Source organism: Chelon labrosus (assembly GCF_963514085.1).
Source record: "Chelon labrosus genome assembly, chromosome: 24".
NCBI classification, from domain to species: Eukaryota; Metazoa; Chordata; class Actinopteri; order Mugiliformes; family Mugilidae; genus Chelon; species Chelon labrosus.
The window spans coordinates 9,659,454-9,799,650 of record NC_140357.1 but is presented as its reverse complement, the minus strand read 5'-3'; the positions used below and the strand labels follow the sequence as shown (position 1 = coordinate 9,799,650).

Here is a 140,197-nt window from a genome sequence, read left to right as displayed (position 1 = left end):
TAGGCCGGTTAGCAGTCACAGAAATTGGGCAAGAAAGAGCTTTAAACCAGCTAAATCCAGGGCCACGGTACTGAAGATGAGCAAAATGACTGATAAGTTTCGCTTCTTTGTGGGTGGCAACAGGACGTGCAGGGTTGGGAGCTTCTCCTCAGCCTCCCCGCAAGAAGGCACACGGAAAGGAGCACTGGGGGAGGGCCGTTATCGCTGGCGGCACGACCTGGTGCTGAAGGCAGCTGCTGGAGCCATTTCCAAGATGGCAAGCAACGTACCAGGGCCCGTATTCCTAAAGATTCTAAGAATCCTCTAAGAGAGCTCCTAACTTAGCCTAAAAATTCCTAGCTAGGAGTCTTAGCTTAGGAGTGATTCCAGAAAATTCTCAGAGAACTCTGAGCAAGGAATGGACAGAAACTCTTATTTTAGTGAGGAGGTGTGGTTGACCCCGTTGCTAGGTATGAGTCATCATTTCAAGAGGTGTGATTGGTTGATCCTAGAAGCTAGATAAAAATACACTTTTGGTGATAATTGGCCTAGAATGGACGTCAAATTAATAGACTTAATAACAGAATCTAATCTCTATGAAGACTGTATGATTATAAATAATACTTTACATAAAAATAAATAAATAGTACGCTATACTTTAAAAAGTATCCTATAAAATGTGTGATTAAACTCAGGCCACTACCACAGTATTCACATGCTGATAGTTCTATTTATTTGCTTTCATTCATTTACCACGCTGGTAACATTTTGCACTTCACCCATTTGGTATTAACGAGGGTAAAATGTCTCAGCTTTCATCAATTTCTGTGATTGCTAACCGGCCTAGAAGAAGCAGTGTTGGTTGATGTTCAAATCTTCCAAAAACCGAACAGCAGTGGAGAAGAAATGAAGTAGGAAACCCAACTGGACAGAGGAACAGTGTTTGCTTCTGGATCAACTGGTCAATGAGAATAAAAGTGTTTAGAGTAGATTTGGCTCCAAGTCATCACTGCTGCATTGTTGCATTTTTGCATTTTTCCTGTTGCTAAATACCTCAGTGTTGTGATGACTTTCATTTCCGATGATACAGTTGTCCCTCGCTATAACGCGGTTCACCTTTCGCGGCCTCGCGGACTTTTTTAGTGCAATTTTGCATGCTTTTTTTTTTATTTTTTTTTTTATTTACAGCGCATTGTTTTTTGCGTCCTGATTGGCTAAGGGACTGTAGACCATTGTCAATCAATCTCCTCCGTACGGTGTCTCTTGTACAGTACAGAATGCGTTCAGCTTGCCAAATTTACATATACAGTATCTTTGATCGCTGGCAGTGTGACTGAAGTGCGGTATGTTTGCAGGTTATTGAGAAAAGTGTATAAAGTGTGTAGTGAGGGGTTTTGCAACCGTAAAACATTTATAATCATTGTAAAAAATAAAACTGACTACTTCGCGGATTTCGCCTATTGCGGGTTATTTTTAGAACGTAACTCCCGCGATTAACGAGGGACCACTGTATTGCGATTGTAACAAGCTTGATTGTCATTCAGTGTTTGGAGAATATCTCTCCTGTCTCTTCTTTCAGCCATTTTCTCCTCTGCTTAAGAAATTCCTAAGGCTCCTAAAAGTCCTCCTCCCTGCTCTTAGCAGATCTCACCTTAGGAGCACTCTTAAGAGCTAAGATTCTTTACGAATAGCTTTTATCTTTACTAGGAGCTACTCCTAACTTTGAGAGGGAAACGTCATGATTCTAAGAATTTTCTTAGAATTTGGCCACTAGGAGTAACTCTTAGCGCTAAGAATCCTCTCAGAGAGCTCCTATCTTAGCCTAAAAATTCCTAGCTAGGAGTCTTAGCTTAGGAGTGATTCCAGAAAATTCTTAGAGAACTCTTAGCAAGGAATGGACAGAAACTCTTATCTTAGTGAGGAGGTGTGGTTGACCCCGTTGCTAGGTATGAGTCATCATTTCAAGAGGTGTGATTGGTTGATCCTAAAAGCTAGATAAAAATATACTTTTGGTGATAATTGGCCTAGAATGGACGTCAAATTAATAGACTTAATAACAGAATCTAATCTCTATGAAGACTGTATAAATAATACTTTACATAAAAATAAATAAATAGTACGCTATACTTTAAAAAGTATCCTATAAAATATGTGATTAAACTCAGGCCACTCCCACAGTATTCACATGCTGATAGTTCTATTTATTTGCTTTCATTCATTTACCACACTGGTAACATTTTGCACTTCACCTATTTGGTATTAACAAGAGTAAAATGGCTCAGCTTTCATCAGTTTCTGTGATTGCTAACCGGCCTAGAAGAAGCAGTGTTGGTTGGTGTTCACATCTTCCAAAAACCGAACAGCAGTGGAGAAGAAATGAAATAGGAAACCCAACTGGACAGAGGAACTGTGTTTGATTCTGGATCAACTGGTCAATGAGAATAAAAGTGTTTAGAGAGTAGATTTGGCTCCAAGTCATCACTGCTGCATTGTTGCATTTTTCCTGTTGCTAAATACCTCAGTGTTGTGATGACTTTCATTTGTCCCTCGCTATAACACGGTTCACCTTTCGCGGCCTCACGGATTTTTTTAGTGCAATTTTGCATGCTTTTTTTTTTTTTTTTTTTTACAGCGCATTGTTTTCTGCTTCCTGATTGGCTAAGGGAGAGGCTGCGTGTCGTCTTCTGCGTCCTGATTGGCTAAGGGACTGTAGACCATTGTCAATCAATCTCCTCCATACGGTGTCTACAGAATTGTTGCAAATTTACATATACAGTATCTTTGATCGCTGGCAGTGTGACTGAAGTGCGGTATGTTTGTAAGTTATTGAGAAAAGTGTATAAAGTGTGTAGTGAGGGGTTTTGCAACCGTAAAACATTTATAATCATTGTAAAAAATAAAGCTGACTACTTCGCGGATTTCGCCTATCGCGGGTTATTTTTAGAACGTAACTCGAGCGATAAACGAGGGACTAGGCTACTGTATTGCGATTGTAACAAGCTTGATTGTCATTCAGTGTTTGGAGAATATCTCTCCTGTCTCTTCTTTCAGCCTTCTTTCTCCTCTGCTTAAGAAATTCCTAAGGCTCCTGAAAGTCCTCCTCCCTGCTCTTAGCAGATCTCACCTTAGGAGAACTCTTAAGAGCTAAGATTCTTTAGGAATAGCTTTTATCTTTACTAGGAGCTACTCCTAACTTTGAGAGGGAAACGTCATGATTCTAAGAATTTTCTTAGAATTTGGCCACTAGGAGCAACTCTTAGCGCTAAGAATCTTTAGGAATACGGGCCCAGGTCTACGTCATGACAACAAACAACACTTGCATAGCTGGGTAAGTAACCAATATCTTGTATTTGTTAATCATAATGTTAACTACATACAGTGATATATGTGATTGTTATATAGGCGAATGAACGTGCCAATGGAGCTGTTGGGGCTATGGTATCAACAGGTCATTGTGTATGTGGCTGAGAAGCCCCCCGGCCTGTTTTTCCATTGTTGCACCACTAAAGCATGTGATGACAACAAGTCAGTGGAGCTGAATTTCTCTGTGGTCTTAAGGCATGATGTAGGTCCAAAAAAAAAAAAACATTCAACAGCTCAATTTCTATGTCAGGATGGCCGAGCGGTCTAAGGCGCTGCGTTCAGGTCGCAGTCTCCCCTGGAGGCGTGGGTTCGAATCCCACTTCTGACAGAGATCTTTTGATCTACATCAGCAGTATGCCGACCTTTGCTTGTTGTGTTAACCAGAAACCGGTGCAGCTAATTTCCATTAACTGTTGGGTACTTATCTGTTGTTGGGTGAGGGAACTTTTTTTGTCCCCGTCCTCTTTCCTATGAATGGTGCTCAGACGACTCTTGTCCGTCAGGGGCTCCAGTGTCAAGGCGTGAATGGGGTTGAAACTTTTTGGGGACAGAAGTTCTGTATTGTAGATAGAAGGTGTGTTTGAAAAATGGAAGCCATTCATGGCCAGTATGGGGCTTAAACCCATGACCTTGGCGTTATTAGCATCACACTCTGACCATCTGAGCCAACCGGCCTTGAAATGGGGTTCTAATATTGTTTTTACAGTTGAATTCATCTTCAAAACAAGCAAAAAACTGTGGCCCTCCCACCACCATGTGTCAACATTTTTTTTTTTAATTCTTGTTGGGGTTTGTTCCTATGTTGCCAGTCTTGCTGCGCAAGTAATATTGCCTTCAGTCATCCCCAGCAAACAGTGAACTTCAATCATGAAGGGATTCAAGCCTTTCCACAATCGTCACCCATGTGTAGGCATGAAAAATCACACAATTTTACCATTTTCTGGGCCTCGTTGGCGCAGTAGGCAGCGCGTCAGTCTCATAATCTGAAGGTCGTGAGTTCGAGCCTCACACGGGGCAGGTGTTTTTGTTGTTGACATGATTGATACTGTGGAGTAAGTTATAGTTTTTGTTCATTCATCTGCATTTGTGGGTATCCACGCATATCAGGCATGAACTGTTTTTTCTCCCATTCTTGTTGCGGTCAAGTATTTCTTCTATGATGCCAGTCTGGCTGCTATCCAGTAACAACGTTGGTTTTCGATGACAAAAGGGACTGAAACCCTCCATCATATGATCTGAAGTCAGCCTTCTTATCTACTGCATCCAATGGTCACACACAAGGGTCACTTTGAAGTAGAAAGACAGAATTAAATGATACAACCAACAACATGGACCATATTTATCAGAAAATGGCTCTCGTGACGATTTTGATCAATAATGATATTCACCATGCATGCAATTAGGTTTAAGATGGATTTTCTGATTGAAAGTAAGGTATGTTTGAAAAGTAGAAGCCATTGATGGCCAGTATGGGGCATGAACCCATCACCTTGGCGTTATTAGCACCACACTCTGACCATCTGAGCTAACCGGCCTTTAAATGGGATTCTAATGTTGTTTTTACGCTTGAATTCAAAAAACTGTGGCACTTATACCACCATGTGCGTCAACATCGTTTTTTAAAATTCTTGTTCTTGTTGCTGCGCAAGTAATATTGGTTTGACATCATGTGGGGATCTGTGGTCCATATCAAACAGGAAGTGTAGCCCAAGAGAAACCAAAAAAATAAGAGAAAGAAGATAACTTTTATTGATACCCCAAGGAGAAATGCACGGTGACACACTGCAATATCAGAATAAGAGAATCATTCGAATTTGTTTTCACGAGAGTCCCTAATGAAGTGGCCAATAACGGTAGCGTTAGCATGGCATGTTGTCACTTCCGCGAAAACAGGAAGAACATTAATTTGCGAAAAGCTAAAAAAAAATAAATAAAAAAATAAAGTAAAAATTTATGATATTCTTTCCAATACGGGTATGTTAGTTTAGTGGAAATGTTATTAAAAAGAAAATAATACAAAACAGATGTTAGTTTTATCTGAGATTTGACGGACAATTTCTTGCAAGCTTTTGTGTAAACGTCTACGAGGGGTTGCCAAAATTGTAGCGAAAAGCTCCGAGGAATTTGATGTCCACATGTGAAAGCGTACTCATATTTGCCTTAGCAGACATGCTTTATTAATGACTTAATAGATAAATAATATATAAAGCATTTAAGCGTGTATATAGTGCTGTAAAAACAGATGACACGCCACCGCCGTGTACGTCCGTGCTTTTGACGATGCAAATGTATTTTACGGCGCTGTAATGTCGCCAAAATTCGTATAATAATTAAACAATATATACCGTTGACGTTCACTTTTGTTGAACATAGAAAATGCGTGTAGCGTGATTAAAAACAGCTGAAATGCAAACGATGTCGGATGAAATCAGGTGATATCGCCCGATGTTGGCGGACTTGGCAACCCATCGGTTTCCTGTTGTTCTCTCTCTCCACCGCGTGTGCTTCAGTTTGAGAAGCAAGCGGCGCGGTGAGGTGAACCCGAAGGCTCTCCGCAGAGATAGCTAGCAGTGGATAAAAAAAACAACCGAGGAGCTGTGAAAATGCTCGTGTTATTCCAGACCGCTGCTGGATATGGAATATTCAAAGTAAGTATTCGCCTGCTTATTCGTGTCAGTTGAAATTGACCGTTTTTGCACGTTGCTAACGTGAGCTAGCCTTAGTTACCATTTTACCATTGAATTCATTTTCAAAAACAAGAAAAAAACTGTGGCACTTCCGCCACCATGTGCGTTAACATCGTCTTTTAAATTCTTGTTGGGGTGTGTTCCTATGTTGCCAGTCTTGTTGTGCAAGTAATATTGCCTTCAGATTATCCCCAGCAGACAGGGAATTTCAATCATCACATCTGATCTGACGTCCGTTTTCCGAAATTTTGTTCCAATGTCACCAAACATCACCACGGCTCTCCCTTATTTCACCATCATTCATATTAGGAGCAGATACGACTTCATCTGTGAAGGTTGATCCTTACGGTCGTAGTCTCTGACAGTTATTTCGGATAAAATCATCTGCAGCGTGGTCAGCAGTTACTACAGAATTAGATTTTCCTGGAGATACTTGGTTTTGATTGACTACAACTACTTTATTTGTTCTTATACCCTCCAGGTAACTGGCTTCTGGGACTGGGATGCTGCTCTCGGCTGAACATCAACCTTTCCACCAACCAGAGAATCTGACTGTGACACCACGCCGGCGTCCTGCCTCCATTTGTGCTCGCCGCTTGTGACAGCTTGTGTGGCCTCGACTCCCTCCCATATCTGAGGTCTGTTCTTCAACCAAAGGAAATGGCTTTGGACAACGTAGTTTTTCTCGCCAAAAGGGGAGACATCGCTAGCGAGCTAACGTTAAGTAAAAGTCGAAGTGCTGACAAAACAAACAGCTAGCAGTAGCTTGTCGTACCTAGCTAGTAACGTTAGCTCGCTAGTAATCGCTAGCCGGTTATTATTATTATTTTTGTTATTAATGTTCATCATTTGAGATCCAACTTACCGTATCAACTTCAGCCATCTCTTCTTCTCTTTTTCGTCGAGGGGAAATCGGTAATAAGAGATCGTTTTGTTCACGTCGTTTCTGTTATTGCAACACGGGACACAGCACTGCACCATTTTAATGCCGTTGTAGTCCAGTTTGACAGAGCGCCGTAACCGTTAGAATATTAGCGAATGGACACGGAAGTGGCTTTTTTGGACATGATGACGTAGCGCCTAGCCATTCCCATTATCAGTGTTTGTGCAGACAGGTGACGGTTGGTGATGTTTTTCATAATATCGTTTGAAATCATACTTTCACATATTTTGGTTTTATTATCGCCATAAGTTGCTGTGTGTGGTTGTTAAATAATTTGTCTTGTGTTTATGCTCAAGTGGGCTCAGTGATACGTTAATAACAATATTATGGTGTTTTCTGGCTCAAAGAGGGAAAACTCATTGTTGTATGTCTCGAAAGAAACTAATGCATTTTGTGATGTAGATTACCTAGATATTACACTTTTTTTAAAATGAGACTCTATAAATCGAGAGGATGGGGGGGCCTACAAAACCTCTCAGCCCCGTGGCCTAACATTAGGTTAAGGCGGCCCTGTCCATATCAAACAGGAAGTGTAGCCCAAGAGAAACTAAAAAGGTAAGAGAGATAAGATAACTTTTATTGATCCCCCAAGGAGAAATGCACGGTGACACACTGCAATATCAGAGTAAGAGAACCATTAGAATGTGTTTTCACTAGAGTCCCTAATGAAGTGGCCAGTGACAGTGGCGTTCACATGGCATGTCGTCCCTTCCGCAAAAACAGGAAGAACATTGATTTGCGAAAAGCTAAAAAAAAAACAGAAGCAAAAAAAGGTAAAAATATATAATATTCATTCCAATACGGGTATGTTAGTTTAGTGGAAATGTTATTAAAAAGAAAAAAATGCAAAACAGATGTTAGTTTTATCTGAGATTGACGGACAAGTTCTCGCGAGCTTTCGTGTAAACTTGTACGTGGGGTTTCCAAAACTGTGGCGAAAAGCTCAGAGGAATTTGATGTCCACGTGTGAAAGCGTACTCATATTTGCCTCAGCAGACATGCTTTATGAATAACGTAATAAATAAATAATATATAAAGCATTTTTGTGTGTAAATAGTGCTGTAAAAACAGACGACACGCCACCGGCGTGTACGTCCGTGCGTTTTGACGATGCAAATATATTTCACAGCGCTGTAATGTCGCCAAAACTGGTATAATAATTAAACAATATATACAGTTAGCGATGACTTTTGCTAAACACAGAAAATGTGCGTAGCGTGATTAAAAACAGCTGAAATGCAAACGATCACGTATGAAATCGGGTGATATCGCCGGATGTGGGCGGAGTTGGCAACCCAGCGGTTTCCTGGTGCTCTCTCTCTGTCGCATGTGATTCAGTTTGAGAAGCAAGTGGCGCGGTGAGGTGAACCCGAAGGTTCTCCGCAGAGATAGCTAGCAGTGGATTATAAAAAACAACCGAGGAGCTGTGAAAATGCTCGTGTTCTTCTAGACCGCTGCTGGATATGGAATATTCAAAGTAAGTGTTCAACTGTTTATTCGTGTTAGTTGAAATTTACCGTTTTCGCACGTTGTTAACGTGAGCTAGCCTTAGTTAGCTTAACGGTTAGTTACCGACACCATGCCGCTTCAGTGGTAGTTAACATTACTGTTAGTGTGAAGTGGAAAATACGTGTTTATTTCGCTTAGCTACGTGAATGCGCACTTTATTAGCATTATATTTCAAGTTTTTTGCTTTAGTGCAGGCTAACGGTAAGTTAGCCAGCTGTAGGCCCTGTAACCACGTGTGCACATTGAGGCTCGCTCGACTCCATGCCGTTTGAGTGGTCGTTAACGTTACTGTTAGTGGGAAATTGCGCTTAGTTACGTGAATGCGAATGTTAAATGTTAAATTGCGCTTAGTTACGTGAATGCAGTGACGATTGTGATGAACTAATAACATCCAGTTAGGTTAAGGATGGATTTTCTGTTTGAGGGTAAGGTATGTTTGAAAAGTAGAAGCTATTCATGGCCAGTATGGGGCTTGAACCCATGACCTTGGCGTTATTAGCACCACGCTCTGACCATCTGAGCTAACCGGCCTTTAAACTTGACTCTAATGTTGTTTTTACCATTGAATTCATTTTCAAAAACAAGAAAAAAAACTGCGGCACTTCCACCACCATGTGCGTTAACATAGTTTTTTAAATTCTTCTTGGGGTGTGTTCCTATGTTGCCGGTCTTGTTGTACAAGTAATATTGCCTTCAGATTATACCCAGCAGACAGGGAATTTCAATCATGAAGGGATTTGAACCTATCCTCAATCGTCACCCCACGTGTAGGCATGAAAAATTGCAGTTTTTCACTGTTTTTCAGGCCTCGTTGGCGCAGTAGGCAGCGCGTCAGTCTCATAATCTGAAGGTCGTGAGTTCGAGCCTCACACGGGGCAGGTGTTTTGTTGTTGAAATGATTGACACTGTGGAGTAAGTTGCGGTTTTCGTCCATTCATTTGCAAGTGTGGGTATCCACACAATGAACAGTTTCCTTCCCATTATTGGTGGGGTAAAGTATATCTTCTGTGATGCCAGTCTGGCTGTTATCCAGTAACAACATTGGTTTTCGACGACAAAAGGGACTGGAACCTTCAATCATATGATCTGACGTCCGCCTCTTTGTACCGATGTCACCAAACATCTAGCCTGGTCGTTACCATCCTACGTTAACGCCCGAAATTTGATTTCGGTCTGCACGTTAGTCTGGCCCAATGTAATAGGAATCTGTCTCCGTAATGGGCAGATGCTTATTTTGAGGTTTAAAATCATTGGAGTTCCCTTAACCAATCAGTAACGTTTGGTAAGGACATATATTGTGCGCCGGAGTTCAGGCTCTTACGCTTACCACTTCCGCTTCCAGTTAAATAAATCAAACTTTTCCCAAAGCCAGTTGGAAGGAGAGCTACGACGTCCTTGCCATTTATAAAACTGACAAGACAAGCCTCTTGTTCTGGTTTTAATTCCGTGATGCTCTCGAGAGTTGAGACAACTTCGCGGATGGCTTCTAGCGTCTCTTCCTCCGTCGCCATTGTTGCTATTCTGTTGAACTACAAGCTCCGCTGGCTGGACTACAAGCAACTCGGCAGGCGAGTTTCACGTCATCACTCAACTGTTCGCTGATTGGCTAAGACCGCGCGGTTACACGCGAACCGCAGAAGGGCAATTTGGCCAGACTCCGTGGCAGACCGAAATCAAATTTCGGGCGGAAACGTAGGATGGTGACGACCAGGCGACCAAACATCACCACGGCTCTCCCATATTTCACCATCATACATATTAGGAGCAGATACGACTTCATCTGTGATGGTTGATCCTTACGGTCGTAGTCTTTGACAGTTATTTCGGATAAAATCATCTTCAGCCTGGTCAGCAATTACTACACAATTAGATTTTCTTGGAGATACTTGGTCTTGATTGACTACAACTACTTTATTTGTTCTTATACCCTCCAGGTAACTGGCTTCTGGGACTGGGATGCTGCTCTCGGCTGAACATCAATCTTTCCACCAACCAGAGAATCTGACTGTGACATCACGCCGGCGTCCTGCCTCCATTTGTGCTCGCCGCTTGTGACAGCTTGTGTGGCCTCGACTCCCTCCCATATCTGAGGTCTGTTCTTCAACCAAAGGAAATGGCTTTGGACAACGTAGTTTTTCTCGCCAAAAGGGGAGACATCGCTAGCGAGCTAACGTTAATGTAAGCGTCGTGGGTATAGCGTGCACTCTTTAGGAAAAACAGACACAGGAGCTCTTTCTCATAACTTTTTAGTGCCGACCGTTTTCATCCACACCACACAACCAAACCCTAACCACAAAACTCTTTCTCCTTCCGGTTTCCGCCCCCAAAACAAAACCAAAAAAAAAAACGGAAGTCGCTCTTCTTCTCTGAACTTTAGCCACATACGTGTACATAATGCATGAGCACTAAATAGAACAAAATATTTTAACCAATTATCTGTAAATTACACAACTGAACTGTCATTAAATAATGTCTTACATTAAGTAAAAGTCGAAGTGCTGACAAAACAAACAGCTAGCAGTAGCTTGTCGTACCTAGCTAGTAACGTTTAGCTCGCTAGTAATCGCTAGCCGGTTATTATTATTATTTTTGTTATTAATGTTCATCATTTGAGATCCAACTTACCGTATCAACTTCAGCCATCTCTTCTTCTCTTTTTCGTCGAGGGGAAATCGGTAATAAGAGATCGTTTTGTTCACGTCGTTTCTGTTATTGCAACACGGGACACAGCACTGCACCATTTTAATGCCGTTGTAGTCCAGTTTGACAGAGCGCCGTAACCGTTAGAATATTAGCGAATGGACACGGAAGTGGCTTTTTTGGACATGATGACGTAGCGCCTAGCCATTCCCATTATCAGTGTTTGTGCAGACAGGTGATGGGTTGGTGATGTTTTTCATAATGTCGTTTGAAATCATACTTTCACATATTTTGGTTTTATTATCGCCATAAGTTGCTGTGTGTGGTTGTTAAATAATGTGTCTTGTGTTTATGCTCAAGTGGGCTCAGTGATACGTTAATAACAATATTACGGTGTTTTCTGGCTCAAAGAGGGAAAACTCATTGTTGTATGTCTCGAAAGAAACTAATGCATTTTGTGATGTAGATAACCTAGATATTACACTTTTTTAAAATTAGACTCTATAACTCTATAGCCCAAGAGAAACTAAAAAGCTAAGAGAGATAAGATAACTTTTATTGATCCCCAAGGAAAAATGCACGGTGACACACTGCAACATCAGAGTAAGAGAGTCCCTCATGAAGTGGCCAGTGACGGCAGCGTTCACATGGCATGTCGTCACTTCCGCAAACACAGGAAGAACATTGATTAACGAAAAGCTAAAAAAAACAAAAAGAAAATAAAAAAATTATAATATTCATTCCAATACGGGTATGCTAGTTTAGTGGAAATGTTATTAAAAAGAAAAAAAATACTAAACCGATGTTAGTTTTATCTGAGATTTTAACGGACAGGTTATCGCGAGCTTTCGTGTAAACGTCGACGTCGGGTTGCCAAAAATGTAGCGAAAACCTCCGAGGAATTTGATGTCCAAATGTGTGAAAGCGTTCTCATATTTGCCTCAGCAGACATGCTTTATTAATAACGTAATAAATAAATAGTATATGAAGCATTTACGTGTGTATATAGCGCCGTAAAAACAGATGACACGCCGCCGCCGTGTACGTCCGTGCTTTTTGACGATGCAGATATATTTCACAGCGCTGTAATGTCGCCAAAATTGGTATGATAATTAAACAATATATACCGGTGATGTTAACTTTTGTTAAACATAGAAAATGCGTGTGGCGTGATTAAAAACAGCTGAAACGCAAACGATCACGTATGAAATCGGGTGATTTTGCCAGACGGGGGCAGAGTTGGCAACCCAGCGGTTTCCTGGTGCTCTCTCTCTGTACGTCGCGTGTGCTTCAGTTTCAGAACCAGGTGGCGTGGTGAGGTGAATCCGAAGACCCTCCGTAGAGAGGGGTAGCAGTGCATTTAAAAAAATAAAAAAAAAACCTAGGAGCTGCGAAAATGCTCGTTTTATTTGAGACCGCTGCTGGATATGCAATATTCAAAGTAAGCATTCACCAATTTATTCCTGTCAGTTGAAATTGACCGTTTTCGCCCGTTGGTAACGTGAGCTAGCCTAAAATAGCTTAACCGTTAGTCACCGACAGCATGCCGTTTGAGTCGTAGTTAACGTTACTGTTGGTGGGAAGTGGAAAATATGTGTTTTACTTCCTAATTACGTGAATGCGCACTTTATTAGCATTATATTTTCACTGTACGTAAGTTTATTTTGCTTTATCGCGGGCTAACGGTAAGTTAGCGAGCTAAAGGCCCTGTAACCACGTGTGCGCATTGAGGGCATGCGCTACTCTTACTTTTCACAGCCTTTATCAGATACTAGATGAGGCTGCTGTTAAAAATCTATTCAAATATCAATCGAATATTTGTTTAATTATTAGTAGAGGCACGTACGAAGCTGTCGATTGCTTGAGAACATCTGCAATCCCTCCATTTTTGTTTTATTTTAAGCTAAATGTGCATGTCTGTGCTACTAGATGCAGGGACCAAACACTGGGATAGTGTTGAGGCAAGAAGCTGAATTAGTCAAGCTCGTCTGTCCTGATTGTATTTTCTCTTTTTAAATGCAACTTTAAAAATTGCGTTTCAGGTCCTCGATTAGTCCAAGCTGCAACGGGTCGACAGCCTGTACAAGGAGTTTGAAACTCCTGAGAAAGCCCACAAGATGTAAGCGTCCGTACTGCTTTTAAACATGTTAACAGCTTTTACTTTGTTTTTAGTGGATAAAACTTGACTTTATTCTTTCTTTTGCCTGTTTTTAGTGTGAAGCTGAAGCACTTTGAGAAGTTCCAGGACACAACAGAGGCCTTAGCAGGTGATTCACAGTAAACGTCACTACTCCTGACGCCACAATTAATTAGCAGCTGTTTCTGAGGAGTCAATTTGATTAAAAAATGAACAGAACTTCCTTTAGTACACATTTAAACTCATAATAATGGGTAAAACTTCAACTTCTATTGAGATTTTGACAAGTTTTTGGTTTACTGGTGATATTACTGCCCCCTGCAGGATATAGTGGGTAATGACAAGTGTCTCTCTTATGTTTGAGTAAAAGCTTTTTCAGTAAACGTCACTCCTAATATTGTGTTCCTGACGCTGTCTTTCAGCCGCCACCGCCCTCGTCGAGGGGAAGATCGGCAAGAGCCTGAAGAAAGTCCTGAAGAAAGTCCTGAAGAAAGTCGTCGCCAAGGAAGCCCACGAGCAGCTGGCCATCAGCGACGCCAAACTCGGCGGCGTCATCAAAGTAAGCCGCGTTAGATTTACCGTGGTCGTTTGTCTCAGGGTCGTGTCTCAAATCGACTGTGGTTGTTCAGGACAAGCTGGAGCTGAGCTGCGTCCACAGCCCCGCGGTGGCCGAGCTCATGAGGTGCATCCGGAGCCAGATAGATAGATAGATAGCGAGCAGTGGATAAAAAAAACAACCGAGGAGCTGTGAAAATGAAATGCTCGTGTTATTCTAGACCGCTGCTGGATATGGAATATTCAAAGTAAGTGTTCAACTGTTTATTCGTGTTAGTTGATATTGACCGTTTTTGCACGTTGCTAACGTGAGCTAGCCTTAGTTAGCTTAACGGTTAGTTACCGACTCCATGCCGCTTCAGTGGTAGTTAACGTTACTGTTAGTGGGAAGTGGAAAATACGTGTTTATTTCGCTTAGCTACGTGAATGCGCACTTTATTAGCATTATATGTTAAGTTTTTTGCTTTAGCGCAGGCTAACGGTAAGTTAGCCAGCTGTAGGCCCTGTAATCACGTGTGCACATTGAGGCTCGCTCGACTCCATGCCGTTTGAGTGGTAGTTAACGTTACTGTTAGTGGGAAGTGGAAAATATGTGTTAAATTGCGCTTAGGTACGTGAATGCAGTGACGATTGTGATCAACAAATAATTTCCGCTGTGCATGCAATTACGTTAAGGATGGATTTTCTGTTTGAGGGTTAGGTATGTTTGAAAAGTAGAAGTCATTCATGGCCAGTATGGGGCTAAAACCCATGACCTTGGCGTTATTAGCACCACGCTCTGACCATCTGAGCTAACCGGCCTTTAAATTTGGTTCTAATGTTGTTTTTACCATTGAATTCATTTTCAAAAACAAGAAAAAAACTGTGGCACTTCCACCACCATGTGCGTTAACGTCGTTTTTAAAATTTCTTGGGGTGTGTTCCTATGTTGCCAGTCTTGTTGTGCAAGTAATATTGCCTTCAGATTATCCCCAGCAGACAGGGAATTTCAATCATCACATCTGATCTGACGTCCGTTTTCATAAATTTTGTTCCGATGTCACCAAACATCACCACGGCTCTCCCATATTTCACCATCATACATATTAGGAGCAGATACGACTTCATCTGTGAAGGTTGATCCTTACGGTCGTAGTCTCTGACAGTTATTTCAGATAAAATCATCTGCAGCCTGGTCAGCAGTTACTACAGAATTCGATTTTCCTGGAGATACTTGGTCTTGATTGACTACAACTACTTTATTTGTTCTTATACCCTCCAGGTAACTGGCTTCTGGGACTGGGATGCTGCTCTCGGCTGAACATCAACCTTTCCACCAACCAGAGAATCTGACTGTGACAGCACGCCGGCGTCCTGCCTCCATTTGTGCTCGCCGCTTGTGACAGCTTGTGTGGCCTCGACTCCCTCCCATATCTGAGGTCTGTTCTTCAACCAAAGGAAATGGCTTTGGACAACGTAGTTTTTCTCGCCAAAAGGGGAGACATCGCTAGCGAGCTGACGTTCAGTAAAAGTCGAAGTGCTGACAAAACAAACAGCTAGCAGTAGCTAGTAGTACCTAGCTAGTAACGTTAGCTCGCTAGTAATCGCTAGCCGGTTATTATTATTATTTTTGTTGTTAATGTTCATCATTCGAGATCCAACTTACCGTATCAACTTCAGCCATCTCTTCTTCTCTTTTTCGTCGAGGGGAAATCGGTAATAAGAGATCGTTTTGTTCACGTCTTTTCTGTTATTGCAACACGGGACACAGCACTGCACCATTTTAATGCCGTTGTAGTCCAGTTTGACAGAGCACCGTAACCGTTAGAATATTAGCGAATGGACACGGAAGTGGCTTTTTTGGACATGATGACGTAGCGCCTAGCCATTCCCATTATCAGTGTTTGTGCAGACAGGTGATGGTTGGTGATGTTTTTCATAATATCGTTTGAAATCATACTTTCACATATTTTGGTTTTATTATCGCCATAAGTTGCTGTGTGTGTGGTTGTTAAATAATGTGTCTTGTGTTTATGCTCAAGTGGGCTCAGTGATACGTTAATAGCAATATTATGGTGTTTTCTGGCTCAAAGAGGGAAAACTCATTGTTGTATGTCTCGAAAGAAACTCATGCATTTTGTGATGTAGATTACCTAGATATTACACTTTTTTTAAAATGAGACTCTATAAATCGAGAGGATGGGGGGGCCTACAAAACCTCTCAGCCCCGTGGCCTAACATTAGGTTAAGGCGGCCCTGTCCATATCAAACAGGAAGTGTAGCCCAAGAGAAACTAAAAAGGTAAGAGAGATAAGATAACTTTTATTGATCCCCCAAGGAGAAATGCACGGTGACACACTGCAATATCAGAGTAAGAGAACCATTAGAATGTGTTTTCACTAGAGTCCCTAATGAAGAGGCCAATTACGGTAGCGTTCACATGGCATGTCGTCCCTTCCGCAAAAACAGGAAGAACATTGATTTGCGAAAAGCTAAAAAAAAAACAGAAGCAAAAAAAGGTAAAAATATATAATATTCATTCCAATACGGGTATGTTAGTTTAGTGGAAATGTTATTAAAAAGAAAAAAATGCAAAACAGTTGTTAGTTTTATCTGAGATTGACGGACAAGTTCTCGCGAGCTTTCGTGTAAACTTGTACGTGGGGTTTCCAAAACTGTGGCGAAAAGCCCCGAGGAATTTGATGTCCAAATGTGAAAGCGTACTCATCTTTGCCTCGGCAGACATGCTTTATTAATAACGTAATAAATAAATAATATATAAAGCATTTATGCGTGTATATAGCGCTGTAAAAACAGAAGACACGCCACCGCAGTTTAAGTCTGTGCTTTTTGACAATGCAAATATATTTCACAGCGCTGTAATGTCGCCAAAATTGGTATGATAATTAAACAATATATACCGGTGATGTTAACTTTTGTTAAACATAGAAAATGCGTGTGGCGTGATTAAAAACAGCTGAAACGCAAACGATCACGTATGAAATCGGTTGATATCGCCGGATGTGGGCGGAGTTGGCAACCCAGCAGTGTTCTGGTGCTCTCTCTCTGCCGCGTGTGATTCAGTTTGAGAAGCAAGCGGCGCGGTGAGGTGAACCCGAAAGGCTCTCCACAGAGATAGCTAGCAGTGGATAAAAAAAACAACGAGGAGCTGTGAAAATGCTCGTGTTATTCTAGACCGCTGCTGGATATGCAATATTCAAAGTAAGTATTCGCCTGCTTATTCGTGTCAGTTAAAATTGACCGTTTTTGCACGTTGCTAATGTGAGCTAGCCTTTGTTAGCTTAACCGTTAGTTACCGACACCATGCCGTTTCAGTGGTAGTTAACATTACTGTTAGTGGGAAGTGGAAAATACGTGTTTATTTCGCTTAGGTACGTGAATGCGTACTTTATTAGCATTATATTTTAACTGCACGTAAGTTTTTTGCTTTAGCGCAGGCTAACGGTAAGTTAGCCAGCTGTAGGCCCTGTAACCACGTGTGCACATTGAGGCTCGCTCGACTCCATGCCGTTTGAGTGGTAGTTAACGGTACTGTTAGTGGGAAGTGGAAAATATGTGTGTAATTGCGCCTTCCTTTTCTCCACCATAGACTTTTTAACAAACAGTAATTTTAACAAGTCCCACAAACCAACATCAGATACCCTCTGTGAGGACTTTGCAGACCACTTCAGAGGTAAAATTGATGATATCAGATCCAGGCTTTTACCTCAACAGATTTTAACTGTCGCCACACCTGGATCTTTGATTTTACCTGAGGAAACACTGGAGAGTTTTGCCCTGGTTGATGCAAGGACACTTGGTCGAGTTTTCTCCCAGGTAAACCCCACAACCTGCCTTTTAGGTCCAATTCCCACACCATTTTTTAAAACATTTTATGGGCGCCTTGAGGAACAGCTTTTAAACATTGTGAACTGCTCAAACAATATTTGCTGCTCTCGGCTGAACATCAACCTTTCCACCAACCAGAGAATCTGACTGTGACACCACGCCGGTGTCCTGCCTCCATTTGTGCTCGCCGCTTGTGACAGCTTGTGTGGCCTCGACTCCCTCCCATATCTGAGGTCTGTTCTTCAACCAAAGGAAATGGCTTTGGACAACGTAGTTTTTCTCGCCAAAAGGGGAGACATCGCTAGCGAGCTAACGTTAAGTAAAAGTCGAAGTGCTGACAAAACAAACAGCTAGCAGTAGCTGGTAGTACCTAGCTAGTAACGTTAGCTCGCTAGTAATCGCTAGCCGGTTATTATTATTATTTTTGTTATTAATGTTCATCATTTGAGATCCAACTTACCGTATCAACTTCAGCCATCTCTTCTTCTCTTTTTCGTCGAGGGGAAATCGGTAATAAGAGATCGTTTTGTTCACGTCGTTTCTGTTATTGCAACACGGGACACAGCACTGCACCATTTTAATGCCGCTGTAGTCCAGTTTGACAGAGCACCGTAACCGTTAGAATATTAGCGAATGGACACGGAAGTGGCTTTTTTGGACATGATGACGTAGCGCCTAGCCATTCCCATTATCAGTGTTTGTGCAGACAGGTGATGGGTTGGTGATGTTTTTCATAATATCGTTTGAAATCATACTTTCACATATTTTGGTTTTATTATCGCCATAAGTTGCTGTGTGTGTGGTTGTTAAATAATGTGTCTTGTGTTTATGCTCAAGTGGGCTCAGTGATACGTTAATAGCAATATTATGGTGTTTTCTGGCTCAAAGAGGGAAAACTCATCGTTGTATGTCTCGAAAGAAACTAATGCGTTTTGTGATGTAGATTAGATTTTGAAACTATAGCCCAAGAGAAACTAAAAAGCTAAGAGAGATAAGATAACTTTTATTGATCCCCAAGGAAAAATGCACGGTGACACACGGCAACATTAGAGTAAGAGAGTCCCTTATGAAGTGGCCAGTGACGGCAGCGTTAACATGGCATGTCGTCACTTCCGCAAACACAGGAAGAACATTGATTAACGAAAAGCTAAAAAAACAAGAATAAAATAAACAATTGTGATATTCATTCCAATACGGGTATGCTAGTTTAGTGGAAATGTTATTAAAAAGAAAAAAAATACTAAACCGATGTTAGTTTTATCTGAGATTTTAACGGACAGGTTCTCGCGAGCTTTCGTGTAAACGTGTACGTGGGGTTGCCAAAACTGTGGCGAAAAGCCCCGTGGAATTTGATGTCCACGTCTGAAAGCGTTCTCATATTTGCCTCAGCAGACATGCTTTATTAATAACGTAATAAGTAAATAATATATGAAGCATTTACGCGTGAATATAGCGCCGTAAAAACAGATGACACGCCGCCGCCGTGTACGTCCGTGCTTTTTGACGATGCAAATATATTTCACGGCGCTGTAATGTCGCCAAAATTCGTATGATAATTAAACAATATGTACCGTTGACGGTCACTTTTGTTAAACATAGAAAATGCGTGTAGCGTGATTAAAAACAGCTGAAATGCAAACGATCACGTATGAAATCGGGTGATATCGCCGGATGTGGGCGGAGTTGGCAACCCAGCCGTTTCCTGGTGCTCTCTCTCTGTACGTCGCGTGTGCTTCAGTTTCAGAACCAGGTGGCGTGTTGAGGTGAATCCGAAGACCCTCCGTAGAGAGGGGTAGCAGTGCATTTAAAAAAATAAAAAAAACCTAGGAGCTGCGAAAATGCTCGTTTTATTTGAAACCGCTGCTGGATATGCTATATTCAAAGTAAGCATTCACCAATTTATTCCTGTCAGTTTGAAATTGACCGTTTTCGCCCGTTGGTAACGTGAGCTAGCCTAAGATAGCTTAACCGTTAGTCGCCGACACCATGCCGTTTGAGTCGTAGTTAACGTTACTGTTGGTGGGAAGTGGAAAATATGTGTTTTACTTCCTAATTACGTGAATGCGCACTTTATTAGCATTATATTTTCACTGTACGTAAGTTTATTTTGCTTTATCGCGGGCTAACGGTAAGTTAGCGAGCTAAAGGCCCTGTAACCACGTGTGCGCATTGAGGGCATGCGCTACTCTTACTTTTCACAGCCTTTATCAGATACTAGATGAGGCTGCTGTTAAAAATCTATTCAAATATCAATCGAATATTTGTTTAATTATTAGTAGAGGCACGTACGAAGCTGTCGATTGCTTGAGAACATCTGCAATCCCTCCATTTTTGTTTTATTTTAAGCTAAATGTGCATGTCTGTGCTACTAGATGCAGGGACCAAACACTGGGATAGTGTTGAGGCAAGAAGCTGAATTAGTCAAGCTCGTCTGTCCTGATTGTATTTTCTCTTTTTAAATGCAACTTTAAAAATTGCGTTTCAGGTCCTCGATGAGTCCAAGCTGCAACAGGTCGACAGCCTGTACAAGGAGTTTGAAACTCCTGAGAAAGCCCACAAGATGTCCGTACTGCTTTTAAACATGTTAACAGCTTTTACTTTGTTTTTAGTGGATAAAACTTGACTTTATTCTTTCTTTTGCCTGTTTTTAGTGTGAAGCTGAAGCACTTTGAGAAGTTCCAGGACACAACAGAGGCCTTAGCAGGTGATTCACAGTAAACGTCACTACTCCTGACGCCACAGTTAATTAACAACTGTTTCTGAGGAGTCAATTTGATTAAAAAATGAACAGAACTTCCTTTAGTACACATTTAAACTCATAATAATGGGTAAAACTTCAACTTCTATTGAGATTTTGTTTTTCTCGCCCATAGCTCCTTGGAGGTGGCTTAAACACAAGGAAACAGAATAAAACCAAATTATAAGAGAGACTTTTGAAATGCAGTGCACTGTAGAACAAGAAATACACGAAAACACTCAATTAAAAAGGCAAAAAAACAGCTCCTTTATAGAAATAGAGTGGTATATTGTTGGGGTTGCAGTGAATTTGTGTTTACTGGAGACATACTATATTTCATATCAGCACAAAAGTATCTATTCCCCAGTAGTCCAGCTATGAGTTGGTAGCTTGTTTGTATTTTGCGTTGGATAATGTCTTTAAATACAAATTAAATGCCTAGATCTTAAGTTCCAGCTTTTTCACTCACATATTTCCAGTGGAGGCCAACTAATTGAAATAATTGCTTTGACATCATGTGGGTATTTGTGGTCCATGTATTGTGGACCAATTATTAATAAATAAATAATATATAAAGCATTTATGCGTGTATATAGCGCTGTAAAAACAGATGACACGCCACCGCAGTTTAAGTCTGTGCTTTTTGACGATGCAGATATATTTCACAGCGCTGTAATGTCGCCAAAATTGGTATGATAATTAAACAATATATACCGGTGATGTTAACTTTTGTTAAACATAGAAAATGCGTGTGGCGTGATTAAAAACAGCTGAAACGCAAACGATCACGTATGAAATCGGGTGATATCGCCGGATGTGGGCGGAGTTGGCAACCCAGCAGTGTTCTGGTGCTCTCTCTCTGCCGCGTGTGATTCAGTTTGAGAAGCAAGCGGCGCGGTGAGGTGAACCCGAAAGGCTCTCCACAGAGATAGCAAGCAGTGGATAAAAAAAACAACCGAGGAGCTGTGAAAATGCTCGTGTTATTCCAGACCACTGCTGGATATGGAATATTCAAAGTAAGTATTCGCCTGCTTATTCGTGTCAGTTGAAATTGACCGTTTTTGCACGTTGCTAATGTGAGCTAGCCTTTGTTAGCTTAACCGTTAGTTACCGACACCATGCCGTTTCAGTGGTAGTTAACATTACTGTTCGTGGGAAGTGGAAAATACGTGTTTATTTCGCTTAGGTACGTGAATGCGTACTTTATTCGCATTATATTTTAACTGCACGTAAGTTTTTTGCTTTAGCGCAGGCTAACGGTAAGTTAGCCAGCTGTAGGCCCTGTAACCACGTGTGCACATTGAGGCTCGCTCGACTCCATGCCGTTTGAGTGGTAGTTAACGGTACTGTTAGTGGGAAGTGGAAAATATGTGTGTAATTGCGCCTTCCTTTTCTCCACCATAGACTTTTTAACAAACAGTAATTTTAACAAGTCCCACAAACCAACATCAGATACCCTCTGTGAGGACTTTGCAGACCACTTCAGAGGTAAAATTGATGATATCAGATCCAGGCTTTTACCTCAACAGATTTTAACTGTCGCCACACCTGGATCTTTGATTTTACCTGAGGAAACACTGGAGAGTTTTGCCCTGGTTGATGCAAGGACACTTGGTCGAGTTTTCTCCCAGGTAAACCCCACAACCTGCCTTTTAGGTCCAATTCCCACACCATTTTTTAAAACATTTTATGGGTGCCTTGAGGAACAGCTTTTAAACATTGTGAACTGCTCAAACAATATTTGCTGCTCTCGGCTGAACATCAACCTTTCCACCAACCAGAGAATCTGACTGTGACATCACGCCGGCGTCCTGCCTCCATTTGTGCTCGCCGCTTGTGACAGCTTGTGTGGCCTCGACTCCCTCCCATATCTGAGGTCTGTTCTTCAACCAAAGGAAATGGCTTTGGACAACGTAGTTTTTCTCGCCAAAAGGGGAGACATCGCTAGCGAGCTAACGTTAATGTAAGCGTCGTGGGTATAGCGTGTACTCTTTAGGAAAAACAGACACAGGAGCTCTTTCTCATAACTTTTTAGTGCCGACCGTTTTCATCCACACCACACAACCAAACCCTAACCACAAAACTCTTTCTCCTTCCGGTTTCCGCCCCCAAAACAAAACCAAAAAAAAAAACGGAAGTCGCTCTTCTTCTCTGAACTTTAGCCACATACGTGTACATAATGCATGAGCACTAAATAGAACAAAATATTTTAACCAATTATCTGTAAATTACACAACTGAACTGTCATTAAATAATGTCTTACATTAAGTAAAAGTCGAAGTGCTGACAAAACAAACAGCTAGCAGTAGCTTGTCGTACCTAGCTAGTAACGTTAGCTCGCTAGTAATCGCTAGCCGGTTATTATTATTATTTTTGTTATTAATGTTCATCATTTGAGATCCAACTTACCGTATCAACTTCAGCCATCTCTTCTTCTCTTTTTCGTCGAGGGGAAATCGGTAATAAGAGATCGTTTTGTTCACGTCGTTTCTGTTATTGCAACACGGGACACAGCACTGCACCATTTTAATGCCGTTGTAGTCCAGTTTGACAGAGCGCCGTAACCGTTAGAATATTAGCGAATGGACACGGAAGTGGCTTTTTTGGACATGATGACGTAGCGCCTAGCCATTCCCATTATCAGTGTTTGTGCAGACAGGTGATGGGTTGGTGATGTTTTTCATAATATCGTTTGAAATCATACTTTCACATATTTTGGTTTTATTATCGCCATAAGTTGCTGTGTGTGTGGTTGTTAAATAATGTGTCTTGTGTTTATGCTCAAGTGGGCTCAGTGATACGTTAATAACAATATTATGGTGTTTTCTGGCTCAAAGAGGGAAAACTCATCGTTGTATGTCTCGAAAGAAACTATTGCATTTTTTGTGATGTAGATTACCTAGATATTACACTTTTTTAAAACTATAGCCCAAGAGAAACTAAAAAGCTAAGAGAGATAAGATAACTTTTATTGATCCCCAAGGAAAAATGCACAGTGACACACTGCAACATTAGAGTAAGAGAGTCCCTAATGAAGTGGCCAGTGACGGCAGCGTTCACATGGCATGTCGTCACTTCCGCAAACACAGGAAGAACATTGATTAACGAAAAGCTAAAAAAAACAAAAAGAAAATAAAAAAATTATAATATTCATTCCAATACGGGTATGCTAGTTTAGTGGAAATGTTATTAAAAAGAAAAAAAAAATACTAAACAGATGTTAGTTTTATCTGAGATTTTAACGGACAGGTTATCGCGAGCTTTCGAGTAAACGTCTACGTGGGGTTGCCAAAAATGTAGCGAAAACATCCGAGGAATTTGATGTCCAAATGTGTGAAAGCGTTCTCATATTTGCCTCGGCAGACATGCTTTATTAATAACGTAATAAATAAATAATATATAAAGCATTTATGCGTGTATATAGCGCTGTAAAAACAGAAGACACGCCACCGCCGTGTACGTCCGTGCTTTTTGACGATGCAAATGTATTTCACAGCGCTGTAACATCGCCAAAATTGGTATAATAATTAAACAATATATACCGTTGACGGTCACTTTTGTTAAACATAGAAAATGCGTGTAGCGTGATTAAAAACAGCTGAAATGCAAACGATCACGTATGAAATCGGGTGATATCGCCGGATGTGGGCGGAGTTGGCAACCCAGCCGTTTCCTGGTGCTCTCTCTCTGTACGTCGCGTGTGCTTCAGTTTCAGAACCAGGTGGCGTGTTGAGGTGAATCCGAAGACCCTCCGTAGAGAGGGGTAGCAGTGCATTTAAAAAAAATAAAAAAAAACCCTAGGAGCTGCGAAAATGCTCGTTTTATTTGAAACCGCTGCTGGATATGCTATATTCAAAGTAAGCATTCACCAATTTATTCCTGTCAGTTTGAAATTGACCGTTTTCGCCCGTTGGTAACGTGAGCTAGCCTAAAATAGCTTAACCGTTAGTCGCCGACAGCATGCCGTTTGAGTCGTAGTTAACGTTACTGTTGGTGGGAAGTGGAAAATATGTGTTTTACTTCCTAATTACGTGAATGCGCACTTTATTAGCATTATATTTTCACTGTACGTAAGTTTATTTTGCTTTATCGCGGGCTAACGGTAAGTTAGCGAGCTAAAGGCCCTGTAACCACGTGTGCACATTGAGGGCACGCTCTACTTTTACTTTACCCATACTAGATGAGGCTTCTGTTAAAATCTATTCAAATATCAATCGAATATTTGTTTAATTATTAGTAGAGGCACGTACGAAGCTGTCGATTGCTTGAGAACATCTGCAATCCCTCCATTTTTGTTTTATTTTAAGCTAAATGTGCATGTCTGTGCTACTAGATGCAGGGACCAAACACTGGGATAGTGTTGAGGCAAGAAGCTGAATTAGTCAAGCTCGTCTGTCCTGATTGTATTTTCTCTTTTTAAATGCAACTTTAAAAATTGCGTTTCAGGTCCTCGATGAGTCCAAGCTGCAACAGGTCGACAGCCTGTACAAGGAGTTTGAAACTCCTGAGAAAGCCCACAAGATGTAAGCGTCCGTACTGCTTTTAAACATGTCAACAGCTTTTACTTTGTTTTTAGTGGATAAAACTTGACTTTATTCTTTCTTTTGCCTGTTTTTAGTGTGAAGCTGAAGCACTTTGAGAAGTTCCAGGACACAACAGAGGCCTTAGCAGGTGATTCACAGTAAACGTCACTACTCCTGACGCCACAGTTAATTAACAACTGTTTCTGAGGAGTCAATTTGATTAAAAAATGAACAGAACTTCCTTTAGTACACATTTAAACTCATAATAATGGGTAAAACTTCAACTTCTATTGAGAGTATATGTGAGGCCAGAGGCTCAAAGAGGGAAAACTCATCGTTGCATGTCTCGAAAGAAACTAATGCATTTTGTGATGTAGATTACCTCGATATTACACTTTTTAAAAATTAGACTCTATAACTCTATAGCCCGAGAGAAACTAAAAAGCTAAGAGAGATAAGATAACTTTTATTGATCCCCAAGGAAAAATGCACGGTGACACACGGCAACATCAGAGTAAGAGAGTCCCTCATGAAGTGGCCAGTGACGGCAGCGTTAACATGGCATGTCGTCACTTCCGCAAACACAGGAAGAACATTGATTAACGAAAAGCTAAAAAAACAAAAAGAAAATAAAAAAATTATAATATTCATTCCAATACGGGTATGCTAGTTTAGTGGAAATGTTATTAAAAAGAAAAAAAAAATACTAAACAGATGTTAGTTTTATCTGAGATTTTAACGGACAGGTTATCGCGAGCTTTCGTGTAAACGTCGACGTCGGGTTGCCAAAAATGTAGCGAAAACCTCCGAGGAATTTGATGTCCAAATGTGTGAAAGCGTTCTCATATTTGCCTCAGCAGACATGCTTTATTAATAACGTAATAAATAAATAATATATAAAGCATTTATGCGTGTATATAGCGCTGTAAAAACAGATGACACGCCGCCGGAGTTTAAGTCTGTGCTTTTTGACGATGCAGATATATTTCACAGCGCTGTAATGTCGCCAAAATTGGTATGATAATTAAACAATATATACCGGTGATGTTAACTTTTGTTAAACATAGAAAATGCGTGTGGCGTGATTAAAAACAGCTGAAACGCAAACGATCACGTATGAAATCGGGTGATATCGCCGGATGTGGGCGGAATTGGCAACCCAGCCGTTTCCTGGTGCTCTCTCTCTGTACGTCGCGTGTGCTTCAGTTTGAGAAGCAAGCGGCGTGGTGAGGTGAACCCGAAAGGCTCTCCGCAGAGAGGGGTAGCAGTGCATTTAAAAAAAAACCTAGGAGCTGCGAAAATGCTCGTTTTATTTGAAACCGCTGCTGGATATGTTATATTCAAAGTAAGCATTCACCAATTTATTCCTGTCAGTTTGAAATTGACCGTTTTCGCCCGTTGGTAACGTGAGCTAGCCTAAAATAGCTTAACCGTTAGTCGCCGACAGCATGAGTCGTAGTTAACGTTACTGTTGGTGGGAAGTGGAAAATATGTGTTTTACTTCCTAATTACGTGAATGCGCACTTTATTAGCATTATATTTTCACTGTACGTAAGTTTATTTTGCTTTATCGCGGGCTAACGGTAAGTTAGCGAGCTAAAGGCCCTGTAACCACGTGTGCGCATTGAGGGCATGCGCTACTCTTACTTTTCACAGCCTTTATCAGATACTAGATGAGGCTGCTGTTAAAATCTATTCAAATATAAATCGAATATTTGTTTAATTATTAGTAGAGGCACGTACGAAGCTGTTGATTGCTTGAGAACATCTGCAATCCCTCCATTTTTGTTTTATTTTAAGCTAAATGTGCGTGTCTGTGCTACTAGATGCAGGGACCAAACACTGGGATAGTGTTGAGGCAAGAAGCTGAATTAGTCAAGCTCGTCTGTCCTGATTGTATTTTCTCTTTTTAAATGCAACTTTAAAAATTGCGTTTCAGGTCCTCGATGAGTCCAAGCTGCAACAGGTCGACAGCCTGTACAAGGAGTTTGAAACTCCTGAGAAAGCCCACAAGATGTAAGCGTCCGTACTGCTTTTAAACATGTTAACAGCTTTTACTTTGTTTTTAGTGGATAAAACTCGACTTTATTCTTTCTTTTGCCTGTTTTTAGTGTGAAGCTGAAGCACTTTGAGAAGTTCCAGGACACAACAGAGGCCTTAGCAGGTGATTCACAGTAAACGTCACTACTCCTGACGCCACAGTTAATTAACAACTGTTTCTGAGGAGTCAATTTGATTAAAAAATGAACAGAACTTCCTTTAGTACACATTTAAACTCATAATAATGGGTAAAACTTCAACTTCTATTGAGATTTTGTTTTTCTCGCCCATAGCTCCTTGGGGGTGGCTTAAACACAAGGAAACAGAATAAAACCAAATTATAAGAGAGACTTTTGAAATGCAGTGCACTGTAGAACAAGAAATACACGAAAACACTCAATTAAAAAGGCAAAAAAACAGCTCCTTTATAGAAATAGAGTGGTATATTGTTGGGGTTGCAGTGAATTTGTGTTTACTGGAGACATACTATATTTCATATCAGCACAAAAGTATCTATTCCCCAGTAGTCCAGCTATGAGTTGGTAGCTTGTTTGTATTTTGCGTTGGATAATGTCTTTAAATACAAATTAAATGCCTAGATCTTAAGTCCCAGCTTTTTCACTCACATATTTCCAGTGGATACCAACTAATTGAAATAATTGCTTTGACATCATGTGGGGATTTGTGGTCCATGTATTGTGGACCAATTATTAATAAATAAATAATATATAAAGCATTTATGCGTGTATATAGCGCTGTAAAAACAGAAGACACGCCACCGCAGTTTAAGTCTGTGCTTTTTGACAATGCAAATATATTTCACAGCGCTGTAATGTCGCCAAAATTGGTATAATAATTAAACAATATATACCGGTGATGTTAACTTTTGTTAAACATAGAAAATGCGTGTGGCGTGATTAAAAACAGCTGAAACGCAAACGATCACGTATGAAATCGGGTGATATCGCCGGATGTGGGCGGAGTTGGCAACCCAGCCGTTTCCTGGTGCTCTCTCTCTGTACGTCGCGTGTGCTTCAGTTTGAGAAGCAAGCGGCGTGGTGAGGTGAACCCGAAAGGCTCTCCGCAGAGAGGGGTAGCAGTGCATTTAAAAAAAAATAATAATAATAAAAAAAACCTAGGAGCTGCGAAAATGCTCGTTTTATTTGAAACCGCTGCTGGATATGCTATATTCAAAGTAAGCATTCACCAATTTATTCCTGTCAGTTTGAAATTGACCGTTTTCGCCCGTTGGTAACGTGAGCTAGCCTAAAATAGCTTAACCGTTAGTCGCCGACAGCATGAGTCGTAGTTAACGTTACTGTTGGTGGGAAGTGGAAAATATGTGTTTTACTTCCTAATTACGTGAATGCGCACTTTATTAGCATTATATTTTCACTGTACGTAAGTTTATTTTGCTTTATCGCGGGCTAACGGTAAGTTAGCGAGCTAAAGGCCCTGTAACCACGTGTGCGCATTGAGGGCATGCGCTACTCTTACTTTTCACAGCCTTTATCAGATACTAGATGAGGCTGCTGTTAAAATCTATTCAAATATAAATCGAATATTTGTTTAATTATTAGTAGAGGCACGTACGAAGCTGTTGATTGCTTGAGAACATCTGCAATCCCTCCATTTTTGTTTTATTTTAAGCTAAATGTGCGTGTCTGTGCTACTAGATGCAGGGACCAAACACTGGGATAGTGTTGAGGCAAGAAGCTGAATTAGTCAAGCTCGTCTGTCCTGATTGTATTTTCTCTTTTTAAATGCAACTTTAAAAATTGCGTTTCAGGTCCTCGATGAGTCCAAGCTGCAACAGGTCGACAGCCTGTACAAGGAGTTTGAAACTCCTGAGAAAGCCCACAAGATGTAAGCGTCCGTACTGCTTTTAAACATGTTAACAGCTTTTACTTTGTTTTTAGTGGATAAAACTCGACTTTATTCTTTCTTTTGCCTGTTTTTAGTGTGAAGCTGAAGCACTTTGAGAAGTTCCAGGACACAACAGAGGCCTTAGCAGGTGATTCACAGTAAACGTCACTACTCCTGACGCCACAGTTAATTAACAACTGTTTCTGAGGAGTCAATTTGATTAAAAAATGAACAGAACTTCCTTTAGTACACATTTAAACTCATAATAATGGGTAAAACTTCAACTTCTATTGAGAGTATATGTGAGGCCAGAGGCTCAAAGAGGGAAAACTCATCGTTGCATGTCTCGAAAGAAACTAATGCATTTTGTGATGTAGATTACCTCGATATTACACTTTTTAAAAATTAGACTCTATAACTCTATAGCCCGAGAGAAACTAAAAAGCTAAGAGAGATAAGATAACTTTTATTGATCCCCAAGGAAAAATGCACGGTGACACACGGCAACATCAGAGTAAGAGAGTCCCTCATGAAGTGGCCAGTGACGGCAGCGTTAACATGGCATGTCGTCACTTCCGCAAACACAGGAAGAACATTGATTAACGAAAAGCTAAAAAAACAAAAAGAAAATAAAAAAATTATAATATTCATTCCAATACGGGTATGCTAGTTTAGTGGAAATGTTATTAAAAAGAAAAAAAAAATACTAAACAGATGTTAGTTTTATCTGAGATTTTAACGGACAGGTTATCGCGAGCTTTCGTGTAAACGTCGACGTCGGGTTGCCAAAAATGTAGCGAAAACCTCCGAGGAATTTGATGTCCAAATGTGTGAAAGCGTTCTCATATTTGCCTCAGCAGACATGCTTTATTAATAACGTAATAAATAAATAATATATAAAGCATTTATGCGTGTATATAGCGCTGTAAAAACAGATGACACGCCGCCGGAGTTTAAGTCTGTGCTTTTTGACGATGCAGATATATTTCACAGCGCTGTAATGTCGCCAAAATTGGTATGATAATTAAACAATATATACCGGTGATGTTAACTTTTGTTAAACATAGAAAATGCGTGTGGCGTGATTAAAAACAGCTGAAACGCAAACGATCACGTATGAAATCGGGTGATATCGCCGGATGTGGGCGGAATTGGCAACCCAGCCGTTTCCTGGTGCTCTCTCTCTGTACGTCGCGTGTGCTTCAGTTTGAGAAGCAAGCGGCGTGGTGAGGTGAACCCGAAAGGCTCTCCGCAGAGAGGGGTAGCAGTGCATTTAAAAAAAAACCTAGGAGCTGCGAAAATGCTCGTTTTATTTGAAACCGCTGCTGGATATGTTATATTCAAAGTAAGCATTCACCAATTTATTCCTGTCAGTTTGAAATTGACCGTTTTCGCCCGTTGGTAACGTGAGCTAGCCTAAAATAGCTTAACCGTTAGTCGCCGACAGCATGAGTCGTAGTTAACGTTACTGTTGGTGGGAAGTGGAAAATATGTGTTTTACTTCCTAATTACGTGAATGCGCACTTTATTAGCATTATATTTTCACTGTACGTAAGTTTATTTTGCTTTATCGCGGGCTAACGGTAAGTTAGCGAGCTAAAGGCCCTGTAACCACGTGTGCGCATTGAGGGCATGCGCTACTCTTACTTTTCACAGCCTTTATCAGATACTAGATGAGGCTGCTGTTAAAATCTATTCAAATATAAATCGAATATTCGTTTAATTATTAGTAGAGGCACGTACGAAGCTGTTGATTGCTTGAGAACATCTGCAATCCCTCCATTTTTGTTTTATTTTAAGCTAAATGTGCGTGTCTGTGCTACTAGATGCAGGGACCAAACACTGGGATAGTGTTGAGGCAAGAAGCTGAATTAGTCAAGCTCGTCTGTCCTGATTGTATTTTCTCTTTTTAAATGCAACTTTAAAAATTGCGTTTCAGGTCCTCGATGAGTCCAAGCTGCAACAGGTCGACAGCCTGTACAAGGAGTTTGAAACTCCTGAGAAAGCCCACAAGATGTAAGCGTCCGTACTGCTTTTAAACATGTTAACAGCTTTTACTTTGTTTTTAGTGGATAAAACTCGACTTTATTCTTTCTTTTGCCTGTTTTTAGTGTGAAGCTGAAGCACTTTGAGAAGTTCCAGGACACAACAGAGGCCTTAGCAGGTGATTCACAGTAAACGTCACTACTCCTGACGCCACAGTTAATTAACAACTGTTTCTGAGGAGTCAATTTGATTAAAAAATGAACAGAACTTCCTTTAGTACACATTTAAACTCATAATAATGGGTAAAACTTCAACTTCTATTGAGAGTATATGTGAGGCCAGAGGCTCAAAGAGGGAAAACTCATCGTTGCATGTCTCGAAAGAAACTAATGCATTTTGTGATGTAGATTACCTCGATATTACACTTTTTAAAAATTAGACTCTATAACTCTATAGCCCGAGAGAAACTAAAAAGCTAAGAGAGATAAGATAACTTTTATTGATCCCCAAGGAAAAATGCACGGTGACACACGGCAACATCAGAGTAAGAGAGTCCCTCATGAAGTGGCCAGTGACGGCAGCGTTCACATGGCATGTCGTCACTTCCGCAAACACAGGAAGAACATTGATTAACGAAAAGCTAAAAAAACAAAAATAAAATAAACAATTGTGATATTCATTCCAATGCGGGTATGCTAGTTTAGTGGAAATGTTGTTAAAAAGAAAAAAAAAATACTAAACAGATGTTAGTTTTATCTGAGATTTTAACGGACAGGTTATCGCGAGCTTTCGTGTAAACGTCTACGTGGGGTTACCAAAAATGTAGCGAAAACCTCCGAGGAATTTGATGTCCAAATGTGTGAAAGCGTTCTCATATTTGCCTCAGCAGACATGCTTTATTAATAACGTAATAAATAAATAATATATAAAGCATTTATGCGTGTATATAGCGCTGTAAAAACAGAAGACACGCCACCGGAGTTTAAGTCTGTGCTTTTTGACGATGCAGATATATTTCACAGCGCTGTAATGTCGCCAAAATTGGTATGATAATTAAACAATATATACCGGTGATGTTAACTTTTGTTAAACATAGAAAATGCGTGTGGCGTGATTAAAAACAGCTGAAACGCAAACGATCACGTATGAAATCGGGTGATATCGCCGGATGTGGGCGGAATTGGCAACCCAGCCGTTTCCTGGTGCTCTCTCTCTGTACGTCGCGTGTGCTTCAGTTTGAGAAGCAAGCGGCGTGGTGAGGTGAACCCGAAAGGCTCTCCGCAGAGAGGGGTAGCAGTGCATTTAAAAAAAAACCTAGGAGCTGCGAAAATGCTCGTTTTATTTGAAACCGCTGCTGGATATGCTATATTCAAAGTAAGCATTCACCAATTTATTCCTGTCAGTTTGAAATTGACCGTTTTCGCCCGTTGGTAACGTGAGCTAGCCTAAAATAGCTTAACCGTTAGTCGCCGACAGCATGAGTCGTAGTTAACGTTACTGTTGGTGGGAAGTGGAAAATATGTGTTTTACTTCCTAATTACGTGAATGCGCACTTTATTAGCATTATATTTTCACTGTACGTAAGTTTATTTTGCTTTATCGCGGGCTAACGGTAAGTTAGCGAGCTAAAGGCCCTGTAACCACGTGTGCGCATTGAGGGCATGCGCTACTCTTACTTTTCACAGCCTTTATCAGATACTAGATGAGGCTGCTGTTAAAATCTATTCAAATATAAATCGAATATTTGTTTAATTATTAGTAGAGGCACGTACGAAGCTGTTGATTGCTTGAGAACATCTGCAATCCCTCCATTTTTGTTTTATTTTAAGCTAAATGTGCGTGTCTGTGCTACTAGATGCAGGGACCAAACACTGGGATAGTGTTGAGGCAAGAAGCTGAATTAGTCAAGCTCGTCTGTCCTGATTGTATTTTCTCTTTTTAAATGCAACTTTAAAAATTGCGTTTCAGGTCCTCGATGAGTCCAAGCTGCAACAGGTCGACAGCCTGTACAAGGAGTTTGAAACTCCTGAGAAAGCCCACAAGATGTAAGCGTCCGTACTGCTTTTAAACATGTTAACAGCTTTTACTTTGTTTTTAGTGGATAAAACTCGACTTTATTCTTTCTTTTGCCTGTTTTTAGTGTGAAGCTGAAGCACTTTGAGAAGTTCCAGGACACAACAGAGGCCTTAGCAGGTGATTCACAGTAAACGTCACTACTCCTGACGCCACAGTTAATTAACAACTGTTTCTGAGGAGTCAATTTGATTAAAAAATGAACAGAACTTCCTTTAGTACACATTTAAACTCATAATAATGGGTAAAACTTCAACTTCTATTGAGAGTATATGTGAGGCCAGAGGCTCAAAGAGGGAAAACTCATCGTTGCATGTCTCGAAAGAAACTAATGCATTTTGTGATGTAGATTACCTCGATATTACACTTTTTAAAAATTAGACTCTATAACTCTATAGCCCGAGAGAAACTAAAAAGCTAAGAGAGATAAGATAACTTTTATTGATCCCCAAGGAAAAATGCACGGTGACACACGGCAAAATTAGAGTAAGAGAGTCCCTCATGAAGTGGCCAGTGACGGCAGCGTTAACATGGCATGTCGTCACTTCCGCAAACACAGGAAGAACATTGATTAACGAAAAGCTAAAAAAACAAAAAGAAAATTAAAAAATTATAATATTCATTCCAATACGGGTATGCTAGTTTAGTGGAAATGTTATTAAAAAGAAAAAAAAAACTAAACAGATGTTAGTTTTATCTGAGATTTTAACGGACAGGTTATCGCGAGCTTTCGTGTAAACGTCTACGTGGGGTTACCAAAAATGTAGCGAAAACCTCCGAGGAATTTGATGTCCAAATGTGTGAAAGCGTTCTCATATTTGCCTCAGCAGACATGCTTTATTAATAACGTAATAAATAAATAATATATAAAGCATTTATGCGTGTATATAGCGCTGTAAAAACAGATGACACGCCACCGGAGTTTAAGTCTGTGCTTTTTGACGATGCAGATATATTTCACAGCGCTGTAATGTCGCCAAAATTGGTATGATAATTAAACAATATATACCGGTGATGTTAACTTTTGTTAAACATAGAAAATGCGTGTGGCGTGATTAAAAACAGCTGAAACGCAAACGATCACGTATGAAATCGGGTGATATCGCCGGATGTGGGCGGAATTGGCAACCCAGCCGTTTCCTGGTGCTCTCTCTCTGTACGTCGCGTGTGCTTCAGTTTGAGAAGCAAGCGGCGTGGTGAGGTGAACCCGAAAGGCTCTCCGCAGAGAGGGGTAGCAGTGCATTTAAAAAAAAACCTAGGAGCTGCGAAAATGCTCGTTTTATTTGAAACCGCTGCTGGATATGCTATATTCAAAGTAAGCATTCACCAATTTATTCCTGTCAGTTTGAAATTGACCGTTTTCGCCCGTTGGTAACGTGAGCTAGCCTAAAATAGCTTAACCGTTAGTCGCCGACAGCATGAGTCGTAGTTAACGTTACTGTTGGTGGGAAGTGGAAAATATGTGTTTTACTTCCTAATTACGTGAATGCGCACTTTATTAGCATTATATTTTCATTGTACGTAAGTTTATTTTGCTTTATCGCGGGCTAACGGTAAGTTAGCGAGCTAAAGGCCCTGTAACCACGTGTGCGCATTGAGGGCATGCGCTACTCTTACTTTTCACAGCCTTTATCAGATACTAGATGAGGCTGCTGTTAAAATCTATTCAAATATAAATCGAATATTTGTTTAATTATTAGTAGAGGCACGTACGAAGCTGTCGATTGCTTGAGAACATCTGCAATCCCTCCATTTTTGTTTTATTTTAAGCTAAATGTGCGTGTCTGTGCTACTAGATGCAGGGACCAAACACTGGGATAGTGTTGAGGCAAGAAGCTGAATTAGTCAAGCTCGTCTGTCCTGATTGTATTTTCTCTTTTTAAATGCAACTTTAAAAATTGCGTTTCAGGTCCTCGATGAGTCCAAGCTGCAACAGGTCGACAGCCTGTACAAGGAGTTTGAAACTCCTGAGAAAGCCCACAAGATGTAAGCGTCCGTACTGCTTTTAAACATGTTAACAGCTTTTACTTTGTTTTTAGTGGATAAAACTCGACTTTATTCTTTCTTTTGCCTGTTTTTAGTGTGAAGCTGAAGCACTTTGAGAAGTTCCAGGACACAACAGAGGCCTTAGCAGGTGATTCACAGTAAACGTCACTACTCCTGACGCCACAGTTAATTAACAACTGTTTCTGAGGAGTCAATTTGATTAAAAAATGAACAGAACTTCCTTTAGTACACATTTAAACTCATAATAATGGGTAAAACTTCAACTTCTATTGAGAGTATATGTGAGGCCAGAGGCTCAAAGAGGGAAAACTCATCGTTGCATGTCTCGAAAGAAACTAATGCATTTTGTGATGTAGATTACCTCGATATTACACTTTTTAAAAATTAGACTCTATAACTCTATAGCCCGAGAGAAACTAAAAAGCTAAGAGAGATAAGATAACTTTTATTGATCCCCAAGGAAAAATGCACGGTGACACACGGCAAAATTAGAGTAAGAGAGTCCCTCATGAAGTGGCCAGTGACGGCAGCGTTAACATGGCATGTCGTCACTTCCGCAAACACAGGAAGAACATTGATTAACGAAAAGCTAAAAAAACAAAAAGAAAATTAAAAAATTATAATATTCATTCCAATACGGGTATGCTAGTTTAGTGGAAATGTTATTAAAAAGAAAAAAAATACTAAACAGATGTTAGTTTTATCTGAGATTTTAACGGACAAGTTCTCGCGAGCTTTCGTGTAAACGTCTACGTCGGGTTGCCAAAAATGTAGCGAAAACCTCCGAGGAATTTGATGTCCAAATGTGTGAAAGCGTTCTCATATTTGTCTCGGCAGACATGCTTTATCAATAACGTAATAAATAAATAGTATATGAAGCATTTACGCGTGTATATAGCGCCGTAGAAACAGATGACACGCCGCCGCCGTGTACGTCCGTGCTTTTTGACGATGCAGATATATTTCACAGCGCTGTAATGTCGCCAAAATTCGGATAATAATTAAACAACATATACCGGTAATGATGACTTTTGCTAAACATAGAAAATGCGTGTAGCGTGATTAAAAACAGCTGAAATGCAAACGATATCGTACGAAATCGGGTGATTTTGCCAGACGGGGGCAGACTTGGCAACCCAATTGGTTTCCTGGTGCTCTCTCTCTGTACGTCGCGTGTGCTTCAGTTTGAGAACCAGGTGGCGTGTTGAGGTGAATCCGAAGACCCTCCGTAGAGAGGGAGAGAAAAAATAAAAAAAAAACCTAGGAGCTGCGAAAATGCTCGTTTTATTTGAAACCGCTGCTGGATATGCTATATTCAAAGTAAGCATTCACCAATTTATTCCTGTCAGTTGAAATTGACCGTTTTCGCCCGTTGGTAACGTGAGTTAGCCTAAAATAGCTTAACCGTTAGTCACCGACACCATGCCGTTTGAGTGGTAGTTAACGTTACTGTTGGTGGGAAGTGGAAAATATGTGTTTTACTTCCTAATTACGTGAATGCGCACTTTATTAGCATTATATTTTCACTGTACGTAAGTTTATTTTGCTTTATCGCGGGCTAACGGTAAGTTGGCGAGCTAAAGGCCCCGTAACCACGTGTGCGCATCGAGGGCATGCGCTACTCTTACTTTTCACAGCCTTTATCAGATACTAGATGAGGCTGCTGTTAAAAATCTATTAAAATATCAATCGAATATTTGTTTAATTATTAGTAGAGGCACGTACGAAGCTGTTGATTGCTTGAGAACATCTGCAATCCCTCCATTTTTGTTTTATTTTAAGCTAAACGTGCGTGTTTTGCGACGAGATGCAGGGACCAAACACTGGGATAGTGTTGAGGCAATAAGCTGAATTAGTCAAGCTCGTCTGTGCTGATTGTATTTTCTCTTCTGTTCATTTTTTGATTAAAAATGAACAGAACTTCCTCTAATACACATTTAAACTCGTAATAATGGGTGAAACTTTAAAATTGTCTTTCAGGTCCTCGATGAGTCCAAGCTGCAACAGGTCGACAGCCTGTACAAGGAGTTTGAAACTCCTGAGAAAGCCCACAAGATGTAAGCGTCCGTACTGCTTTTAAACATGTCAACAGCTTTTACTTCAAGGATTTATTTGGACTTTGTTTTTAGTGGATAAAACTTGACTTTATTCTTTCTTTTGCCTGTTTTTAGTGTGAAGCTGAAGCACTTTGAGAAGTTCCAGGACACAACAGAGGCCTTAGCAGGTGATTCACAGTAAACGTCACTACTCCTGACGCCACAATTAATTAACAACTGTTTCTGAGGAGTCAATTTGATTAAAAAATTATCAGAACTTCCTTTAGTACACATTTAAACTCATAATAATGGGTAAAACTTCAACTTCTATCTAAGTTTTTGGTTTACTGGTGATATTACTGCCCCCTGCAGGATATAGTGGGTAATGACAACTGTCTCTCTTATGTTTGACTAAAAGCTTTTTCAGTAAACGTCACTCCTAATATTGTGTTCCTAACGCTGTCTTTCAGCCGCCACCGCCCTCGTCGAGGGGAAGATCGGCAAGAGCCTGAAGAAAGTTCTGAAGAAAGTCGTCGCCAAGGAAGCCCACGAGCAGCTGGCCATCAGCGACGCCAAACTCGGCGGCGTCATCAAAGTAAGCCGCGTTAGATTTACCGTGGTCGTTTGTCTCAGGGTCGTGTCTAAAATCGACTGTGGTTGTTCAGGACAAGCTGGAGCTGAGCTGCGTCCACAGCCCCGCGGTGGCCGAGCTCATGAGGTGCATCCGGAGCCAGATGGAGCACCTCATCACCGGGCTTCCTGCCAGGGAGATCAGCGCCATGTCTCTGGGGTTGGCTCACAGGTGAGAGGGCGCTGTTAACGCTCCACCTCCGCAACCACTGCCTGTGATTACATTTGCTGTCTGAAATGTCCCTGTAGATTTTCTTCAGCATTCGTCACTACCACTGAGGCAACAGACTGAAATAATTTATTAAAAATCCTGCTTTTAACCAACAAAACCTGAAAAATTAATGTGTTTTTTCTTGTGGTTTTCAGTTTGTCCCGCTACAAGCTGAAGTTCAGTCCAGACAAAGTGGACACTATGATTGTTCAAGCCATTTGTAAGTGTTAAACAAACAGTCAAAGCCATTTAAAGGAGTCCTAGAACACATTTTTTGACCATTAGGAATTGATCTTTGAGCCTAAATAATGGCATATGTAAATTTGTGGGGCTGAAAACGCCCCAGGAGCACTGCTAGAGAGCCTAATACAAGGTCATAAATAAGCCCTGCAATGAAACAGTTTGTTTTTCCCGCCCACTCAGCAAGTTCATGAATAATGAAATGAGCTGCGTGCTGATTGGCCAGTTTACCCAAAGGCTGATTGGCCCACATATCCTGAAAGCTGATTGGCCTAATCCACCGGGCTGAAGCTAGAGCCAAAGCTATCGATAGCTAACCGAACTACGTTTACTGCTGAGAAAGAAATTAGTCGAATTCGTCGGCGTTAGCAAACGCTATGCCAATTAGCAACACTAATTCTGCCCTGTATTTTTCGAGCCGGGCAAACTTAGTTTTCAATCCATATAATGACAACAGGTGATCGATTGCATTGCCACAAATGGTCCACAAACAGGGAAAAACCAGGGAAAAACATATCCTTAACCATAACCGGCCATTTGTAATACAAACTAGTCACAAAAACGCAAGACATCAAACTGATAGCCGTAGAGATAGCTAGCCAAATCATATACAGATAGCTACTATGGCTAATAGCTGATACATTAGTCATTAACGACACACAAAACACACGAAATCCTAGCGTGATACTTACGGATGTCTGCTGTGGTGTCAAAATCGCTGGCACTGATCCTGGGTTTAATTTCAGGCGCTGTGCAAAGCCGGCTTGATACTGTCCGAGGTTGGAGAAACACTCCGGGGTGAAGTGGGCAGAACAAACTACCAACCTCGGGTTGAAGCTCTGTGGAACGCGGTTGTAAATGAACATCAACCATTCCCGCTGACAGTTGAGTTCTTGGGGAAGTCTGTGTAGAGTCTTGACCTGCCCCAAACATCCTGGAACATTACACGCATAGTCCGACATACCGTATCACTCTTGACAGAAACTGCGGTTAGCTGTCGCTGGGGCTAGCTAGCTAACGCCTCCGCCCTTACAGTGGGCTGGAACATGCAAATGAGAGAGGGTGTATCCAAAAGGGCTGGGCGCCTATTACGTAATATCGGAGCTCTGTTCAGATTTGCCCATTTCAACACGGCCGTTTCTAATTTTGAATTTGCATACGAAAGCAGGCTGGAGAAGGCGGTGAAGTTTTTGGTGTGGTCCTTAGACACCACTCGGAGCCTAAATTCAACAGGAACAACGTAAATGTGGTTTTGATTCTAGGACTCCTTTAAGAATAAGCTGTTCATATGGTAGTGTGTGATTATCGTCCAGACTGACCTGTCTTTACTTTGTCTTCAGCTCTTCTGGACGATTTGGACAAAGAGCTCAACAACTACATCATGCGCTGCAGAGAGTGGTACGGCTGGCACTTCCCCGAGCTGGGGAAAATCGTCACGGATAATTTGGCGTACTGCAAAGCCGTCCGCAAAATCGGTAAAAAGAATCTGCATTTACACACACAACTGTCTTTTAGATGCATGTTTAAAGTAACACAACCTGTAGAGAGCCTCAAGTGGCCGCTAGAGGAACTGCAGCTAAGTTCGTCACCGAGACATTTCTTCCCTTTTTCCGCGTCTCTCCAGGCGACCGCACGAACGTGGCGGGCTCCGACCTCTCGGACGTCCTCCCCGAAGAGATCGAGGCCGAGGTCAAACTGGCCGCCGAGATCTCCATGGGAACGGAAGTGTCGGAACAGGACATCGGCAACATCCGGCACCTGTGCGATCAGGTACGCAGCCCCGTTTCGTCCCGGGGCTCGGCGCGGCGAGTGGTGATGATGACGACAGTTGTCTTTTTCCCTGAATCAGTTCATGTGGGGTTTTTTTAGTCACTACCTCATCTGAACCGCCGCGCCTCCTCTTAAATAATAATAATAATAAAGTTTAATTAAAAGCTGGCGGCTGGAAAGTAAAAAATAATCTTTTCTGTTCTGCAGGTGATTGAGATTACAGATTACCGCGCTCAGCTCTACGACTACCTCAAGAACCGGATGATGGCGATCGCCCCCAATCTGACGGTGATGGTGGGCGAGCTGGTCGGGGCTCGTCTCATCTCACACGCAGGTAAACATCCACAAACGAACCAAAAATAAAAAGAGAGAAAACCAGCCGAGCGGTGATGATGACGACATTACGTCGCTTTCCTGAAAACACCTGATGCTTTTAAGTCACTACCTCATCTGAGCTCAAATACAGAGCAGCTGTAATCACGTACCTGTGAGAATATTGTGTTCACTCGTGTTATTTATCGGTTAAAGGCTCCCTTCTGAATCTGGCGAAGCACCCGGCCTCTACGGTGCAGATCCTCGGCGCAGAGAAGGCTTTGTTCAGAGCCTTGAAGACGCGCAAGGACACACCCAAGTACGGTCTCATCTACCACGCCTCTCTGGTGGGTCAGACTACAGCCAAGAACAAGGGCAAGGTGAGTTCAGAAGCGTGGATGCTTTTTGATTTAAGCTGTAGCTCTGGTTTACGTTTTTAGAGACTAAACACAAGCTCTTGTTTCCTGTCACAGATCTCCAGAATGCTGGCGGCTAAAGCGTCCCTCGCCATCCGCTACGACGCCCTCGGGGAGGACACCAACGCAGAAATGGGTGTGGAGAACCGGGCCAAGCTGGAGGCCAGACTGCGCCAGCTGGAGGACAAAGGAGTGAGTGCAGCTTTTTGAAGTGTTACCCCGTCCACATTCGTGCAGTTTCTTCTAAAATATTGTGCCGTCCTGATGAAATAACGTCTGATCTCGACATTTTCCTTTCAGATCCGAAGAATCAGCGGCACAGGCAAAGCCATGGCGAAGGCAGACAAGTACCACCACAAGAGGCGAGTGAAAGTCTTTACATTATTGTCAGAGAAACGACAGGGAGTTCACCACGTTTAGGGAGAAAGCAAATAACTCAGCGTCTTGAATGTGACATAGAATGATTGAACGGGGTATTTATCCTTGATCTGTGATGTGACATGCAGACAACAAAATTTTGGTTGGGTCTGTAATGCCTTAGAAGCTTCCTAAAAACCTCTCTCAGAAAGCTATATTAGGGTGGGGGATTTTAAACGCGTGGTTTTGCACCTATTTGGCGCCCCTTCGGGCTTAACTGGCAACCTCATTATGAAATGCAAGCACTTGACGCTGATTGGCTGCATTTGCTGCCACTCAAAAGAATGTAAACTTCGCTATAGAGAGCCGAAGTCCCGCCCCTCTACTTACCGAAGGGAGTTTTGGTCGGTTCTGTACGCGCCAGCATGCGGGACTTGTAGTTCGTTTAATTACGTATTTTCCATAGCGTTTTACTGAACTATCTTGCGACAAACTGTGACATTCTTGACATGTAAAATCATTTTTTATTCTGAAAAACAACATATGTATAATCCAAGGCACAAGTCGATCGGGACCAGAAAATAATTTATCTTTCGCCATAGACTGCCGTTCACAAACGAAGTCGCAGTCTGTGGTTGAATGTAGTTGGAATCCGATTATAAATGAACAGCAGCCACGCATCTCGTGCATTTCTTTCGGTGGGAATGTAATGGAAAGTTTGCACACCGCTTGCACAGCCTGGAAGAGCACACCTCGGAACGCGACTCGCCATTTCGCCTTGAACTCCGCAAGCACTGCTGCAATGTACTTCCCGTTGGAGGCGAGAGGGCGGATGTATGCAAATTATTTTGAAGGGGAGGGAATTGAATGAGAGTGGGGGGGCAGTAAGATACATGTTACGTAATATGTATCCGTTGTTCAGATTGGGCCATTTTCTGGCTGACATTTCTAAAGGAGGAATTTCTATGAAACGGAGATGTTCAGAATGTCTAGCACTTTTCGTATGTTCGTGAATGCGGGCAGACTACCGTTATTCAACTAAGACAAGGTAAAAACGTTTTTTCATTCTCTGTCACCTTTAAATATCTGCGTTTTCCCCTCCACAGCGAGGTGAGAGTCTACGATCCGTCCGGCGACTCGACTATTCCCTCCACCTCGAAGAAGAGGAAGTTTGAGGAGGTAGAGGAGGAGGAGGAAGAAGAACCCGTCACACCGGCGGTAAAATCCAAAAAGGCCAAAAAGGAACCACAGACAGAAGGTGTGTGTGTGTGTGTGAATCTGATGAAGCTTTTTTTTTTTTTTGTCTTATTAGAGATTCATGACGCTAATGGTGTTTTTTTTGTTTTTTGTTTTTTTGTTATTTTTTAGAAGTAGAAGAAGAAACGGAAGAGACCCCCAAGAAAAAGAAGAAGAAAAAGAAGGACAAGAAAGCAGAGGAGGAAGAGGAGGAAGAAGAGGTGGCGCCAGTAGCTGAGGTAGCGATTTTACAGAGATGTGAATATGGTTTATTTCTATTTAAAAGTTTAAAATGTTTTTATTTAAACTGCTCTCCTGTTTCTGTCCAGTCAACAGAAAAGAAGAAGAAGAAGAAGAAGAAAAAGGTCAAGGAGGAAGAGGAAGATGATGACTAAGAGACTGGAGCCTGTATATATATATTTTCCTGTTTTAGTTTTTATGTCTTTTTTTTGTCATACATTTATATCACATGATAAAACATCAGCGGGTCTCAAAAAAAGAAATGTTAATCTTATTTTTTTAAGATCATTTGACAGTTTTTATGTTTTGTTTGACGCCTTTATCCAGTTCAGCTGGTGAAATGATTCCCCAGTTGTCTTGGGATTAAAAAATAAAACGTATAAAAAAGAAACATTCATTGTCTGAGACTGTCGACATCTGCCCTGATGAAATAAATGAACAACTTTTTGAGTTCAAACGAACGAGTGCCGTCTTTCAAGCTCCTACATTTACACAGCAGCTGTGGAGAAGTCAGCTTTGTACAAGGGTTAAGTTTGAAAACCGCTAATTTTAACAAAAAGTGTTTGAGTCGAGGCATACGATGCATCTCCACATATAATATAAGGAAGTTAAATAACCACATTTCCTCTGCAACATTCTGCAAAGTAAGTGTTAGATTACATTTAAAATGAAAGTATAAAACTAAAGTCACTTACATTTAAGGTGTGGGGAAGTTTCTCTGCACAGCTGTTCAGTTGCAGACCAAGTGTTACATCAGGTTTAAACACCATGTGAATTTTTGCGTCTGTTTCAGGCTCTACCACAAAGCGCTGTCACGTGATGAATTTGTGTTTGTATCAACGGGAAACGTTTCGTCTCCAGTTCGCTTTCTGTGAAGTTTTTCCTTTCCTTTTTTCCCCCCCGTCTTACTCGCTCTTACGTTTTCATTTTCTGATGCGTGCCGAGAGGGGAATCTCAGGTGCAGGGTCAGTTTAAATATAATTTCCATATTTAAAAGAGGAACGTACAAAGGAAATGTTCTTCTGGATCTGAGCGGGCGCCACGTTTCACACGTCTCAGAAGGAAATCCATGCAAGTCTGTGCACGAGGCCCGGACTGTCCTGCCTGATTGGACAGAACCCGACAGTGTAACGCCACTTCCTGTTTCTACTCGGCTGTGTCCGTGCACGAGTTTTAAACCGCGTTGGAAAGAATGGAGGACGAGATGGAGTTTATAGAGGAATATTTTGTAAGAGGACATACATGTTATGTGATTCGTGACCCATCATGACATTGACGTGTCCCTCGGGAGCCCTGAAAGCACGGTTGAAGGAGTTGGGACTGAGGAGACGGGGCAGCTACATCCTCAGCTTATATTTTAGCACGGGTTCTGTCCAATCGGAAACAAGAAGTGTTGTCCCGACCCGTTCTTCCATAATCTGTAATGTCGTTACAGTCATGGACGAAAGTATTGGCACCCCTGGAACTTTTCCAGAAAATGCACCATTTCTCCCAGAAAAAGTGTTGAAATTACAAATGTTTTGGTACACACGTTTATTTCCTTTAAGTGCATTGGGACAACACAAAAAAACAGAAGAAAAAAGCCAAATTTGACATAATTTTACACAAAACTCAAAAATTGACTGGACAAAATCATTGGCACCCTATTAAAACTGTGGGTAAATAATTTCATTTCAAGCATGTGATCCTCATTTAAACTCACCTGTGGCAAGTAACAGGTGCTGGCAATATAGAAATCAAAACTGAAGCCAGTTGGAATGTATAAAAGTTGACTCAACCTTTGTGTTGTTTGCCTGTGTATGCCACACCAAGCATGGAGAAGAGAAAGAAGAGGCGAGAATTGTCTGAGGACTTAAGAAGCAAAATTGTGGAAAAATATCAACAATCTCAAGGTTACAAGTCAATCTCCAGAGATCTTAAAGTTCCTTTGTCAACTGTGCGCAATATAATCAAGAAGTTTTTAACCCATGGAACTGTGGCAAATCTCCCTGGACGTGGACGAAAGAGAAAAATTGATGCAAGAATGCAACGCAGGATTGTTCGAATGGTGGATAAACAACCTCAGTCAACTTCCACACAAATTCAGGCTGTCTTGCAGACTCAGGGTGCAACGGTGTCAGCTCGAACAATACGTCGTCGTCTGAATGAGATGAAGCGCTATGGCAGGAGGCCGAGGAGAACCCCACTTCTGACACGGAGGCATAAAAAAGCAAGACTGCAGTTTGCAAGAACATACCTGAGTAAGCCTCAATCCTTCTGGGACAATGTTTTGTGGACAGATGAGACTAAGGTTGAGCTTTTTAGCAAAGCACGTCATTCTACTGTTTACAGAAAACCGAATGAGGCCTACAGAGAAAAGAACACGGTACCTACAGTCAAATACGGTGGGGGTTCAAAGATGTTTTGGGGTTGTTTTGCTGCCTCTGGGACTGGGTGCATTGATTGTGTGCAAGGAATCATGAAATCTGGAGACTATCAAAACATTCTGGCCCGTAATGTAGGGCCTAGTGTCAGAAAGCTGGGTCTGCATCAGAGGTCATGGGTGTTCCAGCAGGACAATGATCCAAAACACACCTCACAAAGCACCCAGAAATGGTTGGAGACAAAGCGCTGGAGAATTCTGAAGTGGCCAGCAATGAGTCCGGATCTAAATCCCATAGAACACCTATGGAAAGATCTAAAAATTGCTGTTGCGAGAAGGCACCCTTCAAATCTGAGAGACCTGGAACAGTTTGCAAAAGAAGAGTGGTCCAAAATTCCAGTTGAGAGGTGTAAGAAACTTGTTGATGGTGATAGGAAGCGATTGGTTTCAGTTATTTTGTCCAAAGGGTGTGCAACCAAATATTAAGTTGAGGGTGCCAATGATTTTGTCCAGTCAATTTTTGAGTTTTGTGTAAAATTATGTCAAATTTGGCTTTTTGTCTTCTGCTTTTTTGTGTTGTCCCAATGCACTTAAAGGAAATAAACGTGTATACCAAAACATTTGTAATTTCAACACTTTTTCTGGGAGAAATGGTGCATTTTCCGGAAAAGTTCCAGGGGTGCCAATACTTTCGTCCATGACTGTATGTTTTGACCTTCAGGGCCACCGCATGGAAACCACACGCCATAAAGATCTGGGTCCAGTTCAGAAACCACTTTGACCTCCATCTTTTCTCTCTACTTAAATCCATTTGCATCAAGTCAACTCTTTAAACCCTTTCCGAAAATTGGCACACTAAAGGGAAATTCTGCGCAACGTGAAGTTTGACCCCAGAGATCAGCTCAAAATAAAACGAGAAGAAGACCTACTGCACAGAGGACATATCTCTAAAGCAAGAGATAGACTGGAGACCTGTCCAGCGTCCCTCCAGAGGACAAGCGGTAACAGAAAATTAATGAATGAATGAATCAAGTGCTTGGAGATGATCTGAGGCCTGCTGTCTGAAAGTTGGATGTCGGGGGGCATCAGAGATAATGTTGCAGGCAATGGGCAGGTTGAAGGGGGGCGGGGCCATAGATGAGTAGCATCTTCCATAGCATTTCATAGCATTCAGCTACACAAACAGTATCATTCACATAAATGCTATAGAGCAATGCTATAGAGCAGTGCTAACCAGCGCATGCTAACTATAAGCTCTATCGAGAAGTAAAGTCGTAGACCAAGCTGTGGGGCCCGCACATTCATGAGGAATTGGATAAAATTAGGAAACTGTGCGTATGAGTAAATTCCGACCAATCCATTCTCCTCGGCCACCGTAGTAGCAGCGACGCTACGAGCCACATGGCAAACCTGACGACACGCTAGTCCACAGTGTTATGAAGCTAGCCCGTAGCTAGCCTTTTTGGATTTTTTTGGGGGGTGTCTGTCAAAACAACCTAGATAAAAAAAAAAAAATGTCGCAGTTACAGGCGAGGTTCTTCACAGAGAACAAAAAGTGAGTCGCTAACTCAAACGTTAACTAACATAGCGGTGGGGCTAGCTAGCTAAGTCGCTAGCATCACATTAGCCGAATCAGTCCCAGTTAGTAGCTAATGTTTGTTTAGGGTGTCCTCACACCTTCCTGCCTTCTTTATTTGTTTTTCTGTGTCATGTGACAAGCGTGTCTGTGTCTATTTTTTTTCTAACAGGTATTTAATAGATGACGTCCCTTTCTCCATCCCTGCTTCATCTGGAGTTCAGGACCTCAGCAATGTCATCAACAAGCTGCTGGAGGCCAAACATGGTAAAGAAACACAGCACCCAGTTATTGTCCTGTATGAGTTTCCGTTCAAAAACTGTCTGATGAAACATTTAAGCTGTAAAAAGAAGAGAGGCTCCATCATGAATCATGATCTGAGGTGCTCTCTCCTTCAGTGGACCAAGTGGAGCTTCAGGTTGTGTGAGATGTTGCAGCAGGTGAGGACTCTCTGGACTGAGGGTGCTCACCTGGGTGGCAGCTCACAAAGCCCACCTGACAAAAGGCTCCTTCCATCTTAATGCGTTCCCCTGATCTAAATCCCGTTGAGAACGTTCGGGATTGGGCAGCAAGGGACGTCCCAGACATTTGGAGGCACCTTCTCCACGTGGCGCAACCTTCCCGTGCTCCCTTTATTTGACACTTTTGCGCTATGGTTTTAAATATTTGGTAACCTGATGAACAACCTGTTTGAGTTACCAGATAAATCACTAGCTACTTTATTCATCCCGTCGCAAATTCGGTAAAGACCTACCTTTGCGTCGTCTGAGAAGAAAGCCCGTACGAACTGCTGCGACGGCAGCTATGCACAGGTGCGTCCGGATGAGATTGGCGCCGGCACTTCCTTGAAGGTAGTCTCGCGATATTTGCTTACCACGTGGGCTGCTGCGCTCTTTCCCTCGCGACCGTTCCTTCCGCCGCGCGCAGCCGCCACGAGGTTCCCGTCGCTCCTTTCATTTCAACACATTTAGCTTGTTCGCGAACCAGAACTTACTTCTCACCGGAAGACGATGTTTGTGACTTTCTCGATTTGTTTTATTTTATCTTCGCAGGATCTCACAGCAAGGTGGAGTTCGACTTCCTGGTTCGAGGCCAGTTCCTGCGAGCGACGCTGTCCGCGCACATGGAGGCAGAGGGTCTATCGACGGTACGGTCCTCCTCCTCCACAACTCTCCCGCGCTCTGTGTCGCGTTGACGCCGACAATTAACAAAACTTTTTTCTGCCTGCGTTTCAGGAAGACGTGGTGGAGATAGAGTACGTGGAGAGGATGGCGGCGCCGGAGCCCGAGGAGTGTATGATGCACGACGACTGGATAAGCTCCGTAGACGCCGACGCCGAATGGTAACGCCCTCAGACGTTGCCTTTTGTCTGCCACCGTCGTGTTGTCATGCTGGCGTCTGCAGATGACTGATCTGATTAGATGCCGCGCAGGGCGTAGAGCGCTAGCCGAGGGGAAAGCCGCTTGATGCCCTCGCAGATCGGAATCCACCCATCTTGATAGTCGATGCTATAAATATACGACATATCTTTCCACACGCTTTCATAAGGAGACAACCGCTACATCAGGGCAGTTTGGCTACAACCTACTATGTCCTTCTTTCTTTTTATTGTGTGTGCGTGTGGGTTTCAAATTATTCAAATGTAGGATTAAGGAACAATGGGTGTGTGTTATATTCTGTAAGTTGCCCTCAGGCAAACAGATAAGTTGTATTGGGCTATGCAAACAGAACAAGAACAGATGCATTAAATGCTTAATCGCCTCAGCTTCTGACATCTTCTTTTCATTGCAGGATCCTCACCGGGTCGTACGATAAGACGGCCAGGATCTGGTCCGCCGAGGGCAAGGCCGTGATGACGGTGGCGGGGCACGCCGATGTGGTCAAAGACGTGGCCTGGGTCAAAAGAGGTGAGCAGGGCACAGCGTTAAACTGCCGTCCTCCAGCTTCCGTTATTATCAATCGCAGCTTATCGTCAAATTTCTCTCACGCGCTAGACGGTCTGACATCTCTGCTCCTGACGGCGTCTCTGGACCAAACGGTTCTCCTGTGGGAGTGGAACTCGGAGAAGAACAAGGTGAAAGCGAGACACTGCTGTCGAGGACACACCGCGAGCGTCGACACCATCTCCACAGACCCTACTGGCACAAAGGTGAAGTTAGGAAAAAAGCAAGAAAACTACAAATTTATGTTGATTTATATATTTATTTTAATGTTTGTGTTCTTTTGTTCTAGTTCTGCAGTGGCTCCTGGGACAAAATGTTGAAGGTCTGGTCAGCAGGTATGAGCCCACGTCGGAGGTCGGACTCTTTAGAGTTGCTGGAGTTAGCGTGCACGTTTCATTTATCTCGCGACTTGTGGTTTCAGTGCCGACGGACGAGGCGGACGAGGTGGAGGAGCCGTCCGACAGACCGAGGAAGAAGCAGAAGACTCAGCAGCTGGGCCTGACGAGGGTGAGTGCAGATCCGGATGTGAAACCGAACGATTGAGAGTTATCGCTGTGACTCATTCCCGTTTTCTCGCGCCGACGCAGACCCCCTTGATGACGCTGTCCGGACACAACGAGGCCGTGTCCTCCGTGCTGTGGTCCGACGCCGAGGAGCTCTGCAGCGCATCCTGGGACCACACCATCCGCCTGTGGGACGTTGAGACCGGACGGATGAAGACGACGCTGGTGAGAAGAGTCGGGACAGTTTATTATTATTATTTCATCGATGCAAGAAGCTTGACTAACTGTCGTCTTTTCCACAGACCGGCAGTAAAGTGTTCAACTGTATTTCCTACTCCCCTCTGTGCCGACGGCTGGCCTCAGGCAGCACCGACAGACACATCAGACTTTGGGACCCTCGCACCAAAGGTAACCCCTCCCCCCCCCACAAAACACGCCTCAGACGCTTTAACGTCCGCCTTCCTTTCGTCACGCTCATCATGTCCCGTCGACTTTTCAGACGGCTCCCTGGTGCTGCTGTCCCTCACCTCCCACACCGGGTGGGTCACCGCCGTCCAGTGGGCGCCGTCGAACGAGCACCAGCTGGTCTCCGGTTCCCTCGACAACCTGGTCAAACTTTGGGACACAAGAAGGTCTGTGAAGCACATTCGCGGTTTTAGTTCTTAGTAACCACTCAGGCAGGAGGAAGGACTATTTTTAGCGCTCTGGGAAGTGTTTCACTTCATTTGGGACCGAGTCCAAACAACACGCGCCTGTATGGCTCAGATTGTTACCATGGTTGCCATTAACGCTGTTTGTACATTGTCTTCTCCCCTGCGCAGAACAGGCAGGTCAGAGAGCTTAAAGCGTCCCTGCATCTCTCGGCTTGTGAGTGATTCTTTTATTTTCTTCCAGCTGCAAGGCTCCTCTTTATGACCTGGCGGCGCACGAGGACAAAGTATTTTGTGTGGATTGGACAGAAAGTGGGGTAAGACACGTCTCCTGTTTACTATTTTTAGGATTTCAGCTCGTCTCATTAAACCGTTGCATAACTCGCTGTTTCCTCTTCTCTATTTCTTTCTTTCTTTTTTGTTTTAGCTGATGCTGAGTGGAGGCGCAGACAACAAGTTGTACACCTACAGATACTCCGGCGGTCAGACAGCTGCAGGCCGTTGAATGACTTAAAAACAAATATATATATATTTGCTTCCCTGGTTATTTTTTACTCCTGTATTTTCTTATAGATTATCTTTGTTTCTGTGTTACTCAAGCAAAGTATAAATTAATTTTGTCAACTAAATAATGTTTCTTCACAATTCTTTAAGAGATGCGTTCACCCACACACCCTTCGTACTCATGCAGTTATCCAAACACGCACTCAAATCTCGAGGCGGTTGGGCCGCAACGGCAGAGATAAGACGTTGTCTGCAGAGGTCGTGGGATCAAGCTGCAGATTTGAGTATCGGGATTTCAATTTAACACCCGCGTCTAAGCAGTCCAAGCAATCGCTGGTGTCTCGACACACTGTGTCCTTCGGTAGCAGCACGGATAAGCCCTGGGACGGACCACGGCGCGATCCTGCATGCACACGGCGTCTTCTAGTGGCCACTTCCTGCACGATAACACACCGTTGGCACATCTTGGGATGCCGTGAAAGAGGTTTCCGATACAGATGCACACTGATTGCAAAATTGGTGGCATTAGTACATTAAATTGTATTGCAAAGGTATTTTTATGTCTTAAAAGCAAATTACTGCACCGTTACTTGCAGTTTATGAATATACTGGTGCATACACAGTTAAGAAACATAAATAAATTGATATTGTTGCAATTGCTCAATGCAAAACAGAGCTTTTGCGTTCACAGTGTCCTCTTGTTTCACGCTGTGAAAACTTCCTCGTGTTTCTGACACGAGAAAAAGGAAAAACCTGTTTCAGTTTTTTATTTTTCCTCCTCTGACTGGTTTTGAGCATAGAGGTGACAAAACGAAGATGCCTCACTCTGCATGTTTTTACTGTGCATTATTGCGTGCCGCATAATTAATGGAAAACCCCGTTGATTTAGCTCATACCTCGATCTTAATGCCTTGATAATAAACATCCAATTCACTAAATGAGCTTATACGCGAAAAGAGGCTGAATAACGAAATATGGCGTTGTTTATGGCGAGGGGGAAAACACGCCGACTCGACTATTGTTTTCGTGTTCATACACGATCTTTGGTTTGACTCAAACAGCAGCGGCCCCTTGCGCCAGGACGACGCCATTACGGCTCCTTTGCATATCCTGTTTCTCTGACTCAGATGGTGATGGCGACCCGGAGAGGAGGTTAGCAGCCGCGGATGTTCACGGCATAGATGCTCGGACTAACGCACAAAACGTAACGCAAGGTGAATAAAAAAAAAAACACGTCCTGCTACGAGATCATTTAAAAAGAATTGGAAGAAGAAGAAGCGGAGTTAATGGCGGAAACTGCCACGTCGCAACCGTTAAACGTCCGTTGAGACGTTACAGCCGTTGCAGTCGCGAGACTAGCTTACAAGCTGCTGCTAGCATACGAGCTAAAAATGTTCCTTAACGTTTCTCGTTTGTTTCTTCATGTTTGTATTATCGTAAATGTTTTTTTGTTTTTTTTTTATGTGTGGATAAAACGTTTAAGTGAGGCTTTTTTTTCCCCCCTCTCCGTGTCAGTGAGCTTGAAACTGAACACCTGCTCCACAGCCAGCTGGCTCCTAATTCTCCCTCAAGTCGCAGGTGTCTGTCCCCATATTAAATTAAATTAGCTTTTCATTAGCATCGGCTAGCTTAGCTCAGAATCAGATAACCGTTTAGCCTTTTATTAGCATCGGCTAGCTGAGTCCAGCCTCTTGTGACTTGAGTATAAGTGTTATTTTTTTTTGTCCTACTCTTTTTTTTTTTTTTTTTTTTTTTGTATTAAAATAAGCAGGGAGTCAGTCAAGCAGCTGTTTCCAAGTATTTCCACCTTTGTTAGAGCTGAGAGAGCATTTCCTCATTTTTTCCATGAACTAAAAACACATGATTATGTCTGTCTTTGTGAGGAACAAGTACAGGCTCAAATATTCATCGTCCAAACTCTATATTTCTCTTTCATAACAGAAAAACAAGACTGATCTCCAGAGATGGACGGGTATGTATGAACCTAACATAGACTATACACAGAATCTGACAGCTGTGACAGGAAGGTGCCACTGACACCCGCTCCCTCCTCCCTCCTCGGGCCTCCAGGTTTGCGGGGGACATGCTGAGCAGCGGCCGGGCGAGGCTGGAGGACAGCTCGGTGATGGCGCGCATGCAGAAGAAGTTCTGGAACACCAAGCAGGTCCTCTTCAAGGTCACGGGCAAGAAGGAGGACGAGTACGTGGTGGCGTCGGACGCCGACCTGGACGCCAAGCTGGAGGTAATACCTGTACGCTGCCTGGAAACGCACCCCTCTGGTGAATTTACCACCGTATAATAAACATAAACCTTTATTTAAACCTATAATGACATATTTTAACACGCCCCGATGATTTTTCTGTCATTTCTGCGATTGCATCTGTATTAATAACCTGCAAAAGGTCTCTTACACTCACTTTTAACGTTAAGGAAACTGAGGAAAGCAGCAGATGTTCTCTCTCTGCTTCTATACTAGCCGTTAGCATCTATTTTTAGTGATCGAGTGAGATTCTTGGGTGGAAAAACGACAGCCAGACTGTTTACAAATCCTCTAAACTTCATACTAAACTAGTACCAGCTGTGTCGGGCTGTACTTTTAGGGAAATACGTCTAAATATTTCCGTTTTATGGAAAGACGGAGCCATTACAAGCTTGGGCTGGATATATAAGAGGCTTTAAAGATATTGTTTGCATATCTTATATGATGATTCACATTTTTAGCTACGTGAAAGACGCTCAGACTGTTCCAGCGTGTTTGCACAAGGTGGGCATTGTCTGTCTCTCTTGTGTTTCTAATTATACGCAACATTTCTTACACCCCACAACACTGTGCGCCTCTCAGTTATTTGTAGCTGACACGACAGAGATGAGAGCGGTACAGTTTGGGCTGGCTGACATTTAGCTGCTGTGGAAAGGCTTTCCGGATGTTCTGAACCCCGCGAGGACGTCGACGCGCGAGCTTGGAATGCGCCGAGATCCTTTTGTTTGCTCTGGAACAAGATCGGGGCTTTTTTTTTCGTGTCTTCCTGCTCCCATTGTCCCCGGTGCCCTCCCCCCCCCCCCCCCCCCCCCCGGTGAGACGAAAACAGAAGAGAGGAAGAAAACGCAGACTAGAAATTGAGAGGGAAGCTTTGGAGAGCTGGTTCTTTCTTTCTTTCTTTCTTTCTGCAGCGGAGCAATAAAACCACCGGGGGCAGATTAGATTTGGAGCTGCCTCAGAGCGGCAGCCGTGCGCGTAACCTGATTTTAAGACTATAATTTGCGTTTACCACAGCAGATATGGATGTTTATCTCCAGCGCTGCCCACTTCGCTGGAGTCGTGCAGGAGAAGTGGCCTGTACTGTACGCCGACAGGTGGTTGAGGTAGACGGACTGAAGTTAGTGTTTGTTTATTCAGCAGTTAATGAATGACTCCACGCCGGTGAAGTTCGCCTCCTCCCTCTCTTTTCTTAATCGTAAGTTAGTCGGGCTGTAGTTTAAGGTTTTAAGACGTAAACAGCGTCGACGCGTCTCAGAGGATGTGGCGTGAGTCCCGGCGATGTCCTCAGCTGACGTCTCTTGACTCGGTTTTAAGATTACAGATCTGATGTGATAGAAAGCGTCCACTTACTGGATGTTTGTAGCCGTTCATCATCTCTGCAGCAGGCTGGAGGCAAATTACATCTTCAGGACGGACTGATTGCAGCAGCGTGGATTCTGCTCAGCACTTCTGATGTTGTGTTTGTTTGTCGTGTTGCACGTGACAGGAAATAAACTTTATAATTCAGTTTGATTTGACTAGAGCATCCAGACTGTGGCGCATCCGTAAAAACCTCTCTTTTTTTTGAGCTGCAGAAGTCAAGGTGACCCTTTCATCCCTCAGTCTTCCCACTGTGGAGACGGCAGCACTCAAAATCAGTGTTGCTATGACACACGCTAATCATTGAGTCACTGCTGTTGCCATCCAGGTGGGAGGAGGGGACGCTGACTGCTACAGAAATGGTTGAGAGTGCTTCCTCAATGAAGTAGAAGGATAAAAACTGTCAGATAAAATCTTAAAAGAAGTGTGACGTAATCTAATTGTGCCCGTTTGGTTTCTGCAGTTCTTCCGCTCCGTTCAGTCCACCTGCACAGAGCTGTTGAAGGTGATTGAGAAGTATCAGCACAGGATCACACGTGAGTCTTGACTCAGAGTTGGAAGACACATGCAACAGTAGGAAGCAGTGAGTAAAAAAATATATAAACTGTCTCTCTTTTCAGGTTTGTCTCAAGAGGAGAACGAGCTCGGCCTGTTCCTGCGCTTTCAGGCCGAACACGATCGCACGAAGGCCGGCAACATGATGGATGCCACCAGCAAGGCGCTTTGCACCTCCGCCAAGCAGAGGTCACCATCAGCAGAAAACAATAAACCGTATATCTGGCTACTTGTTTAACGTCTAACCGTCTCATTCTTGTTTTTTAACAGGATGGCACTTTGCCCGCCGCTGCAGCGCCTGCATCAGGAGGTGGAGACGTTCCGGCGGCGCGCCATCTCCGACACGCTGCTGACCGTCACTCGGATGGAGAAGGCGCGCACCGAGTACCGAGGAGCCCTGCTCTGGATGAAAGACGTGTCCCAAGAGCTGGACCCGGACACGTACAAACAGCTGGAGAAGTTCCGCAAGGCAGGAGGAGACTTATTATCTTGTTTGTCTCAGTGATCAGATGTTTTGTGCGTGTAATTTATATATATGTGTGTCTCTTTTTCTGTCAACAGGTCCAGTCTCAGGTCAGAGGAACAAAGAGTCAGTTTGAGAAGCTGAAGAACGATGTTTGTCAGAAGGTGGACATGCTGGGAGCGAGCCGCTGCAACATGCTGTCCCACTCTCTCTGTACCTACCAGGTACCTGTCCCATCAAATCATTTCCTCGTCTCCCTCGTCTCCCTCTTGTCTTAATCGTGAGCTAAATACGTCTTTGTCCCCCTGTCGTCTCAGACCACTCTGCTGCAGTTCTGGGAGAAAACAGCCCACGCCATGTCAGGAATCCAAGAGGCCTTCCAAGGACACGTGCCATACCAGTTCACCACGCTCAAGGTACTCGTGCGTCCCCAGCACACTTCTCGATCCTCAAGTGTCTCTTGGTTAAATTCACCAGCTTGTATCCGTCCCCACAGGACCTACGGGACCCGCTCGAGCAAATATCAGACGCAAAAGAGCAAGAGGAGAAGAAGGAGACGGCTCTGCAGAGCAACACGGACAGGTGAGAGGACACTCTGGTCAACTCAGACTGGAAATACACACATACGCATCCCGCCGCACCACCTGTCTTCTGTTTTCATGCTCTCACCGTCCTGTCTTTATTCATCTCGCCACCCGTTTTCCCCCCTCTCTATATCACATCCACTTCAGCTTTGTCTTCATCAAACACGAGGCAACTCTCATGCCCGTGTTTACTCACAAGTAAGTGTGTGTTGTAGAGTTGTACACCTCAGCTAGCAGAGACCCGTGTGGACGTTAAGGGCTGTAGAGTAACGTAGCGTACCTGAGACTGCGCTTTTAAACAGCAAATAGAGTCGACTGCATTGCTATAAATAGCTTTAAAGCCACGCCTCGCCAGCCAAGTAAGGCATTTTCTCATTTCTCCTCCCTCCTCCCTCCTCCCTGCTTCTTTTTTTCCTCAGTCTGGTGTCCCTGGATGATGACAAGCCTCCAGGAAGTGCTTCTGACGCAGGTACGTACTGCCCCCTGTAGTTGGAAATATTACGTCCTAGAAAAACTAATCTAACAAACACTGTTTCTGTTTTCCTTTGCAGACAACGCCCTGAGCAGTGATGGCCAGAGTCAAAACAGTGACAGTGGTGAGTAACCGTGTGTGTGCGCGTTGAGAGCAATTGTGCAAATATCACCCGTGTGTACACTGGGACGTGTTGCCAGTGACTGTTGGACCAGATGCATGTTTGCTGCCGCACTTTCTCCAGCGCTGCACGACCTCAGAGGACAGTCCGCGAGCTCTGACGACGACCTGATGCTCATGGCCCGCAGCCTGCCGCAGCCCCCACCCCCGCCGAACGCCCCGCCACAGCCCCAGCTTGACCTGAGTGAGCCCTGGGGCTTCGGAAGCTCCCTGTCCGGCCTCTCGGGACCGTCTGACGCTGGTAAACGGGCTGGACGTCAATAAGTTTTCTCTCGGTTCTAACTTCAAGCTGCCGTGCCGTCTCAGCTTCCTGTCTGACTTTGCCGGGCTGTGGTCGAAATTCACCTCTGCTAGGATTCAACTGTTCTTTAGCTCTGGATTCAGGTCGTCCTGAACGGTGGAAGGGTCTTTGTCTCCTTCACCTTTGTAAATTTAGTGCTCTGTCTTACTAATTTTCTCTTTTTCATGTTCTTATCTGTCCTGCTTGATTCCTGATCTCTCATCCGTACAATACGTCCGTGTTATTCTGGCTCTGCTCTGATCTCCCTCCCTCCCTTTCCCTCCAGGTGGGAGTTTTCTCTCGGGAGGTCCGCCGCTCTACGGGACGGAGCCGAGACCAGAGGAGGACGACGGCGAGCGGCGCAACATGGCTTTCCTCAAAGACCTCCTCAGCCCGGGTCCGGGGGCCAGCGACGAGTTCAGCAGGGAGTGGAACGACGCTTTCGGGCTGTTCGACGCTCCCAGCGTCTCCCCAACGAGCGCAGGAGCAGCGAGCAGCAGCAGCGCCGCCGCCGCCGTGGCACGTCCGCCCTCGAACCCGCCGAGTCCTACGGGGTTCCTGCCCTCACAGCTGCTGGATCACAGTCTGGGCTCCACAGGTTAGCGTCACTGCCCTCTGCACAGGAGGAGCTAGCACACCCAACATGTTCCTCCTCCATAACTCTTCTTCTACCTGCTTTGTGTTTCAGGCTGGGCGACACCACCTATGTTCCAGGCTCCTGCCCTGCAGCCTCCTCCTGGTCAGAACCAGCCGGCTCAGCCAGCTCCAAGTTCAGCTGCTAACGGTAAACTCTGCACCGACACTTATGTGACATTTACTGATGTTCAGTTATATCTCAGCTAAACCTTCTTCTAATGAATCGTGTGTGTGTGTGTAGCTTCTACAGGAGGATCCAAAGACATGTCTGCCTGGTTCAACCTGTTCGCAGACCTGGACCCCCTCTCTAACCCTGACGCCATTGGACGCTCTGCAGACGAGCTGCTCAACGCCTGAAGTCGTGTGTGTGTGCGCGTGTGTGTGTGTGTCTGGAAACTTATTATTGACCAAGTAAACATACAGCCGTTATTCACACACACTCACACACTCACACGACTTGTGTTAACACTGGAATATAATATTTTACACTGGAAACACTTATCAGCTGAGATGATTGTCCTGACTGTTAACACTGCTACACGTGAAGCCACTGACTCCTGCTCACAGCAAACCTCCCGTGTGTGTGTGTGTGTGTGTGTGGGTTCGCAAAAAGGATCTAATCTGGACGCTGCCGTATGCTTTTCTGTGTTTTCTCAATGTTTGCGTTGTTCGGGTGTGTGTGTGTGTGTGTCGGTTTGCTGTGTACACAATCAGGAGTGTGTAAAAATATATATATAGATATATATATAATATATATATATACATACAAAGGGCCTGTCATGTCACCGAGCCTGTATTCTTTCTCCCACCAAACAGCACCAGGGGTCTGTACCATGAACTCAGATTAGTGTAGACCACCACCACGCCGCTCTGCCAAGGCCTTAACATCTGCTGAAATGATTATGCAGTGAAACTATACTTGTTTCTGCACAGCTAACGCTAGCATTAGCTAAAATTAAAGCTAACCTTCGCTAGTTAGCGCTAAACACTACACGTAGCTCGTGAAATATCATTTCTTTTGAGGTTTTAGCCGTACTTTCTCTTTTATTAGTAGCAAGTTGTCTATTAAAATATTTAATATGTTCATATTTACTCCAGGATCACCAGAGCTAGACGTGGTGCAGACCCTTGGACACGCACGGTGGATGCTGAACACTAGTCTCAGTCCAACGGTTGAACCGATCTACTGCTAATCCCCACAGAGCACTGATTGTGTCGCTGTGAGACTGAACTGGAGTTAGATTACAGGCTCAGAGAAGATTCACTCTCAAGTCTTTTTTTCTTTCTTTGTGTGTTTGTGACACTAACGGCCTAATTTAAATTTAAAAAATCATCTTCAGCTCCGTCTGCTGGTTGAATCCTACAATCACAAGCCCTCCCTTGTAAAAAGAAATGTTTAAGTCCAGGGACATTTACTGCAAAATAACTGAATGTGAAGCATCAAATTGTATTTATTTTCAATTCATATCACTATTTGCAAAAAACAGTTGCGCAGTATGTACAATATAGATAAAAAACAAAACACTGGAGAACTTGTTACCGTGTCACATATTCAACAAAATGCATTTCTCTGATGATATTAAGAAACATGAAGCGGGGGTTTTTTTTTTTAGTTGAGTTTAATCCTCAGTTGTGTTCGTGTGCCTGTGAACTCACACTCTTAAAGGGCGGTCGCACATTAGCGCATCTCAGCTTCTTACACCCGGCGTACGGGCGGTTTCTCCAGCTTTTATTCTGAAAGGGAAGCGCGTGAAGGAGCTCCGCCGACGCCCGAGTCACGTCCTCGTGTTACAAACCGTTTTCAGATTCACACTCAAGAAATAAAAGAATGTATTTCCCCCCCCAAGTCAATCACACTTGACACTTTATTTAATTCAACTATGCCTTTTTATTATTTCACTCAAAAGGGGGGTTTAAACAGATGAAAACTTGGCAGTTCTGTTTCCAATAAACTGGACGAGCAGACAAAGAATCGTGTCGAGTTTTCTTTCTTTTTCTTTTTTTAATCGAGCCTCAGTCCAGAACGCTGCGTTATCCACTTTAGAGGGAAGGAAAAGAAGAAGAATAAATCCAGATCTGTGACCTTCAAACTGTTGTAAACGGACGTCTAAAAACGACAAGAACAGTAGGAGTAGTTTGTCAAGCAAGTGGACTAGACTTTCACAGTTTATTTTTACTCCAAATCAGTTTGTTGTTTCTCCACTGCGCGAGGCTACATAGATAGCAGCTGTAGGTTTGCTCTTTCTCTCTCCCTCTCCAGTCGTGTAGACATGTTGCTGCTGCTGTATATCTTTCTGTACCTTTATGTGCTACAACCTGAGATGGACGACGTAATCTATGCTTGATTAAAACTCTCTGAGGACCCAATTCTGTCTGATAAATAAATACGTTATTATTCACAATAATGAGACATGTAGTAATTCACAGTACTCAGCGGAGGAGTAGGAAGAGGAGGAGGAGGAGGAGGAGGAAGGGTAGGTTCGTACAGTTAACACTTGTTGGCTCATTCAGTTTCATATCTTTGTCAGCCGATAATAAAAACACAATGTGCCCTCTATATTTACAGATCCAGTACATTCCTAACCCACTGTAGCAGGCACGGTCAAGTAGTAGTAGACAGGAATACAGGAGGTTGGACCAGGACGGGGGACGGGGGACGGGCGGGAGAGAGGGAGGGGGGGGAGCGGAGCATGGAGATGCTGCGTCAACCTGCACCAGCTTAAATAATCAGAAGGTAAGCGACTAACTTGTCTCATTATAATCCTTAAATATAAAACGTGTTAATTGGGGGCGAGTTCAGGAGTCTTAAGACCCCTCACACTTACAGATAATCTTGGGACACGGCTACTAGAGTCTGAGCCCAGATTATACAACTTGTTGTTGTTTATGTCACATCCTGTTTGTGTAAAAGGACTTGAACATACCTAAAATGGCAGAAAACGGCGTTGAAAGTAATTTATTTGACGTTTATTTTAGCGTTTAAGTCCTTTAATAACACGAAGAGGAGGGGGCGGAGCTTATGAGCTATACCGCAGCCAGCCACCAGGGGGAGCTCTACTTGCTTTGGCTTCACTTCGTCCATATTTATATATACAGTCTCTCTCTCGTTGTAGTCGCAGTGTGGCGCTTTGGTCAACCTCTCCATGCCCAGGGCGCTTGCATGCCAAACGGGGGGAAGGGGGGCGGGGGCTTTTCTGGTATGCGTATCAGAACAACACAAGCTGAGGCAAGACGGAAAGGAAATAAGCTTTACAGTGGAGGGAGAGGTGGAAAAAGGAGGCGTGATGGATGGGTAGGGGGGGGAGAGGAGGGGCAAGCAGACACAGGTTGAACACATCATAGCCCTGGCCTGAGTTTCCCTTAGATACACACCGCACAGCAGGGGAGGGGGTGTAGGGGCGGGGCGGGGCGGGGGGGCCAGGTCGCTGCTACCAAAAGGCATCTGCTTGAAAGTACAATCCTGATGCGTGGATTTGGTTTTTCGCTGGTGGTTTTTCTTTATTTTCTTTTTTAAAACATCCCGTAGACACCACCTCTTTTCTTGTTCCTGCCTGGGCCCCTGCCTCTTTTTGTGGCGTGTACGGCGTGATCAGAGCACCGTCGCGGCGGGGGGGCTCTCTCGGGGGCGGTTTAAATATCAGGCACGTTTTTTTTTTTTTTTCTTTTTCGTGAGCGTTCAAGTTTTGCTACGATATATCTGGCAGCACCAATAAAATCAAGCCTCCGTGGTCAATCTCTCGGGTCGACGAGGAAACCTTTTGTTGTTTTTCTTTTTCCCCCCTCCCCTTTTTTAACGGAAGGCATATTTTATATCAAGAAGAGAAATAACTACAGATAGAAAAAGAGATATATGTCCGTGGAAAGGCGCCATGGTATATATATATATATATATATATGTATGTATATATATATAATACGATGGAAATAAAAGAGTTTGTCCTTTCGCCCCTTTTTCCTCGTGAACGAAAAACGGGAACAGCACTGAAGGTGGGGGGAAAGCGATGAAGAAGCGCCCCGCACGGGGTAGGGGGCTCTCGTGTTGTAGTCGTCTGAGGAGGAGAGGCAGTGGGAAGCGCTTTTTCAACAAGATAAGGACATCAGAGAGAGCTTAGCTGGCATGCTGAAGGCATTTTTTTTTTTCTTCTTTAGAGCAAAAAGGGTTCCTCAAATGTTTTCTGATTCTGTTGGCGGAGGTGGAGGTGGAAGGTGGGGGCGATGGGGGTGTTTGTGTTCCGTCGAGCCCCGTCAGAAGCTCTCCGGTTCCTCCAGGAGGCAGGGCTGGGTGGACAGAGGCACGAGCGACGGGGACAGGCTCCGGAGGCCCACCCCGGGGCGGAAGCTGAGGTCCGGGGCGGGGAGCAAGGGCTTGAGGATGCTGACGAGGCAGAAGGCGGAGCCGCTGTTGGGGATGAAGTTGACCTTGTTGCGGTCCGGACACAGGAAGGGAGGGATGTCCTGCAGAGGTTTGGGCCTGGAAGGGACGACACAAGGGACGAATATTTTTGCAAAAAACAAATGCAAAACTTTTAATATATGAAAAGAAAAACAGATTCCTGCTACTCACACGGACTCCTCGGACACTTTGACCTTCTCGCAGCCCTCTGGAGGTTCCCTCTTAAACATGTAGCTGTTGTTGGGTCTGGGTGAGGCGGCGTATTTAGGCAGCGGGGAGCAGGGGCCCAGCTCTGGGGACAAACACACAGACAAGACACGTCATGCTCCGTGCTCTGCGTCTCCTACACCACACCAGTGTGCGTCCACTCACCTTTGTCCTCGTAGGGGCTGCCCCCGCCCATGTCGTTGAGCACGGTGAGGTAGGAGGGCGAGATGGAGTCGGGGCGGCTGCTGCAGTTGCTGTGGTTACCGCTCAGCCCGCCCCCGGAGGGAGTCTGCGTGTCGATGCTGCGGGTGCTGCTGCTGCGCTGCGGGGGCACGGGCGGGGGCGCGCGGTGCCCATCTGGGACGTCCTGCGGCTTTTGCAAAAAAAATAAAAAAACACAAACGAGGTCAGGGTGACACTGTCAGGCTTTAATCCCCCCCCCTAACCCCACATCCCCCGACCTTGAACGCTAAGTGAGCACGTCAAGGTCGGGGCGGGTTAATCTGGGCACTCACAACAATGGTCTCGTCCTTCTCGGGGGTGTCCCGGATGATGATGCGCTCGATCTCCTGGTTCAGGCCCTCAACGCTGTTGCGGAAGCGAGGCGCCGACGACTTGGATATAGGGATGGGTATCAGGATGGTCTTGGGCAAAGGCGACTGCAGAAATAAAAAAAACACACACACACATGGATTAGACGTGTCCTTATTGATTGTCTTGGTTTGATGTGAGGGGCCTGGAGGAGGGAGGGAGGGAGGGAGGGAGGGGGAGCATCTGAGCCAGGTGTCTCCACGCTACGTTCACTGCACTCAGCTGATCTCCATTCAACTAATTGTGAAGCTGCTAGCACCAGACCTGGTCCTGGACCTCAGTGAGAGGGGAAAACATCCAAGTAGGTAGGTGCTTCTTCTATATATTTGGGGCGTGCCTTTTTATCCTCTTTGTCTCCCGAGGAGGCCCAGAAAGCAGGACAGCTGCACTCCCAAGCAGACTCCGCGGGGAGCACGCGACCGGCCACCGTCTTTTTTGCATTTACACCCCGTCTCCTGCTTCAAATGAACAGGAGACTCGCACGCGCCGCAGCTAAACAGGGGCAGGAGGAGGAGAAAGTGGGACGTCCTAAATAAACTCTCCGCGACCCAGAAACAGACTCCTGTTGATCACCTGCGACTGGATGATGGTGTGGCTGCCGTTGAAGGGCGACTTGCGGTCTTTGTCCCTCCGGTGGCGGCTGCTGCGTTTGCTGCGCTGGAGCTGCTGCCTTAGTTTGGCGATCTGGGGAGAGTCACACGTGCGGAGAGTGTTGTTAGTTAGTTTGAAATGCCAAAAAAAGTACACGGAGCCAGAACCAGGAGGGGCGACTGACCTCCTTGAGTTGATCGGTGCTCCCACAGGAGGCCGAGCGTTTGTGAGAGCCCCTCCTCCTCTCATCTGCCCAGGCCCTGGGGGTCTAACGCACAAACAAGCGCACACAAATGTCAAATTTGGAGTCGCATGGTGGGGGGGAAAAACATATATATAAATAGTTAATAATCCATGCGTAGTCCATGTTAGATAATCCTGGATTAGTTTCTGTCAACAAACATCAACAAGCTGCGTGAATTATGAATGAAAGATGAGATGAACCAGGCCGCTTTCTTTTTTTACTACAACAATCGGTTGAAGCAGGTCCCCGCAATGGCGTCCAGCGCGCGGCTGCAGCTCCCGTCAATTAATTATTTAAAGTGTTTTACGCAGCGTTGCTTCCTGTTAGCCGTGCTGTTAACGCTCCGGTGTCTTGATCTGCTGTTAAAGAAATCTCTCTCGATGTGAGTCTAGGTCACAGTCAGTCAGTCAGTCACAGCGGGGGGGGGGGGGGACGCGGCGCGATGATGCAACCGTCTGCAACCGCTCTCAACCTCGTTGTATCGTATGGGCCGCCCTAAACACAACTACTGTACCGTATGTCCTGCAAAGACTTCACCGTGGGCATGTCTGAGGCAAATATGCATTAACCATTTAATCACCTAAGCCTTATTCTGACTATATGAAGGCCATAACTTACAATTATTTACAATTTACTGCATGTTTTAAGTGTTTAATATCGGCTTAAAATGACGAGGGAGTGAAATTACCGTAATGACACCCCATTGGCTGTAAAGTGCAACGTCTTTTTTTGCAAACCGTGACATAATTACGGTAATGCACGAACATGCAGCCAGGGTGAATCTGCAGCAAGAGCAATAGAGACACTCGGGACATTTCTGCAGAGAAGACGAGCGTTGTAAATCTCAAAAAATGAAAATGGTGGTGTACCCCAAGGCTCTAGTCTTGGGGTACTATGTTTTTATTTTTTTTAATGCTTGCAAACTCTGGTAGTTTCATAATTTTTGTGCATAAAATCAAAACTTTATACTCTCACACACACACATATATATATAAATACCCCCCAATGCGCCCACTAACCTGCGTCGCTTTGTCCCTCATGTAGGGAACGTGTTGTTGCTGGCTGTCGTCCTGAGGCCAGGGACCTGTCAGGTGAGAGCCAGCTCCCGCGCCCTGCGAGGGCCACAGCTGGACACGATGGCGGGAGCCCGGAAAGGAGAACGTGGAGCAGAGCGCTCGGAGGGGCAGGAGGGAAGCAGGGAAGCAGGGAGGGAGGTCGGAGGAGAGCCTCAACGGAGACGTGGGAGGGTTAAGGCCACGGGGTGCAGTCTGAGGAGGAGGAGAGAGAGGAAGAGGAGGGTGAGTCCCTGCAGATGTAAACAACTTGCTTATCACCACGTGGTTAAATACATCAACAAATCAACAGCTGGCCTGCGGGATAAGCTCGTGGCTGCCTGTCTAGGTTTTTGTGCGTGTGTGTGTGCGTGTTGCCAGATTGATGTTAATCCGTCCCGTGCTAGGCGGAGCGGATATACCCCCAGCTAAGTCTCACACAGCCCCCTTGGTTAATGGCATTAAAACAGCTTAAAGCAGACGAGGGTGGAAGGGGAGCTGAGGGCAGGTAGCTCCAGCCCGACTGACCCTGATCTGATCCAGTGCTGCAGCAGGTTTGCACCCATTGACCTTTGCACTGTCGATGCACAGAATATTCAAATACCTGCTAATTGCTCCCCTCGTAACTATGGAGATTCACCGTAAACATAACAGCTGCTCCGACGCCAGATTTCCTCAATTAGCCCGGCTGTAATTATCTATAATTCACAACGAGATTATTTCTCAGCGTGGGGATAAACAAACCGTGATATCCCACAAGACAATTCATCATGCTTAAAAGTCAGGATTTTAAATAAGCAGCATTAATGAAGCAGGACACACACACACACACAAGCTACGGGACAAATTCATCTATTTATTTTCTTTTTTTTTATTTTAAAGCATCCTAATGGGAACTGAATGCATCCATATGTACGGCGGGGGCCTGGAGCTAAATTTGGCTGGGGCCTTGACCAGCGCACATCGCTGTTGCTAGGGAACAGGGGGCTCTTTATTAACACACAGCAGCTCTACTGTGTGTGTGTGTGTATAAACAGGGGTTCAGGCATCAGCAGTCTGTATTTTGACTGCTTCTTCTTCTTCCTGTCTCAGTCTGTGCAGACAAATCAGCAGCTTGGGGGGGAGGGGGGTTAAATATTATATTTAAGCTGAATATAAAATGCAAATGTGCACATGCAGCTCAAGATTCTTGAGGCGTTTAATTTCCAGGCTGCCTGCCTTGCATAAAAATGTGAATATTAATTGCATACACTGTGCACATGACCTACAACCTGCATGCAGGATGTCCACGCTGCAGCCTGCATGCACAATGTAAGGCCGATTGTTGTTTACAGGCTGCAGCACCTTGTTTGCACTCAGAAAAAACACATTGGCGATATAAACACATGTTTTTGAGGTTTAAATATGTGCATGTTAAGGGAAAAATAATAATAATGATAATTTTAAAAAGCGCTCACCTGCAGAAACGTGATCTAGGTGCGCTGCTCGCAAAGCAGCCCCGGCCCCTGTCGGTGTTTGCGGCTATTCGAGGATGCTAAAGAGGCGAAGAGGAGAAAAAGGCAGAAAGACCCGGCTACAATTGAGGATAAAAAAAAAAAAATAGATTTAAAAAAATATCTTGTAGGGTGTCGAAATGGGCGTCGCTGTGTGCTCGCACCCTGCTTCCTCCTCCTCCTCCTCCTCCTCCCCGTCGTCGTCGTGGATGGATGTTTTTCTCCCGATGCGACACGACAGCCCGAGCGGCTCCAGGAACGCTTTCCGGCCGACGGAAGAAGGCGAGGATAAGCGATGGAAGATGCGCATCTGAGGCGAGGAGCCGGGAAAACGAGATGGGGGGGAGGAAGAAAATAATAACAGAGGGATAGAGAGTAGAGAATGGATAGAAAGAAGAAGAAGAAGAAGAAGGAGGCGGTGATGCTGGGCTAGCCTCGACTGACACGACGGGAGAGGGGACCAGTGTGAAGCGAGCGGGGATGAACAATACAACTTCCTGTTGTCGTTTTCAAAATAAAATATTTTCTACAATTTCGTCTTATTCTGAATGACAGCAGGTTAATTATAGAGGCCACATATATCTACAGTAGAGCGATGCAGGTTTTAAAGTATGCACAGGTGAATCTAGCTAAAATTCACAAACGCAAACGCAAACTGCGGCGTTTTATTTCGAAAGCCGGCACATTTCCGGTGCAGCGCCGGCTAAATCCGGGCGGCTTGACGCGGCCCAACGGCGGGTCTGACGTAGCGCCAACAACGCTGCGCTGCCCGTGCTGATGCTGCAGTTGCTAGGGCGCGCGGAGCAGACGTTGGGAGAGGAGAGGAGAGGAGAGGAGAGGTAAACAAGTGGAGGAGAGGAAATGTCTCCCTCGTGTGTCGCTTCAGGGACAAAATTAAGACAAATAAATAATTAATTCCATCTCTTCCTGACATAATTTCATTTAATTTAAGGCACCAGTTTCATCATTCAGTTGTCCTGTGGTCATTTGGTGCTGCCAAGCCAAAAACAAACATGGCGCCCAGAATAGTAACCGTTGTTTTGCCTCTCAACTGTAAATATTAAATATTAAAAAGTGAGTTACCGTTTTATTTAGCGTACAGAATGCCTACCAAATAAATATACATATATTTTTTTAATATTTATTTACTGTTTATTTGAATTTGAAAATGAAAAAAATCAAGTGCAGACTTTAATTTGGGGGTGTCATGCAAACTGCATTAAAAGCTATTTAATGTAGCTCATTCTTAATTAATGCTAAACGTTAATTAGACACACTAAAAGGGTCTGGAGTTAATTCTTAGTGTGTGGAGTGCCTCAGTGAAAAGTGAAGCAGGCAAATCCTCAGGCTGCAAAATAAAAATAACTATGCATGAGAGAATTAGCGGAGACATTTTGACTGAACGTTATTACTGTTTTGTTGTTTTAAAGGAACACACCGGTGGAGCTCGGCAAAATAAAACGGCCTGGATAGACACGGAAGAGGAAAAAACACCTTCATAACTCCAAGCCATGTCGAAAACAGTCTTCAGGAGGTAGGCATATTATCCAGGTCGATAAAGAAAATACTTCACAAGGTGCAAATCATTCATAAACCTCAACAAAACAAAGACACTACTTCTAAAATATCATCATTTGAACAGATGAAACCATGATCAACCTGAATGATGGGAAGAAAACAGATTAGGCTAATTATATTTACACGTTTAAGCCCCTAAAATTAGTATTTTGTGGTGCTTTTTGCTCAACTGCTTAAAACAAAGTTGAGAGTTTCCACACTGAGCAGCTAAAATAACAAACGCCAGCGTCCAAATACATACGAATCAAACTGTGTGCCATATTAAAACATTAAAACACAACAAGGGGTTTCTAATTCGGACTATTTTACCTCTGGATGCTTGAACATGGAAGATTATCATCTCCACCTTGAAGCGTCATGCTGCGGGGACGCTTTACTGCAGTTTGCACTTCAGGAGCTAGATGGCGTTATAAAGAAGGAGGATGATGTGGATGTATTGCAGCAGCATCTCAAGACATCAGCAAGGAAATTAAAGCTTCTAAATGCACGGTGATACCAAGCACATTTCAAAAGTTGTGGTATTGGACAGACGGTTACAAAGCCCTGTCTAATAATGTGCGTACAAAGTCAAATACACTACTGACATATTCCCTATTGCAACACTTCAAAATGAAAAAGCCTGCGACCCAAATGAGACGTGCCCTTAACAATTATTTAATACATTTATTGAGATTTTTTCTTCCATATCGACTTGAAAATGTTTACAGAAATTGTACCAAGCAGACGCATAGCAATGGAATCAAAGGCCATGTCCATTGAATGCTTAAAACGTAAAATCCATAAAAATGATGCAAATATTAATGCAATACACGTACATGTGTTGTATTTTTTTTTCTTTTCATACAAATTACAGATTACAAAAACATAAATGAGATCTTTTTCATATGCCGTGAAGCAGCGCTGTAAATACAGAATGAGTAGGTACAAGGACACGTCGGCGCGCCTTGTACAGCGCTCGGCCCGACCCCGAGCGGCTCTTTGACTGCTCGTAAAGGAACACGACACGTGCACGCTCACACACTAGGATCAGTCATTCGAACATCGAGGGATGAGACGACGAGAAGCAGAAATAATATCCAGCGTGCTTCAGTGGGTTCTTTATACTTTCTTTCTTTTCTTTTTTTTCCCAACAGTGTTCAAAGAGCAGAATCCGGTCCGTCAGTCATATACAGCGAAGCACACACACGCAGTCCAAAAGAGTCCACAGTGAGCTGAGGCGATAGTGGTACAGCGGTTGAGTCGGGGGGCCCCACCGTAACAGATCCCTCCTTAGGTTTTGATTCTGGTGATTGTAGTGTTAAAAGACCCCAGAGTCTGAGCCGTTAGTGGTGTCGTTGTGCAAGCAGTTCCATGAAAACCCACTTTTCCAGTCAGCTGGGATTGATTGTTAGTGTTTGTGGCCTCCCCCCCCTACCTCCCACCTCCCACCTCCCTACTTAACGAAAGTCCAGAGGAGAAGGAAAAGAGAGGATTGTCACCCATTTTCTCCTCCAGTCCCGATTTGGGGGGGGGGGGGTGATAGCGAGTTGTGGATTGTATACAAAAACGATTGTGACTACTTATAAGTGCAACAGAGATTAACATATCAAAATAATGACGAGGATAAAAACCAATATGATGGAAGCAATAAAACATTTAAAGCATCTAAAAAAAGCTACGTCCTATTGCACAATTAAAACGTATGATACAAAAAAATCGATACTGGTATTGCATACAAATCAAGGAAATAATAATAATAATAATAATAATAAAAATAATAATAGTTTGTTCCGTCTTTTAAGACCGTTAATTCTTTTACAGAGCCCACTCTCGGATTGCTCGACATAGCAAAGTGTGAGAAAAAGAAAAAAGTGTTGATTGTTTTTCATCGCCTTTTTTTTTTTGTTTTTTTAGTTTATAAGTTTAGAGACCACTTTTTTTTTTTTTTTTTGGGCGTGGTCGCGACTTGGAAACACTGATTTTTAAATTGGTTCAAAGTGCAAAGAGGAAAAAAAGAGAAGAGGAAAAATAAAAATAATTCAAAGATATTGCTACGCTCATGAGGGTGAGATGTGAAAGGAACCAACAGAGGAGGGAGATTATTAATTGTAAAAATGCAGAGACAAGCGAACGCTGCATAGCTGGATTCCATTTTGAAGCAATGCCATCGGAAAAGACACACAGGAGCGAGAACGGACCTAATTACTGTACATGATCAGACTCCACTGTTTGTTCGCCACAGACTCCTTAGCTTCCTCTTGCTGATTCACAACAGAGAGCTCCACAGACGGAAACCAAGTGCTCTCTGCTTTGTAATTTATATATATATATATATATATTTTTTAATTTTTTCTTCCAGTCTTGTCTGCGGGGTCTGAGTTCACACGTGGGTGTCGCCCGGCTCGTTGGCCAGGCTCCCCCCGTGCAGGTAGATGGCCGAACTGGACTTGGGCCGGTTCTGGCTGTGAGCTTGGCCGCGGGCCGACCCGTTGTTGTTGACCTCGGGGCCCCGGGCGTCCGTGGAGATGACCCACGTGGTGGGGCGCCACTTCTTCAGGGAGTACGGCGTCTTGACGCGCTTCTTGATCTTTTCTCCCGTCCCCGGGGCTCCGTCCGGCTGAACCAAACCCCCTCCTAGAAAACAGGAAAACAGGACGTGTGTCAAATATTTGAAATGATTCTTTGACTATTTAATTTACTGCTTAGGGTTAGGGTTGAAACAAACTAGCCTGGTGATACTGTGTCCCTCTCTATTGTCCTGAAGCTATTAAACACACATCAGTGAGTCACTGCTGCACTGGGTGACATGTTCCTTCATTACTTCGATTCACTGTCCTGTTGTCAGACTCGCCAGAGCGCCAAATGTTGATCAGTCTGAAAATAGCCCCGAGCAAATCTAAGTACGTGCTTCCTCCTCTTTTAAAATATAAACTTTTTTGGGATGCTTGAGGATGATATTAGCGTTTGTTTTGATCATGTGAGGTGTGGTTAGTAAAGTTACCTAGAGAGGTCAGGTCCTGCGTCGTGAAGGACAGGTCCAGGGAGTTGGGTCTCTCCGGTCTTCGGGCTCTGGGCTGCCTCAGTAGAGCCTCTCCTCTCATGGTGACTGAAGCCTCCCCCTGGGGTTGCGCTGCGACGGGCCCCGACCCCGAGCTTTCCCCCTGGGGCCCCGTCGTCTCCCTGCTCCCGCCCTCCCCGCTCCCTCCCCCCGCCTCCTCCCCTCCGTCGCTCTCCCCTCCGCTCTCGCCGTCCCCCTGGCCGTGGCCGGTGTTGCTGTTGTTGTTGTTGGTGTTGGGTCGGGCCGAGCGGAGCGCCGCCACGCTGCCGGAGGCGGCGTCCCTCGGGTCGGGCTGCTCTCGCTCGCGGCTCAGGAGCGGCTCGTGCTCGTCCGGGCTGGCCGTGATGACGCCGAGGCTGAGCCGCCCGTCGTCCGACCTCAGGACCCCGGACCCGTTCTGAGTTACGCCGGGTCCTCCGAAACCCGTCGCGCCGCCCGACGCTATGGACGAAATCCCAACACCTGCGTGACCGTTAGCGGCGCCGTTAACGCCACCGTTGACGTGTGTGTCTCGTAGTGCGGGTATGTTGTTTGTGCCCGTGCCCCGGTGAGTCTCGACAGCTGTGTTAGTCCCCGCCGCCGCACCAATGTTCATCTTTGTCCCCTCCACCTGCCGCAGGTTGGACTTCCCCGAGCGTCCAAATTTAAACCGAAGCGACGAGGACGACGATTCCTTCTTGGCGGGCTTGTTGCGCAGAGGCAGACTGGACGGCCTCTTGGGCAGGTTCTGCTGCTTCGGCAGGGGGAAGATGGCGGTGGGCATGGCGGCAGCAGGTTCTGACGTGCCCGAGGCCTCGGTGGCCATCTTGATGAGGGGGTAGAGGAGGCTGGAGCTGCCGGGGCTCAGTGGATCTGGCGAGCAGAACTGCTTCTGCGAGTGCTCCATCAGGTTCTCGTCCGAGCTCTCCTTCAGGTTCTTGTCCACCTCTTTAGGATCCAGCTTGGTGGTTTCCAGATCCTCCTGGGTCAGGTGTAGGCAGACGGGGACTGTGGGGGCCCCTGTAGGCCCCTCGGAGTCAGAGATGATAGTGGTGGTCGTGGTGGAGGCAGAAGGGCTGCCTCTCATGCCCATGCTGGTGCTGCTGCCCTCTGGGCTGGGCAGACGGGCGTTGGCCTGCTGCTGCCGCTCCTGGTTGATGGAGTTCCTGTTTCTCTCTCCCGTCCCAACGCCGGCTCTGCCCGTCACCGAGCTAGTGGTGTCCACCTGCGTGTTCTTGGCTACGCCCTCGTGCTCCTCGATGTACGTGGAGGGATGATCTGTGTAAGGGCCCGACTTTGGTGTCATACGATTTCTGGTTAAAAACATAGAAAGAGAGAGACAGAGCAGCAAAAAGTTAATGAGACGATTTGAAACCATTTCCACAAAGAGAGACGTCCTTCTCTGTCTCAGCGTACCTCTCGTTGTGCAGTGTGGTGGACATGGGGTTGAGGGTGGGGCTGACCGACTTGGAGCGGTCCCATATGAGGAGGAGCTCCGCCAGTCGTTCCTCGGCGCACTGTGCTGTGAGGCGAGCCTCCGCGTCCTGGTCCCAACAGTCCTCCATCGTCTCTTTGAGAGACCGAACCGCCTGGAAGAGACAATTTAATTAATACAAGGACATTTAAAACTACTGTAATACTACTTCTAATAATAAATTGCAATTTATTGAATTTATATTTGCAATAGGACAACACTGACTAACACAGTATGCTCACCAGGCTGTTCTCCTTCCAGGCCTCTGGGAATTTGGGCCGTTGCTTCTCCCTGGACACCAGGACCTGCATGTCCTCAAATGTGGGATGGTTGCCTGCCTCCGCCTGAAAGGCCATCTGGTACTCTGGCACAGACTCTCCTAGAGGTAGGCGAGGAGGATGCAAGGACGGTTCTTGTTATGGACGAATTTTCTTTACAATAATAATAAAAAAAGTGTATTTATATGTGTGTGTGTGTGTCTTACCTGGGAAAAGGTCGGTGCATCTCATGAAGGTCTCCCAGTAGATCAGACCCAGGGCGTACATATCCACCTGCTTCAGCGCCGACTCACAGTCCCTCAAGTTCACCGCTCCCTCGAGAACCTCTGGAGCCATGTAGCGGATCGTCCCCACCTGCCGGACAAAGGTGAGTTTAAATCCTAATAATAATAATGTAAAATGTCAGCAATAATAGTCAAGACACACCGTCAGCCAGTTGTAGGCTGGTTAGACTCTCAGATAACACGATACCACAGGTGGGTTTTTAATCCATTATCTGGGCTTAATGTGGTTTTAGGACTTCCTCCTAAATGTGGACGTGTGTTTCAAGCGTTGAGAGCCTCATTAGGAGCCTGCGTAAACCGCAACGTTTCAGGATAATGTTTTACCGGTTCAAATTGATCTTGGATTTGAAAGATCCGACATCGATTCATCCAAGTTTTCAAACACATACCACATCCTCTCGTTAGAAATCTTGCAAGACTGGTTTTCCGCGCGTCAGATCTCGCGAGCTCGCCAACGAGATCAGTCCACGTGTGAGTGAGATCTTTGTTTTTTGGCACGCGACTGATTTTTTTATTTATTTACTCTAGCTGAGATTTGCCCGAGGCCAGTCTATAAACGCAGACGTGTTTTCAGGTGACTGTATTTCACAGCTCCACTCAGTTTTGTCCCTCCCCTCCGTTTGATTTAATCATCAGTATGTTTCTGATCGTTATCCTCTTACCGTCCAGAATTCTGATAAGAGACGAGACGAGTTAATCAATGCTGATGCGTTTATCTCGCCTTTGGTTATTGCGTTACAGAAACAACTTCTCAGGTAACAAACCCGGCTGCCGTTTCTCCATTTTCACGGCGCTTTCAAGCACAGACTGACTGCAGGGACTAATCAGGGCTTAAAAAACTGCAGCTATAGACGTGTTTGTTGTTGGAAACCATGTAATCCAGGTTCTCAGCCATCTGTGTCACGGTACGTCCAAAAACAGACCCCTATCACGCAAGTTCAAGGTAGAGAAACACCCACGGATGTTCCTACGTACCAGTCGTTTAGAAATGAAGAAGCTACTTGGACGAGCGGTTTGCCCGAAAACTCACCTCGCTGATCGCCGTGTTCTCCTCCTCCCCGTGGCGAGCCGGCCTGTTCCCCGTCAGCTTCATGGACAGGCCGAAGTCGATGATGACACACGTGTTGTCCGTCTTGACGAGGACGTTCCGGCTGTTCAGGTCCCTGTGGGAAACCGCCGGCTTGTACAAGTCTGCGGAGGAGGAGAGAGAGAGGAGACCAAATTAGGGTTAATTTCTCCTTCCTTAAAGACGTACGCCGGCTCAGCGCTCCCTCAAATCCCCTCCTTCAGGCAGGTTTTCATTTCCCCTCATTACTCATTGTCCGTTAAATCAAGCTGCATTATGAACACACGGCTAAACCCACTACAAAAATGGGATTACGACTAAAACAGCCTCCGCCTGCGATATGTTTCCGTCCACCAGAGGGCACCGCGAATCAAAGAGCTGCTGCTGCTGCCTGCTATTGATGTGCAGGATCAGTGGGGGGAGGATGACGACTAGTGCCAAAGCCCAAGAGATCCTGCTGTTAGCAGCTACCCACAGAGCTCCAGCTCTCTCTCCTCTGCCACCCCAGCTCCCCCTCATCCATTCATCCCCTCTGCAGGCTTCCTCTGTGTGCATTTGCGACACGCCCGGACAAACAGGAATAACTCCCTCTTATTCTTTAGAAGTGTTTACTTCACTCCACTCGCTACTGCTAGTGCACTTCTTCTTCTTCTTCTTCGCTCGCGGCGTCCAAGTCTTTTTTGATGCGTATCTGTGCTGATGAAGAGGGAGGAGGAAGGCCCCTGTGCAGCCACTGAAGCTGAGCCGTGGCGACACGATGGAAAAAATAAAAATAAAAAGAGAGGGATGGTTGAGGCTGGGTTGAGTTGTCAGCTCTGCCTCCTGAGACTGATGTCACCGGGCTCAAGGGATGTTCACATTTTATCCGAATCCCTATCTCAGCTCTCGAGGCAATTTGTCTCCAGTTTCTTTTATTTGTTGTTGTTTTTGTTTTTTTTTATATACTCTTGGCTGAGATTTGCCCTGAGGCCGGTCTATAAATACACTCGGAAGGGGCGTGCACGCGACATGTTTGCCGGGACGCAAAGCGCTCCAAGACAAAAACGGACCCACACGGAGCTGCGGCATCTGAGGAGAGAACAGAGGAGGAAATGCAAACTCCCTATCTGAAGCCTTTCTAAATAACCAACTCAGCTAAGTGGGCTGAACACACAGGAAGCTTTCCCGTTTTCCACCAACAATCCTGTTTGTGTTTCAGCGCCACGTGGAAGCAGGAGGCCTGGAACGTGCGAGCGGTTACGTAATTAGCTGCGCAGATATATATACGTCCGCCGTGCCCTCCGGCTCACCTCCTTTGAAGAGCTCGGTGTGCAGGTACGCCAGGCCCCGCGTGACGGAGTGGGCCAGCCGGCAGCTGTTGACCCAGTCGTTGGTCTGGACGCTCAGGTAGCGACTCAGGGAGCCCTGGAGGGGGGGGACAAGTAGAAAAAGGACGTTATAAATCTCACAAACACTTAAAAGACACTTAAAGGAATAACTATATAAATGATTGTGTTATTGACAAGGAAAGAGGAAATGTAGTGGAAGATAAACACCCTTCTACTACAAACGGGTTTTCATTCGGCGGTTTAAGCATTTAATACACGACGTCCTACGATGAGCATCAGCAGCAACCCGGGGGGGGGGGGGGGGAACAGTTTACCAGAAATTACACCGGACATTATTCATTTCCTGCCTCGATTACGTCCGAGCCAAACGCACACATGCGCACGGGGCCCCCCCACCACGTGAACATACACTTAATCCTTTTCTCAAAAAAATCAATCACAAGACAATTCCAGCATCCGTTACTGCGGCAAATTGCATTAGATCCGTCCGTTTTTTAAATAAATTATATTATCATTTAATGCATTATGTGTCCCCGGCGCTCCTGTCCTGGCTTGCACCACGTTTCCATGACAATGCGTATTAAGACTAATGGCGGACGACGGATAATGGGCTCCTTTCATAGGCTGGATCCCGGGTCAGCTGACGTGTGATTAGCCGACGGTTTGGGCAGCTACCGTATTTGGGTTTTTCGGTGCGTCTGCATTAATATTGAAGAGTTCTGAGGGGAGGCTTTATGCAGGCGGTGTTGGCGTTTTATTTTGTCAACTACGCCAGCTGCATGTTGATGTGTCCACAGCACAGAGACGCATCCTTGTTGCATTCAGGACTGAATACGTCACAATTTATGGATCATTTTTTTGTTAAACGAGAGCGTTTACATCATTCAATATGTTGTTAAATGATATTCCTCTTGGGAAAGAATAGTGGAAAGACGTTTTCCATGATTATCTGACATTTTATAGACTAAACTGTCCAATAACAGGGAAGTTATGAGCCCAGTTCCTCCTCTACCACTTCACTTCTCTCTCCTTTATTCGAGAACGCAATAAAAATGTGCGTTAAGATGCTGATTTTACAATTTACATTTGCAAAATGTGCAATTTACAGCACGTTCTGAGAGATAAATAACCTCGCAGGAGAGGTGAAAGTGAAATTACCGTAATGACGCCGTACTGGCTGTAAAGTGCAACGTCTCAGCTTTCAGAAATCGTTCAGAAATATTTCCCATAGCGCAAACCGTGACGTAATTATGGTAATCGAAGCGCACTGCCATGAAAAGTGAATCGATAACTCCCTGTTAAAGATATGGGTTACAACGCGGACATATCATGTAACGTGAATCCATGGCTCGTGCAAAACTTCCTGCTCTCCCCTCGTACTCACGTGTGGGTAGTAGTCCATGACCAGCAGGTATTCCGTGCGCCCCTCGGGCCCCGTGCGCTCGTCGGCGGCCACGAACCGAGCGATGTTGTCGTGCTCCAGCAGAGGCAGCCGGTAGATGGAGCACTCGTTGAGGAAGTTCTGGCGGTTGGCCGCGGTGAACACCTTCACGGCTACGGGCCGCTCGTCCAGGGAGCCGCAGTATACGGCGCCGTATCTGCCACGCCCAATCAGCTGAAAGATAAAAAAACAAAAAAAAGAGTTTTACCACTTCCTGGTCTGACAAAATGAAAGCGTGAATTGCTTAAACTACAAAGAGTCCAAATACAAGAACAGAACAGCACAAACGTCCAAAAAAACAAATACAGGCAGGCAGAAGATAAAAAGAAATAAACTAAATTAGAAGCAAACAGCGGGGTTAAACATTTAAAAGGGCCCTTAGTCAGGTCCAAATCATTCAATTAGTGTCCTGAATTAGCCGGAGCACAGCATGCCATTAAGGTCCAAACATTCGGCCTTAAAAAAGTCAGCTGCATTAGAGTAAGAAATGACATCGGGAGCAGATTTATTCAGATCCACCTCCGTACAATTTATATACGGTCGTAAAATACGCCGCGGTAAAAACAATGGACCTTGTTTTCGTCTGTGACCATCCCTCAACATCAGCAGTGAGTTTAATGTGAAGGAACATGTCCTCGCATTCGATAAGGGGGACGGGGACAGCGTTCTAAATTCAACTCCCGCCTGAAAGAAATGCAAAAAAAAGCACCGAAACGACGTCAAAGGAGGGGAAAAACCGCGGCTGCACCTCTGCAGCGTGGATCGTTCTGCTCAGGGCTGATGGAGTGGTCGTCGTTCTGCCGGTGACAGCTAACATTTTCACATCATATAACTTCTGTTTCCAGTCCTTAAAGACATAGGCGTGTTTTGCTTTGCGGCCGGTGATCGATCACAGTCCCCCATCTACGATTTGAAGTCACAAACACCCACAGGCTCTCTCAGGCTTCCTGCTCTTTTCAAAGGAATTATTTTCAGTTATATTTTCTGAACGAGCGATGGGAAATCCAGCTTAGACTTCCTGTTTGTGGAAGTAGCCTTTGACTCATTCAGTTCCACGTAAAACCTTTAAACGGCCACGTTAAGCCTGATGTAGTCAAGTGACACTAGAACTGGTCTGACTATCCCCAGTCTGGTTGTAGAGATTTGAGGGTTGGACCAAACAGTCTCCGTTAAGTACAGTCTGCAAAAAAAAAACCCATAATCAAAACTACAAAGCAATTAAATAATTTATGGACATTTTTTTTGCCATATGCGTTGAAGATAAATTGCCAGTGTGCTTGTCGGCTATCCAAATCTCGGTTTATCTCAAAAGCTAAAACACACAAAACACAGCAGAGAGCTAAATTAAATTAAATATGAGTCATACTTGGAACAGAGAGAATTCTGAGAATGAGGCCGAGGCTGATAAATACTCGAATTTACATTTAATGAATCAGCGCGCAAACAGCCTTAAAAAAAAACTACCCCCATACTGCTTTGGAAAAAAGGGAGCGCGTCTGAAAAATCAAATAGTGTAGAAAAGTCAAAAATGCACTTTAAAAACAGCTGCCGCTCTGCCGTCTCCTGGGGGGCTCTGGATTTATTCAGACCAGCTCCCGTGCTCATTTGCCGTTCCAGTCCCCCGGCTTCGTATCACCGCTGCGGCTGAACATCATCCAAAATCCATTGACTTCCTCTCATAATACGAGGTATCCCACTACCGGGTCGGGTTTTCAGGATCCTGTGTCGGTGTAAGCAAGCTCCTATTTTTGTACGACCTGTCACTTAATGCATCCTGCCGTGATCGGGTGATAAAAGTCACATTGAAACGACAAACGTAACCGTAAACCTTGATGTATTTTTGGTTTCTCCTTTCTCTTTGCCGTTCTGTGCAGAGACGCCGAAGCTGAAGAGAGCACTGCTCGTCTGAACCAACGATACGAGCCTTCATAAGCTATAAACCGTCCGGGATGAATCCAAGGGATTTAGGGAGCTTACTTTTTTTTTTATGACGCTTTAATGCTATTTTCACGTGCATCGCCATTGTTATAGTTCAGAACTAAAAGAATACTCTAGTGTGAAACTGTGTCAGTAATCTCGCTAAATCTTGATTAGTCGAACGCCTCCCTATAGGCTCATCTGGTTGGTGATACTTCCCATAGCCAGAAAACAAATTCATTCAACTGTTTGTGCCGATAAAAAGCCTCCACCGCGCTTTTTAGTACGATTTTAAAGCGACAACTAATTTCTCTATAGTAATGTCAGTTAGTTAGAAATATATAAACGGTTGTAGACGTCTTTACCGCCCAGTTTTTCCAGTAAATGTGGTGGATTTATCAGGCTTTTGGCAGCCATGTCCAATATGGCCGCTATCATGGACTGACTTTGCAGTTTCTTGCAGGGAAACAGTAAAATCATGTTACATACAGCACGGTCTATAAAATATCTCAATGTAAGCACTTCGATTTAAAAAAAAAAAATTTGAATTTTCTGACTATTATCTCGTATGTCAGGCTTTAAAAGAGTTGAAGTGGGTGAATATTTGTGCAATCACTTATTCTACATTATATAGTTTTAATTAATTGACATTAATTTGTAGAAATCTGGTTTCACTTTGACAATTAAAGTGTTAATTTTGCAAATTCTTCTATGAAAAAAGACAAATTATTTTTAAATAAATCAATTTATGAAGGCTACAAAAAGGAAAAACATTTATACAATATTTTTTTATATACACTGTATTATATATATATATATTATATACACTGTATTATATATATATATATATATATATATATATATATATATCTATCAGGGTTCACCAAATATTGTCCGTCATTGACCTTTTTTTTAATTTTTTTTTTAAATACGACGGAAAAATCTGAAGGCCGTCATCCGTCATTTTGACAGATTGCAATTCACACTCCTGACCACTTGGTGGCGAGTGATCTTATTAATTAGCTCTTGTCTCTCATCGCAGTTTACGTTCCAAACATCGCGGAACTTTTGTCGGTGCACGATTACCTAGCACACCGATTTTACTGATGCACACGTCAGAGGTCGGCTAACCATAGACCATAGACATATATGAAGCTAACGGCTACCAAAATGAAATTTGCATACCACCGAAGCACTTCAACCCTACGGTTTACGCTAGCAGTCCCGTTCCGAGTACGGACAAGACGTGTCGGCAGCCGAAACTTTTTTTTTGGTTACCATTTAAAGTCAATACTGTTCTGGAAAAAAGTACTTAAAATTAATGAAACTTTAATGAAAATTAAATGCTGTTGAATATGTATTTATTATCATTTTAAAAAATTAAAGTGACGGGTAAAAATAAATTATGACCGGATTTTTATGACCTTGTCAGTCAAAATGACCGACAACAAAAAAGTCTAGCGCTAGTCTAGTTTATATGTATATTAACTGATTGGAGTAATCTCTTATTTATGGTAAATTATTTGTGGTGAATCATTTTAAAGACACTATGCTACAAGCTTGTGTAGACACATATTCAAAGGAAGATAAAATGTTGATGTGGACACTGACCTCCAGCAGTTTAAGATTGTCCAGGTCCAAGGAGCTCTCAGAGCCGGCAGCCTCCATCATATTCAGGTTGTGAAGGCCTTGCTTGCCGTCTCCTGCGAAAAAAAAAAGAAGGAAAATTTCTAAACATGCAGATGCATTTAAACAAAAGATCAGCCCTGATTGCCTCTCCTTTTATGCAACGGTTTGAAAAGCTGCCAAAAAAACAAACATTTAGAGACGGCCTTGAATAATGAATGTTCTCCTGCTCCTCCTCGCAGCGTGGCGCCATGGTAACTCACCGTGCATCATGCGGTACCCGAAGAAGGCTGCTACAGCAACCACGGCCAGCACGGAGACTGTTGCCAGGGCGATCGTGACCGTCTCTTCGTGGCGTAGTGTGTGAGGGTCTACAAGTAAGGACACATCAAAAGTACAAGTCAAGCTGTGACCTTCAGGCAACAGGTGGCCAGTTTATTAGGTACACATGTATTCAACTCTGTCTATAAGATTGATATAAATATTCATGAGCATTTGTAGAGTAGATAACAAGTTAGGCTGCACTTTAACACATGAAATAGCAAAAAATATTAACTAATTAAGATGCTGCACCAAAAAAAGAAAGGAGATATGAAAGATTAGAGGTAAATATTGTGGAAATACCACATATTTCTGGAGCCAGTGACGTTAGTTTAGTGAAAATCTCTCTGAAATCTCTCTAAACAAACTTTAAACCGTCGTGAATCATAATCATATCGATATAACAACAAACAGCATGTCTGAGGAACTTCCAAGTGCTCGTACTATTGAGTAACGTCAATTTTCAAGAGCTTACTTTCAATTTAGATTCAATTTAGCCTCAGTAATCAGGTTTTTATTTTGAATTCTGAACGTATTTATGAACCAGTTTTGAATCTAAAGTTTCCTGATTATAATCTGTCGCTACTCTGCACAGACCTGTCGTTATGAATCCTTGTTTTTAATGTTTGAGCACAGAGATGCACATGTCCACGCTGAGTTCATGGACGATGCAGCACGCATTAGTGAAAGGAAGAAGAAGGCGGAAACAGAGCACCTTCATTTCTCCCAGCCCAATCTGAATTAAAAAGTCTCATGTAACCACCTCAATCCGAACCAACAGGTTTAATTCAAACTGGATTACGTGATTTGATTGTTTATCTCTGGGTGGGATAAATATATTCTTTCTGAGCATGTTGGTTTTCTACACACATGACGTTTAGATTAAGTATTACTGCAAGAAACGAAAAACTGACAATCTGCAAGCAGTTTAGAATAGTAAAAGTATTTATTTATTCCCAAATAGCAGGTAAATAATCGTATTTGAGTGTTTTGGATAGTCAAGTGTGTGGATTTGTGGATTATTGGCCACGCCGTGAAGTGCACGAAAGGACAGATCAGCAGTGTGGAAATCGGTGCAAGGGGGAAGAGATAAACAGCAGATGTGTGGGAAGTGAAAGGACGGAGCGAGAGAAGGAAAATATGTGAAAACAGACAGAGATAGAGAGAGAGAGAAAGAGCTGGTCAGATGGATTTTAGCTGCTGCGACAGGTAGAAGCAATTAAGCTGAGACACGCCGTACCACGTAGACGTAGCACCGAGGAGGCGCAGAAAGACTCTCCCTTGCATCCCTTACATCGAACGACACACTGGTGCTGCCACGAGACACCGGCTTTATTAATAATTGATGGCTGCAAGAGCCCGAGGGCAGAGCACACACTTTCTGGCACACACACGAGGGAGGGGAGGGGAGAGGGGCTGAAAAGGACCCCCACCCTCCCCCCGAATAGCATGGCAAGGTCACAGAGTTCATAATCAACAAGGGAGGCTGCACAGGAAGTCATCTGACAAAACACAGATGTAAACACAGACACACACGCACTTTATCGTAAATGAAGCGACCCAGCAGAATAGTATAAAACAGTTTAAAGGCTGCAGAGGAAACTTTACTGAATCAGTAATTCCGCTTCAATTATCATAATGATAAATATTAGATATACGGAGCTGTCAAAAGCGCGTTCCTTCTAACGCACAGCCTCCTGTTATGAACTCGGCCTTGACCGCAGAGATTCGGCCTCGGCGCAGCAGTAACGCTGCAATAATTTCACCCTGCAGAAAGGCAGTAATATGCCCTGTGGCGGTAAAACTGCCTGGAAAACTTATTTCACAGTCCACGGCGGAGACAAACGACCACGACTTGATAAAGAAAGCTTCAGAGAGGGGAGTTTTCTGAGTAGCTGAGATGTTGATAGTACATTTAAAGCTTTAAAAAAGTGCGATTAATTTGATTAAACGCAATCTATTGACAGAAAAATAGAAATAGTTCATTCTACACGAGGACTTTAATTGGATTTTTGTGGATTTCTCTTTAATTTACAGTTTTGAATGTAGGTTGCAGCTCTACGTTGTCGTTCTTCTGCTTTTACAGAAGTAACGCACCGCAGCGCTGAATGTCGTCATCCATGACTCTTGGCTTTACATCACTCAGCCGGCCGAGTCACTGAAAGCGTTTCCTACTTCTAACAATACCAACACACACACAGCAGATGTGTCCAGACATGTCAGGAAATAACAATCAAGCCGAAACAGAAATCCAGAGTTATAATACAACCACAACACAACCCAAGCTCGATTCTCACTCTCTAATCAAACTGCCTTTTTAACGTCAAAATGAAATATATTTTATTTTTTTTCTTCTTCTCTCCCCCTTCTTACGCTCTCCCGTCTTTGTCTCGTCGTCTGTCTGCGCGGTGAAACAGTCACCGGCACGCCCCGCAGACAGACAGATAGAGCAGACGCCATATAATCCGTGGAATGCGGAGAGACGACGTGGATGTAGCGCAAGTGTGTGTGTGTGTTTGTGTTTGTGTGTGGGCAGGAGAGACGGCGATGAGCTGTAGTCGGCTGCCACCCTCACCTCACCCCACCTCGCGGGCTGCTTTTATTCGCAGCCAAACCTTGAGTGAGAGGCAGGAGCAGCGCATATGTTTGACTGCGATTCACAGTAACTGTTGTCAGGGTAATGAGGCGAGCTCGGTTCTTAGTCGTCGCTAAATGATGTAGCGGAGGAGGATATATATATATTTATATATATATATGTAGGTGTGGGTACAATAGCTCAGATGATATCAAGCATCCTTTCATTGTTTTCTGTTAAATGCTTTGTGTTTCAGAGCTGTGTATGCCTGCAGTGGCTCTGCATTTTTCTTCTGTTAGTCATTTCTATGACTATCAAACAAAGGAAAAGCACCTCGGTTTAAAAGCTGAGTAAAAAATGTTCAAAGTCACACACATTTCCGAACAAAGCTGCTAAATCACGACAAAACCTCTTTAGTTCCTTTGGTATTAAACCGTAACGTGTGCGTGCGTTCGTGCGTCCTTACAGATGGGCTGCGCGGTGGTGGGGCTCGGCGGCGGGAAGTCCTCCGTGAAGTTCACGTTGCACATGTCGCTGCCGCAGCAGCAGAAGTGGTACGTCCCGTTCTGGATCTGCGGGGGCAGGTTGGTCACCACGCAGCGGTCATCGCGGCAGCCCTGGTTGTCTCCGAGGTGAGTCCAGCAACCTGAGGGGGACGGAAACGAGAGAAGATTGTGGGGGAGATGCGTCGAGTGAGTCTGTCGTGACATCTAAGGATTTAGCGCGGTTCAGACGCAGCTAAACGGGAACAATAAGGACTTGTTAGTGTAAATATTTGCATGAATGGTAACAATCCAAAGAGATTTCGACTTTCCTGGTATTGGTCAAGCTCCAGAAACGCCAGATACAACTCAACTAAGGCTGCAATGATGCGTCAACGCAATTGTTTATGCAGATATGTGGAGCTGCGTTGTATATGTTGACTCATACTAAACCCAGCCATCAAAAGTGAAAAGATTCTTTACACAGAAGCCCAAAAGCATCCTGCCTCCATCAAGGAGTGTCACTGCTGTCCGGTCTGGTCAGTGGTCATAATGTTGTGGCTCATCTGTGTGTATTTGTATGAGAAAACAAAAAAAAATTAAAATACCTTGTTTGACCAGGCGCACTTCGCCCGGAGGACTTTTCTCCCACAGTCCGAAACAGTGGCTGCCCTTGGCGCATCGAATCGTGGTGTTCTCCGGGGAGACCCGGCCCTCGCCCCCCGCCACTCGCTCCACCTCCCACTGCTGCTGCTGGTCCGTGAAGGCGCACTCCCTCTCCTCGCCCTGCGCCGCTGCGAAGACACGAGAGAGAGAGAGAGAGATATAAGTTGCAGCTAATTTGAAGGCAAAACAGGACGGAGATTTTGCAGTCACAACAAAAGTGAATTAAAAGGCCGGCGCAGGGCATGAGCATCGAGTTCAGCAACTTTGCTAGTTTTAATTCACGCCTTTATTTTAATCACACTTTTTAATTGGGAAGGGGCAAATGTTTATACAGCACGCGCAACATGATTCCAGACAAACTTTCTGCCACGAAACATTTCCAGCCTGCGGATTCGCAGCCTGAAAAAAAAAAAAAACATGTTGTCAAAGTGAAAAAGGAGAGCCAGAACGCGTGCAGTTGTGAAAGAGGACAGCCGAACGTCTGGGAGACTTGAGTGCCACGCCAGCGAGAAATAGTTTGGCTGCCGGAATGTGTGTTTGTGTACACTGCCCGAGTCGTGGGTAATTTCAGATAAGGGAAACATGATGTGCTAGTTTGTTTCCCTCACTCCCCAGCTCCTCCCTTTCCTCCATCCGGGGAAAGAGGGGAGGAAGGGGGGGGGGATTTGCTCTAAAGTGGGTGGGTGCGGGGAGGAGGGTGAGCGTGCCCTGCCCAAGGTCGAGCTAGCTCTGTGTGGGCAGAGGGTGAGTGGTAGCTCTGCTGGGCACGGCGCCAGCTCGCCTCCTCTGCTCCCATCATCAGATAAAGCTATCAGCCGCGGCCTACCGTGGGCCTCGGCCTCTTGCAGCCCGGTGGGCCGTCCGTGCGCTGCCTACTGTGGGAACGACTTCGCCTCGAGGGGCGAGTGTGCAGCAGAGCAGGAGCTAAGGGTTAAGTGTGCGGACGAGGAAACTGAATTTCAATGAGGAGGCACGGTTAGCCGTGAAGAGTCCCAGAAGAGAAGACGATCCTGCACTTAAATGTTTATAGCACATTAACAAATGACCGCAGAACGGTACTTGAACTATACAATTATCATTATACGATCATGTACATGTCCTCGTATTAAACTAAAAGCTGCACATAACAACAGTAACCTTACACCGAGCAGGAAATACGTCAAATGAAACGGAGAAGATGAAGCTTTCATCCCACACCCAGGTCGAGTTCTTTTGAGATTTTCTCAAAATAATATAAAACGTAGAGCGGGGCTGCAGCGACATGTCGCTCAGTGACGCACAGAATACGTCAACGCGTCACGATCTCCGCTAAATAAAATGAAACCCAAACGCCGAACGTGAGGAAACAGGTCGGTCGAAATCGTTGCATAATTCCCCTGAATAAATCTGGATTGTTGAATGGTGTCGTTTACGTTGGAAACGTTCTTCATTCACAGATACATCGTGTTCAAACATGTCAACCATCGTGTTTGAATAGAGTTCAACCGAAGGATTAACCGGCTGCTGAGAAAACAGTCGACACGCAAATCGTCACATTTTCACACGTTTGTATCGCCGCGGAGCGAAGGCCGGTTCACATCTACAGACGTCGGGCTTTAAAGGATCATTCAGTCCATAACATTAACACCACACATTCGTCCTGGCTTTTATTTTTTACAGTACAGAGAACAAAAAAAAATAAAAGTTTCAGATTTCCATTTGTGCTGGATGAAAATAATTCAAAGGCTTCAAGTTGCATTTGTAAATGACTTATCTGAAACTGAGTAAGAAGAGCTTTTATCTTTGATTTTTTTTGAGTTTGTTCTGCGAGAAGTTGTGACGGATGTAGACGAGAGCTCTTTTGCAGAAGGAAACATCATTTTTTTTATGAACAGAAAGCTGGAAATCAGGCAGAATATCCCGTCTAGCACCTAAAACCGATCCTGAATATAATTAGTTTGTTCTTGCCGATTCAAAAGATTAAAATTCCTTTAAAAGTGAATTGTGTTAAGAGTCGATTGTCATGCCTTCACTATGATGCGTGACAACCTGACAGTTTGCTAATCCCTTCACCTGGAGACGCTGTCTGCAACAGGGCAACTGTGATCAGGTATGGCAGGTATGTCAAGCTTTGGATTAACGCGTGTCGCAGGCCGCTCTGCCAGCGAGGGCAGCCGCTAACAGGGCAGCTGCAGCTCTGGCGGCCGTGTCTGCGCGAGAGATGTGTTCGGGGACAGCGTGGAGCCGTAGGGTCACCCACATTTTTTGGCAGCGTCTTCTTTATACTTTAAGATGCATTTACGAGCACGTAGGCACGCCGGCACACACAAAGCGAGCCATTATGCCGCCCGTGTAGACAGCTGGGGCGATTGACTGAGTGTTCGCATTCGATGAAGTGGACAACAAACCTTTCTACTTTTTTTTCCGAAAGCAAAAATAGAACCGCTTAAGTGGACTCTTGCTTATCGATCAGATGTGTCTAGGGCGTGAGCAATGCAGTAAATTCAGGAAGGAGGTTCTGCCTTCTGGACTAGTTCATATTTCTGCGAGGGGAAACATTGCTATGTAACTTAATACGGAGCGATGGCAGAACTGGCGTTTACTCATACTTATCTGGGTCTTCTTTAGCAGAAGAATGTGAAATACACCTCGAGGAAATGTCTTGAGAATGCTTCGCCGCCTGGCGCATTACAAATGAGAGACGGCCGAGCAGGACTGGGAGACTGATGGCTGCAGGAGCCGCACACCTGGCAGCCGGGTCGGATTGAGTTCGGATCACGTTTCCACCACAAACGAAATGTGGCAGAGTTCATTTGGGGCTGGACCAAGACCACCTCCACTCACCAAGGGGGTCAGACGCACTACGACTCGACTGAAACTCACTAAATTCTGCAGGGGTGAAAGCAGGGGTTGCGTTAACCGAATATTTTCCGTCACTGACCCTTTTTTTTTAAAAATATGACGGAAAAATCTGAAGGCCATCCGTCATTTTGACAGACTGCAATTCACACTCCTGACCACTTGGTGGCGAGTGATCTTATTAATTAGCTCTTGTCTCTCATCACAGTTTGCGTTCCAAACATCGCGGAACTTTTGTCGGAGCACGATTTCCTGGTACACGGCTAACCATAGACATATATACATCGCCGTCCAAGAGCTGTTTACGCTAGCAGTCCCGTACGGACAAGATAGATAGATTATGTCGGGATTTTTATGACCCCGGATGTCAAAATGACGACAACGTGAAAAAGTCTCGCGCAACCTCTGGGTCAAAGTAACAGCGCTCAGGCTAAGGCTCACAGCTCACGATCTAATTACACGTTCACGTGAAAACTGCAGCGCGTGGCGAGCTGCGCCGTCTTCGAGTTGCCGCTCAAGTGTTGTCGGAGCAAACACACATGACCGGTCGACGCTTCCCTGCCTGATTGGAGCGCTGAAACAAAATTGAAACCAGCTAAACGTGTCCGTTGAGCGGCGACAAGCTTCGGGTGCCAGTTTGGCGCTTTACATCGATAGCCAACGTTGAAAATTACTCGCAGCCTGCTACGTGCTACGTTTCCTCAAACACAAAAGCAGATTTCCGCTTCATCACAACGTCCCGATTCGATTCAATTTGAGACATTTCCACAGCGAAAACAAATGGTTCTGACTTGAGATCTTTACATATATATATATTATTTTACCACCCCTTAGTTTCATTTCTCACATATCGGCTTTTCTCTTGACCTCGTTGTGTTGCATGACTAGTTTCATGAGAGCGGATGGAGAATTCTTACAAGAGGATGCAGAAAGTGGCATATATTATATATATATATGTACTCTTTAATGTTAAAAGTGTGGGAAACAATAGAGAAACTGCAGCTTAACATTGTATTTTCCTCGTTCTCTTCACTCACTAGCTCTACGCTGCAAAACAGAAACAGCTCTTCTTCTATGTGGCTCATCAAACTGTCAGGACTCTTGACTCTCTGCCCAACTCTTTGGCCTTACACCTCAATCCTCGAACATTTTCAAACCTAAATCACGAGGGCGGTGTAAGCTCACATCCTTTGCTCGCTGCGGCTGCCATGTCAGTCGAGAGAGCGTCAAGCGGAGAAACGGCGAAGGCGGACAATAGAAGGAAGTGCAGAGCCCGAGACAACACCCAAAGACAGTCAGACAATAACACTGATCCTGTGTGCCAGGGTTCATACCAGTGTAATCCACAGAGCAGAGCTTGTCTTATCCTTTTCGCAAACTGGGTTAGATAATGTAGACCGGCATTATTAATAGTTTTACTAGAGTGATTACCAAGTACGCTGCTCAGTCTGCGAGAGGATTCCTGACCCTGATTTTTGCTCTTCTGTAATTTTTTGCAACTTTAACACAACGCTGCTAAAATGTGAAGGGGACAGAGACGGTTCCCCCTAACCCCACACCCTATCACCGATTTCACCCCGTGACTGTCTGTCTGTCTGACTGAAATAACATTATGACACACGGGGTGAAGCCCCGCACATTAAATACTTTCATTGTGCTGCACGTAACAAGCGTGCACTGATCACACAGCAGCTACTTTTATTCCTATTTCCTCCGGATTCTTGAGGGAAAATGGGGCTATTCACGCTCTGAAACACTCTTATTGGATTTATCTTAATATAAAAAAAGAGAGGGGGACGGCGAAGAAGCGTGGAAAGGATCCTAAAAAACCCCAGGCTTTGCTCGTCTGCAGTCTGAGCCGGCGGGACGTCCCTGCTCGTTGGCGTGTTTTCGATTCCTGTCGGGGCTGCGATTGGTTCTTTGACTTGAATTCTGTTTTCGGGGGGTTGGCTGAAAAATCTCTTGTGTTTCTCATGGGGCATGGCAGCGTCTGTACCTGGTTCTGCTCTGTGCTCTGCTATGTGGTCTTGGCTTTCGACGCCGCAGTATTGGATTGTGGGTCAGAGTATGCAGGCAAGGCCAGTGGAGCGAGGCAGATGAGAGAGGGAGGGAGGGGAGAGAGAGGGTAGTCATATCAAAAGGCTTCAGAGTAGTTTTCTGCTCCGAGCCTCTTCATTGGATGATGGCAGGCCCTGCTGAGTGTTTACCCATGGCCCAGTTATTTGCTAATCTCTCCCCTCCCTATCCTCCTCCCCCAAAACTGGCCTTCGGTGCACCCACCCTCCCTCCCTCCCTCCCTCCCCCAGGAACTACCCCCTTCCCTTCAGTGTCGCCGCTAAAAAACAACGTCGATCTAATCTGGCTCTCTCCAACCTCTCTCTCCCTGCCTCCGAGCGAGACCCGAGACACGGCAAGCCCCGAGACTTGATTAAAAGTCACCGAGCGCGCTGATGTGTCGTTGGCGGCGGCGGCGGTTCTCTCTCTCTCTCTCTCTCCACAAACACGAGTTCACGTCCAAGAGGAGAGACAGAAACGGAGAGGTAAATACGGAAAAACAGAGCCCTCCTCCGCTGGAAGCTAAAACGTTGCACTCTCATGCCGACCATTATCCCGGCAACAACCCCACTTCTTCTCTCTGGTTCTGTTTACATTCAAAGAGTGCACCCTCACGGCACAAAAATGCACAGAGCCACTATCTTTCGCCCAGGTGCGCCCGCCGTGTTTTCCCTTTTCTTTCTCCAAAGCGCAAGCTGCTGCATGCATCCGTCTGGGTCGTACCTGCCGCCGCTGTTTGGGTGCCCGCTTGTTGTTGCTGCTGACGTAGGACGGAGAGGATTCAGGGGGGTATTTGCTGACATCCCCAATTTTCTAAGTCCCCTAGTTGAGTTTAAGGATGTGTGTGTGTGTGTGTGTGTGTGTGTGTGTGTGTGTGTGTGTGAGGGGGTGGGCTTTAATCTGTCCCATCTGTTGCCCTGGGACTGCTGACCCCCGCCACCACCCCTCAACACCACCACCACCACTCAGTCTGTGTCTGTCTGGGTCTGGTACAGTTATGCTAATCCTGTGGTTTATACTACCATAATAGCTTAAAGGCCTCCTCTATTGACCACCATGCATTTATAGCCACCCCCCCTCCCCTCGGTGTACACCTTAACTTTCCCAAATATGTCATGAAAACACAGATGACAAGAGGACCCTAAGTGGTGTTCGCCGTCACTCACTCAATGGCGGATAATCTCAGATTACTCATGAACAAGCCAGAGTCTGTGTTTGAGTTTAGTCTTTGTCTGCGTCAAGTACAGGCTCGACGGGCTACGTGATAGCTTGACAGGCTGGCGCTGCACCGGAGGCCTCGCGGTTGTCTGGTATGACGGGGTGGGGGGGGTGGGGGGGGTTTCACCTGTTCAGTGAGAGCAACTTGTGTTGTGATACGTTGGCGAGACGTCGGGGTGCAAAAAATAGACGAGCAGACACAAAAGTACATCTCAATAGCAACTCTTCTAATTAGGGCTCAAACAATAGTTCGTTTAGCTATTGACAGGACACAACAACGACTCCAAGGCTCTGACCACCAACAACGATCCAAATACCCAACAGCTCAGTTTGGAGACGGTTGAATTTTAGTTTGTCTTCTTCTTCTTCTACTGGGAATGTGGCATTTTGATGGACTGGGCATATTTATAAAAATCTGCAGGATGAAGTTATTAAAAATCACAAGAGCCTTTCAAGCTTCAGGGTCTTCGATGAATGAATTTCCTCACTTTTGATGTTTGGGTAAAACCTTGCCGCGACGCGTTCGACACGAATCGACATATTTTTCCGAGCTGCCGCAGCCCTCGCTTCTAATCAATTATTAGTTTGAGTCATTTTAAACAAGCAAACAACTCGCTCAACACTCGAGCCGCTGCCTCCAAAATGGCATTTTTCTCATTTTCTCTGTATTATAAGATAGAAAATTTAATAACTTCAGACGGTAAAGGATGGAGAAGGCAAACCGAGCTATTTCACGTAGCGCTACATCGATCAGTTGATTAATAAAATGTCAGAAAACAGTGAAAATGCCCTTTGCAGTTTCACAGAGCACAAGGTGAGCTGTCAATATCGAAAGCTCAAAGTTATTTACTTTACTATGACGTAAAAACAGGAAAAAAAATCAAGTTCTCACATTTGAGAACCCCACACCATCAAATTTAGGCGTTTTAACTACTTAATTAATCAATATTTACATTTACTATAGCTGGCAATCGTCTGTTAATTGTGTAGTGGGTTAATTTATGCAGCAATGATTAGAAAAGCAACAGAAAAGTGGTGATTTCTAATCAAATATGCACAACATCTGCCGCTTCCAGCTTCCTATACGCGATTTTAACGCTTTAATCTACAGATGGAGAACATCAATCAGCAACCTGATGATGAAAATAATGAATAGTTAAACGTTTTCATTAGGGAGAAGGCGATAAACTCGCTACGCTGATGAATAGGGCGATTTTTTTATCTTATCGCAGACATAAGTTGATTCTTACACTGTTAAAAAGTCGTCGTGTTTCGGTCGCAGTCTTTCAATTCAATGAAGGAAGTGTCTACATACGTAACACACACCTGGAGGATGTCAAAACTTTGTTCGCAGTGCATTTAACAAGATATTCCCGCATCAGTCAGACTATAAAACATCATTTTTTTCTGGATGGCTTCTGTTGAGTGCTCAACTCGTCTGAAACCTTTACGTTCCACCTCTGAATACTGGAATAAAAGCTGCAAATTCTTCTGCTGCTGCAACTTTTGATGAAGAAAGGGACGCTCAAGGCTAAAGGCAACATCCACAGAGGTGGCAGTAAACAGACAGAATAAAAACAAGAATACCGCCTTTAACCCTTGCTCACGGAGGGGAAGAAAAAAATTTAATGATTCTGTCCATGAAAAACACAAAAAAAACACCCAAACAAAACAGTTCGTCCATACTCTCAGCGACATTTTCTCGCTGCGCGCTCCAGACGCATTGTCTCTGCTGGTCAAGGAGAACGCTCGGTGTTAATCATAGGCTGTCACTCTGAGTTACCATCTCAAGGCTGCACCTTTTGTTTTCTAAAACATCCGCTAATTTCTCCTTTTTTTTTTTTTGCCAGACCAGAAGGTTGGCCCGAAGCGAACACTGTCCTATTGTATCCTCCGCTGCTTTTACCTCGACGCAGAACTCACAAACCAAGGTACTCAGGGAGACGGGCATTGATTTTTATTTATTTTCTTCCTTCTCATCTAATAGACTACAACGCTAGCAGTCTTAGACACCAAATTTACCTCCCACCTCCCTTCTCAGTTCCTGCGTTCATTGGTCCGTTCCTAGCTGCAGTAAGTGTCATCTCCTCTCACGAAATAACGATGTGGACTGACTGCAAAATGTTATAGAATCAAAAAAAAAAAAAGGGGGGCCGCTGTGCTTTTATACCCTCCAGCCTCCTCCTTATTTTCTCCCGTGCCAAGCTGCATCGCCTCTACGGCTCTGCTTCCACACGCCTCGATTGTTTAGCATTTTATGAAGCCACTTTTTCTCCAGTGTACTAGCTCTGTGTTTACAGTTTGGGGGGGGAGAGGGGGGGAGGTGGGTGAGGATAGTGCACATTCAGTGGTTGAGCTTGAAGGCCAAAGGTGATGCAGTTTGGTAATCTGGGACACGGGGCTCTGGGCAAAAACCACACACACGGAGCATTAATGAAAGACTTATATTTCCACATCGTTGACGTATAAAATCCAATTTTGTGCCTTGATTAGATTCATCCTGAACCTGGCTTTCACTACGACGAGAAAAAAGCCAAGCCTGTTCGTAAGAAGCTGAGAAAGATGTTTAAATCCAATTTTTAGCTTCTGAAATATGAGAATCTGTGTCGTCCTCTTTCACATTCTGTAAACTTAGAAGATTAATCAATGAAGAGAACGATCAGAGAGCTCTCTGAGCGGTTACAGACCTCCTTTCTTTGTTTTTTTTTTTTTTTAAATGCCTCTGCTAACAATTTGCGCATCACTGAGGCAAATTCCCCAGAATTTATTTGGAACGTGGCATTTAAGTAGTTGTGATTCATCCTCCTCTGAGTGTCCTCCAACCAGACTCCCCGTTTGAAAGGCACAGATCACACGCCAAGCTCGACGGCACGCAGAAGTGCGTCAAACAACGCGAGTCACTAACTTCACTTTCTGTTGAGCCGCCGATGTGACGGCCAGGACAACAGCCTCAAGAGCTTCGTTGCGGCCGGGGAGGAGGAGCGGCCGGGGTTTTTTGGGGAACAGTAGGTCTTGTCAACGCCACAGTATGACGCCCCTTGAAACACGGTTTCAGGGTTTGGACAAGCGGAGCAAATGGGCCGGCCTTTTTTTTTTCATCCTATAGTACAAAACCGCTGCTCTAATCCTCTTTATACCCCTAAACGCAAAGCGGCGGCTGAATGCTACGTTTTAAAGCACGCAACGAGTTACACGATAAGAATTCGGGGTAGGGGTGTGTCCAAAATCAAATGGCAGCATTTAAGGGTCATGCCACAGGATGCGCCGGGTTTGGAACAGTTTCCACTCCAGATCTCGGAGCAGCAGGCGTACACTGATTAGTCACCGGGGACGGGCAAGCGGAAGGACGACCCGAGCCCAGCTGCAAAAAAAGGTTAGAGACACGACGGCAGCAGGGAGGGAAATTACTAATAAAGAAGTGGAGCAGAAATGAACAGAGGTACAGGTGATTTTGGAGACGGGGAGGCTGTAACGGGGGGAAGGCGCCAGGTCAGAGAGATGACTAACGCTCTCCTGCAAGACTATTAGATCCCCTGCTCGTCATAATCATTACACGTGTGATCCTAAGAACGAGGCGCTGGAACGTCCGGGAAGGCACAACAGCGCAGAGAAGGAGCCGTTTATCTCCTGCCTCTTCACAGCCGACAAAATCTGACTGCTGCCCTAATTAATTCTGCACGGTACAACGATTTGGACTCGTCGGCTGTTTACACGGCACGCACGCACGCAGCTATCAGCCGATCGCCCACGTGATGATCATTTAGCGAATATGCCAATCCTCTGACAAGCGCCAATAAAGGTCGGCTCAAAATAGTTTGACGGCGACGCGGCGCTACGTCATCGCGACACACATTCCTACGTCACAAACCCCGACGGCTCGTCTCCTTCATGAGCTTCCTCCAGTCGCTGTCAAGTTAAATCAACTAGCCTCCTTCCCTTCTCGTGATTACAGGATGTCAAGAAAGCACTTTGAATGAAAATTACAGCCTTGTCATTTTACTGAGTTGAGAATTAAACGTAAATAATCGCTTGTCTGTTAAAAAAGGCCGACGTAAATGCAAATAGTGACCGCATCCACGCTACGTATACAAATGATGCTCCACGCACACATATAAAAGCAGCTATTACTCCAGGTTTAGGTTAATACCCCGTCTATACACCGTCTTAACGTCCGTCCCGGCCAATCGGATCACAAGCGACCAGTACAGGTGTGAACGACCCAATCACAGACCACATTCCTCCTCTGGTAGTGTGAACACGCACGTCCCGGGTCGCGTTAAAGCCCACGTAACTCAGCAGGGGTTTGCTCGCAACCCAGAAACTCAGAAAAAGGGGACGTCTCTGTTCACTACTAATAATAAACGAAATGATTTAATACGAGAACATCGTGTGCGACTGCGTGGTACAGGGCTCCATTAGGCCGACTAAATAACGCCAGTGTTTGTTTGCCACTCGTGTTTGGATCGGCCAGGTTGGAGCCTCAGCAATAACACACAATCACAGAAATGATAACATGCGATTAGGAAAGCTGCGTGTGTGCACGTTTTTTTTTTTTTTTTTACACCCGTTCGCCCCGGATGTTTCGAGCCACTTTCAAACACAACGCCGAAAGCATGTCGCACTCCCACCCCTGCCCATCTTGTAAAAATACCTCTCCTCTCTTTACTTACTCCCCCCCAACCCCGACCCACCCTTCCACCCTTGCTCCGCTCCTCCATCTATCTCTGTGCAGCCCTGCCACTATCTTATCACGCTCAAGGTCTCACGGAAGCCTGGCTTCTGCCCAAAAGTCTCGAACAGGGGGCACCAACTTGGCAGACAAGGACTGCGGTATGTTTGGCAGTGTTTTTCCAGGCCTTTGTACACAGAATGATAAAAAAAAAAGAAAAAAGAGGGTGCATTTTGCTGCTCTCCGCTCTAGACGGGATATCTGTGAAAGGTTTGCTTGGCCACAATGACACAAGAGAAAGAGAGAGAGCTCAGATCAGTCCAGGAATAAAAAAAAAAAACAAGATGGACAGAACAGATAAAAAATAATAAGAATAAAAACGGGTAGGTTACATTACTCAATCGACAACATCTGCACCAAAGCAGCTATGTGGATGGAATACATCAGGAGGGCATCAAATATTAATGGGAGGCACATTTTCCTCCATCTCAAGAGTGAGAAATACAAAAAAAAATAATAATAATCAATTCACTACTAAGGCAGGGCAACTCACCAGCCACAGAAGTCAGGAGAATCGCCAGGCAAACCCCAAATTTAGCGAGTGATTTCATCGTGATCCGTGCCACAGCCATGACAGTGGGCATCGACTTTGGTCTCGTAGCTCAATCTCCTCCAAGTGTTGTTGTTTTGTTTATATGTTCTTCTTCTTCTTCTGGTCCACTGTTGTTGTTTCTTCTTCTTTTTCTTCTTCTTCGTTGGGTTTTTTTCCTGCTCTCACGGGCGCGTAGGAACAACACATTGGAGGGGGGAAAAAAACAAAAAAAAGAGGCACAGGGCTCGGTGTGAAGAAGAAGAAAAAAAGTTAACTTAGTCCTCCTGCTTTGGGCTCCAGCGCAGACCGGACTGATAAACCCGGGCGGCTAACTCGTCTGGCGGAGCTGCCGTCCACAACAAGCCAGCGAGCAACGTCCATTTCTGCTAGCTAACATGCTAGCTGGCTAGGGCGACTGTCTGGCACCGCAAAACTTAGCCAAAGAGGGGTGAATACCGCGACGCACACCTCGCCCCTTTTAAGCGCAAACCATTTTCCAGCTATATTTTTTTTTTTGTGTGCTAAACGTACAAATCAATCGACACCACAGCGAGGAATTTAGCATATAAACGTTAGCCAGTTAGCTCGGATGTGTTACAAGCTTGCCTTCTTATGGAAGCTAACCGACGCTAGCCTAGCAGCTAGCCAGTTTAGTTCTCCGCGTCCCGTCTCATATCACGATCTTCGTTACGAAGAAGGGGGCAATAATTCGCGAGTCTAAAAAGCGCCGATGCTTCGCTGATGTGCGGCAGACGGAGATCCTCCTTCCGGTGCAGACAGACGGCGGAGGAGGAGGAGGAGGAGGAGGAGGAGGAGGGAGGAGATGGATATATCTTGCTATGATCGGCGCGGCTGGAAACGCCTCGTTTGCAGGCTTGTCTGGACCGCTCGTCTCCGGTATCGGGTTACTGTGGGCTGGTGTTGGGGGTTGGAGGACGGTCCTACTCAGGCAGGCAGGCAGGCAGGAGGGGAGGGGTGGCGCAGCGCCGCGGTGCCGCAGACTGTGGATACAGCACCCTGGAAACGGAGACGCTGCGTTCAGGCTCCGCGGGAAACTGTCCGAATTTTGAACGATGTAAACACCGCGAAGTATAACGTTGACAAAAAATAAAAATAAAAGACAAAAATTCTGCGTCCTGTAGTGTAAACTAAGATTTAAAATAAAAGACGAAATACATATTTAAAATTTAAATGTTAAACCATTATAATAACATTACATTATTATACTATATGAGTAGTGTCAGTGTTATATAACAGTAATAACTACGCTTATTATAATGTTGACAAAAAATATAAGACAAAAATTTTGCGTCCCGACTTTTACAAAAGCTAAATGTAGTGTAACATAAGATTTAAAATAGAAGACGAAATACATGTTTAAAATTTAAATGTTAAACCATTATTATTATTATGCGTAGTGTCAGTGTTATATAATAGTAATAACTACGCTTATCATTATGTTTTTTACAATTTTGGAAAAAATATAAAATTTTAATGATTTATTATGAATGAATTGTTTATTGTATATAACAATAGTAATACTATTTAATACTAAAATATTATACTAATTTCACAATAATTAATAGTTTGTATTATTATTATTACTATTATGAGTAGTGTCAGTGTTATATAATAGTAATAACTACGCTTATTATTATGTTTTTTACAATTTTTAAAAAATATATAAAATTTGAATGATTATGAATTCAGTTATTGTATATAACAATAATAATACTATTTAATACTAAAATATTATACTGATTTCACAATAATTAATAAATAGTTTGTATTATTGTAGTATTATATTATTATTGTTATTATTATTATTATTACTACTATTATTATGAGTAGTGTCAGTGTTATATAATAGTAATATCTACGCTTATTAAAATTAGTTTTTTTACAATTTTGAAAAAAATATAAAATTTTAATTATTTATTATGAATGAATTGTTTATTGTATATAACAACAATAATACTATGTAATGCTAAAATATTATACTGATTTCACAATAATTAATAAAGAGTTTGTGTTATTGTTATATTATGATTATATTATTATTGTTATTATTAGTAGTTGTGTCAGTGTTATATAATAGTAATAACTACGCTTATTATAATTATGTTTTTTACAATTTTGAAAAAAAATATAAAATTTTAATTATTATGAATTTATTTATTTATTGTATATAACAATACTAATACTATTTAATACTAAAATATTATACTGATTTCACAATAATTAATAAAGAGTTTGTATTATTGTTATATTAATATTATTTTATTATTATTTGACAAATAATGTAGAATTTGTGTTATTAATCATCATTACACAGTAAGAATAAACTCTGCAAATAACAAATAAATAATTTTGACATATTTATTATAGTAATACATTGCCACTGATAATAATAAAAACAACATACGTAATTATCCTGATGATTAAGTAATAATAATAACAATAATAATAACTTGTTTTTCACAAAGTCAGTATGTCCTACTGTCATTAAAGGCACCACTAGTTATTAATGACCAGTGTTACTTTACTGCCTCTATGTGGTCACAAAACTTTACACACAGGTTAGTTTAAAGCCCCAAAGGTACAACACTGTTGTTTCCAGCAGGTGGCAATGTTAGCCCGTGCCTATGGGAGCACTGTCCGCAGTCTGCAGTTATATAACCTCACAAATAGAGCTGCTCAACACATTTTGCCCCTTGTTTTGTACATATATACAACAATTAAGACATTCAACGTATATTTTACTTCATCCTTTAATGTTTGCAGCATTGTCTGTTATGGAAACTGTATTATCAGAGATAGAAAACGTTATGAAGTGAGCTTTAAAGTGAATGTCACATGGCAGGAGTGCATAAATAACGCAGACATGGTGCATGGAGTAGTTTTTGTAGGTTTTAAGTGTGAGAGATGAATTAGTTCACACGGCTGCATATGAGGAAGGGAGGAAGGAGGGGGGGCGTGCCAGTTGTCGAGAGGGGCCTCTGCTGATGGGACAGAGCATATCAGGCTCTGGGTGCAGTTCTCCGGTTGCTGTCGTCCGGGAACGTCATCGTCGGGGATCCTAGACGAGGGTGTCTGCCCGCCGCGACCGACCCAGCACAGGGTAGGGGTAAACAGAAGCACGATGGCGGCGGAATAAAACCAGCACCGGTGGGTGAGCGGTTTTTACGCACGTCGGACATCCCGGAGCGCAGAGTATCGGCGTTTCGCAAGAGCTTTTTCGGGGTCTGCCCTTGTCGTCACCTGTCTTGTCTGATGAGACGCGGGTTTGTGCCATGGCTTCTGTTCCACCTGAGGCGAGGAAGTTCACCCGGGGGCTCAACAAACCGGGCACCGCCGCAGAGCTGAGGCAGAGCGTCTCGGAGGCTGTCAGGACGTCAGTGTTGATGGTAGGGGAACAGACCCAACACTGCGTTTTTCCACACAATCCAAACGATTATTCACTAACTAATACATCTAACTATATAACACAGAATGATGTAAAACAGAATATAAACTACATTTGGTGCAAAACGCAACGTCTGTGCTCAGTGCTGCACCCTTTTTCCCCTAAACCATCCATCACTTCTTTTTATTTAGATATCTTGTCACTTGCTGGTGCATACCCTCAATGCTCTTGTTACAACTTTCTCAAAGAGGTTACCAGGTAACCGAAACATACACCAGCAACTCTTAAGGGATGGGAGGACCACACACACACACACACACACACACACACACACACACACATCTTCAGCACACTCTTGTCATCTGACCCCATGGGTGCACCTTGCAACCAGATAGGTTTGACAGAAACAGCTGAGTAACGGGAAGAAGTTTTTAACTTGTCTGTCAGGATGTTATCCTGTACGTACGTGCGCTACCTGGCACATCAGCTTTAGTTGTTTGAATGCAGAGTTTTGTGCGTATTATTGTGTTGCTTTTGGTTCAACTTGTTGCGTAATGATGGTCAATATGCCGTTTTTTTTTCTGCAACTAATGGCTTTCAGTCGGTTCCGGTGCATGTGCTTTTATCTGCTCAACTAAAAGGTGCACAAACAAGCTTGAAGCAAATTAGTTGACCTGTGTTTTGTTTTGGCAAATGGCTCCGTTTTTGTGCAGCACCAAGATTTAGTTAAAGTCCTTTGTGTAACATAATGAAAATAAATTAATACACCCTTAATTGCATCCATCTTGACCGGCTTGTTTCAGAAACACACACACATAGTATTGTATTATCCAAGTTGCAGATGTATTTTCCACACATAAATTCCCTGTTAGTAGTAAAACTGACAGGAGAGTATGATCTCCAGATTTGTATTTGTCTGTGCCTGTTGTCACATGATCTGGTGGTGGTGGTGGTGGTGGGGGCTCAGGACTCCAGCCGCTGACCAGTGACCGCAAGATATTAATGAGTCTGTAATGGGGTAGGACTCGTGTCATCATGTTACACCCGCGTAAAGTCATCATTTCCTCCGTCTGTGTACAGTAAGACTGTGTGCTCTGAACAAAAGAGACCACAAGGGTTGATGTTTCTGAGCATCCACTACCGTTTTATGTTTTTATCCAGATTTCAAAATGGCAAATTCGTAGCTGTCGGTGCAGACACGCCAACCAGAACCCGTGCACGGTGCTAATTGTGTTACACGTCTTAGCTCAGTTAGCTCAGCTTAGCATGAAAAAAAAAAAAACAGGGAAGCAACAGCTGTTCGGTGGTAACAAACCCCCACCTGCTAGCACGTCTATATTAGCTGCACGACAGTTTCTTGGCCGGGAGAAGTTATTTCACGGTCATGTCGTTGTCAGACTTGTTGAAACTGCGCCTGAACAAGGAAAGTTAAACACACACAGCACCCTTGAGAAGCCACCTTTTAGTTTTTTTGGATGGATTAAACAAAAGGCAGTGAACTATTTTGAGTTTGTTAGTAGAGGGCAGCTGTTTTCCCTGCAGTCTTTAGCCTAAGCTAAGCCAACCACCTTCCGACTATAGCTTTGTGTTTACGGATCATTTCATTCATTTCATTTCTTAGTTATGCTGCTATAGCCCCAGGCTGCCGGGGGGACGTCTTATGATGCACTGAGCACCTATCCTCTAATTTCTTCTCTCTCTCTATGCGTGCATTTGTGTGCTACAACTGCCTTGAGACAATTTGAATTGTTATTGGCGGTGTTATTGTCATTCAGGTCCTCCAGAGCACTTGACGACTCAATGTTTGTGTAAAATTGGTGATTTTACTGACAATTGTGACTAAACATTACCTTCAGAATCAATTACTCTGTACTTAAAGCTTTGAGAAGCTACTTTCTACCTTTTATGACGTGGCCAAAGCTACGAAACTGGCTCCTGTTGCGGCCCTGATGTGGTCTATCTTGAAAAAACATCACCTCTAACTCTATTTTTGACTCTGTACTTATGGTGCAGCTGTTTCTCCTGCTCGTTTGACGTTGAGCCTTCACGCTGCTACGGGCCGGTACAAAGCAAGTACAGTAGATACGATATAATACGCCGGACAGTGAGGGCAATCTTTAGTTTGGTGTGATGTTTGACAGGAATTATGCAAACCTTTTAAACCGGTTTTGCAGGAAGTGTTTTGTACGATATTGATGGCAGTTGTGTCATCGTGCCTATTAATTTTATTCAGTCTTAGCCCACAGTGTGTGCGGCGGCATAATGGTTTGTATTTAATAATGGATGAGGGGACGGTAGGTGTCCCGGCTATTTTTAAACTCGCCCTCTTTCTCCTCCACGACTTGGTGTCACACCGAGCGCCCGGGGGAACCATCAATTATGAACGCCTACATATGCGAAAATCATCTAAGTTTCAGGAGTGAGGACGGCTCTGGATCCAAGTTGGACGCGAGCGACCCGGTTAACGGCAGGCGTGGCTGGCTCTTAGTAAACAAACCGGAGGCCAAGTGGTAAAGACAAGCCCCATGCAGTTTTAATAATCATTCCCAACTGTGGGAAATGCTTGCTATGGGATTTTTTATACTCCTCTCTGGACCGCCTCTGCCTTGAGTGTGATTGTACTCTAAAAGACAGCTGTTAGATTTGGAGAGCGACAAAATAAAACATCCAAGCAATGTGCACACACTTACAGAAATATTTTATCGAACTCAGCGCACATTGTGGTATTCGCAAACCTCACTAATGTAAATCTTCGCAAAATGTCATCCTTCAAATGATTCAAGGAACACGGTTGGCGTCTAGGAGCCACAAAGCTAGCAGTTTAGCATTCAGGATTAGCACGTTGCTGCTACGTGGTCGTTAGCATTCTACTGTTAGCTTCTGTTGGCTGATGCTACGTATGTTGCGTACAAGACCATTTGAAGGTTTTCCTCCAGGAATCAGATGTCACACACTGCGGGGCGGGGCCTAGATTGCGCTGTTGCTAGGCAACGCATTGACAGGCAGATGCTGAGGTCACACTCTGTGTTAGGTCATAAAGGCATTCCGGAACACAGCCACCTCTACAAGTACCAGAAGTCAGTCAGTTGGTCGGTTGGTCGGTGGACACTTGTTCATACGTGCAGAAGATCGGACAATATGCCACGAAAGAAAAAGAGGAAGTTGGACGAGAAAGTGACTAAGATCTGGATCATCGGGTCTAGCTACATCAAACGAGCAGAGGGGCCAGCGCGTCATAACTTTGGGAAGAACTTTGGACTAAACGCCGAAGTTAAGTGGTTTGGAAAAGGAGGCATGCGCTGGAGCGGAGTCCTACCTCGCTTTTACGACGAACTGTCCGCGCAGGGTCCTCCTGACGTCTTGGTCGTCCACGCCGGAGGCAACGACCTGGGCCTCAAGTCCTCCAAAGAACTGGCTTCGCAGATGAAGAGGGATTTGACGCAGCTCCACGAGGAGTTCCCCTCAATGGCGGTTGCGTATTCCTGCATCAATGAACGGCAAGCGTGGCGATACGGAAACCCAAAACGGATCAATAACATCAGGAAGGCCGTCAATAGATCGATGAGGAAGGCTGCTGGCTGCTTTAATGGCGAAGTTATCGAACACCCTCTCCTGAGATACTTTGACGACTCAGTGTTTCTACCAGACGGGGTGCACTTCACCAGAAAAGGAAATGAAATCTTTCTGACCAGCATACGCAACATGATCGGGAAGATGCTCCAGGAAAGAGACAATATGAGGTAAATATGAACTTAAATATTAGTCGGTAAATTAGCTCTAACACCTTGTTTCCAAACATAATGAACTTATTTGACAATCAAATCTTTAAAATCATTGAATTGTATATTGTATATACACCAATCAGCCACAAAATTAAGACCAATTAAGTTTCCCAGTTCAAACTGTAAAGTAAACGTTATGTTCTTCTGCCAAATATACCAAGAGCGTCAGCTTTAGAGATGCTCTGACCCATTTGTCCCCTTGTCAAAGTCCCTCAAATCAAATCCACTTGTCCCTGCCTAATATATCCCACCCGCTCACTGAACTGTCTGACTTAGAAGTCAGATGAAACCCTTAAAGCTTCCATCTCTGGTCCTCAGCAGAGCAGCAGAGAGAAGATGCAGAAGTTCCAGGTGTTTCGAGGCCTGCCGTCACCTCGGCCCCACGGACCCTCCCGTCGCCGCCCGCTGCGTGGACCGAAGCGGTGCAGCCCGGCCTGCAGCCACATCCAACCAGGGGGCAAAGTCTTCCATCGCATGACTTCAGCACCGTGCGACAGAAATACTCAAAAACAGCAAATAAAAGAAATCTGTATCTCACTTCTCAGCCTTTAAGTCTTCAGAGAAAACACACGTGGTATCTTTAGAAAAATACGTTTTATTCAAGTCAATAAAAACAAAATAAAGCCAGTCATTAACAGTTACCTTTCAGTATTTAGTACCATTTTTTAGCTCTAGTTGAACCATTTGAACTCCACTTAAGAGTGAACTCCGCTCAAAAAGGATTTGGTCTGATTAGAGCGTCAAAAAACCTGGCAGAGATAATCTGCAGATTTGCAGATGCTTTAGCACTGCTGACCTATATCTGTGTCATGGTGATACTTGAAACGAGGCTTTGGGCTGTCAGCTGCTGGATTATTTTTTTTTTTGTTTTCGGTCCTAGCTCGCAGGGCTTTTTCCTCACCATGTGGTTTTCGGGCCTTCTTTATTTAGGCTACCTCGGTATCTGTGTCATTACGGCGCTGGAGTAAACACCTGCGGCCAGTCTGGCGTGAGTGTGTGTTTGTTTGTGTCGAGGGCTGCTTGCCTGTCTGTCAACCTCAGTCCTCGTTTCTTCTTTAAGCCTGAGACCAAACGGCACTGATGACATGTCCTCCCTCATGACATGATCTTGACATGGAGCCTCCTTCTTCTTCTTCTTCTTCAGGGACTTCTTTGAAGCTTCATCTTGTTCTGTTCGTTCGTTCTTACTGGACAGTTGCCGCAGTCATGATTTAAGAGAGCATTTAAGGTCGGTTTCAGCTTCTTGCAACATCGTTTATGTTCAGTTTTTTTTATTTTGTTTATCGGAAGAAACTGCCTCAGGATTATTAGACAGTAGGGATACATTTCAAGTTTAGACTTCTTTGCAAAGTCTTGCAGTAACAGATCTGCGTCATTATGCCAAAAAACAAACAAAAAAAAAGGCTGGAGCTGTCAGCGTGGAAAGGAAGAGAGAAATTGAATTCACCTATCAGCCATAACATCGCGACCTTATGTCGTACCCATTTCTGCTGCCAGAGCAGCCCTGACGCGTCGAGGCAAGAACTCCACTACACCTCTGAAGTCGTGCTGTGGTATTTGGCAGCGAGACGTTAGCAGCAGATCCTTTAAATTCTGCAAACTGCGATGCGGGGCCTCTCTGGATCAGACTTGTTTGTCCGGCACATCCCTCAGAACCTCGATTGGACTGAGATCTTGGGGTATTCGGAGGCCAAGTCAACACCTTGAACTGCTGAAAGAGATGGAAAAAAACAGAGTAAGATAATCCTTTATTTATCCCACAGCTCCAAATGCTAGAGACTTAAAGGTCAAGCTCAAACTTCTGTTTGTAACTGCAGTTAAAATGAAATCCTCCATCGTTGTGGCTACGTAATGAGGCTGACAAAACAGTTGCCGTTTCCATCAGCAGCACAGCCGGCTCTGTCTGCAAAAAATTGGGCAGTGACCATAAAAATTTCCTCTGACCCAGTTGACGTGACTGCACATCCAGCGGTAAAAATAGCCGTTTTTGTGTGAAAAGCGTTCATTCTTCAGGCTTTTAGCTGCTTGATAATTGTTCCATGTGGGAAGTTAGGTTGGATAAGAGCAGGCGGCCTGGTTAGGATAAGATAGAAATAAGGGAAGCAGCATTGTTTGCTCCTTAGTTTGTGGCTTTACGTTGTTTTTTAAACCGATTGCAACCCCAAAGAGTTGGTCTCTAATATCTCAAATTGGCTCAGCAGGTAGAGTGGGTAGTCTACTGACCCAGAGTTGCTCCCAGTGGTTCATATTATTGTGTGAATGAGTGGATAAATGTGACACTGAGACTGTAAAAGCTCCTCGAGCACCTACAGGTAGAAAACCGCTGCATGATAGAGGTGAATTTCCTCTATCTGTCTGCAAAACTCACTTGCAAAAAGCACAGTTGTAAAAGTAGAGTCACAGAAGTCTTGAAGTGCATTTTCACAGATTATTAAGGTCTCCAACATAAAAAAGCAAAACCCCAAACAAACCCAAATTAGTTCCATCACACCACTCGCAGCGAAACTTGGCTGCCGTCCTCTTAGTTTTTCTTTGCGCAGGCTTCCGCTGTCTGCGTCTCATTCCTGTGGACGTGCGGGGGAAAAGCTTTTCCAGATTCTTTTTGAGAAAAGATGAGGTAACAAGCCTCGTCTGGCTTTTTTTTTTTTATTTATTTTCCAGCGAGTCATCAGGTTTGGGTGTTGTTGCAGGGTGAGGAGCGGCCTGCGGGAGGCAGCAGCGACGCGTGTGTTTTGCCTTGACGGCGTGCCAGGGTGCTGAAATAGGGTAGTGAAACAACCATGTAAGAATTTAAACATGTAAAGACAGAGACTTGTGCTTACTTAGTGCAGTGGAGAAGCAGTGGGGGTTTTGCCCTGTGGACCTTTACTCAAATATGATTCGATTCATTTGGCGTTTTGCGTGTACTGGCATGAATGAATACCATTCAAAAATGTCTTTCTCTAAACGTTTTCTTGCCAGGAGGCTGATTTTAATCCGGCGTGAAGATTTTGGAAGGTTTTCACGACATAATTTAGTGGTCTGGTGCGGTGTCTTTCGTTACTGGCAAAGCGTTTTGGGGTGCGTTGTAGGTCTGCAGCTTGATTTCATTAGATTAATGCGTCCTCTAATGTAATGGCATCATCAGGAGAGTGCTGCTGAGACTTTGTGAATGAGCCCGAGAACACTGCGGTTACAGAAACCGGCGAAATAGGCGTTGGAGCAATTACCTTCATTAAGATTCTTGTCTTCTGTGGCTAAAAGGAGCTTTGCTGATCTTAGATTAGGGTTTAGACTGACACGATGCTTGTTTGGGGTGTACTCTGACGGGATTGACAGATAATTCCCATGCGATCAGTAGCTGGGAAGTTCGGTTAAGTTGCTCCGGCTGCAAAAGTAAATAAAGTCTCAAGGAAGGGAAAGGTGGAACTGGAAACTCACTCGGCTCTTTATAAATTAACACGATCGCATCAGTAACTAAACGCATCCAAATGTGGCGTTAGATTGGATCACTGAAATGAATCCTGGGTGCGTTCAGGATGCAATTTTGCAGCTAAAGAATCTATCTATCTATTTGTGTTCAGCTTGGTACCCACTAACACCAAATACATCCACTCCGTGCTCTCTCTTGCTTGTTAAGTAGGATTCCCCCGTCTTCTTCCCCGTTTTTGCTGCATCATCCATTTAAAAGTAGGTGAGTGTGTCAACTCACTGATGAAATATTTACACCACCCTCCACAGAGAAGTTCAGTTTAAATTAGCCTACATAAACAAGCCTCTATTGTTCAGCGTGCATCCTTACAGCAGGTCACCGGGACGTATCGTAACCGTGGGCCTTGCAGCACATGGTCGGGAGACGTTAGATCATCCCTTTTTATGTCGGCGACAGTATTTAAATGACTGGTCAGAAAGATGACTGCATCTGTTGTAATTCCACTGGAGTGGGGGAGAGAGAGAGAGGCGGGAAAGAGTGAAGCATTCTCCGGGGATTTGTGTTGTGTGTGGGTGAGTCTGTGCGCTTCTTTGTTGGTTGAAGAGTCTGTTGACAGAGCATGCAGAGTCAGAGATATGACTAAGCTGCGAGGGAGGGAGGGAAGGGAGGGAGGGAGGTAGGGAGCACGCTGAGGGAGAGAGAAAGTGAAAGTGGCGGGCAAGGTTGAGAAAGAGGAGAGAGGGAGGGAGGGAGGGAGGGAGAGAGAGAGCGCGACTGAGCATCCTCACCCTTAAGCAGAAGGAGGAAGGAAGGAGTCAGAGAGTCGACGCCCTTGCTCCGGCTGAACGAGACGCTCGGCTTCCTCCGCTCTCATCCCTCCATCCCTGCAGCACGCGGCAGGATCCAACTCATCGGCTCTGCATCTGGTTTTGGAGATGGCGTTTTAACTTTCAAGCGGCGCGACTAAAGCTGGATTTTAAGGACTTCTTCTTCTTCTCCTCTTGCCTGGATGAGAGCGATAAATGCCCCGCCTGCCTTTATCAGCTGTGAATAAGGGTTAGCTTCTGGTGCCGCCATGGGATGCACCACCAGCGTGGTTCTGCTGGAGGGTCTGCGCTCCATCCTCGAGAGGAACTGTGGCTACGTCAAGGGGACGGTGGAGTTAGGGGCTCTGGACGAGGAGGAGGAAACGCTAAGTCTGAGGGGATCTCAACTCTGGATTCCCACCACAGCTTTGGTAAAAGATCCCACCTCTAAATATAAACCATTTGCAGGCTTGTTTGTGCAGAAAATTACTACATTATTTCTTTCAGTTGCACTAGTTTCTTCTCTCCATGCAACATGTCTTTTTTTTTGGTTTGAAGCTGGGTGGAAAAAGATGAATAATTCACACATGGAGGGGAGAATAGTCGGATTAAACGCACGTTACTGCATGGACCAGCAGAATTTGGCTCCAAATCTCACTAATAGACTCCCCCGAGTAACTAGATTTCAATTCAAATATACAGTATCTCTCCGCTGATTACACCGGAGCAGCACATCAAAAGCTTAATATCTTGGGGCCCACAAGAAAATTTAAAATTAATCTCAGATGGCGCACGAGTCTAAAACCTTTACTGCAATGCTGCATTAAGCTACTTTCCTCCAACTTGGCTCCATTAGCCAGCAGTCAGCCCTGCGTCGAGTCAAAGGGATTTAATGGACAATCAATAGTGTGGAGGTTAAGTAGGATTGGTTGCGCGCGTAAAGGACGCTAACGATAAACCATTATCACTTCCGGATGTTTTCTTTTGCAGCCATTAAGAAGCGGCGGTTGTGGACCTTGCAACCCTTCTCATAAAAACAACACTAGCGTCAGTTTGTTTAATATTAATGTGGTTATTCTTCAGTATATGTGGTGGAAAATATAAACCGCGCTGTACTGGAACGTCCACACAGAAAACGTTACATTTTTTTTCCTGATTTTATTTGAATAATTGGACTTTTTAGAAGATGTTTCGCCGCTCATCCAAGTAAAGCAGCTGCTTGGGTCTGACTAGCGTCTGCTAATGACCAGGATCAGTGGTTTTTTTTTTTTAGATGTATTGCAACTGCGCTGCAAGTCTTCTTGCAAAGCCTCATTATTCAGACTGGTTTGTTGCTTTCCTTCCAAAAAAGACGACACTGGATGACATACTGCCGGTCTGATGTATTGCCGGATGGAAATGAGGAGCCTTTTAAAATGCTGTGCTGCTTTGTATAGTCTGAAACGCACCACAAAAGAGAAACGATTTAGTTCGGAAGCTGGATCGTAGTAGAATATGCCATATGACATACCTGAATTTGTCCTGTTACCAATCAAGCTATCATTTTGCTAGATGTATAGTCTAAACCGCAACACAAAAGAGAAGCGATAGCCAGTTTGGAATCTGGGTCGTAGTAGAATATGCCAATACCTGAATTTGTCCTGTTACCAATCAAGCAATAGACAGTTTGGAAGCTGGATCGTAGACAGTTCGAAAGCTGGATCGTAGACAGTTCAGAAGCTGGATCGTAGACAGTTCAGAAGCTGGATCGTAGACAGTTCAGAAGCTGGACCATTGACAGTTCAGAAGCTGGATCATTGACAGTTCAGAAGCTGGATCGTAGACAGTTCAGAAGCTGGGTCGTAGACAGTTTGGAAGCTGGGTCGTAGACAGTTCAGAAGCTGGATCGTAGACAGTTCAGAAGCTGGATTGTTGACAGTTCGGAAGCTGGATCGTAGACAGTTCAGAAGCTGGATCGTTGACAGTTCAGAAGCTGGATCGTTGACAGTTCAGAAGCTGGATCGTTGACAGTTCAGAAGCTGGATCGTAGACAGTTCAGAAGCTGGATCGTTGACAGTTCGGAAGCTGGATCGTAGACAGTTCGGAAGCTGGGTCGTAGTAGAATATGCCAATACCTGAATTTGTCCTGTTACCAATCAAGCTATAATTTTGCTAGCTGATGAGCCAAGGACTAATACACTAGCCAGTTGTCGTTGTTGTTATTAATTTATTACTGAAGCTCAATAAAGCCAACATGTGGGAATTATTTCTCTGCGTTAACCCAGTTGGAATCATCTTGAATATGAACCAGTGACCTCAGGGGGCCTCGTGTCTGCTTTTTCAACCACTAGACCACAGCTGCGCTAATCGGCGGTTAAATAACAGTAGACGGTAGACCTCAGCTAATACGCTGCTAATGCTTCCTCCATGGAGTCGTTACAGTTCGTTCCTACAGACTGAACGTTTCTCTGCTTTAGCTGGTGTTGCTGTGAAGTCTCTCAGCACCTTGTGGAGCCCTGACATCATTAGGGTTTTTGGGAACCCCCTCTTCTCATATCATATTTAACTCATCCCACATGTTTTCCTCGCTCTACCTGCAGCCTGCGCTGGCCTCAAGACAAATCGCTAACCTGCAGTTGGCGGTGTTGCGACGGGTGAGTGAGTGTGAGGTCAGGGAGCTACCTTGCATGTGATTACTGCATCTGTGTGCGCAGCAGGCGAAGGGGGGAAGTTCCCCTTCTTTTCAGGCAACACCCTCACGCTTTCTCCCTCCTGGGCGCCTGCAGCGAGGGTCGTCTTCCAAACGTTACGTCAATCCGCCCTTACGCAATTCTCCGCGGACTTGTGCGAAGCCCCGCGTCTTCATATGTGTGTGTGTCTGCGCACGCCTCTTGGGAAGGGTGTGGAAGACTCGCATGTCCTAATTGGTTCAAGCTGTGCGAAAACAAAACGGACGCCGTCATCCCCTGCCTCCTCCTGCTCCCCCCCCCCCCCCACTCCCTCTAATAACATTTCTTTTGCGAAGCTATTACGCACATGGCTCTGTAAACTGAAGCATCCTCGCGGTGTTGCTGGCGCGCTACCAGCGATGGCTCCAGATACGTGGGTGAATGAAGCCGGATGACCTCAGCGCAGCCGGGGCCTTGACAAGAGGCTGATTATCACGCTGAGCTGGTGACGCTGTCACTGAGGCCTCCCGCAGGACGACGGGGGGACGCAGCACAGTCAGCAGTCCTTCAGAGAGCGAGAGCAGAGGACGGTCAAGTCTCAAACCCGCATTAGATTCTCATTAAACACAACATAATCAGCTTCCCTGTTCGGTTCCATTTCTCAGCTTTTTCCAGCGCTGTTTTATTGTGGTAGGGGAAAACAAAAAGCAAAAGCAAGGCTGAAACAAAGGCAACTGGACTTGTAGAGTTCATCCGAGCAGCTTCTCCAGTTCTAAGAGACTTTTATTAGGGACATCTGTGGGTGTTGGCCACCAGGAACTCACATGACAAAGGGTCTGGTTGCTGCTTTTGGAGGATTTTATTAAATCCGGTTGTCCTTTCCCAACGAATCGTATTCTATATAGTTGCCTTCTTCCATGCAGCCATTAGCGACTTTAGTTTATCATGCAACTTTACTGATGGTTATTCCTTTGCCTCGTGAAGCGGCTCACCTCACGGCCCGCATGAATAAGTCCCTTTGAAGCGGGGAGCAGAGTTAAAACAACTTATGCAAATAGCCGACGCAAAACTCACTTTGCTACATTCGGTTAGCAGCGACGGCTCTGAAACTGCGGCGGAGAGAGAGACAACGGCCTTTGAAGTCATTTCTGACCCGTGGCATGTCATCTCCTCTCTCTGCTTGTCTCTGCCTGCGTGCCCGAGAGAGCCCCCAACTTCTCGGCGCATGGAGATAATTGGATGAGTTATTAGCAGTGCTTGTAAATATGAATGTGGTTTGGGAGTTGTGCGTAACACAGCACAAAAAGAAAAGTGGGGGGAAAAAACCCCTCCAAAATAAAGGATTTGCATAAATGTACTCATTTTAATTCCTCGCTGAAAACGTTAAATGTCATCTCTCTGAAACACACGCGCACTCCAATGGAAAACAGCTGAGCCGAGGCGCCTCGGTCGCTCAAACATAAAAGGCGAGTGAGTGGCGGTCCTCGGAGAGAGCGCCGACTGTACTTAGAAACAAGGGGGCAAAGTCAAAATCGAAGCAGCGGGAGAGTGCGTCTGGGAGCCGGAGAAGGAGGAAGCGTTTTAACGGACCCTGCTGTGGCCTTGCCTGCTCCAGCGGATGTGGCAGAGGAACAGTTCAAACAGAGCGGAGTAGCAGGAGAGAGTGGAACAACACAAACACAGATCAAGTGTCTAAACACTGGGACTGTGGACGCTTAATAGTTATTTTTGGTGATTTGGGGCTTTTGGATCCTTCTGACAGAGATGTGAGGGAAGGACATGGTGCAGTTAGAGGAAGTAAAGGGCTGGAAAGTAACCAAGATAGCTTTACAGTAAATATTAGTGGATCCTGGAAGGGACACAAATCAAGATGAAACGTCTGCAAGATCCAGTTTGCTAAGATTCCCAGATTTCCAGGGCTGACAAACAGTTCACATGCATTCTTTATTGATGTGTCACTCAATCAACTACACTTGCGTGACTAAGTTGTTTGAGAAGTTGCTTTGAGACGACGTTGCTCTTCATTCTCGGAAGGGTTAGGGTCAATCTACGACTTTTACGAGACCTCGAGGAACTTCGCGTGAGTGTTTCGTTAAAAACACAACAACAAACACTGTGCCTATCGCTTCAAATGTCTCCAAACTCGTGTGAAAGTGTCACGAAATCTCGGAGATACATCATATTCGTAATGTTTTCTCCTCTCCGTGTCCCTTCCAGGCCTCCGTAGAAGACTACAAGCTTGAAATAAATAGATAAATCCGTTGGTGTGGTGCTAGATTAGCTCAGAGACTAATGGTTTTTAACGGCAGGTCTTTGCTCGAGTGAAGAGAGTCGTAGCCTTTCAGATGCGTCTCTGCTGTCTCTGTAAGTTGGGACCTTAATGGTGAAAAAACATTTCTAGTTTCCTCTTGGAAACAATAGGCAGGTAGGTAAATCACATGGCGGCACGATCTCTGGGCCCCTTCCAAGTTTTTAACAGGGGAGTGGTCGACTTCCCCTCCCTTCCTGACAAATCACTTGCCGTACGTACAAACACACACACACATATGTCCACACACACTCCCACAGCTGCACAGCTGTGAGGGTGGGAGGGGCCCTACCCCTCTGATGAGAGACAGAGCAGCGGAGGGAGAGAGAGAGAGAGAGAGAAGGGAGGCAGGGCCGTCGTGGTCGAGTACGGAGGGGATCTCGCAAAGCTTCTCACAGCCTCCCAACGAGTCGCGGCGACACCGTGCCATGACGGCGGACGCCTGGTTCTAGGCGGACGCCAGGCGCAGGACCGACCACCATGCAGGGCCGGGCCGGGAAAGCCCCCAAGAGGGAGATGGTGATAGAGTCCCCACAGCAGTACAAGAGCCTGGCTGAGATTGAAGCAGAGGTGGAGGCAGGGTTACAGGTGGTGAGTCTCTCTGCTGTAACATCATTCGGGTCAAATCTCCTTTTGGGAGTCGCTCGCTAAACAGAGCCGGTGTGGTTGTTTTAAACAAGTGTTTTATCTCTTAGACTCTCTTTCAACTAAGAGCAGCTTTGAAGATCTTTTTTTTTTAAAGGGTTTGGACGGAAATGGGGGGGAAAGCAGCTTGAGGGTACACCTCTCCAGGGGACCGAGTCTTTTTTTAGAAAATGGAACACTTGTGGCTCCCCGCTCATTAACGGTTCCTGTGCCTCCGAGTCAGGGAGTTTAGACGAAAGTTGGTGCTTTTTTTATTCTAGGAACAAATCAAGATTGGACACTAAAATTAGAAGCACACCTTCATGAGTCTTTACTGTAATCTTTATCAGGACAAATCTCTCTCTGGGACGTATTGATCATGCCGTTAAGTCACACAGTTCACAGCTGCTTTCTGTTATCTTCTGTCTGCCTGGCAAACGCCCAGCTAGGAAATCAGAACAATTTTCTGCTTATCAGATGATCTTCTCCATCCAAAGGGCTGAGAGGTACAGTGTGGAGGGGTGACATCCAGCAAATAAAAATATAAATGCTTAATTGGCCTCACTTTAGTATGTGTTCATTGGACCCGGACCAGGAGGCTAATCCAAATAATCTGGATCACATGCATCCAAGCGACCAAAACTATTTAGAAACGTACAGAGAGATGACTTTTGGTAACACGTGGCCAGTAAACTGTCATTTTAAGAACAGCAACATTGGCATTCGCAGCTCTTTGTACAGACGTTCATGGTCTCCAGAGGATAACTCCTATTGGATTTACTTTTCCTCTGCAGCCACAAGAAGGATAACATTTTCACCTGCCCAGTGCTGGATGAGTTAGCCCGGCCTGGGTTGACGTAAATACCTCTGCACGCGAGTGGATAGTCCTAAAACCAGTCAGAGATACTCCATGGTGAAAGTCGGTCTGCTTCCTCGTCTCTCAGCCAATAGCGACTCTTTTCCCGTTCTGAATGACTAACACAGACTACTGCCACCTGCTGGTATGAGGAGCTATTTCACACTATCCTATGCATCTTTGCGGTGCGTTCAAGTGCAGCGTTTGCATCAGGCAGCGGCCGCCGGGAGTTTAACGATGATTTATTTCCCTTGTCCTTAACAGACAGCTGTTTATTAGCTTGAGGATGTTACTGTACACACAAACAAAGCCGTACATGTGTCGTACGATGTGTTTTCAGTCAGTGTTTATGAGGGGAGGCCTCGCTGGAGGAATTTCCTTTGGTGTTTTCTGAGGAATGTCACAGTGCCAGGGGGAGTTTAATCTCCTGAACGAGACTCTATCTGCTATCTTAACCATCAAAGTCCCTTTCAGTTGTGATGTGAATGACTCCTCTGTAGGTGCACATCTTCCAGCCAGTCCTGGAAATTCTCAGCTGCACTGACAGTTTATCCGGCTCAGGTCGGGAACGTGAGCTCATGACACTGTGACTGGTACGATGGCACACAGACTCTTGCTCATCCATCCATCCATCTATCCATCCATCTATCCATCCATCCCTTCCCCTCCTGCAGCATCTACTCCTCTCTTAACCCACATTCATTGCAACCTCTGTGCCAGTTCCCGCTTCGGGAGACAATGACCGGTCTGTAACATATCTCGGAAACCCATGCAACAATACCCTCATTTACACAGTTATTATTTAAATACTCGCTATTATTATTATTATTAGAACACAGATGTGGAAGCTGATGGACTGATGTTTTCTTCTTCTCCTTTAGGTAAAACCAAAGATCATAGAGCCTCTGGACTACGAGAACGTGCTCCTACAAAGGAGGACCCAGATCCTCAGTGATGTGCTGCGGGACATGCTGCAGTTCCCCACGGATGACTTCCAGGTAAGAAGAGACAGAGATAGAGAGACAGAGAGAGAGTTACTTATTGATTATAGTCTGCAGAGTAGTGACCTGGAACATGGAGCTGATTCAGGATATGCAAATGCAGAAATCACCGCTGAAATATTCAAACCTGTGTCGCAGGTCGCAGGAAGGTAGGACCCAAATGTAAGACACAGGAGGAGGCAGGAAAAGGAAACAAAACAGCTTTAATGAAACTAAAAGATAACAAAAAGTGCTTCTTTCTCTTTCCTTTTGAGCCCATTAATGGCTCCCATAAACATCCACCAAATGCAAAGTATTACCTCAATTGATTACGGAGTGACGAGGAAACTAGTCGCACGTGACGCAGCTTATCAGTCAGGGATCCAATTATTTGGGAGCCTGTGGAGAATGCAGAGGGGGAAAATGGCTGCAATATTTTTTATTAAATCCCTTGAATTTCGAAAGAAATGGGATAGAAATGCCTTTATTTACCATAGAATGAAAGCCTGCACTTAAATCTTTCAGTTCCACCGAGTATTTCCTGTTTTTCTACGGCCGTTAGACAACGTTTTCATTAGCTGTCAGGGCGCAACGCAATCCAGTAGTGAAGAACTTCATAATAAAACCCAGAGCAGCTTGTAATCCGTCATAAATTTGCACACGACTTGCTCGTCTTTCAAACATTTACATGATCGACTGCTTATTATTTTTAAGCCGTGTTAAAACCCAACATTACATCACCCCCGGGTGCTGAGATGGATCTCAGCGGGTCCACACCTCGTTTGGAAGAGAGAGAAAACTAGGCGGAAAACAAACGAGTGTCAGTAAATCCCGTGAAAATCCCAACGATCGCCGCCGCGTACGGGACAAGAGAGCCGGACGGACGCGCTCGTGAGTTGAAGTTCATTGCAACGGCAGTATGTGGTGGGAAATGTACAGCCTGTACGGTCCACCCAGACTATTTCACAATCAGTTGGATGATGGGTGGTTTTCATTACAAGGCCGTCTGCAGAGCACAGCCATTAGTAACTGCCCTGTGTATATGTGTGTGTGTGTGTGTGTGTGTGTGTGGTCTTGTTTTTAAGAGGCCGTGCAACTTTTTGGTTTAAGGTTAGGCACTCAGATGAGCTGGGCAATGTCAATGCAAGGTCCTCGCAAACATAGAAACATGTAGAGTCCGTCCATTTGTCCAAGCTGCCATATGTTTTACATTACTGAGCTCAGAGTGGAGAAGGGAGGGGGGTCAGCCAGACATATGGACGAGGCAAAGTGTTGCACGTTTAGAAGCAACTCACTGTAAGATCTGAATTCACACTCACACTGCACACAACCAGACTCCTTAAATTTTTCATCAAAAGAGTCCCGCTGCAGTCGCTTTTATCTTTCCAATTAGAAGGAGGACATCAGAAGACGCTCCTCCTGTCCCTAACCGCTCTGTCCACATATCCCCGCGCTAGTGTGTTCAATGTTCGCCCAGCGGCATCACTCTCCGTTGCCCCCGCGGCGTCGCTTCTCTTCTCTCCGGCCTGGTGGAAGCCATCAAAGCCTCCGGTTTAACGCCTGCGAACGGGAGCGCTGTTAATTGGCAGCCGGCAGCTCTTGCACTTTGGACAAAGAGTGATGGGTTTGTGAGATAAATAGATATCAAACATCACATCAAACTCTCCGGCTTCCTCCCACCGTCCAAAGACATGCTGCTTAGGTTCATTGGTGACTCTTAATTGGCCGTAGGTGTGAGTGTCTCTCTGTGTTAGCCCTGTCATAAACTGGAGACCTGTCCAGGGTGGACCCCGCCTCTCTCTCACCCGATAACTGCTCTGGATAGGCTCCACTCCGCCCCTCATGACCCTTCACAGGACAAGCAGCTACAGAAGATGAATGAATAAGATGTTCTCTCACATTATACAGCTGTTAGCTCATGTTTTATGTATCCAAACGATTTTCCACATTGCTCACCGGACAAGATAAAAACAAAAAAGAGCCCAGTTTGGTCGTCTTTGATAGCTACTGCAAGAACGAGCTGGTCACGTTGAAGTTATACGCTCGTGAGAAAGGAAGACTCACGACCAAACTAGGTCATTGTGCCACGGCTTCCTACTCGTCTTTGTAGGTTTAGCAGATAAGTGGAACACTAAGTGGTAGCAATGGCAGCCTCGGCGTCCCATAGCTTGCCAGTCCAGCAGTCTCTACGCCCGAGGCAACCTCACTCTTTCTTTCTCTGGCTATATCCGTTTAATAACGCTGGTAGGGAGAGGAATAAGGACTCTTATTATTTCCTTTCAGTTCATTGTTACGTTTCAGATCGATGTGATTTAAATATCTGGGTGAATGAGAAGGAAACCTGCAGCTACAGAGAAGAGAAGCTCCAGTGAGGCTGGTGTTTTGCTTCCCCTGATCTCTGACCTTTTCTTTTTGAAGCTAAGATCAGACAGAAACGACCCTTTCTCGGGATGAACGCCGGGTGCCAGTCTGTTTCTTATGCTTGCCTCCCGTCTCTCTCCTCAGATCTCCACGCAGCGGCGCCAGGGCCGGACTCTGTTCTCCACCGTGCCAGAGACCGCCGAGAAAGAAGCTCACTCTCTGTTTGTCCAGGAGGTAAAACCAACACATGCCTCTGTCTTCACTGAAATCCATTTCGTCCTCTGGTTTGGAGGTCTCTCCTTTCCCCCTAATCACAGGTGCTTTGCCTCCGTCTCACACCCTGGAGACCAATCAGACACTGGATATGTTCAGATACAAATCGAGCCTAGGATTCTCTCTGATTAGTTTAAGATCTGCGAAGATGAGCAGATCAGATTTCAGAGAAACCTCGCCGTTAGCCTTTGTGTGAACTCCCACCCGCGTCCTCCACCCTCGCATGTTTTCCGACCGGCCTCAGATGAGAGTCGGCAGCTCGCCGTCACGGCTCACGTCATGTTGTTTCAGAGGCGCCGTGTGCCGGGGGTTGCTCGGGGTGCGGCGTGATAGGTGATAGTCCCCGCGGCCGCAGCCAGGGATTACATCATGGCCCGCCGCATCTGGAGCAGCTGTGTCGCCCCTTACAGATGGGACGATGTCCTGGATCTGAATTTATTTTTCCACTTTTTAAAGAGCTCAGAGAACACGTGTTCTTTATGCATACACAGAATCGGTGATCTCACATGGCAACAAGAGATACTACTGGTGTTTGGATTCAATCTGTCCAGGGCCAGTCTTTTTAAATCATTTTTTGGAGGGATAGTCAACAATCCAGTTCTTAAAATCTGCTCTAACCCTCTTCTTTTTAATGTCTTTCCCCTCTGCAGTGTATCAAAACCTACAAGTCTGACTGGCACGTGGTCAACTACAAGTACGAGGAGTACTCTGGAGACTTCCGCCAGCTCCCAAAGTAAGTGCAGAGAGGTGTTGTGAAGGCTTCTACCTGGCCTGGGGATCACGCCTTGAGGAGCGGTTATTAAAAGTCAAATAAAAAACTGAACAGCCCAGAAAAAGAGAGAGACAGAAAAGCAAAATAACCCCTTTAAATAGCTGTGGAAGAAGACCTCAGAGGCCTTCTGTTAATCTTATTGTGTCCAGTGACATTGCCCTTTGTTTACAGCCCAGTGAACGGTTTAGCCCAGAACCCTGGAAACACGGAAACCTCCCCCTCTGAAGCGCCGAGCTCTTCCACAAAAACAATAGAAGACTTCCTATGTTTTTCCAGCAAGGATAAGCGGCCGCTATTCTAGGACCGGTGTCATTAAAAAAAGGAAAATCCCACAATGCCCTCTATGTCCTTGGACGAGCCACTTTCCCCTTGACGGCGAGAACGAGCTGCGCAGATGTCCTCGTTTAAAATATTGTAGAGCTGAAGTTAGACGAGCTCCCCCGACCTCGACCTTGGCGCCGTTTACGCAAGAAGTAGTTCCCCAGAGCGCGCCGGGTCTTGTAAATGTCAAAGGGCAAAGTGTCCGCGCGGGGTTGGAGCTGCACTCTTAACGGAGAAGCAGCTGCAGTGTTTCAGCTACATCCTGTAGAGCTGGGAGCATCACTGAACGTAACAACTGTGCGTTTCTAAGAGGCGAGAATATGGGAATGGGTTTTCAGTGCGTTCTTACGTCGGTGCCAAGAATGTGGACGAATCAGGCCGCTTGTTTAAATGCGTTAAACTCAAATCTGTTCCACTTTGTCTTTTTCCACATAAACCACCTGCTCCAGTCTGGATGTCTCTCCACTGTGTGACGATATATTCAAACGTTACAGCAGCTAACTCACCCGCAATAGAACGATTATTGTCACTGACAGTTTAATGCCCCTCTGTATACCCAATTAATATTTTAAACGCTACCTGTAGCGCTCGTTCTGGGTTCTGCAAAGCGTCTGGAGACTTTTCGCATTGTTACTGACCCTGTTTAAATTTAAATAGCGACAGGAGCCACGTTAACCTTTTTTCCCCCTCTTGTCCTTTCAGTAAAGTGTCGAGACCTGAGAAACTAGCAGCTCACCTGTTTGAGGTGGATGAAGATGTGGACAAAGATGAGGTAAGATCACCAATCCCAAACCTTTCTCCTCCTCCTCCTCCTCCTCCTCCTCTTCCTCCTCTAGTCAGGCCCATTTGTGTCATAGCGATCCTCCTCTGCTCATGTGAGGAGCAGATCCGGCTATTGACCCTTGATGAGCTAGCAGAAACGACTCAGCCTTCCTCCAGGCCTCCTCCAACGCAAACTCAATTACAAGTGAATGCATTAGAGCATTACTTTTTATTTATTGCGCGCAATGTATTCCTTTAATTTAATTTCAGACCCGCTCTACAAGCCGACCTCCGTCTCTTAGCTTTAACGCTCCGTTTCCAAGAACAGCTAACATGTTTCTGTAGCGCTTTAAGGACACATCTCTTCCCTTTAATTACCTCCAGGCATTGATTTAACTGAAGGTCAGCGACCTTTAATGGACACACCGTCGTGGATAAAATCCCCAGTGATTAGAAAAGTCCAGCGTTGATCTTAGCGTTGATCCTAATGAAGAGCCTTCCTCCTTCCTTGGACAGTCGATACAGGCCTTTCCCCTCTTGTCAGCAGGTTCTTAAGCTCAAAGCAAAGTGTAAAAGTGTCGATGTATGTTTTGTCTACTTATGCTGGAGAGGCTGTGTCTAGTCACCGATTTTTATTTGATGTTTTCTTCCGTTTCCTACCTCCAGGACACGGCTTCCCTGGGCTCCCAGAAGGGAGGAGTGTCCAAACACGGGTGGCTGTACAAGGGCAACATGAACAGTGCAATCAGTGTTACTATGCGGGTAAGTAGATTGAAAGTCAGACAACAATCATAGCATGCATAAAAGTTGCACAGTATGGTTTATGGGAATGAAATACCTCTGCGTGCAACTGGATAGTCCTGCAACCTATTAGAGACACTTGAGAGACAGTTGAGAGTCTCTGCTTTCATCCTGTAGTCCTTCAAGAGGAGGTACTTCCATCTGGCTCAGCTGGGCGATGGCTCCTACAACCTCAACTTCTACAAAGACGAGAACACGTCCAAGGAGCCCAAAGGAACCATCTTCCTCGACTCGTGCATGGGGGTCGTTCAGGTAAACCGCATGTGTGTGCTGTAGAAAACAGGTGGAGGCTAGTTAAAGCTTTAACAGACCGTAAAAGTATATGAATCTGTGTTCTTGTAGAACAGCAAAGTGCGTCGATTTGCCTTCGAGCTGAAGATGCAGGATAAGAGCACGTTCCTGCTGGCTGCGGACAGCGAAGCGGAGATGGACGAGTGGATCGGCACCCTGAACAAGATCCTCCACAGCAGCTTCGAGCAGGCCATGCAGGAGAAGAGGAACGGAGACCTGCACGACGGTATGCGTGTCTGTGTTTTTTTTTTTTCCATTTTTCCCTGTCGTCTTGCTTGTCTTGTCTTACGAACTCAATTATTTCTGCGTGTATTCATCTGCCAGCCGTATTGTGTTTGATTAAATGTGTGTTTTGATGCTTTCTGAGGGGCTTCCATGTGTTTGCCTGCTCCTCTGCGGAATAATTTATCTCTAAGATGTTATTTTTCATTAATTTTTTTATGGAAAAGCTGACACGTCATTAAGTTTTTATGTCAGCGCTAACAAAGCTCATGTTGATCTCTCCAGCAGATGAGGAGCATGGAAAAACAGACCTTTCCTCCGGAGGTTTTCAAGACACCTTCCAGGTAGTTTTTGAAATGTAACCGGAGCTGTGTTTGGAGCAGAATGGCTAAACAGCTGTATTTCCTGCAACCACACATTTTCCTCTCACCACATCTGCTATAGTGTGTTTGGCCTCCGAATGTGGAGGCCAGACAGCGGTGGGCAGTGTGGAAACAAACACCGATTCTTTAATCTGCCAACACAAGAATTTAAAGCTACACGTATTAATATTTTTACACGGATCAACTGAAAAGGATCAGATTACCATGTGTGATGTGAAAGGGGTTAATTTCCCTCAGCTCTGTTGAGCGTTTTAGCATCTTTCAGCTCATTGGGATTGGTTTGTTGGCTCACAACTGAACTATTTTGGCGACGTTTCACTTCTGCGGCAGAGCAGAAACAGTTAGCGACTAGCTAGCTAACGCAGAGGAGTTGGTGGAGGCATAAATATAACCGCAAGTCACTATTAGATGTGTAAACTGTTAGATTTTAGCCTAAAACTTATTACTTAGCCTATATAGGTGCAGTTTTTGCTCGCTGCACTGCCCCCTAGTGGCCATAAAACAAATTAATTCAGCTTTAATGTTAGAAATGTCATGTCAAACAATAAGAAACTGTACATTGGGTTTTTGCAATCGGTAAAATAGATATAATGGGAGTGGAATATATGCAGACTTCTCAAAGGAGGATGTGAATTAATATTCTTTTTGTACACTGACCATATTAAGTAGCTCTTTATATTTGATTCTGTTAATAAATCTGATTGTTTTCGCCTCCATTTATATAATAAGCTGCTTGATTTATTTTAACAGACTGCCAGAGATATTGAATCTAAAATGAGGAGTGAAGCTCGCCTCAAGCTGTTCACTCTGGACCCTGATACACAGGTAAGGAACGTAACCCTGTAACGCTAGCTATTTCTGTTTTGTCAACACGTCATTTAAGCCTTTAAACTTCGCACTTCCTGTTTCCACAGAAGCTGGATTTTTCCGGCATTGAGCCAGACGTGCGGCAGTTTGAGGAGAAGTTCGGGAAGAGGGTCCTGGTCAGCTGTCACGACCTGGCGTTCAACCTGCAGGGCTGCGTCGCGGAAAACGAAGAGGGGCCGACGACAAACGTACGCAGTCAAATAAAAATTTAGCAAATGAGGTTTAAATCCTTAAAGGAGATCAGAGACAGTTCAGATGGCCCACTTGGCCGCCGTTGGCGTAAAGAATGGCTGCTACCGTGGCAACCAGAGCGAGCCTCCCACCGTGCATTAGCGCCAGTCCGAGGCTGGTTTCCTGCTGTCACTCTCCGCGGTCTGTATCTCTGCACAAGAAGGATTCCTTTGACAGTTAACACTAGAAAACTGCCGCTATTACGCACGCACTCTCACCTAAATGGCCTGTGTAATGGAAATGCTCAGTGGAAAGAATGATCTCGGTGGAAAATGAGAAGTGCATTAGGAAGGATGAGTATCCCTCAAAACTGTTGCCGTCTGTTTAGTTTTTCATTTCCCTTCCTCTCGTATTTCATCGAAGGTGGAGCCCTTCTACGTGGTCCTGTCCCTCTTTGACGTCCAGAACGGCAGGAAGATCTCCGCCGACTTCCACGTGGACCTCAACCACCCTTTGGTCAGACAAATGACATCCGGTCACGGCGGCGGGCCGGACCTGCAGATCAACGGCAGCGGCGGCGGCCCCCAGAGGCTGGCTTGCGGCCTCCCAGAGGGGGCTCTGCAGTACCCCAAACTGGGGGTGTTCTCAGTCACTTGCCCTCATCCAGAGATCTTCCTGGTGGCCAGAATTGAGAAGGTCTTACAGGGGGGGATCACCCACTGCACTGAGCCCTACATGAAGAGCTCCGACTCTGCTAAGGTGCTGTAGCAGAGATGAGGATCTTCTTCTTGTATTATAAGTCAGAAAAATAAATCATATGTTATTGTTTTTTTTGTCTAGATGGCTCAAAAGGTGTTGAAGAATGCCAAGACAGCTTGCAGCAGACTGGGACAGTACAGGATGCCATTTGCCTGGGCTGCAAGGTATGAAGCTAGCTTATGCTAAGCTACTTGAACACCATGACTTCTCCATAGTTGCCTCTTGGGATGGCTTACATTTTTAAACTACTCTTTTGTCGTTTGCAGGCCCGTGTTTAAAGATGCATCTGGAACTTTGGACAAAAGCGCTCGCTTCTCCGCTCTGTACAGACAGGACAGCAGCAAGCTGTCAGACGAGGACATGTTCAAACTGCTCACTGACTTCAGAAAGTACGCTTCCCCGCTCTCTTCTCCTTTCGCCGTGGCTTGTTTTGATCCAGCGTGTAACAGACTTTTTTTTTGTTTTGTCCCAACAGACCAGAGAAAATGGCCAAACTCCCCGTCCTCTTAGGGAACTTAGACGTAACCATTGACAGCGTGGCGCCGGATGTGACCAGTAAACCCTCCAAATATTTACAAAATCACTTCCAAAGCATCTATTTATAATAATAATAATAACAAGAGCATGACCTTGAACTCGTCCTTTCCTGCCTGCAGACTGCGTCACTTCCTCCTACATCCCCGTGAGGAACTTTGAAGGAAACGGGCCGGGCAGCGCTCTCCTGGAGGTGGAGGAATTCGTGCCCTGCATCGCTAAGTGCTCCCAGCCCTTCACCATCTACAAAAACCACCTCTACGTCTACCCGAAGCACCTCAAGTACGACGGGCAGAAGTCGTTCGCTAAGGTACAAACAGCCGGGGTGCTCAGTAAAGAGTTAAGGCTTTAATACCCCGTTTGGAAAGTAATGCGTTCGTTTGGCGCCGTTCTCTTCGCATCATCACTTTTGTGTTCCTGTTCAGCTTACGAGACAACTGGCGTCCGCCCTCGAGCTCGTTCAGCCGAGCGGCAAAGCTGGATAGAATTATCCTTACGCAGATTGGCAGCCTCTCATTTATATATTAATACAGGATTGTTCTTTTCTCTAAGTCAGCTCCGTACAGAAAACCGACCCGCAATTCTCCCTACATTTGCTTGACCGCCCTCTGCTTCATCCAGTCTTTGTCTGAAATGTTCTTTTTTTTATTGAGGCTAATTGACATCTGAAATAGACGAAGAGAAGCAGAGGATAGGAAAAAAAAAACGCTTTTATGCCAACAGACATATCCTAGAAACCTCCTTTTGCCTTTGTCTCCCTTATTCAGGCGAGGAATATTGCTGTATCCATCGAATTCAAGGACTCTGACGAGGACGACGCCCAGCCTCTGAAGGTGCTTTTTGCATATTGCACAGTGCTGCTCGCATATATTCGTCCTTCTCTTGCCACGATTCACTATCAATATTCTTCTTTTTGAATCTGCTGCAGTGCATCTATGGTCGTCCAGGAGGGCCTCTGTTCACTAAGCAGGCGTATGCCGCCGTCCTGCACCACCAGCAGAACCCTGAGTTCTACGACGAGGTACTTCTCCGCTAACGTCAAAGCCATCAGAGCAGACAGTCGTAGAGTATGTTCTGTTTCTAAAAGCTCTGTGTTTAGAAGTAAGAAGGAGTCACATTTTTTCAGAGGAGGATCCTCTGCGGGGATTTTTTTCGTGGTTTAATTTTCCCCGAACAAAGGCCTCGTGTGTATAAGGGAACCAACCAACCAACCCCCTGGAATGTGTTTCTCTCGCCTTCAGATAAAGATAGAGCTGCCTACACAGCTGCACGAGAAGCATCACCTCCTCTTCACCTTTTATCACGTTAGCTGCGACAGCAACAGCAAGAAGAAAGACCTGGTGGAGACTCCAGGTGAGCTGCCAGTCTCAGTCACCTCTCACTGTGCACATATTAAACCTGAGTGTCTAGTTTGTGTTATTGCAAAACAAAAAAACTGTTCATATTTTAAAAATAGCTGCACCTCTTTTTTTTTTTTTTTTTCCCCCTCAGTCGGCTCCGCGTGGCTGCCTCTTCTACGGGATGGCAGAGTCATTATGAATGAGCAACAGCTGCCTGTGGCTGCCACTCTACCCGCTGGGTACCTCGGCTCTCATGATGGTGTCAACAAGGTAATAAAAAAACAACCAAAACTTGTATTAAATTAAGTTACAAGTGGACCTGGCAAGCGTTAAAGGTCATAGAAGGGCTGTGAACTCATAATTGATCGACCTTGCCCAACAAGTTCCTGTGAAATCTTGCCCGCATTAAAAAAGTAACGCACGAAAAACCATCAGTATTCTCCCATCGCCGAGGCCCTCAAGTGCCGTTTCTCTAATGAGGGCAAATAAGTTTTCTGCGCGTTTAATTAAAGCCCCAGTATAATGTATGCAAATGGTACTCATCAAATAACCATTTTCTGTGCAAGAGGCCCAAAACGAGTAGAGAGCATCAGCTGCAAAAATAATAAACACACACAATCAGCGGTCTCTGTTTGAAGAGCTCAAGGTTCCTCCAGAGGCAGTTCATTGTTATTTACTGTTGTCCTACAAGTCGCTCGATTCAGTTCTTAGAATTTTATCAGCGTTTATCACATCACGGTACGTTTTAGGATTAATATTTTAGCCGCTTCGGTTCATTGGCTTCCCGTAGAACCGTGAATAGAATTTAAAATCCCTTCTCTTTGCATATAAGGCCCTCAGAGGCGCAGCTCCGTCTTATCGTAAAGACTTCACAGCACCGTATCACCCCGGTAGATCGCTTCGCTCTCAAAGTGCAGGCTTATCTGCGGTTCCTAGAGTTTCAAAAAAGCAGAATGGGAGGTAGAGCCTTTAGCTACACGGCCTCTAATCTTGTGGAACCAGCTCTAAAACTTTACTTTTTGATAAAGCTTATAGCTCTTAGTTATGCTGCAGTAGGTCCAGGCTGCTGGGCACTTAGCCTCTAATTTATTTTCTTTTGCTAGCAAGTAGCAAGTTACTGTAAATGGCCGACCTCTTCTGCACACAACGTATAAACTGATCGATGCAGAGCAGTTTGTATGCAGTAATTTATGCCCATTTGTGATTGCAGCACTCTGGTTTGGAGATCAAATGGGTCGACGGAGGCAAACCGCTGTTCAAAGTCTCAACTCACCTTGTTTCCACCGTCTACACTCAGGTACGTAGCCTCCAGTGAAATAATCACATCAGTGTGAAATATCTTTTAACATGTCATGCTTTCCGCTAGGATCAGCACTTGCACAACTTCTTCCACCACTGTCAAAGCATGGAGGTGTCGGAACAAGCCTCAGAGGGAGAGCTGGTGAAATACCTGAAGGTATCTAGAGCTCTATTTATCACTGATACCCTGAGGGAAATCAATATTTAAGAAGAATAAAGGCAGAGTCTTCATCTCAGCGTGTCTTTTCTCACCCCCCTCCCCCAGAGTCTCCACGCAATGGAAGGTCATGTGATGGTCAACTTTCTGCCCACCATCCTCAACCAGCTGTTCTGCGTCCTAACCAGAGCCACGCATGAGGACGTAGCCGTCAACGTGACCAGGTAAACTGCACTTTGAGTTTTGTTTTTATTCCCACATTTCTCTGTGACGTCTCGTTAGACACTCACCTTCAGCTCATATGCTCCGTGTTTTATATTTCAGTGTGTGTGAGTAGACTTTGAAGATCTGAGGGAAGTGTAGAAATGAGACTTTTTCTTTCCTCATCTGTTCCTCTTCCTCTCTCAGGGTGATGGTTCACGTGGTGGCACAGTGCCACGAAGAGGGGCTGGAGCATAACCTGAGGTCTTACATCAAGGTGCTGCCTTTTTCTCATTATATTTATGCTGATGACATACAGACGATGCATTTCTATGTTTTAGGTATGTTTTTGTCTTTCTACCTTTTCAGTTCGTGTTCAAGCCAGAACCTTATTCCTCCACGAGTGTGAAAACCGTTCACGAGGAGCTGGCTAAAGCCATGACAGCCATACTCAAGCCGTCCACCGACTTCCTAACGAGCAACAAGCTGCTGAAGGTTACCTACATTCACAGCTAGTCTGATTTAAGTGCAATCCAAATACCAGGATGTGTTATTGCTCCTCACATCGGTCCGTCCTAAATAGAGGTTTCCTTGCACGTGTTTGTGTTGCAGCACTCGTGGTACTTCTTTGAAGCTCTGGTGAAATCAATGGCTCACTATCTCATAGAGAGCGGGAAGGTCAAGGTAGGTGCATCCTTTTCATTTTCTTCTCATCCTCAGGGGCTTCCCCTTAAAATCTGAAAGTAACTAACAAAGTAACGAGAATGACAAAGTAACTTAAAAAGTAACTAAAATCTCAAAGTAACTAAAAAAGTAACTAAAATTTGAAAGAAACTAAAACAGTAACTAAGATCTCGAAGTAACTAAAAAAGTAACTAGAATGACAGTAACTAAAAATATAACTAAACTTTGAAAGTAACTAAAAAAGTAAAATGACAAAGTAACTACAAAGGTGACTAAAATCTGAAAATAACTAAAAAAGTAACTAAAATGACAAAATAACTAAAAATGTAACTACACTTTGAAAGTAACTAAAAATGTAACTAAACTTTGAAAGTAACTAAAAAAGTAACTAAAATCTGTACGTAATTAAAAAAGTAACTAAAATCTGTAAGTAATTAAAAAAGTAACTAAAATCTGAAAGTAACTAAAAAGTAACAAAATCTGAAAGTAACTAAAATCTGAAAGTAACTAAAAAAGTATCTAAAATGACAAAATAACTAAAAAAGTAACTAAAATGACAAAATAACAAAATGTAACAACTTTGAAACTAAAAATGTAACAACTTTGAAAGTAATTAAAAAAGTAACTAAAATCTGTAAGTAATTAAAAAAGTAACTAAAATCTGTAAGTAATTAAAAAGTAACTAAAATCTGAAAGTAACTAAAAAAGTAACTAAAATGACAAAATAACTAAAAATGTGACTAAACTTTGAAAGTAACTAAAAATGTAACTAAACTTTGAAAGTAACTAAAAAAGTAACTAAAATCTGGAAGTAATTAAAAAGTAACTAAAATCTGTAAGTAACTAAAAAAGTAACTAAAAAGTAAAAAGTAACTAAAATGTCGAAGTAACTAAAGTAACTAGAATGACAGAGTGACTAAAAAAGTAACTAAAATCTCAAAGTAACTGCTTTGTCGTTTCACGTCCGCCTCGCCCAGCTCTCCAGGAACCAGCGTTTTTCCGTATCCTTCTACCACGCGGTGGAGACTCTGGTCAACATGCTGATGCCTCACATCACCCAGAAGTACAAGGACAACCTCGACGCGGCTCGCAACGCCAACCACAGCCTGGCGGTTTTCATTAAGGTCGGTTATCAAGGTTATTCGCAATTTACTGCATGCTGTGAGAGTGTAATAACCTTCTAGGTGAGATGCAGGTGAAATTACCGTAATGACAACACACTGGCTGTAAAGTGCGACGTTTTTAGCTTTTAGAAAACGTAATTACGGTAATCCAAAGTGCCGCCGGCGGTTTTAAAGGGTTAATCTTGTAGATTAGCTTGCAAACTCAAGGACTTATGTAGGAGTTATGCATAAATCATCCTTACATCCTTAAAAAACTATATTAATCCCCATGAGGAAATTGCTTTGTAGCAGATTAGGAAAATTGTAAAATTATAAAAGGGACTTGAATTATGCATTAAGGTGCAGCATCCTGTCCAGTGTAACATGACTGAAGTCCCCGTTGACCTGAAACTAAAGATAAAAGGAGCTTGGTTCACTAAGAATAACACTGTGTTCGTTCTCTCTTCACTCAGCGCTGCTTCACCTTCATGGACAGAGGCTTCGTATTCAAGCAGATCAACAGCTACATGAACTGCTTCGTGCCTGGAGACTCCAAGGTCGACACGTTCTCCCGCCGCGCCCTCTAACGCACTTTAAACAGGTCGTCAAACGTGAAATTAACACGAGCGTTCTCCTCTTGTCTGTTCCCGCCAGACTTTATACGAATTCAAGTTTGAGTTCCTGCGGGTGGTTTGCAACCACGAACACTACGTCCCTCTTAATCTGCCCATGCCCTTTGGGAAAGGCAGAATACAGAGGTATCAAGGTAAAACTGACGCACGGCTTAAATCTTAAATTACATCCTGGCTCGATTTCTAAACTTACACCGACCCGTGCCACCCGCAGATCTCCAGCTGGACTACTCTCTGACCGACGACTTCTGCCGAAACCACTTCCTGGTGGGCCTGCTGCTGAGGGAAGTGGGCGGGGCTCTCCAGGAGTACAGGGAGATCCGCCAGATCGCCCTCCAGGTGCTCAAGGGGCTCATGATCAAGCACACGTTCGACGACCGCTACTCTGCGAAAGTAAGCTCTGGTGCACGCTGCTCTAGATACATGGATAGATAATAAATAATTCTCATTACTAAGAGGCTTTTTTTTTTTTTTAATTCGGTCACAATCACCAGAGCCAACAAGCCAGACTGGCCACCCTCTACCTCCCTCTGTTTGGCCTGCTCCAGGAGAACGTTTACAGACTGGACATCAAGGAGTCGGCGCCTCTCAGCGTCCACAGTGTAAGCCTGACCCCTAGTGACGGGACGGTGAACTGCAGTCTGCATCACCAGAAACATTAATTACTGGGTTAATGCCAGCTTAGCGCACTACCACTCTCCTCTCATTAATGTTTTCACTTTGTTTCAGAGCACTTAGTCGCACAACAACTAAACCTGGACACTTTTGTTTTTATAACAGAACACAAGGGAGGACTCCCTGGCGCCCAACTCCATGGTGACTCCTCAGAAACCGGCGAGCTGCATAGAAAACGTCCTCCATAAAGACGTGTTTGGGGTCATCTCTGGAACAGGTGACTCCTCTCTCTCGTGCAGTTTGTCGTTCATTCTCGTTTAAGACCGCGCTGAGACCACTTCTTGTCCGCAGCGTCCCCTCACAGCTCCACGCCGAACATCAGCTCAGTCCACCACGCCGACTCCAGAGGCTCCCTGGTCTCCACCGACTCTGGGAACAGCCTGCTGGACAAGAGCAGCGACAAGACCAACTCCCTGGAGAAGGTAGACGACCAGACCACTTAACTCACAATAATAATAATAATAGTAATAATAATTCCTTCCAAGGCTCAGGAGCAGGTGCGAGCTCTGATAAGAGGACGACTAAGTTCTAATGCTTCACAGTTCATGGTTACGTTACAGACAGAAACTTCTAACTTCTATCTGCATTCTCGGACTTCCATCCTCCCTCCAGACGTCCCACACCGCCTCCCCCTATTCCCTAACTCCCCACCTCCACCAAAAGGAGAGATTCACCAGGAGGCACTCGGTCAACGTGCCCCCTATCCTCCTCCTCCTCGAGCCGGAGGAGCCGCGCCCCGCTCTGAGCCGCGCCACCAAGCGGGTCACCATGGACTTCTCTCTGCTCACCGCGCCCCTGCCCGACCCCCTGCAGGAGGGCGACGGCGACAACGACAAGCCGAGCCGCGAAGAAAGTCACGAAGAAAACATACCTCTACAAGTATTTGATCTGTGTGGCCTCTCCACCGGCAGCTTTTGGTTATACTTGTACACCGTATTACAAATTAGCGGACCAGCAGACCAGATCTGATGTTCTGTGTCTTCAACCAAAACATTCATCTGTACAATATATCCAAAACGTTCCTCCCAGCATTCCTCTCTTCTGAGTGTCCCACTTCTGGGAGTTTTGGTGCTTTTACCTTTCCGGAAGTTGAGCCGACTTTTCACCTATTTCCTCAGAGGCTGGAAGTGTAAACGTGTCTCTTATAAACCTCCGACTCATGTTGCTGTCTGAGCGCACAGAGCTGCTGGGGCAAATGGGGCTTCTTTTGCTCTCGTGTTTCTCCTACCACCCCCCTCCCCACCCCCCTCGCCCCAAGAAAACACTTTCTCATCTCTGAAGTTTGGTTTCTCTGAGTGACGTGCTTGATCTCTTTCAGGCTCTGATTCTCAGCTCTGCCAACTGACAACTAAAAGATATATATTTTTTTTGTTCTTCTTTGCTCAGAACCAGTGTGCGTCTGCTCTGGGAAGCACTGTGCTGCGCTGTGACAAATTGGACCGGGATGAGATCAAAAACCTGCTCATGTGCTTTCTGCATATCCTCAAGAGCATGTCAGAGGGTAGGCGAGCACGTCGGAGTTATTCCAGCGGATTTTGACACGCACACACACTCTAATGTCTGACAGAAGTCTTTGTTTCTTCACCTACAGAGGCGCTTTTTGCTTACTGGAACAAAGCGGCCGCCTTAGAGCTAATGGACTTCTTTACGTTGATAGAGTGAGTACAGAAATAGACACTAACCTTTTTATGATTGAATACTTGTTGAGGTGAGATTTGGGTCACAATCAGCATAAGAGCTATAGTAAAAAAGTTTTGGGAAGAGGTTATGGGTGGTATTGTCTTCGTCCTGCAGAAACAGGACAAAACATCTGGGCCCGTATCCTCTCAGAGAGCTCCTAACTTAGCCTAAAGATTCCCAGCTAGGAGTCTTAGCTTAGGAGAGATTCCAGAAAATTCTCAGAGAACTCTGAGCAAGGAATGGACAGAAACTCTGATCTTAGTGAGGAGGTGTGGTTGACCCCGTTGCTAGGTGTGAGTCGTCATGGGTATCCTGGACAATGCCAGCCACCCTCTGCGCACTGACATCAGGAGCCAGAGAAGCTCCTTCAGTCCAAAGTGCAGGACCAACAGACGTAATATTAGTGACTTTTTCAGTTACTTTGACATTTTAAAAAGTAACTAAAAATTACTTTCCGATTTAAGTTACTTTTTTAGTTACTTTCCGATTTTAGTTACTTTTTTAGTTACTGTTTAGTTACTTTGAAAATTTAGTTACTTTTTAGTAAGTTACTTTTTTAGTTACTTTCTGATTTTAGTTACTTTTTTAGTTAGTTACTTTTTTTAGTCAGTTACTTTTTTAGTTACTTTCGGATTTTAGTGACTTTTTGGGTCATTAACTAGACCTTTGAAAAGTGAGTATTTGTTTAATACAACCAGAGAACTTTTCTAGTTACTTTTATCATTGTAGAATAGAATAGAATAGAATTAAGGAGTAACTAAAAAGTAACTAAAATTTCAAAGTAACTAAAACAGTAACTAGCAGTAAGGAGTAACTAAAAACGTAACTTAAATTAAGGAGTAACTAAAAAAGTAACTAAAATTTTCAAAGTAACTAAAAAAGTAACTAACAGTAAGGAGTAACTGAAAAAGTAACTGAAAAAAGTATCCCTGGTATCCCCGTGAGATACCGGGGGACACTTTGGACTGCTCTACCCGGCGCGGTGCTGCGTCTGATAGTGACCTCTGCTGTACTTGTGTGTGTCCTGCAGAGTCTGCCTCCACCAGTTCAGATACATGGGGAAGAGATTCATAGCCAGGTATGACGACGCCGTACGTCTCACCACCGACACTGAGTCAATGAATAATTGCTGCTGTTGTTTTTCTTCTGTGCAATAATACGACTCACACATACGGGGGGGTTACAAACCTAAATCCTAAAATCTTTTAACCCTTGTCTCTTCTCTAACACTGCTGGCAAGCTATTTTGTGGTTAATGTTGCAGCCCCAGGCCCCTCCTGCATGGGTAAGAGACGGCTGCCTTTCATTCTCTGTTTGCTCAGTTGAATGCATGACTCACTTTAAATAAATTCTCACTGCTAAGTTTCTGTCTACTGCTGTTTATTTGTATGCACAGATTTTGTCTTATTGTCCTGTGCCTCTATATTTAGTATTTTAGCCCGTTAACGGTGTTTCTCTTCTCCCCAAACAGGAGCCAGGAGGGGGCGGGGCCTGTAGCTCCAGACAGGAAGTCTCTTACTCTACCCGTGTCTCGAAACAGGGCTGGGATCCTGCACGCCCGCCTGCAGCAACTAGGAACTCTGGAGAATGCTCACACCTTCAGCAACAGTAAGGATGTCCCGTCACAACATGGAGGCTTTGACAGTTAATTAAGCTGCCCTTTATTGACCTCTAGTGGTGAAGTTGAAGAACGGCAACAACACAATTTAAGCCAAAACACTATTAGACACTGATATCACAAAGCAATCTATCATAAGCACACCATGCTCTGCGTTATCGCTCCAATAAAACATTATCTTTATCAACGGTGACCTTGTGTCTGTTCTCTCTGTGCAGTGTACTCCCACACGGATGCAGACGTTAGCAGTCAGTGCCTCCTGGAGGCCAACGTGTCCGCAGAGGTCTGTCTGACAGTGCTGGACACGCTCAGCATCTTCATCATTGGATTCAAGGTATTAGCAGCTTGTGGGCACAAACTCGTAACATGCGTGCGGTCGTGTTAATGCCTTCCTTACTGCTCTGAGTGACATGCACCCTCTGTGCTTTCAGAACCAGCTGAATTCAGATCTGGGTCACAATCCCCTGATGAAGAAGGTTTTCCAGGTGCACTTGTGCTTCCTGCAGATCCCTCAGTCTGAGACCGCCCTGAAACAGGTCTTCACGTCACTCAGGACTTTCATCTACAAGGTGAAATATTTGACACCTATTTGGACCTGAATGTGACGTATACACACACCTGTCATTTCTAAAGTGTACAATGAAATTCTGTCTTTTTACCAGTTACTAAAGTCAAGGCCGCATGGGAACAAGAACTAACAATGATAAAAGTAACTAGAAAAGTAACTGAAATCTCAAAGTAACTGAAAAAGTAACTAAAATCTCTAACTAAAAATGTAACTAAATTTTCAAAGTAACTGAAAAAGTAACTAAAAAAGTAACTAAATTTTAAAGTAACTAAAAAAGTAAGTAAAATCTGAAAGTAACTAAAAAGTAACGTAATTTTCAAAGTAACTAAAAAGTAAAATTTGAAAGTAACTAAAAAAGTAACTTAATTTTCAAAGTAACTAAAAAAATAACTAAAATCTGAAAGTTAACTAAAAGTAACTAAAATCTGAAAAACTAAATTGTCAAAGTAACTAAAATAGTAACTAAAATCCGAAAGTAACTAAAAAGTAACTAAATTGTCAAACTAAAGTAACTAAAATCTGAAAGTAACTAAAAAAGTAACTACAATCCAAAAGTAACTAAAAAAGTAAACAAATATCTGAAAGTAACTAAAAAGTAACTAAAATGTCAAAGTAACTAAAAACGTAACTAAATTGTCAAAGTAACTAAAAAAGTAACAATTTTAAAAGTAACTAAAAATAACTAAATTGTCAAAGTCACTAAAAAAGTAACTAAAATCCGAAAGTAACTAAAAAGTAACTAAATTTTCAAAGTAACTAAAATCTGAGTACTTTGCAGGCAGTGACCCAACTGTACATGCACAGAGAGAATAAGCCTTCATTATCATCTCCTCCAGTTCCCTTGTACCTTCTTCGACGGCCGAGCCGACATGTGCGCCTCCCTGTGCTACGAGATCCTCAAGTCCTGCAACTCCAAGCTGAGCTCCATCCGCAGCGACGCCGCCCACCTCCTCTACTTCCTCATGAAGAGCAACTTCGACTACACGGGCCGCAGGTCTTTTGTACGAACGCACCTGCAGGTATGCGTGCGTCCTTAACGCATATGACGGTCACGGTGAGTTGCTAGCATGAGGTTGATTTGCACTTGTCTGCGTTAACTCAGGTGGTAATCGCCGTCAGTCAGCTGATTGCCGACGTCATCGGCATAGGGGGCACCCGTTTCCAGCAGTCTCTCTCGATCATCAACAACTGTGCCAACAGCGACAAGAGCATCAAGGTGACTGCAGCTCCCTGGTTTTGCGATAAGTCCGAGCCTCCTTCACAAACTCACGATGCCTTGCCGTTTGCACTGTTGCAGCACACGGCGTTCCCGTCGGACGTGAAAGACCTGACGAAGCGCATCAGGACGGTGCTGATGGCCACGGAGCAGATGAAGGAGCACGAGAACGACCCCGAGATGCTGGTGGACCTCCAGTACAGCTTGGCCAAGTCCTACACCAGCACCCCCGAGCTCCGCAAGACGTGGCTGGACAGCATGGCTCGCATACACAACAAGAACGGAGACCTGTCAGAGGTACATGTGTCTTTATTACATCGTCATATATGGATTCAAGTAAGATGTGATTTCAGCCTCGGTATGATGATGTCTGTGTTTGTCTTCTACTCATACAGGCAGCCATGTGTTACGTTCATGTTGCTGCTCTGGTTGCTGAGTACCTGTGGAGAAAAGGTGAGTTGTGAATGTACAGTAGGAGTTAAGACTTTTCAGCTTCCCTTTACAGTAAACTCTGTTCTAATATTGTTATCAGCCTCATTCTTATCGCTGTATAGACGCCATAAAATGAGTCACTGGTGAAGTTTACCACAGTCAGACATAGATTATCTTGGAAAGGATGATTAACAAACTCAATAACACTGATTTTATTCACTTGTTGTGTACTGAACAGTGATTATGGGCTGTAATAAAATTCTTAAAGTGCTTTACATAAAGACGCTTAATGCAACACAAAATAATGACGATAAATAGAAATTCTTTGCACCTTCGCTCGCTCACAGGATCGTATACCTTCACCTGAACGCTGGTCCGAGGGTCACGTCTTTGTCCGTGTGTTAAAAAACGCAGCGCTACCTAGATAAGACCCTCTCAGACCGGATATCGGGTTCAGACTTGACAGTTAATAGTGCCGATCTTAGAGGAAACAACACGAGGGACTGCTTATCAGTCTATGCATGTGCCTTGCTTTTGCACACAGGCAGTAGGAAAGCAGCACGGTTTCAAGTCGACATTTAAAACACTTCATCACCAAAAGTTCCCAATAGAAACTATAACACTACAGTTTGATTCCTGCATGTTTACTAGCAGCCATCTCCTCTCCTGTCTTTACTGGTCAGTTGCTAAAGTAACATAAATTACTACTTAAATAATCCCTTGACAAATCTTTTTATAAATGTCTGACTTGTAAGTTTGTCGAGTTTCTGCCACAAGTTTTGGTTTATGTCTGGCCTAATCTTCTCTAAAACCTCCATGCACAAGTTATGCATCACTTTTAGATTCAAATAGTTTTAGATTCAAACAGTCGTGCTACTCTTAGACTCATCTCTGTGTTTGACTTGTTTCCCCGTGCAGGAAGCCATGTGTTATGCGCACGATGCTGCTCTGGTAGCTAAGCTAAGCTAAGCTAAAGATAGCTGAAGCAACAGTCTTTGACAAATCCTTTTATAAACGTCTCTCTGCAAACAAACTCAAGGAACGTTTACTGTATTTAAGTCCAATCATTTAATCTTTCTCGTACGTTTCTGTGTGCCAGGTATGTTCAGGCAGGGCTGCTCATCTTTCCGCGTCGTGACCCCGAACATCGACGAGGAGGCGGCCATGATGGAGGACGTGGGGATGCAGGACGTTCACTTCAACGAGGTTAGATTCCACCTCCCCTCCGAACTTTCCCTGTCGACCGGAACAAGTTTTTCCTCATTGCCGTCACATGCCGTGCAGCTGCTGTCAAGAAGAGCTCTTATCTCTGTGAAGATTATCAACGAGCCCTGCGTAGTTATCACACGAGGTCAAAACAGTGACTTTGACACGGGGCTTGGTGCATTTGTTGTTTCTGGGGACGATGAGCGTTAAGTGGTGACACCTCAGCAGAGACTTGTTGACACAGAGGCCTAAGACCAGTTCTCCATGAACTATTAACCCTGCTGAAGTTGAAAGTAATGTCGAGAACGTGTGAGGCTTTATGATCCGAACGCGGCTTTTACCTTTCCATCTGCTCTGAAAACCTCTTTAAGACCTGGAGATGATGGTGGATGACGTAAGAGCAAACAGCAACGTCCACTTTTGCTGTAGTTAAGTAGTCTAAGCTGAAACTGTGAGGAGGACGAGGAGGTAGAGGAGGAGGAGGGGACGTTTATGAAGCTCCTTGTGTATTTTCTGTATCCTTGTTCTCAGGAGGTGCTGATGGAGCTGCTGGAGGAGTGCGCCGACGGCCTCTGGAAGGCGGAGCGCTACGAGCTCATCGCTGACGTCTACAGGCTCATCATCCCCATCTACGAACAGCGCAGAGACTTTGAGGTAAAAACCTTTACCGCGAAGGCCGACCTTTACCGCGAAAAGAAACTGCTGCGTTGTCGTTACATGAACCTGCCACCGATCGTGACGTGCGTCCTGGAAGTAAAAGGTTGCAACTTCAGCACCGTTACACAACGGGTTTTTTTATCTTAATTTATTATATCACCGTCTTCATCTGATGCCCAAATCAAAGCAGGCATCAGATAAAGCACAGTCCACATACCTGCCCCGCCCGCTTTTTATTGAGGGGACTTGGGACGGCAAGGCGTCCCAGAATGCACTTGGTGGGAATCATCCAATTCCAACGTATGAATAATTCCTCGAGAGACCGAACGACGAAAGTGTGCATGACTGAAGTTCACATACTTGTTATTGCTCTAGCATGGCACTGCATCAGATATACATCCTCTCTTTCATCCACCACCTGATGTGTATTAATCTAATCCCTTCCTCCAAACCGTTTTACACATTTGTGGGACAGAAACTGACGCACCTGTACGACACGCTGCACCGCGCATACACTAAAGTGATGGAGGTGATGCACAGCGGCAAGAGGCTGCTGGGCACGTACTTCAGAGTGGCCTTCTTCGGACAAGTAAGTCTCCAAAAATAACAATTAATAAAGACAGTTTCTGCCTAGCATGGATGCTAACCTCTCCAAAACTCTCTAAAACTCTCTTTAACTGACCTTTCTCTTGTCTTGCCTCCTCCTCCTCCAAGGCTGCGGTAAGTGAGCAGAGGTGTAGACTTGTGTGTGTTGGCCTGGCGTCCTCCTCCGTGTCTTTTAATCGTCCGAGGGTGTTTCAGTCGTAGATGTAGCTCCTAGATTTAGCTCTAGAGTGAACTGAGGATTGGTGACAACTGATGTGGCTCATGCACGTCACGGTGTTTCCTTTATATTTTAGTTGGAGCGATGTTTTCTCTGAGTAGCTGATACGTTTGCATGAATATAGCCGTATTTGTGTTACTGGTTGTGTCGTGGCATGTCTCTTTTCTTTGACGAGTTACGGTAACCTCACTTAAATGTAGTGTAATCTGTATTCTGTGACGTCGTATTTAATAAATGTCGTGTATGAACTGCAGGGCTTCTTTGAGGATGAGGATGGAAAGGAGTACATCTACAAGGAGCCCAAGTTCACGCCGCTGTCTGAAATTTCCCAAAGGCTCCTGAAGCTCTACTCGGACAAATTTGGCCAGGAGAACGTGAAGATCATCCAGGACTCTGGGAAGGTGGGGCCCGCATTTGTGTTTCTACCCGATGTTAGCTTAGCTTAGCGCGATCTAATCTGTTGCCCCGTGCGCGCCCGACAGGTCAACCCCAAGGACCTGGACTTAAAGTACGCCTACATCCAGGTGACCCACGTCACGCCCTACCTGGACGACAAGGAGCTGGAGGACAGGAAGACCGACTTTGAGAAGAGCCACAACATCAGGCGCTTCGTGTTCGAGACGCCGTTCACCGTGTCGGGCAAGAAGCAGGGAGGCGTGGAGGAGCAGTGCAAGCGGCGGACGGTCCTCACCAGTAGGTCGCCCCGTTAAAACGCGTCTTTAGGCCTCACTTTGACAAGCAGGATGTTTTTCCTGAGTGTCATGTTGATTACAGTGACCTCTGAGTGTTTTTCGAGTCGCATGAAATGTTAACAAGATAAGGAGAGGTGAGATTTATTGCTGATCTGTCTGTTTTATCCCAACACTCAGATGTTATCTCACCTTGTTAATAATCATTCTGCCACATAGTGACTTAGCGTCTCTAGATCTTGATTAATATCCTCCATGGACACACATTATGCCATGCGTGTACACGTATCCAAGCATCCACGCTTAAAATCCTTCTTCTTCTTCTTCTTCCACAAATCTCCGTCCACGCAGCCACGCACTGTTTCCCCTACGTGAAGAAGCGCATCGCAGTCATGTACCAGCACCAGACGGACCTGAGCCCCATAGAGGTGGCCATAGACGAGATGAGCGCCAAGGTGGCCGAGCTGCGGCTGCTGTGCTCGGCCTCCGAGGTCGACATGATCCGCCTGCAGCTCAAACTGCAAGGCAGCATCAGCGTCCAGGTACGTTAGAGAAGTTAAAACGACCGCGTCGGGATTGTTTAACCAATCGCAACTCTCGGGTAAAGCCTGTGACCTTTCACCTCGGCTATTTTCCAGGTGAATGCAGGTCCTCTCGCTTACGCCAGAGCCTTCCTCGACGACGGCGGTGCCAAGAAATATCCAGACAACAAGGTCAAACAGCTCAAGGAGGTCTTCAGGTACAGATTTCTGATTGCCTTACCACCAACATATTGTGCAGTGATTGTTTTTTAATCTCCAACAACTCCACAAAAAGTCATATATTTGCTGAACGCACACATACGTGATAACGCCTACTTCCTGGAGAATGTGCCACGGAAAGGATCCGACTGTCACCGCCGCTTGGACGTCCAGGCTGGGCGTACAGATAAAGAGAGGGGATATTTTCTGTAGCGGTTCAGATTAAGTGCTAAAATCCCAGTGCGCCTCTCCCCAGGCAGTTTGTGGACGCCTGCGGCCAAGCGCTCGGGGTGAACGAGCGCCTCATCAAAGAAGACCAGCAGGAGTACCACGACGAGATGAAGGCCAACTACAGGGACCTCGCCAGGGAGCTGTCAAACATCATGCACGAACAGGTGGGAGACGGTTAAAGATCTAAAAGTTAAAGATCTTATATATGTCGTTGTAGTCAGTATTGCTCATTTACTAACCATGTCTCCTGTTTCCTGCTCTCTTTACGCTGCCTTGAGCAGATTGGATGGTAATGCTGCTTCTTTTTTTTTGTTTTCATTTGATCTCTTACCATTTACAAGATAATAACAGCTGTTCCATGATGCTCGAGTCACATGTCCCGAGCAATCATATAATTATTAGCCTATAGTATCTTTACACTCCCATGAGTAAACAGTATAGAGTCAACGTCCTAATCTCCTTCCAGATAAACCCGGTGGAAGACGGTACAAGGAGCGCTCTGTCCGACTCCATGGGCATCTTCAACGCCATCAGCGGCACACCGACCACCGCCAACCTGCACGGCGGCTCCACCACCATTCTCTGATGAGGACGTTTCAAAGAACTCGAAACCATCCTCCCGTTTCTCATTCATCTTTGCTCCCCTTGTTTCCTATGGAGACGCCACCACCACTGGCTACAGCTGGCTCCTTTCCAGATCTGGGGTCGTATATATCCTCTGGGTTTTTCTATCCCGTGCAAGAGATTATTATTTGATAACTCAGCAAGCATGTACTCCAAGACTGTGACTTACAGCGAGATGTTATCTTACTGCTCTCGTGTCTAAAGCCCCACCCAAGCAGATGGTGTCCACAGGTTAAACCCAAACGCAAGGACTGGGAAAACTGTATTTGCATTTGACCAAAGTATACACCTTATCTGTTTCACCTGCGGGGCTCCCGGGAACACATAAATAAACGCCACTGCTGTAACAATGCACACGTCCTCTTAACTGATGCACAGTATTTTTATATATTTTTCTTCTTTCTATATGATTTACACAGCGGCGCAGTTACAGCACACGCACATTTTACGTCTTATCCTTGCTTCGACGTCCAAAAGAATCACTATTTTTAGGCCGACAGACGCGTATAGCGACCGTCTGAAGCCGAGCGAGCCAAGTTTGAACCTATTTTCCGAAGAAGGGGGGTAAAAACAAACAAAAAAAAAAAGGCGTGTGCAATATTTTCTATCGTTTTCCGATGCTACCTGCTGCACAGGAAACAAAAAACAAAAGTCTTAGCCAAAGACAGCAGAAAAAGACTGGACGAGGGTGTGACAATTTGTAATCTGCCCCTTTTGTTTCTTTGTCTGTGATATAAAATAAAAAAATAAACATTTTTACTATACGACTGCTCATGTAAATATGTTAAAGATTTACATTAAAGATAAAAACCTGTGATAATACCTTCTTCTTCTTCTTCTCCTGTATTTTTTCCACCTGGGAAGTTTGTGTCTTCTCGAAACCCGGGATGCTGACGGCGGTGAAATGTGCCCCTCTGTGCCCCGTGTCATGTCAAACAACAGCTAATCCCGCCTGCGCTCACTGCTAACACACACACACACACACACACACAAATAAACACACACTTGTTGTTGGGTTGCTGCTCCCGGCTGTTGCCACTGTTTCAGAGGTTTGGGCTGCAGAGGACCAGTGCGTCTGGCGTGAGTCAAATTTCACAACGTTCATCTAAACGTGTCCATGATTAACTTGTTTGCACCACGTTTGCTAGCTTAGCTGAGTCTGTTAGCATGCTAAATGTTCTTTAGAGATGCAGCACCTCTGCTGCTTTACCGGAGCGACTGCACCGCTGCAGGAACTCTCCTCTAAAGTTGGAAAAGAAAACCCAAACAAGACAAATCAAGATGTTCTGCTCTGTTTTTACAGAACCCAGAGGCTGAAACGTTAAAGCGACGGTGGCGGGGACCTTCTAAGAGGAGGAAACCAGCTCGTATGGAGGCTCCCATCTGCCCCAAGCTAGCCAGGTAGAGAATGAGAGAAAGAGAGCATACCTGTACATAATATATACATAACAAGAGGACGTGATAAGTCTTGCAGGTCTCCTCACATCCTCATATCAGACACTGGACTTTTATTTATTATTAAAAGCTGTTAGCAAGCTTAATAATTTGAGAAATGCGTGCCTAGTCTGCATTAGTGTCACCTTTTTGCCTATTTTCTAAGATGTGGGACACATTTTCTTATATATCGGGGTGTAAACAAGT

General features: G+C 44.6%; 7 protein-coding genes and 6 long non-coding RNA genes across 19 annotated transcripts; 11 read left to right on the top strand and 2 right to left on the bottom strand.

The window, feature by feature from the left end:
• Positions 1 to 13,028: 13,028 nt before the first annotated feature.
• On the top strand, positions 13,029 to 13,992 carry LOC311509550 (nucleolar protein 58-like; the record flags this gene model as incomplete). The annotated part of the gene is made up of 5 exons (XM_084574787.1): positions 13,029 to 13,082; positions 13,176 to 13,240; positions 13,336 to 13,388; positions 13,681 to 13,817; positions 13,888 to 13,992. 5 exons carry the CDS (start codon positions 13,029 to 13,031, stop codon positions 13,966 to 13,968), a joined length of 390 nt encoding a protein of 129 aa, XP_084430913.1. The 3' UTR covers positions 13,969 to 13,992.
• Positions 13,993 to 19,447: 5,455 nt separating this feature from the next.
• On the top strand, positions 19,448 to 21,203 carry LOC311509653. The gene is made up of 3 exons (XR_014699857.1): positions 19,448 to 19,524; positions 20,127 to 20,203; positions 20,293 to 21,203. It is a non-coding gene; the product is annotated as an uncharacterized lncRNA (long non-coding RNA).
• Positions 21,204 to 24,020: 2,817 nt separating this feature from the next.
• Positions 24,021 to 26,133, top strand: LOC311509654. Its single transcript, XR_014699858.1, has 3 exons — positions 24,021 to 24,235; positions 24,825 to 24,901; positions 24,997 to 26,133. It is a non-coding gene; the product is annotated as an uncharacterized lncRNA (long non-coding RNA).
• Positions 26,134 to 27,292: 1,159 nt separating this feature from the next.
• On the top strand, positions 27,293 to 30,039 carry LOC311509501. Its single transcript, XR_014699844.1, has 3 exons — positions 27,293 to 28,136; positions 28,731 to 28,807; positions 28,903 to 30,039. It is a non-coding gene; the product is annotated as an uncharacterized lncRNA (long non-coding RNA).
• Positions 30,040 to 31,531: 1,492 nt separating this feature from the next.
• Positions 31,532 to 33,293, top strand: LOC311509330. The gene is made up of 3 exons (XR_014699824.1): positions 31,532 to 32,167; positions 32,762 to 32,838; positions 32,934 to 33,293. It is a non-coding gene; the product is annotated as an uncharacterized lncRNA (long non-coding RNA).
• Positions 33,294 to 33,805: 512 nt separating this feature from the next.
• Positions 33,806 to 35,307, top strand: LOC311509652. Its single transcript, XR_014699856.1, has 3 exons — positions 33,806 to 34,181; positions 34,776 to 34,852; positions 34,948 to 35,307. It is a non-coding gene; the product is annotated as an uncharacterized lncRNA (long non-coding RNA).
• Positions 35,308 to 36,037: 730 nt separating this feature from the next.
• On the top strand, positions 36,038 to 42,778 carry nop58 (NOP58 ribonucleoprotein homolog (yeast)). The gene is made up of 15 exons (XM_084574679.1): positions 36,038 to 36,193; positions 36,854 to 36,930; positions 37,045 to 37,097; positions 37,380 to 37,504; positions 37,575 to 37,711; positions 37,906 to 37,970; positions 39,331 to 39,465; positions 39,615 to 39,760; positions 39,968 to 40,094; positions 40,289 to 40,452; positions 40,546 to 40,680; positions 40,789 to 40,850; positions 41,952 to 42,103; positions 42,214 to 42,320; positions 42,411 to 42,778. Exons 1-15 carry the CDS (start codon positions 36,149 to 36,151, stop codon positions 42,474 to 42,476), a joined length of 1,596 nt encoding a protein of 531 aa, XP_084430805.1. The 5' UTR covers positions 36,038 to 36,148; the 3' UTR covers positions 42,477 to 42,778.
• A 3,114-nt stretch (positions 42,779 to 45,892) lies between these two features.
• On the top strand, positions 45,893 to 50,016 carry wdr12 (WD repeat domain 12). The gene is made up of 13 exons (XM_084574002.1): positions 45,893 to 46,238; positions 46,432 to 46,526; positions 47,312 to 47,406; positions 47,495 to 47,601; positions 48,051 to 48,166; positions 48,254 to 48,408; positions 48,492 to 48,537; positions 48,624 to 48,709; positions 48,790 to 48,930; positions 49,008 to 49,113; positions 49,205 to 49,337; positions 49,600 to 49,672; positions 49,783 to 50,016. Exons 1-13 carry the CDS (start codon positions 46,198 to 46,200, stop codon positions 49,858 to 49,860), a joined length of 1,272 nt encoding a protein of 423 aa, XP_084430128.1. The 5' UTR covers positions 45,893 to 46,197; the 3' UTR covers positions 49,861 to 50,016.
• Positions 50,017 to 50,406: 390 nt separating this feature from the next.
• LOC311509234 (islet cell autoantigen 1-like protein) lies at positions 50,407 to 59,290 on the top strand. Of its 2 annotated transcripts, XM_084574343.1 has the most exons (15): positions 50,407 to 51,073; positions 51,801 to 51,831; positions 51,930 to 52,101; positions 53,942 to 54,014; positions 54,099 to 54,222; positions 54,304 to 54,502; positions 54,595 to 54,720; positions 54,814 to 54,912; positions 54,993 to 55,078; positions 55,500 to 55,549; positions 55,632 to 55,676; positions 55,797 to 55,973; positions 56,299 to 56,610; positions 56,701 to 56,796; positions 56,890 to 59,290. In XM_084574343.1, exons 2-15 carry the CDS (start codon positions 51,824 to 51,826, stop codon positions 57,003 to 57,005), a joined length of 1,683 nt encoding a protein of 560 aa, XP_084430469.1. In that variant the 5' UTR covers positions 50,407 to 51,073; positions 51,801 to 51,823; the 3' UTR covers positions 57,006 to 59,290. The 2 variants fall into 2 exon arrangements, with proteins under 2 accessions (XP_084430469.1, XP_084430470.1); XM_084574344.1 differs by lacking the exon at positions 55,797 to 55,973.
• Positions 59,291 to 60,562: 1,272 nt separating this feature from the next.
• Positions 60,563 to 65,529, bottom strand: fam117ba (family with sequence similarity 117 member Ba; the record flags this gene model as incomplete). The annotated part of the gene is made up of 8 exons (XM_084574786.1): positions 60,563 to 61,119; positions 61,213 to 61,333; positions 61,414 to 61,621; positions 61,764 to 61,907; positions 62,413 to 62,523; positions 62,615 to 62,698; positions 63,694 to 63,901; positions 65,384 to 65,529. 8 exons carry the CDS (start codon positions 65,527 to 65,529, stop codon positions 60,894 to 60,896), a joined length of 1,248 nt encoding a protein of 415 aa, XP_084430912.1. The 3' UTR covers positions 60,563 to 60,893.
• Positions 65,530 to 66,521: 992 nt separating this feature from the next.
• On the top strand, positions 66,522 to 71,875 carry LOC311509457. The gene is made up of 3 exons (XR_014699836.1): positions 66,522 to 66,753; positions 71,549 to 71,672; positions 71,782 to 71,875. It is a non-coding gene; the product is annotated as an uncharacterized lncRNA (long non-coding RNA).
• Positions 67,441 to 95,533, bottom strand: LOC311509456 (bone morphogenetic protein receptor type-2-like). Its single transcript, XM_084574678.1, has 13 exons — positions 94,605 to 95,533; positions 83,214 to 83,399; positions 82,590 to 82,769; positions 79,491 to 79,598; positions 79,213 to 79,304; positions 75,628 to 75,858; positions 74,205 to 74,319; positions 72,880 to 73,040; positions 71,772 to 71,919; positions 71,530 to 71,666; positions 71,230 to 71,402; positions 69,778 to 71,126; positions 67,441 to 69,410 (listed from the first exon to the last, which is right to left on the bottom strand). The coding sequence occupies exons 1-13, from the start codon at positions 94,693 to 94,695 to the stop codon at positions 69,157 to 69,159; spliced, it is 3,225 nt and encodes a 1,074-aa protein (XP_084430804.1). The 5' UTR covers positions 94,696 to 95,533; the 3' UTR covers positions 67,441 to 69,156.
• Positions 95,534 to 97,500: 1,967 nt separating this feature from the next.
• Positions 97,501 to 139,320, top strand: LOC311509242 (dedicator of cytokinesis protein 9-like). 6 transcript variants are annotated; one of them, XM_084574360.1, is made up of 52 exons: positions 97,503 to 98,050; positions 113,367 to 113,483; positions 115,971 to 116,060; positions 116,750 to 116,832; positions 117,895 to 117,964; positions 118,621 to 118,716; positions 118,873 to 119,007; positions 119,098 to 119,272; positions 119,557 to 119,612; positions 120,402 to 120,476; positions 120,566 to 120,706; positions 121,113 to 121,448; positions 121,530 to 121,612; positions 121,715 to 121,837; positions 121,924 to 122,003; positions 122,105 to 122,292; positions 122,750 to 122,815; positions 122,911 to 123,003; positions 123,224 to 123,335; positions 123,474 to 123,592; positions 124,533 to 124,619; positions 124,689 to 124,778; positions 124,887 to 125,002; positions 125,187 to 125,256; positions 125,349 to 125,474; positions 125,592 to 125,663; positions 126,641 to 126,787; positions 127,240 to 127,323; positions 127,421 to 127,532; positions 127,613 to 127,791; positions 127,893 to 128,000; positions 128,179 to 128,290; positions 128,365 to 128,495; positions 129,460 to 129,574; positions 129,665 to 129,731; positions 130,784 to 130,831; positions 131,224 to 131,360; positions 131,589 to 131,704; positions 131,802 to 131,939; positions 132,775 to 132,957; positions 133,041 to 133,154; positions 133,236 to 133,451; positions 133,550 to 133,607; positions 134,686 to 134,792; positions 135,324 to 135,446; positions 135,925 to 136,038; positions 136,527 to 136,673; positions 136,755 to 136,965; positions 137,313 to 137,503; positions 137,600 to 137,700; positions 137,958 to 138,096; positions 138,399 to 139,320. In XM_084574360.1, exons 1-52 carry the CDS (start codon positions 97,937 to 97,939, stop codon positions 138,516 to 138,518), a joined length of 6,231 nt encoding a protein of 2,076 aa, XP_084430486.1. In that variant the 5' UTR covers positions 97,503 to 97,936; the 3' UTR covers positions 138,519 to 139,320. The 6 variants fall into 6 exon arrangements, with proteins under 6 accessions (XP_084430489.1, XP_084430484.1, XP_084430486.1 ...); XM_084574359.1 differs by having other exon boundaries at positions 119,554 to 119,612; XM_084574362.1 differs by lacking the exon at positions 97,503 to 98,050 and adding an exon at positions 111,470 to 111,596.
• Positions 139,321 to 140,197: the final 877 nt, after the last annotated feature.

What these genes read in the sequence shown, in the direction of transcription:
- wdr12 (XM_084574002.1), top strand. Translation starts at nt 46,198, where the DNA reads ATGTCGCAGTTACAGGCGAGGTTCTTCACAGAGAACAAAAA. An exon ending in AGGCAGAGGGTCTATCGACG is followed by an intron (nt 47,407 to 47,494) that starts GTACGGTCCTCC and finishes CCTGCGTTTCAG; the next exon opens with GAAGACGTGGTGGAGATAGA. An exon ending in TTGGGACCCTCGCACCAAAG is followed by an intron (nt 49,114 to 49,204) that starts GTAACCCCTCCC and finishes TCGACTTTTCAG; the next exon opens with ACGGCTCCCTGGTGCTGCTG.
- LOC311509456 (XM_084574678.1), bottom strand. Translation starts at nt 94,695, where the DNA reads ATGCCCACTGTCATGGCTGTGGCACGGATCACGATGAAATCACTCGCT. An exon ending in AGTGCGCCTGGTCAAACAAG is followed by an intron (nt 82,770 to 83,213) that starts GTATTTTAATTT and finishes CGTCCCCCTCAG; the next exon opens with GTTGCTGGACTCACCTCGGA. An exon ending in CACCGAGCTCTTCAAAGGAG is followed by an intron (nt 73,041 to 74,204) that starts GTGAGCCGGAGG and finishes CCTCCTCCGCAG; the next exon opens with ACTTGTACAAGCCGGCGGTT.
- nop58 (XM_084574679.1), top strand. Translation starts at nt 36,149, where the DNA reads ATGCTCGTTTTATTTGAAACCGCTGCTGGATATGCTATATTCAAA. An exon ending in AAAGGAACCACAGACAGAAG is followed by an intron (nt 42,104 to 42,213) that starts GTGTGTGTGTGT and finishes GTTATTTTTTAG; the next exon opens with AAGTAGAAGAAGAAACGGAA. An exon ending in AGGTGGCGCCAGTAGCTGAG is followed by an intron (nt 42,321 to 42,410) that starts GTAGCGATTTTA and finishes GTTTCTGTCCAG; the next exon opens with TCAACAGAAAAGAAGAAGAA.
- LOC311509234 (XM_084574343.1), top strand. An exon ending in TGCACCTCCGCCAAGCAGAG is followed by an intron (nt 54,223 to 54,303) that starts GTCACCATCAGC and finishes GTTTTTTAACAG; the next exon opens with GATGGCACTTTGCCCGCCGC. An exon ending in ACCAGTTCACCACGCTCAAG is followed by an intron (nt 54,913 to 54,992) that starts GTACTCGTGCGT and finishes CCGTCCCCACAG; the next exon opens with GACCTACGGGACCCGCTCGA.
- LOC311509242 (XM_084574358.1), top strand. Translation starts at nt 97,937, where the DNA reads ATGGCTTCTGTTCCACCTGAGGCGAGGAAGTTCACCCGGGGGCTCAAC. An exon ending in AACAGCGCAGAGACTTTGAG is followed by an intron (nt 135,447 to 135,924) that starts GTAAAAACCTTT and finishes TTTGTGGGACAG; the next exon opens with AAACTGACGCACCTGTACGA. An exon ending in GCGGCGGACGGTCCTCACCA is followed by an intron (nt 136,966 to 137,312) that starts GTAGGTCGCCCC and finishes CCGTCCACGCAG; the next exon opens with CCACGCACTGTTTCCCCTAC.